Source organism: Eretmochelys imbricata, chromosome 7, assembly GCF_965152235.1.
Source record: "Eretmochelys imbricata isolate rEreImb1 chromosome 7, rEreImb1.hap1, whole genome shotgun sequence".
Lineage (NCBI taxonomy): Eukaryota > Metazoa > Chordata > Testudines > Cheloniidae > Eretmochelys > Eretmochelys imbricata.
In genome coordinates, this window is record NC_135578.1 from 94566400 (window position 1) to 94675024 (window position 108625).

Consider the following 108625-nt stretch of genomic DNA (forward strand, 5'->3'; position numbering starts at 1 on the left):
TGCATAGGTGGCCTTAAACAGACCATTTACCTGTATTTAGTACAACACATTAGATTAAAAAGTTGAAATCAACTGCTCTCAAAGTGATGTCAAAAGATTGAAGAGCATTATATATTTATATTCAATATACAGAGATGGGCACACATAAATCTAGTTCCATTTAGTTTCCCACCACTCTTTCTAGCTTCTAGGATTTGCCATTAGTGATGTACATCTTGAAATGATCTGAATGAAAGATCATTATAACTTGTTAAGCTGAAAAAAATCTTACTTTTTAATAAATCATAAAAGCAAGTTATGTTTAAAATAAAAAAAATGTACACGAACAACCTGAAGTACTCACTGAAACGTATCTGTACAAAACTATAGATACAGCAAGGAACAACGGTGGACTTATTTCAAAAGGAAGTAACACTTGTTAGCATATGTAAAACTTGCTGGGTTTTATTCCTCTACCAAATAAGAATTTGCATCTGTTTAGCAAGTAAAATTCAAACCACCTCACAATATGTTTACATTTAAAGTTTTATACAGTGCAAATATTTAAGACAGAATAACTCCCCCAGTGAAACATATGACACTATTCAGTGTCAGTCTTTTGCTGATTCTTCTTTCAAGAAGTCTATTTACATATTGAGCTATAGGTTCACTATATATGCTTTGAAATTTGCTGAATATCAGCAGAAAAATACGTGAACTAGCAGCAACTGAATCAAGAATGTAAGATGGTTACTTGAGTGAATGCATAAAGTTTTCTAGACTGTATTCAGAATCATACTGTTCTGGATCCCAAAGTTCTCCCAGATTTTCAAGAACTGCTTTCATAGAGGCTTTCCCAGAAGAAGAAGTATCTGCTTTTTCACTTTTCCCATCCTTAAAAGAAAAAATGGACACATTTAAACTAAGATTAAAAAAAGTGTTTTATAATATTTATTTATCACAAGCATCTTATTTCTTCCTAGTTTCCCTTTACACACATTAACACAGGAACACCTCTGAAAGATTGATATTCGTCCTTTCTGGAGCATTGTGGAGTCCATTCCAAGAGGAAGAGGGTAATGGCTCCTTGGGAAACATCTTGGTGTTCATTATTCTATTTCAAATGCTTGTCTGACCAGTAATTTTAGGATTCACATCACAGCATTTTTTATGTTCACGCCTCTAAATGCTTCTTTTTAGTAGATAATTTTGCAAATGGTTCTTTACCTTGTCAAGAGTGAATAGGTCAAGAAGCTGATCTGTTCCCATGCTTTGTAGGCTTGCATTCTCTTGGCTAATCACTGTATTTGCAATATTCATTTTGAACTTCTGCAGACCCATAATTTTCTCTTCCAGAGTTCCTCTCGTTATCAAGCGATACACATTGACAACACGTTTCTGAAAGGAAAAATTCTCATTATACAAATATTAAAACATGTCAATACATGGTTTTAAACGTTAATTACAAACCATGGTATGGGATAGAGAGGATCTGGGTAGCAGACAGCTTTTAGTGAGTGGAGCCACACAGGTAAAGGCAAAAAAAACAGTCCCAAAAACAAAGTGCCAATCTGCTCAGACAGTGCTCTCTACTGCCTTATAGTGATTGTAGTTAGATTTCTTAAGACTCCCAGCTCACAAGACACGGACCAGGCACACAATGTCCTTGAGGGAAAAGGGAGAGTCTTGTTTTCATCAGCAACATTTCTACTCATTCAGGGCATGATCCTGAATACACAACTCCCATTGAAGTCAATAGGTATTGTAGATGCTTGGTACTTCTCAGAATAAGGCCTTTACACCCCACTTCAGCAAAACACAAGCACATGCTTAAATGCTTTTCTGAATTAGTGTCTTTACAAGCAGTATTTCTAGAGATAGTCAATTTCAGGCCTTTGTTGATAATGGATGCAACAAGGGATGTTAAGTCAAGATGAGAACAGTACATCATGAAAAAGTAAGTGAAATGAAACTTCCAACAAGAATACAGACAAGGGGAAAAATAATGAAAAATAATTTCACCTGAGGCTCTCAAAAGTGCTTTACAAGCATGAATTAAACCTCAAACTCTGTGAGATACTTTACAAATAGAGACCTGAAGCACAGCATGTTTAAGTAACTTGACTAAGGTCATACAGTTAGCTCCAGATTGTCCTTTTGGCTCTGCCAAGGACTATCTCCCGATCCTACATGCTAGCCAAAGTAAAATGTTCCTTTCCTCATTCAGGTGTTTGATCAAGCCTAACCATACTTGAAAAAATAATACAAAAACCATATATTACAAACAGCAAGCTCTGGTGTTTTCTGTTATGCAGGCTTATACTAATTTATCAAGTGAGAGAAAGGAAAATTATCAGTAAGAAATTTTCCATTCTGCTAGCAGTATCTCCCACAATTCTTGACTTTTGGGCTGCTCTGTCTCTGCAGCTAACAGAGGCGGAGCAGATTTTTGAAACCACATGGTCTGGTCATGCCTCCCTCCCCAGTTCCTGCCTACTTCCAGATGAGTTATTCCAAAGCTGTAAAACTTGCATATCATTAATAAATATTACAGAGATAATGAAATAACTATACACGTTAGACCAAGAGATACAGTCCTATGGTAATGATTTCACTTAATGTCTGATCTTTGACTTAGGAGCTATCTCGGGTGAGTAGAATTGTGGGAGATGATGCTAGCAGAAAGGAAATCATCAGTAAAATTTTTCATTCTGCAGCCCAGCATCTTCCACAATTCTTGACGTCTGGGAAGCAGCAAGCAGTAAACAGATGTAAGGAGGGTTATAGAAAAGGTCAAAAATGGTCTCCCAATCTAGAATATTTGTTTAAAAAGGCAAAATCATTTCCAGGCCTCCACCTGCAGAACCTTCCTGCCAAAGGATGCCTCTGCAGAGGACAAGAAGTCTATCTTTTTGTACTTGATAAAAAAGTGGTAGCATTTGACTAGGTGGCAGTCTCATGGATTAGATCGTGTTTTACAGGGTCATTCAAGATGGAGAACTAGATGAAAAAAAGATGGGGTGGAGCCCATAATTAAGATGGGGTGGAGCCCATAAAATGCGGTCTTTGTCATAAAGAGGTTTCGGGAGTGGCAGCGTTCCCTTGAGGCTTTCCTCCTGTGTCACAGTTCTATGGCTTCTCAGGAGAACACGTTGTCTCTTTGCTGGTATTCTGTGAGAACAATGGCCAAAAGGAACACCTTTGTCTGAAGGTCGGTCTGTACTCTTTTAAAGGCACTATGTGGCATTGGGACTGTTAAGATTTTACTGTATCTGCTTTGAGTGGCATTGCACCTTCCAGGAATGGAGCCATAGGTGGTGCTTGGTCGCCGAGCGGGGGTCATGGCTTTGGCTGAGAATCTCATCACATCCACTGAGGTGTCAGCAACAATTTACACTGTTTCCAAGGAAACTCTTTAAAATACAGACAAAGTCATGGTAGCTCTGTATCCTTGAGAGCGCTGAGATCTTCCAGCCACGACAGAGATGCCATTGCAAAGGAAGCAGCTGCTAGGAACAGGTAGGCTGGAGAGACCTCTATGTTTTTTGGTGGTTTTTTTTGGAGAGTGGTCTCCATTTTTCTACCCATGGAGTTCTTAGGGTAGAACTCACCTTCTGAGGGGATAATATATCTCTAGTCAGGAACACTACGGCATCAACTTTTGGTATATCAGTAATTGGGATTTTTGATCCCTGGATCGTACAGAACCTAAGATAATTTCTGTTAATGTGGTTCTCCTTGTCTGGCTTATCCCATTCATCCAGGATTACTTCCTTGAAGGAGGAATGTAGAGTAATTGTGGCTACAGGGGAGGATTTTGAGAGGAGAAATTTGCTCAGAGGCTTACTCTCACAGTTTTCTTCAGGCTGATCTAAAATAATCCATTTCTCACACAGAGGGATCTTTGCTGAGGTCTTTTCCCAGTTCTGATTGGATTCAGAGCCCAACAATTTATCAATCTCTATGGAGGAGAAAGAGGAATCAGAAGATTCACACCACCTAGTTCTTTTATGCTTTTTCCTCCCTGTTTTTGCTTTCTTTGATTTTTTTTTTTTTTTAAAAACTTTTTTAGCTTGCTTAGAAAGTGTACAAGCTCTGTTGCTGCTTTGGTGAAGCTTTTTTGTGGCTAAGTCTTGCTGAGGGCCTAAAGTCCTCTCTTGATTTCAGGAGTTCAGTAACTCAGCCAGAGATTATGGATCTGCCAGACGTTACAGGAGTGGGTGAGCAAGGGGCTACACTGTGGCTTGTACTGTGCAGGAGGTCAGACTAGATGGTTATGATGGTCCCTTCTGGCCTTAAAATCTGCAGAGGACAGCAAGTCCACCTTGTACTGCTTGATAAAGATGGTAGCATTTGACCAAGTGACTGCCTTATCAATTTCTGCTGGGGGTGCATTAGCTTTTGCAGCCCATGAGATCACCAGGGATCACATAGAATGTGCCCTAACCCCTTCTGGAACCAGAATCTCCAATGCCTTGTATACTTCCACAATGTATCATCTAATAAATACACTGAGCAACAGAGGAGATGGAAGCTCTGAGTCCTCGGCTGGAAGGCTACAAAAACAGGACACCTGCTCTCCTTGTGGACTCTGTACTTGGAGGTAAATTTTCAGAGACATCTAAACTGTGCCCTCTCTCCTCAGGAGGCTATGGCCTTGGACAGAATGAAGGTAGAACCACCTCCTGGGAATCATGGAAAGAGTTCACCTTTGGGATAAATGATTCTGGAGCTCTGAGCACCACTCTGTCCTGATGAAATACACAGTAAAGTTCCTGCATTGAGAGCACCGCCAACTCAGCCATCATGTCTACCAGGCAAGTGTCAATCAGAAACCAAGTTTTGATGGACAAATAAAAACATACACCAAATGCTTTGAAATTATGTTTGGCAGGGCTCTCAGTACAAATGGCGTGCCACTTGGGAAAAAGAGGTCTAATATCTGGCTTGACTAACTGCACTGCCATAAGGAATCTGGCTACCCAGAGGTTCTTTGTCAAAGAACCCATGGATACTGTGAATATCATGCTACTAAAAGGCAGACACCGGACGTGTAATCGTGCTGAGGAAGAGACCTTTGTTGAAGCCTTCTTGAAGAAAATCCAAAATAGCTGGAATTCCTGGATTTCTAGGGTTGGTTTCATGTTCCCGGCACCAGCCAGAAAACACAGTCCAAATACAGGAGTATGCTTTCAAGGATGATATTCTTCCAAAAGAAAGGAGTATTCTGAGGACTTTGGAGCGCAGACTCAATTATACCAGTGCTTCCCTTTCAATAGAAAGGCTGGATAAAGCACAGGACCTTGTGAGAAGACCGGATGTCCTTTCCCCTTAGGCGAGCTGTACCGGTGGTCTCAATTTCCATGATCAGGTCCAAAACCCAGGATCTCCTTGGTCAATGTGGGGTTACCAATAATACTGTCGCCCCATCTTGTTTGATTTTCTAAACCACCTTCCCATAATAATGAGAAGGGTGGAAACGCATAGAGGCCGCCCTGTGGCTATCTGTGCGATAAGGATTCTGTCCCAATGGATCTGGGGTCCACTGCTCTGGTGAAGTACTCTGGTCTCTTCACATTCATGTGTTAAAGAATTGGTCAGTTAATGGCAGGCCAGGGGGCATGGCTCAGCATTCATGTCACAGTCCTTGTCAGTACCCAGCCCAAGCTGGGGAAATTAATGATCCAACCAGCAGACCAAATTTGGTGTTGAATCCTGGTTGTGTGCCATCTGAGGCACATTGCACATACGCAAAGAAGAATGGCAGGCTGAACAATTGGATGATTAACTTGAAGTCTTCCTGATTCATGCACCACCAGGAGTTATTCACTTTGTGCTTGCTGAGCCAGTCTGCCTTCCGGTTCAAGTCTCCCTTTATGTGAGCTGCCTTAAGAGAGAGGAGAGAATGCTCCACTCACTGGATGATTTCTGTTGCTTCGATGTGTAGCACTGGGCTTCTTGTTCCCCCTTGGTTGTTCACATATACAATCATGGTCATGTTGTCTGACTCAATCAGGACGTGGTTTCTCTCTAGGTTGGACTGGAACCTTCACAGCACAAACTTGACCATTCTTAGTTCTAGGAGGTTTGTGCTGTGGGTCCTTTCGTCCAGGTTCCATATGCCTTGAGCTATTTGGGAGCCAGGTGTGGTCCCCAGCCCTTCAGGTTGGTGGCAGCTGTGAGGATCAGGGGAGCCGGAACAGCATGGGCATGCCCTTGCAAACATTTAAGGACTTAATTACCTGTTCCCAAACCCTCACTTTATATTCCATGCAATCTGGGGAGTAGTCCCATACCTTTAAGATGAAGCCTTAAAAAAGGTGTCTGATGTGTGATGGAGTGATCTCTATGCATGATACTAGGACACCTAGCAGTTGAAGGCTCAGTGCAACAGTGGGCCTCTTGCAGTTCCAAAAGAACATGAGGATGTCTTGACTCTTTTGGAACATCTCTAGAGATGGATATATCCTTGCTATCGAGGTATCTATGTCCTCTCCCAAGTGAGTTATTTGGGTGGACAGAATGAAGGAGCTTTTCTAGATGACAATAAACCAATGTGCCTGCGGGAAATTCAAGGTCAGGGATATAGTTCTGCATGTTGCTGGTGGGGACGGAGCTATGATTAAAATGTCATCTCCAGGAAGGGGTACAGGTGGATCCCTTGTGACCTGAGTCTGGCTATGATTACCACAATCTTTGTAAAGACTCAGTGGGACTGAGGACAAGCCGAATGGGAGCATCATATTGAGCATACCTTCTGTCATAAGTAAACCCTAAGATCCTGTGATGGCACAGTCTGACTGGGTTGTCAAGGTATGCATTTTCCAGATCCACCAAGTCAGAAAGTCCCCCTGGGACAGGGATGACATTTGTAGCGGTTAATATCTCCTTCTGGAACTTAATTTTCTTCATCCATTTGTTGAGCCTTTTGAAATCTAGAATGGCTTGGTTTTCTCCTGTATGCTTCTCAATGATAAAGAAAATTGAGTAGAACCCTGAGGATTAGCCAGGATGGGCAGGAATGGTGTCCCTAGCCTCTGTTTGCCAGAAGTTAGGATTGGGTGACAGGGCATGGATCACTAGATGATAACCTGTCTGTTCATTCCCTTTGGGATGCCTGCCACTGGCCACTGTCAGAGGACAGGATACTGGGCTTCATGGACCTTTGGTCTGACCCAGTATGGCTGTTCTTATGAAGGAGATTTCACCACCTGTAACCCATTACAGTGCTTCACCACCCTCCTAGTGAAAAAGTTTTTCCTAATATCCAACATAAATATCCCCCACTACAATTTGAGACCATTACTTCTTGTTCTATCATCTGGTACCACTGAGAACAGTCTAGATCCATCCTCTTTGGAACCCCCTTTCAGGTAGTTGAAAGCAGCTATCAAATCCCCCCTCTTTCTTCTCTTCTGCAGACTAAACAATCCCAGTTCCCTCAGCCTCTCCTCATAAGTCATGTGTGCCAGCCCCCTAATCATTTTTGTTACCCTCTGCTGGACTCTTTCCAATTTTTCCCCACATCCTTCTTGCAGTGTGGGGCGCAAAACTGGACACAGTACTCCAGATGAGGTCTCATCAATGCTGAATAGAGGGGAATGATCACGTCCTTCAATCTGCTGCCAATGCGCGTATTCATACCACCCAAAATGCTTAGCCTTCTCGGCAACAAGGGCACATTGTTGACTCATATCCAGCTTCTCGTCCACCGTAACCCCTAGGTCCTTTTACACAGAACTGCTGCCTCGCCACTTAGTCCCTAGTCTGTAGCAGTGCATGGGATTCTTCCTTCCTAAGTGCAGGACTCTGCACTTGTCCTTGTTGAACCTCATCAGATTCTTTTGGCCGAATCCTCTCATTTGTCTAGGTCCCTCTGTATCCTATCCCTATCCTCCAGCAAACCTACCACTCCTCCCAGTTTAGTGTCATCTGCAAACTTGCAGAGGGTGCAATCCACACCATCCTCCAGATCATTAATAAAGATATTGAACAAAACCGGCCACATGACCGACCCTTGGGGCACTCCACTTCATACTGGCTGCCAACTAGACATGGAGCCAAGTTGCCAAGAAGGCCAATGGCATTTTGGGATGTATACGTAGGGGCATAGCGAGCAGATCGAGGGACGTGATCGTCCCCCTCTATTCGACATTGGTGAGGCCTCATCTGGAGTACTGTGTCCAGTTTTGGGCCCCACACTACAAGAAGGATGTGGATAAATTGGAGAGAGTCCAGCGAAGGGCAACAAAAATGATTAGGGGTCTAGAACACATGACTTATGAGGAGAGGCTGAGGGAGCTGGGATTGTTTAGCCTGCAGAAGAGAAGAATGAGGGGGGATTTGATAGCTGCTTTCAACTACCTGAAAGGGGGTTCCAAAGAGGATGGCTCTAGACTGTTCTCAATGGTAGCAGATGACAGAACGAGGAGTAATGGCCTCAAGTTGCAGTGGGGGAGGTTTAGATTGGATATTAGGAAAAACTTTTTCACTAAGAGGGTGGTGAAACACTGGAATGCGTTGCCTAGGGAGGTGGTGGAATCTCCTTCCTTAGAAGTTTTTAAGGTCAGGCTTGACAAAGCCCTGGCTGGGATGATTTAACTGGGAATTGGTCCTGCTTCGAGCAGGGGGTTGGACTAGATGACCTTCAGGGGTCCCTTCCAACCCTGATATTCTATGATTCTATGATTCTATGAGCCATTGATCACTGCCCGTTGAATCCGATGATCTAGCCAGCTTTCTATCCACCTTATAGTCCATTCACCAGCCCATACTTCTTTAACTTGCTGGCAAGAATACTGTGGGAGACCGTAACAAAAGCTTTGCTAAAGCCAAGGAATTTGTTCCAATTCTTAACTTCAGACAGTTAGGAAGTTTTTCCTGATGTCCAGCTAAAACCTCCTTTGCTGTAATTTAAGCCCATTGCTTCTTGTACTATCCTCAGAGGTTAAGGAAAACACTTTTTGAAGTCTGAGATCTTAAGAGTCCTCACCTGCTGGATCCCACTCCCCCCCGGGGGGGGGGGGTGGGAGGGAGGGAAACACTTGGAGAGCCATCCTGGCCAAATTGGGAAGGAGGAGGGTGCTGATGAACCCTGATTTATCAGGGTGCTCAGGACCCATTTTAGGACTTTGGAGGAGCATTTGTAACCCTACAATGCTGTTCCCTCTATTCTCCAGGGGCTCCTTGAGTCACTTGACTGTGGTCCTCCTCATCCTTGGAGCTTCCTCCTGCTCTGTCAGACTCCTGGTCCTTCCCCCCTCCCCTGCATGTTGGAGTCACAGCTGTTCAGTGGATAGAAGATGCCACATGCCTGTCCAACTCATAGCCCTAGGAGGTAACAGAGTTAAGGACAGAAGGCTGGGTACAACTGACTGACTGTCTGCTGAGCCCAGGAGGGCAGCCTCAAAAATGAAGCACCATTTGGATTTCATTTGGTGCTTTTTGGGCTGCTTTGCTGTACCTGTGCACCTTCCAGGTACAGCAGAGCAGCCAGCAGGGAGACACTGTACCTAAGGCTCTGTGGGTTTCCAACACCTGGCTAAAAACTGGCCTGGGAGGAGGAGAGAGATCATTGCTCACCATTGCCCCAAATTTTGGAGAAAAAAAAAAAGCCCCCTTAGCCAAACGTGAAGGCAGGAGTTGTAAAAACCACTATCCACATGCTGCCACGAAAGCAGAGAAACTGAAATCAAGCAGGAGCTGAGGTGTGGCCAGACTATGCAGCTCCAAAGCTCTTGTTTGTCCATGAGCTGCAGAGAGAGGAGAGCAATGCAGACACCAAAAATTGTGGGAGACCCTGGCTGCGGGAACAAAAAAGGTGTTTCTGATAACTCATGAAAGATTAACAACTGGTATTTTACCTGTCCAATACGATGTGCTCGATCCATTGCTTGCAGATCTCTCATTGGGTTCCAGTCATGTTCCACAAATACTACTGTGTCAGCTCCTGTTAAGTTAAGTCCCAGTCCACCAACATGAGTGGTGAGCAAAAGAACATCTATGGATGGGTCATTATTAAACCTATATATATATATATAAATATAAAAAGTAAAGTATTTAGAAATTCATAAGAGTGACTGCTGAAATGAAATGGAACAAAAACTACAAGTAATTAAATAAATAATTAATGGTGTATTTAATCACTTTCGGCATCATATTTTTCACTGCTTGTCAAGATTTTTTTTTAAGTCACCTGAAAGGTTAATTGACACAGGCAGAGATTGTAGCTCACTAGAAGAGGAAATAATTCAGTAAAAACTACTTCACATTATTTACAAAATAATTCACATTCCGAAAATCAATAATTAGTTAAGGTAAAAGCTAATGTGAATGAAGGCATTTGTTTCCTTAAAAAGATTCCCAAATCTGTTTTCTAAAAATCAGAAAAAGATTAATTTTTGACACTCTGCTACAATGCCAGTAATGCTGGTGCCCCAATTCACTTCTGTTAATGTAGAAACATTTGCCAGTAGTTGGGGCACAATGGTATAAACCACCTTCAACATCCATTCTGCTTGGGGATTCAGAAGCAACGGGCACAAGCTCTTCATGCAGGTGGGGTTGGGCCAGGTCATGTTGATTCAGTATATTGACTAGGTATAGCTCCTTAGGGATCACTGGCTGGAACTTAAAGCTGCCTTGCTCGGTTGAATTCCCAAGGGATGGTAGCAGTACTGCTGCCTGCCCTCTCCATGGGAACTCTTTGTCCTTGGACACAGCTGTTGCCATGGACTGACTCCCACAAATGGCTTCTGTGTATCTGGCCTATAGTCACCAGAGACAGCAGTCCTGTAGGTGAATAGTGGAGGGTACATTAGTCTAAACAGGCTTTACAGAGCCTTACAATAGGGTCACACTGCTATAATATGGAAAAAAAAAACCATGCCATTGACATGGACTGGTGTCATGCTATCTAGAATTCTAATGGGTCTGAAAAAGGAAGTCTATATAATACTGCCATGTATTATTTTTTGAAGTACAAATATGCTATCTAGTATACTATTCTAGTGACATTTTGTTACAAGTAAGAGAATGTTCTTTTCACCAATCCTCCTGCTTGAGCCTCCTGATTGTTGGGATCAGAAGTCCAAAGAGGAACAAGGGTGGGAAAATTGGTGGCTGTCACTTCTGTTCTCTAAGCCTCCTGGCTGCTAGTCATGCTGCTCATACATATGTGCGACTTACTCTATTCTGCCTCCCACAGGAACTGCTATGCATAGTTTCCCAAAAGGAACAGCAGATTGAAAGGTAGTTTCACTGCTGTTCTCAGTGTTCTGATAAGCAGCAATGAAACTAACTACCAGTCTCAATTCCCATGTTCTGATTCTATGAAAGCTATGAGCAGCAGCACAGTCTTGAGGCAAACAGCTCCACAGCCTCAAGTTTAGCCACTACAGTGCTGGCTTCCTCAGTTCACAACCATAACAGCCAGAAAACTTAATAAAAATAAAATAAAAAAGTCAAATCTGCAGACACTCTACTCATTAGGGAAAAAACATTCCTAATTGTCATTAGGAAGTGGGCTATTGAATTTACAAGCCTGTGTTTAATCTAGGATGAACTGGGTTTTGAGCATTATCTTGTAAAGTTATTGGCTGGTGCTTTCAAAGGCCACATTAATTTTAACATGCTGATGGGGATACCCAGAGCTGGGGACCACTGTGTTTCTTCTCTGCAAGAGTGAGCTTTACTAGATATTAGACGGTCAGCTCCTTGCCACATCAATTGATCTTCCTCCAACAAACTTTTCTAGGCTCCCCCAGCCCAAATCTTGCTAGCAAGTAATAAGTGAACTCCAGCTTTTCAGAGATGCTTCTTTGCACTGCATAGCACCTATCACTATATATTCACAGACAATATTGAAGTACGCTGCTCTGTTAAAGAGACAGCATGTTACAATTTATTAAAAGAGGTAAAAATGCCCTTCCCTTCGAAACACAACACTGAACTGGTTTATAATAAAAACAAAACAAGTTTATTAAGAAAAAAGCATAGATGAATTAAAAGAGATAAAGGCAGAGATGGTTACAAACAAAAGTGAAAATATGCATCTAAAAGTAAAAAAAAAAAAAAAGAATCTAACAAGATGCAGTCTTTGTTCAAGACTATTTCTCTCACAGCTTGGGGGGAGGGGGGGGAAGGAGGGGAAGCGTATATGGAATGCTCCTGTCCTCTTCTTGAGGAGCACCATACAAGGACCAGCAGGTATAATTTTGAACAGAAGGCCAAATGACCTATGGATATAGGGCTCTGCCAGAGTGACAAAGTACTTAATCTCTCTAGGGACAAACTACAATAGCAATATTCTCAGTGTTCAAAAAAATCATGAAAGTTTGGTTATTTTTTATTTGCTTTCTGGTTGAATATTACATTTGTTTCATGTTTTCAAGATTTTCTTTGCAACGAGGAATAGAAATTTCGTTTTTTATTTTACAGGAAAGCTGAGATTCTCCCCTATTCAAGAAAAAACACTCATCACTGCAAGAGTTGGAAACATTGGAGTTGATCAAGACAGCAAGAAACCAGGAATTAGGATTGTATAAAGGTCTCTGCATGATGAACAGAAGAGACAACCAAGCCGGCTCACAAGTAAATGTTTTAGGCTTTACAATAAAGACCTGCTTTCATAGTTCAATTGTTGTTGTAAGTATATTCACTATATTCAGAGTACACTTGGAATTTTGGAATCTCTTTTGTAGTACTAGCGAACCGAAGAAAGCCCATCATATGAAGATTTCCTTACAATTTAAGCCTAGTGTTATTCAGAATTTAATTTAATGACTTTTTTAAAAAGTATGATGCTTATGACACATGGTTCCTTGCTACTCAGTTAATATTTGTGAACACATCTTCACACTGGTTCATTTAATCTGATTCAAATTGCAAGATCAGTTATTCAATGATGGTGTGCCAGTATAATCTGACCACATGCGTAGAAATTACAATACCCTATCTTATTAAAAGCTGTAAGAGCTCCCAGGAGACAAGAGCCACTTCAGTTTTATATTCAAGCAAGTAATGCCATCCATTGTAGTTTGCCTTAAGGCACCAGAGGAAAAGAAGAGAGGAACTTACCGTGAAACAATGGAATGCCTTTGACCAGCAGGTATGCTGCCATCTAATCGCAAATATGTAACAGAGGGCAAGTGAGGTTTGAGAAGGTCATGTTCTACTATATCCAGCATGCTCTTGAGCTGACAGAAGATAAGTATCCTGTGCTGAGCCACAACAGCTTCTGTGCCACTCTCTGAAGAGCCACCATTTCCCAAACCACAGTCTAGTAGTAGCTTCAAGTAAATTTTAAAATGAAAATTACCACAATGGATTAGGTCTCTCTTGTCAATAAAGGTATTTACACTGCTGGCAGAAGTGAATAAAAATCATATTTTTCTCTCTTTCTCTCCCCACCCCCCAAATTCCTGCAGGGTATGTAATGAGCTAGGAGTCACATTCTGTAGGGAACAAGGAATATTGACTGTACAGCCTTTCACATTATGAAGGACCTGCAAAATTTGGCAGAATACATTTAAATTTCTTATCTTGTTTCCACAAAAACTGGTTTTAAACAAGAAGTTTTCTATCAAATATTAGATTAGTAAGAGGGGTATAATACATAACCATGTGTAATTATATAGAAAATTGAGTCAATGTCTTCAACCACCAGAGGTGTCTTCTATAATAAACAGGTCAAACAATTTTCTGCTAACAGGAAGTAGTAAAGCAACAGCGAACAGAAAAAGCAGCTTTCATACTTCAGATACTCCAAAGCACTTGAAAAAACAATGACTAAGGCCTGATCCTGTATTTTGATCCATGTATGCAGACTGCTGTGCCCACACATTATAATGCAGGATTGGAGAGAGAATTATCTCTCCATGCAATAACTACATAACTTCTGTATTTGTACAAAATCAACACTTCGTACATATCCCATCTTCTTCTTCATATGCCTATTTTCTTAAGAAATGTAGTACTATTTTCTAAAAAATTAAATTTTAGCAAATATTTCTAGTGATCATTTCCAAATATATATAAAAAGAGCAGAAATGCCTTGGATTAAAATTTGAAGAGATAAATTACAGCTACTTTCCTGAAAATGGTGGTCCCATGCTAAGAGTGAACACTTGGTCAGAAAATCGTTCAGTACACTCAATTTTACATGGAAATTGCATTTTAAAAAACCCCATAAATTTAAAAATCACTTCTGCCTGAAACTTTTAAACTTGCTATTATTACAAGTAACATCTTTGCTTAATATAACAAAGATCAGAGGGACAAAATATCTCCCCGTTTTCCCAGTTTGTTTGCTGGCACTTTGTTATTTGACTGCACTTTGTTTATGGTCCGCTTCACCGTGAAATCAAATAGTCCTGCCCAAATTCAGCATCACACATTGACTGCAAGGGGTCTCAGTTTCTTCTGTTTGTATGGATTCTTTTGCACAGGAATGATTGAGAGAAATTATTCAATAGCCTTCTCCCTTCCCCCCGCAAAAATAACCAAAAACAGAAAAATGGAACTGTAAAACCAGAAATATGACAGACACTCAAGGACAGGTTAACTAATTTTTTAAAATAAACTAAATTCCTAATTGATAGTTTTTTTCAAAAACAGTGTTATACAATAATCACAGTAACTCCAGAACAGTACATATGTTTGTGAACTTTGGGATACATAACATGGTTTAAATATACTTACTTGTTTTAAAGCAGACAGTTTAGGTGCATGCTGGATATCTCGAAGGGATGAGTTATGAGCTGCAAGCTGCTCTGTGGTTCTCTTGTATTCTGGATGCTGGGTTGTTAACACTAATGCTGGATGGTTACATAGTTTTCGTAAATATTGCAATGCCTTTTAAATTTTGAGAGAAAAAGTTAACTGGTGAGGTTAGCAGCAACTAAAGATTATGGAAAATGGGGTGAACAAAACTGACATTTAATGTTGTAGCCCACTTGGCCATAATTTCACAAGTCTGACGACAACACAGATTTTTAATGATGTTTGTATCATACGCTTATTTAAATAAAAGTTAATTCCAGCCGAAAACTTGCCGCTGCTAGTATTAAAACAATCTTAGTTCCAGCTCTGGGGACAGTGCATGAAGCCCTTGTATCAGAGCATCATGTGACTCTGAAACAACAAGATTGGAAACTGGAAGCTTTGTGAGGCCCTTCAGAGAAGTACTGCCATACCAATTTACCTTAAGTTATCTTTGGATCCAAATTTTATGAAGGCTTGTGATCATGCACAATTTCAGTCTGATTAATTCAGCAGAATACGTAAAAAAACCTATTATAGTTTAAATATTTTAAACAGGAAGTTTCACTTGAAAATAAGACATCAAAATGTAATTTAATCATCTTAGCTCTTCACACCTTATTCCAGACAAGTTAATCACAGCTATGGAAATTGCTTCATTTAAATAGTAGGTTCAGGATTTAACCAAATGTACTTTAAACTATATTTCAACATCCAGTGTACAAAAATTACCCTTTTCAGTAGGGCAGGATTTAGTAGAATATAATCTACTAGAAATACATTAACAAGAGAGCACAAATTATTGAAGAAATCTGTACCTGAAACACATGTCCTGTAGCTTTAAGCTTTGGCCTTTCAGTCTCCTCACTCAGTGAAGCAGATGAAACAGTTTCATCAACATCACATTTGGCACGAGACTTGGCAAAATCTTCATAAAGCTGAACCTGTAGGGTCCCCCGAGGTGAAAGAAAGGAGTGTATCGTGTAAAGGAGTGAGAAAACAAGAACGACAAAATTTAAATCCAGACTGCCTAATAACGCAACAAACGAAGAGAACTTTTTAAGTTATCTCACTAAACATAATATTAATACCACACAGTTTATGTGTAATCTCATTACTTGAAAATTTTACTTTAAATTTGCAAATTCATGCATATTGTCTAAGTAATACATGCCAGGAAACTATTTCCTACAACTACCCACATTAGTGATACCAGAAACACACTCATCAGTGATTTTAAATTTTAAGCCTCATAAGAAAATATTTTCAAATCCGGGTGGTCTAAAGTATGCCAAGGCTCATACTGAACTGACCCCAGGATCATGGAGCTACAACTGGCTCCTCTGTAGTCCCAACTAGTGCAGAGCAAATGTCCAGTACCAGAGAGAGTCTATATCTTGCTTTTTAAACTTACCTGTAGAGGACTGAGAGTACAGTAATAATCTTGAATAATTTTGGGTGGAAGATCCTGTAGTACATCCTCTTTCATTCTTCTCAACAGAAATGGTAATACTTGACGGTGCAGTGCTTCCATTGCAAGAACTCCTAGGTGTCAACAGCAGACATAGCAAATAGTTTAGAAACCACAACAAAGCAGCAAATTACTTCAATTACCACAAACAGAAAGACTTCATACTGCGATATTGAAGTGTTTGATGTTTTCAACAGAAATTCTGAGTTACAAAGAAACAAGCAAGAAAATAGATTGGAGCTTGTGCCTTACCTGCCTCTTGTTCTCGACTGGAACTCCGAGCATCTCTACTTGCTAAAATTGGTTTGCCATAACGCGCTGCAAACTGGCGTTCAGTACCCAAAAATCCTGGCATAAGGAAGTCAAACAGTGACCACAACTCTAAAACGTTATTCTGAAGATAAGAGAAAAATTCATTAAAACATTTCCAAGACCGAAAACAGTTTCCAAGATTATGGAGTATTTCTTTACTTATTTTTGAATTTTTACCCTATAATACAGTGCAATGAAGCTCTCGACATCAACTATGATCCTATAGCTGTTTTGTGTATCTGGGAGATTGACAGTTGGGTGGGGATGAAATCAAGGATTAGGTAAGGGGAAGGCCCCAATGGTACCTTCACAGGCCAGGACCAAAGTGACTTCAGAATGTGCACTTTGTAATTGATTACTGGATTTTCCGACACCTCCAGGCATCAAAGCATGCCCTTTGGATAGCAGCAGAGAGAGAGTGTATGGCAGTACACTAGGGTCTTTGGCAGCCTCAACTCAATGCGAGGCAGACATCCCAAGGAGAGAGGTCTTATATAGCAGAATGGGACTCAAAATGTGAGGGAGTTCGAGCTGATATGAACATCATGTGCCATGAGTTTTTGGAATGGAACCCCTGGGTTCCATAAAGGTGGAAAACCACACCACTTTGAAACAGTTTGGAGAAAAATGGAGTGGGAGTACTTCAGAGTCCCCACACCACTTTGGGTTTTTCCATATGTGAAATGGTGAGCGCGAGCCTCAGATGTTCAGGAGAGCAGTAAGCTATATGCTGAACACGACAGCTAAGATAACTGCAAAAATAATTTCCCTTTGCCTCTTCCACTCCCACCCTCTTGAAATAGAGTGTGTAGCAATTACCTGGATTGGTGTCCCAGAAAGAATGATCCTATAATTGGCAGTCAACTGCTTTACTGCTTTTGACAATTTTGTTTTTCCATTTTTGATTACATGGCCTTCATCAAGAATACAGTAATTAAACTTAATATTTCTAGGAAATAAAAGGAAGTCTTATTTAATATTTTTAAAATATGAATAAAACAAGAAAGCAAGAAGACAAACATTAATTCTTACCTGAAGAAATCAATGTCATTTCGCACAACATCATATGAAGCTACTATGAGATTGTGCTTTTTCACCTGGTGTTGCAATCTTAAAACAAATAGAGAGAAACAGTGTTCAGGGCAAATATAAATAAATAGGTCTTCATTTCCACCCACAAAAGTAGTGTAAACATTCTACGATTTACTGTCTGCATAAAAAGCAAAGTTATTTTTTCAGCCATATACAAAGAATTTTGAAATTTATCTTAATCAGACAGAGAATATATGTTCAAGTCAAAATATTTTTTCTGCAATGTACTGCTTACCTTGCTCTTTCAGTGGGAGGGCCGGTATAGTGCAAAGGATTGAGATACTCTTTGGAGCAAAATTTACTCACTTCATCCACCCAATGACCTGTAAGCGTTGGAGGACAAACCACCAAGGATGGAAGAGGAACACTGTCTACCAATTTAGTTCTTGCATATTCTTGAGCCCTTTAGAGTATCAAACATTAAGAACGCAATGTTACTTTTAGTATCTTAAAAAAAAATCCTCAAAGTGCATGATAGAACAGCAGCTTACCTGAGGCAATGATCTCCTGCAAGAATACAAATGGACTGCAATGTTTTTCCTAAACCCATATCATCACAAAGAATTCCATGAAGTTTGTACTTATTGAGAAATGCCAGCCAATTGACACCATCCTTTAAAAAGGAGAAAGTGCAGGAGACAAAAGATGTAAAAAGTCAGGTGTTTTGATTAGAGCAATCAATCTTTCCTTCAAAACGCTTTTGTGATGGATATGCCATGCACTGTCGAACTCCTGCCTGATTTCATCAAACTTTTAAACTACTACTACAGGTGTCCATGCATTGCTCTGGGTGCCTATCCCATAATTAACACCCCCCATACACAGCCCCGAAGGACTGCCCACAAATGTATCTGCTTCAGCCCACCATCTCATTAACAGCCTTACAGAAAAGGGAAAAAAAAATGCTCCTTGGGTGCTGGTAAATCGATTAGCAGAAACACTTGCAAAGACAAACTCACAAATATCCTAGTCAGTGTACCTTTGCAGTCTTCACTGTGTGACGTACAACTGCTTGGCTATTAAAATATGCAGAGGGAAGAAAACTGGAATATGTTACTCGATAATTTTTCTTCGAGTGTAACCTCTCCCCAAAACCATGACTGATGGCCTCTGCCCTTTGTTTGTTTTGATATTTATTACCACCAAGCCCAAGAGTCAAAATGAGTCAGAACTCCCCAAAATCATGGGATTCTAAAAAAAAAAAAAAAACAAAAAACCCCCCCACATCTTCTGGTTTCTAAACCTCCCCCATCCCATGCATGTGACAGATTGAAAATTCAGCCTTAATTGCATATAAATATATGGCACCACAGACAAACCCCAACTTGCTGACTCTGCTGGTCCCCTTTCCCCAACACCGCATAAAAGTGTCCCTTGGACACCCGCTATATGACTCCCTCCTGGAATTCACCGTCTCTTCACCCCTGCCCCCTTTCTTCAGTTTGCAACTGGGGGGGAAAGGGAGCCTGAAAGCCAGCCTGGGCTCCCACTACTATTAACTACCCTGCCTGGATTTGGTGGGGTGGGGGATTTGAGGGTGATGCTTCTGCTGCTGCCGCCACCAAGCTTATGGGGATGAGAGAGTCTCCACTGAGCATCCCCTTTACATATTCATTATAATGTAGTTAACACAATATTAAGGACAAATGGTAAGTCTCAACATATCTCTAAACTTTATAGTAAACACCAGACTCTATAAAGGAGAACACACTACTAAAAAGTGTCATAATTTAAGCAAAATTATATAATACTTGTTCATAGCTGGCTAAACAGTTTAGTTACTAATATCTTGGAAATGCTAGAATAGAGATTTTTCTTGGGACTTCTCTAATCAGAATCTGTCTGAAAGATTCACAACTTCTGGACTGAACTTTTGTTATGATCTTCATGTACTTTTAAAATTGAAGATTTGCACTAACTGAAACACACTTCTCAACATCTTTCACATGTTAGCCAAAAAAACTGGTTGAGGTGTTATACAATTTTGGATTTCTTTCCCCCCCATGCATCTGTCCACACATCTGCGAGTACTGCCAGACTAAGTTTTTCATTGATTTTTTTTTTTTTTTTTGGCGCAGAGTTTGTATTAAAAACGTTCATATTCTGACTGTAGAAGAGTCTTGCTGAAAGAATGTCTGCTGGGTGACTTTCATGATGGTCTTAATAGTTTAAATGGTTCCTGCCAATAAATCTTTTCCGTGACTCAGTGGAGAGCCAGAAACATATCACCCTTGAGAGAGTTTGGTCAATTTTTTGTTGCCATTCAAGCATCACCCTGTCTATTAATGAAGTCATTGTTGAGGGTCTTTTGGATATAACTGGCTGAAATGCATGTTGTTTTCCTGATGACTGAAGAGCTGAACTTGAGTGTACAACAATTTCAGATGGTGGTGTGTCAGAAGCAGGAGGACTTCTGGATTGAGGAGGATTGTTGCAAGTGCAACCACTGTCAGTGTCATCTCTTCTTCTTGACCTTCATTGCCAGTCATGAAGGCTTTTTTAAATGTCTGCAGGTCATTTTACATGCAAGGATGTGTTTGGCCATTCTCATAGCATTTGAAAACGCATATTTCACTTGGCAGTATTTGCCAATACAGATCCCTTTTCGTCTGAATGACTTTCAGTGTGGAAATGCTTCCATAGTCATATCATTTTTGCTGAGGGAGAAGAAAAAGAGCTCCTCCATGCTGCGTGCATTTGGTTCCTCCTGCAGATCTCCGGGTCAGAAAGTGGAGGCAGAATCCATTCCTGCCCCTCAAGATTCTCCTCCAAGGCCCTGGATGCATAGGCCTCTTGCTCTCTAGCCCAGCGACTATGCAGGCAGGCTACAGACTGTTAGGTCCCCTACACGACAGTGTGTGTCAACCTTCCAGTCTACTGAGATGTCGTCTCTGGAATGAGTGGGCTGCTCATCAGGGACAGTCAGGACAGCAGCTTCAGGGTAGCAGCTGCTTCCCCCTCATGCTCACACTGTTTCCACACCAAACTCCACGTCCAGGACGGAAGTCAGCATAGACAGGCAGGCAGTAAGTCACAAGAAAGGGCCCCCTATACTCAGAGTTGTTCTTTAGTACAAACGGCAGCAATTTAGGGGGCTATAATATGTTCCAGGGGGCTACAGATATATAATATTTGCACAGAAGTTTCTTTTCAATTTTTCCCAGCACTTCCAGTTTTTTTTTCATACCAAAGCATCGGGGGGGTGGGGGGGGTTAAAAAAAAAAAAGTTCTTTTCCCCACTGAAAGTTTCTGGGTTTCTCCAGACCTCACATCTCTAGCCATGCCCCTTGTTCCACACACTAGAAGGGCTTGTCTTCAAGTACAGTGCTATAGCACCCCTGTAGCGCTTTTGTGAAGATGTTACTACGCCAACAGGAGAGCTTTTCCTGTTGGCATAGTTAATCCATCTCCCCGAGAAGCAGTAAGCTATGTCGAAGGGAAAAGCTCTTCCATTGACATAGCACCATCTACATGAGGTGTAAGATCAACATAACTGCGTCACTCATGGGTGTGGATTTTTTCAAACCTCTGATAGCATTTTCAAATGCATATTTCACTTGTCAATATTTGTAAAATACAGTTATATCGATATAATTCTGTAGCATAGACCTGGTCGAAGAGTTTTTCTTAAAATTGTAGAACACTAATGATTTAGTAACAAGTTCTAATACTAAATCAACTTTGTAACTAACTATGCACATATTTCCCTCACAGAAAATAAAAACAGACCTCCTGATTTCAGAACTATTTGAGTTATGAGTCAAATGTCTAAATAGGTAGTCTTTCTTCTTTAGTGTCCCCCTTTTTGTGGGCTGTAGTGATCAATGCAAGGATTCTTCATCCAGAATAGTATCTGTACTACTGTGGAGTGGAATTTTGGGCTTCTATTTCCTCCTCGGTTGTTAAAAATCCACCATGAAGGCTTTTCTGATTGTACTAGAAGGAAGTCTCTGCAGTTGAAGTCAGTACCTGAGAATTACCAGATTCATTACTCTTAAATCCAGAAAATTTGTTTCTACTTACTTTCAGAGTTCCTATAACCCCATAATAATTAGTGGAGAGGAGAGCGTTCGTAAAGCATAAGACAATTTGAAGATTTGTCCATTTGAGAAACAGTATTTCTTTGAATGGTTGTCTGCTATCCAGAGTCATAGCCACTGCTGTGGTCTGAATTAAAGGTCATGACCCTAGCAGCAAACCCCATGGAATCCTTAGATAAGTCAGCTATGAAAGAAACAGAATGCAAGTTTTTCTTTAACACTGACAGGAATTCCTTGGCTTTGTTGGGGTCTGCAGCTGTCAGATCAGTTAAACATGACAGGAGAGCCCAGGCAAAACAGGTGGTAGCAAAGGACTTTGTAGAATGTGGAAGATTTGTAGTCTCTCTTAGAGAAACCTAAATTTTTATCATCTGAATTTTTGGAAAAAAATCCCCTTCAGACAGGCTCATGTTTGGTAAAGTGGGGGCTACTGCCAGTGTGATTTTAGGCAAGACTTGTGGTTTTCCTTAGGCTCCTAAACTATAAAATATTCTGTGGTCTCTTTCCCACAGGACATTTGCCTTTTTCATGATTTTCCCCAGGAAAGAGAGTAGGGGGTTATTTTCAACTTCTATTTTGAAAACAGATCTTTACCCATTAGATTTTTTGCTGTCTTTTTTTTTTTTGGGCTGGATTTCAAATCAGAGCCACCACTGTCTTGTGCAGTATGTCTTATATTGTCAAGGGTTGGGGGGTGGGAAATCTTCCTTTTTCACTTGTGATGGCTGTTCAGAGTCAGTTTTCAAGTGGAGGAACTGGAATCAGGAGTGGGAACAGTTATGGCTCATAGGCTTTTTCTTGCCCATTTCAGTCCTTGGGTGCACAGGAGATGCCAGATGGACTGAAGACGACAACTGATTCCTTGCCTAGGGAGTTTGGACCATTTGAGAACATGCAAGGGGAGCCTGGTTTTCAAACAAACAGTCTGGTAGTTGGGGCTGTCTCTCTAGGGTGCTGAGGGGGCTACTAGAAATACTTTCTGTGTGGGGAGAGGATGGGAGGGAGAGGAGTGATCTGCTCTGTTCCTTCGCAAATTTGTTTGAGACTACTAGTCCCTCTGATCCACAACCTGTTTGTGATGTGTAAAGGCTTCTCGAGTGACAGGGGGCATACCCTGGTGGAGTGAGGGATGGGGGCTGTGAATGGGTATGGATAGTTCATCCTATTTGCTGACTGGGAATGCTGCCTTACAAAACAAAAGCATCTTTTGAGACTTCACTCACTACTTCTTATGCTGCTTCATCATGATTGGGGAGCACATGGAAAGGAGATACCATGCTGCACTGAAGAGCCCAGAGGAACAAATGCCTCAGTTTCCATATTCCTCAGGACAAGACCTCCTCAGAAAGGGGTAAAAAGGTTGTTATTGCACAACAATTTACTTATTTTTAAAAAGAGCCCGAGAGAGGGAACCACTAAGTGAGAACTTCTGGTGAGTGAAAGGGAGGAGCATGATCAAACCCAGTGGTTGCCTAGTAACAATGCTGAATGGTCTCTGATATTCACACAAACCAAGGCATAGGGACTGTGGGAAATATTTGGATCTACAAAGATATTTTTATGTTCATATGCCATAATTCTCCCTTCCTTGTATCTTTTGGATATTTTATTGCACATGGTGTTCGGATGAAATTAACCACCATTCTTGCTTCAAAATTGCAGAGAATGGAAAGCAGGTATGACCTGGTAAAAACCACATCTGGTAAATACCAGGTAAAATTATGTTTTTTGTTTTTTTTTTTTAAACTCGTCCAAGAAAAACTAATAGTCCCAGTTTAAGGGATTTAAAGAACTATTTCAATAACGTACACCACATTACACTTAGTTTTAGTTACATATTCAAATTGTGGTTACATAGATTCAGAGATCAATTTAGGGTTGTGAAAATAAAAAGTAAAACTGCAGTGGACATAAACCTAATATGTAATTACAATACTAAACGTTGGAATGTTTATATAGGTTTTGGTTCGGTATTTTCTCAAGGAATTTATATGTCATGACTCATTTCAGTTTTCAATATTATTGAAACAGAAGTCAAAATCATCATATTATATGAAACAGTAATGCAGAGTTCTAGGCTTGAAGCATTATGCAATCAGAAGCACGCAGAGGTCCAGACCATCAGTCCAGGTCCATTTGGGCATTCTGTAATCGAACAACTTTTATATAGTGATACACTGAGCTTATTCCTCAGTTTTGAAAGATTAATTCTATGCTTGCTGAATTTGCTGGACACAGATGAAACTGCATTTTAAGTTCAATGAAGTCAGATGGAATGTCAGAATTCTTCAGATATTTTCCCATAATGTTAGAGGGGAAACTTTTTCTTTGAACGTGGATGAAAACTGACTTTAGACATGGAGCTTCTTCTACTTTAATTGTAAGTAAATATGCGAGAGTCAGGATTTTTGCTGAATAACCACTGCCTTGCAATTCCTTCTTGCTCAGCAGACAGTTTTTTTAGTTGACCAACATGTGCACAGGACTAATTGTACCTTTTGCTTTGTTTAGTGCAAGATCTTCATTTAACAGTAGATCAAATCATACACTGCATGCAACAGCAACTAGTTTCAACTGACTTATTGAGTTCTTTGCTTCTTGGTAAATCCCTTGATTATTAGTTATATCGATCATTCTATCTTCAAGTTCTGCCTGATGATTAGGGCCCTACACCAAACTCACGGCCGTGAAAAATGTGTCATGGACTGTGAAATCTGGTCTCCACGGTGAAATCTGCACTTGTGTACTTTTACCCTATACTCAAAACTGGGGGGGTGGGAGGGGTCAAGACCCAAAAGGGGGGTTGCAAGGCTATTGTGGGGGGGCACCCTTATTTCTGCACTTCCTTTCAGAGCTGGCTGGCTGGACAGCGGCAGCTACTAGCCAGGTGCCCAGCTCTGAAGGCTGTGCTGCTGCCAGCAGCAGGTAGGATATTGCCACCTCTACTTCTGCGCTACCACTGGTGGTGGCACTGCCTTTAGAGCAGTGCCCCTGGCCAGCAGCCACCGCCCTCCAGCTGCCAAGCTCCGAAGGCAGCGCAGAAGTAAGGGTGGCAATACTGCCTACAATAGCCTTGCAACTCCCTTTTGGGTCAGGACCCTCCAGTTTGAGAAATGCCGATTTAAAGGCTTTATATGTTTAGGTTTTTTAATACATATTCATGCTTTGTTACAACACCATGAAATTTAAGATTTAAATATCTGAAACTATGAAATTCAATATTTTAAAAAATACTTTGACCGTGAAATTTACCAAAATGAACCGTGAATTTGGTAGAGCCCTACTAAGGATCACTCTCAATCCTGAGAGAATGCAGCCATATTTTAACGTGTACTTCTAGGCATGTTATTTGACTGTTTGAGCGTCACCAGGAATTTGGGTGTTTACATGCCCTTGGCATTCTTTTTAACAAGGCTTCAGGCTGATTGCGATTATGAAAATACTTCTGTAAACCTACAAAATGTTTAATCAACATACTTTGTGCAAGATCTTGTCCAAGTAGATTTAGCCAATGTGACGTACATCCATACATAACTAAAGTGTCATCATCTTGTTCCAAATCACTTGTCACATATTACAACTTTTTCTCGTCATCTGCCAGGTAGCTCTTAACACCATAGTCATACAGTTCATTCGCTAAGGCCTTTGGCATTTCTTGCTAGCGTAGCACAGTACGTTCAAGTCTTATTACTTCCAGTATCAACCACTGACACATAAGCCTCAGTTTTCCCTATCTGCACACAGTTCCCTGGGTCATTGTGCACATTACTCCAGCCATCCTGTATTAATGTGACTGCTTTTCATATAAAGGGTAGAAGCATACAACGAATAAGTCACCAGTAACTATGTCTAATGTTCACCTGCTTTCAATTGAGTACTTTGTAGTCTGGCCTTACGCAGCTGATCATTGCTTGAAAATTTGGATGCTCAACAGACAAAGTAATATTATAGCCATAAAAAAAAAATCTGCAATTTTCAAGTCTATCTTTTGCTTCAGTTCTGGAGTTGTTTTTGTTAAAAACTTCTTCTTGGTTTTATTTGGCCAATCTGGATCTGACTTTCGGATTCTAATACTCACATCTGTGTAGCCAAAGCCACTCGTTCTGGTGTTTTTGTTCTTTCCACTGCATTTTGCAAATTATTTCTCATACAATCTGCCTTCCAACTCACTTTGTCTTTGCAATTTCTGAATGCAAGACTCTGCCATCTTCATGAACTTTCTCAAAACTAGCCATGAATTGGGTCAAGTGTTCTTCCACCTTTGCTCATGCTGAAATATTTTACTTGAGTCACTGTATTCACTGAGTTCAGTTGCACTCCAGCCACCCAACTGAAGAGAAAGTACTGGACTGGACAGTTAATTTGGTAGTTTCCCCTCGAACAGAAACTGCAACTTCTGAATGTGGGAATCCGTCTGTTTGTACTGAACATATTTTAATTGCTAAACAAAGAAGAGAAATTCAGAAGTTTCAGTTTTTGTTCAAAGTATCCAAGGCAATAGCATACAGCTTTAAGTTGAGGCTCTTTCGTTTTATCGCCTTTAATTAAAATTAGATCATATTACCGCAAAACTATCAAGTTACTATATATTTTTCAGTAATTGTCATTAGTTTGTTCTAATAATAGTTATATTCTTCCCAGTTTCTGATTAAAATGGGTTGAAAACAGTATTTACTAATGCCTTGTCCTAAACTAGTTTCTTCTGGGAAATTACCAACCCTGAAAGTCTGTCAGTTTACTGTCCGAGTTTTAGTGTACAGAATGTGTTACAATTATGCACTATAAGTCATCATGCTTTTCTTGTAAAGTAAAAGGAGAAGTTTTTACCTGCTGATATTTTCTGAGCTCTGCTTTGATTGGGACCGGAATTTTATAGTTTTCCAATTTTTTTCCATCCAATAGTTGCTCCAGAAAATGGCGCTCTTTGGCTTTCAGTTGGATTAATTCTTCAGACATGTTTGGTGGATCTGGAATGCCAGCCTGAAATGATTAAAAAATATAGTAACCTTGTACAAAAGGAGTCATTTCTTATATAGAAAGAGAGCAAATGCAAACTAGAATCTCACATTCGCCAGAAGAGATTTTCATAAGCATTTAGCATTTTCGCAAGGTATTTTTTCAATTGCATATTCCCAAAGGCTTCTTTTATCACACACTTGGAAAAAAAGTCACTTGCTTGATCCCCTGTAGGCTAGTTCATCCAAAGTTGCAGAATTGACAAAAACAGAACATACCCTGAACGTTCACCAAAGGAAAATTCCACTATAAACTTTTGTACACAAAAGAGGAACACCGGTCCTACCTGTAAAATTATGCAGAAGCTGGATTGTTCCGCCTTTACTTAAGGTAGCTTCATCAGTCGACTGATAAAAAACTGACACCTTTTCTTCCTAAGCTACAACCAACCCCCAAAAAGTAGTAGATAACTTCCCCAAGAGTACTCAAATTCCAAACTATAACGTAAAATGAGAACTAAGTAGAAAGGTAAGATTCCAACTGTTAGAATTCCAACTGTTAGAGGGGTGTGAGAGAGTACTACAACAAACCATTATCAGGACCTTTGATAAGACTCTCAATTGCTGTTCTTAGGCCAAAAGGCAAAAGCAGAGAATTGAAAACATTGAGAACCTATGGTGAATCAGAGACGTATGTTGAGAGGAGGTTTTAGGTTGAAGGTATGAATTCAGTGAAGGGGTGAAAGCCTCCTGGCTTCATGACAGTTGTGATGGACCAATTGCTTGCAAACTGCAGGCTCTGGATGAGCAGTCCACAATGAATCAAAGGACTTTTTTTGGCAGCCTATGAAACTTACACATAGCCTTAGAAAAGGCAGGTTTTACATCAGGTTTCACCTGGATTCTGAGATTAATGCCCTAATATCTACGTGGAATGGAAAGCAAACATCAATCTCTGCCTGTGCTTATATGGAGGGTAGAGAAACTTTGTTTCTTTGCCTCATAGAGAGTTAGGGTAGATGTCACTGCCTCCACTAAGTGTCTCAGTCTTCTGGAGGAAATTGTGTGGCATACTACTGAGCAGAGGGCTCAGCGTATTGGTTAAACTTCACCTCAGGATAAGTCCAGAGAACAATTCCCTTCTTCAGAGCTTTCAAGGATGGTGGGTCTGCAAAAAGTGGTGGTTGGGGCCTCTGCACAAGCTTCAGTTGCACTCACTGCTGAGTGCAACAGGAATAGCAGTGGATAGGGAAATGTTGAATGAAAGAACATGAAGCCAGTCCCAGCCCACAGTTTGGCAGCTTCCTGTCTGCTCCCTCATTTTGTTGTGTGTAGGAAAAAGAAGGTAGTAATCACTACAGTTGCACTGGACAGAATGGAACCCCTCTCTCACCGAGGAGTATACTTCCCTCCACAGTTGTCAGTCAACACTTCCTGGATAGACTCAGTGCTGGGTGGGCAGCCCCATAGCACCAAACCTGGGCGCAGAGTGAACTCAGTGGACCTCCCTACTGCCTAGAGGAAAAGTGGCTGTAGGTGGCAGGAGAGTCAGACATCTTAAATACCTTTAAAAATCTGGCCTATTGAGCCTACTATGGTCAGTGCCATATCTGTGTCACCTATAAAATGCTTTGAGATTCCTCTTCTGACTAGCTGCCCCATATTGGGGCTCCAAAGTCTTGTATCAACCACTTGGTAGTGTTATCTAATAAAGGAAAGGCAAAAGCAACCCAGTTTTCAGATTGTTTTAGTGCTCCAATCAGAAAAGCATGCAACTTCCTTTTGATTTTTTAAATACAGTACCCGTTCAACCACCTTTTTTTTTTTACATTTAAAAAAGAGACAAATGAAAGTCCTGTGTCAACTTATAGCAAAACCGTTTATCATGAAGATGTACAAGACAGTAATGAATTGTTTACTCTGTATCCTCTCTTCCAAGCATAGTTTTCTAGTCTTATATTTTCATGGCTCACTAGAATGAATATATTGAAATTAAGCGATCAGAGAAATACAAGAACTGTGCACACTGAATTATCAACTTCCAAATTCAATCTCACAACCACTTTAAAATATAGATTTCCTGTTTTGGTTGATTAGGAGCCAACATACATCAGAAATCCCATGTTTGTTCATAACTCTTTTACTCATTCAGCAACTGAATAAAGAGCCTCACATCTTCTAAAAGCCTGAAGACAATGCACAAGAGTCTGGACAATGGATACATTATCTTATATTACAAAAATATTAAGTTGTTTGCCAGAGACAAACAAATCTAAACTGAAACCAAAATGGTTGTGATAAAAGAAACACTCAAATAATTCATTTCCAGCACTAACTCCTGAAAACAAAAAGAAAAGGAGTACTTGTGGCACCTTAGAGACTAACCAATTTATTTGAGCATAAGCTTTCGTGAGCTACAGCTCACTTCATCGGATGCATACTGTGGAAAAGTGAGCTGTAGCTCATGAAAGCTTATGCTCAAATAAATTGGTTAGTCTCTAAGGTGCCACAAGTACTCCTTTTCTTTTTGCGAATACAGATTAAGACGACTGTTACTCTGAATCCTGAAAACAAGGGATTTTCCATCTTTGAAATGAAGACTGTTCTAATACCCCATTCACAAATACATAAAAACCACACACAAAAACCACATCATAAAACCCTTTGCTAATCACTGTCATGTCCCCTTGATTCCTCCTAAAAAATAAGCTGACAGGTTGGCATTATGGCTGCCTGAAACAGAGGAGCCCTAGAACCTAGATAGAAGGCACTGCCAATATTTCTATGCAGAAGGACAAGTCTGAACTCCAGAAGTGGATTATTTCACAGGCAGAATGGGGCGGGGGGGAGGGGAGAAGAGTACACAGACAGACATATCTTACCTTATTTTTAACCTTTGTTTAGAATACAAAATGAAACGTCTGTTACACAATTTTCCTTTCTAGGACCTCACCTCCTAATTGGAGACATTTGTGTTGCCCTCATATCTAGAATACACTGGAGACAATTCACACTTGCCCAAGACTTTGATATGCCCCTTCGTCCCTCATGCAAAATAAGTACTTCCAAAGCTATATTGCAACACTGAAGTGCTATTAATAGATGAATTCAAATACTTATTCAGCTCAAGGCCTTATTCAACAGCAGTAACTATATAGAGCTGAGAATGGGCCACCACAGAAATCCAAGAATTTAACTCTGATTGGATGCACTGGGAGAAAAAGAAAAGTTGAAGAAAGAAAATAGGTAGCAATCCTGACATCTCCTCCAAACATACATTTGGGATACTAATTTTTCCTTTCTGCTCATTGGTCCGAATGCTTGGACCACTGTCCTGATAAAAGTATACTGCTGCTGAGGATTAAAGGGCCATCTTGTAAGGCGTTTACAAAATGTGCTGATGGATTACCCAGTAGCACCTTTGCTTATTTCTTCTGTTGGTGGTTGTTGACCTTTCTACCCAACAGGCCACCAATCTACTGGGCCCTGTTTCCTTCCATAACCAATCAGTCTGTCTGCAGCTGCATATGCTTCAATGAGGCAGTAACTGATCCACCTAGTTATGTAGGATTTAGATGCTTTTAAGTACAGTCATTTAGAATGGAAAGAAAAGAGATGTAACCCTGAATTCATCAGTTTGAGTTAAATATTAACAGCTTTTTTCCACTTCTGGTATGTGTAGCAACTTCTCTTTCAGCTGAGGTCCAAACAAAGGAAGAATAATCTCCTGTAAAATATGAAAGAAAAGACTAGAGTAGAAGAACAACCTTGCCCTTGTGTGGAAGGCACATTAAGGTGCCTCTTCTAAGAGAGATTTCAGTCTTCTTGTCCAGTGGTTCTCAACCTTTCCAGACTATTGTACCTCTTTCTGGAGTCTGATTTGTCTCGCATACCCCAAGTTTCACCTCACGTAAAACTACTTGCTTACAAAAACAAACATAAAAATACAAAAAAGTGTCACAGCCCACTATTACTGAAAAATTGCTTATTTTCTTTTATTTTATAATTATATGGTAAATACATCAGTTGGAACAAATATTGTACTTACATTTCAGTGTATAATATATAGAGAAGTATAAACAAGTCATCTGAAATTTTAGTTTGTACTGACTTTGCCAGTGCTCTTTATGTAGCCTATTGTAAAACTAGGCAAATATCTAGAGGTGTTTCTGTACCCCCTGGAAGAACACTGTGTACCATGGGGGTACACGTACTCCTGGTCAAAAATCACTTTTCTTGCCAATGTAATTGTGAATAGGATGCATGTATTTATTGGGAGGAAATATAGGGAAATCAGATATCACCAGCATGAGCAGATTGGTTGTTACAACTTATAGCACCGTGGAGGGGTACTAGGTTGAAGAGACAGGCAAAACTGTTCTGTTGGATAGGCATGCTTGCCTAGGCTTCCCCACCAGCTGGATCTCAAACTGAGAAGGTAAAGGTCCACAGAGGTGCCAGAGCTTCTACTTCTTCAGCTTCTGTGATAGTCTCCTCCCAGATAGATTAAATCATGCCAAAACCCAAGAGGGGTTCTATTTGGTCTGCTCCACCGTTACAAATAAGGAGCAATTTTTTTTTTCCCTAAGTTCCTGCTAGAATCCAGTTTTTCCTGTTTGTTCAATTATTTCATGCTACCATGCTGCACCAGTAAGTGTTCATAGAAGTTATAATAAATTAATTCAAACTCTTGCAATATTTTAGTTAATATTTATTTGAAAAAGGAAATCAAGAAGGAATTAAGTGCTGAGATGGGAGTTGCTGGGTTCAAGAACCTATGCCAGCACGCTGTCCTTAGTCTCCTTCCCCCACCCCCACGGTTTATGCATTCTCTTTTCCTACTTAAATGATGGTTTGCCATCCAGTCATTAACGCAGATATCAGAAAAAGCCATCTCAGTTTCCTGGGTTTTATATTTAAAACAAATTAGAAGTAAAAGTCTGTCTAAATCTTTCGGGGGAAAACATTCATTTCTAGTCTGAATGCGTATACCCTTCAAAAAATATTGTCTTTAATAAAGTTTTAATATAAAAACTTGAAGTGCCTTATAGAAGGGCTAGCTTTTAATTCTAGTTCCACCACCGAGCACAGCTTTGCTGTGCTCATCTCAAGTGTTTCGAAACAAATGTGAACTAAATAACGTCAGTCCAAACTATTCATCTAGTTATTAAAACAGCTAGCAAGGGCGCTCAAGTCTCTATTTTTTAGAATTAAAATGTTGTAGCTTTAGTTTTTTTATTAAAGATCTTCCTTTAATTTTTTGGATATTGGCAAATCTCATTCTAAAATATGTTTAATGTTCACATTTAGTCAAATTCCACAGAACATGTCTGTAGAATTAAAGCAGTTCAGATAGTTTCTTCTAAAGATTTTTCTAATTGGAACTGATAATTGTCCAAAGGCTCAGATATTATTCCTCATGAATTATCTAGACATTTAATTTATTAATGAAGAATTCTGTTTTACTTATTTATAACCTTTACACTGAATATTTAATATGAATACATGCAACTAATACAATTGTCTAATCTTACATCCTTGTACTGCATATTCATTAAATTTCATCCAATGAACCGTTCCCCCCATGTTTTCTAAGTCCATTGTGTGAGTGGATTATTCCACTAGTACGAGAGTCCTACTTCAACGTGAGATTGGAATGAATTTTGCTCATTTGTACCAATTTGTGATTACTCAAATTTCTGTACCTCCTTTAAAATGAAAGGAAAAAATTAAAAAATAAAGGTAGTTTATACATCAGCATTAAAGGTAACAGTGATTTTTTCTTAGAAGTTCACAAACAGTTCAGAGGAAGAGACTGAAAGTACCAAGTATAGGGCCCTGGGGAACATCAAAAGGTGGCTGAATCCTAAAGGAAATGCAAATGAATGGCTAGGAATACAGAATCACCAAGAAAATACAGTACTCCAGAAGAACAAGGAAAAGGAAACATGGAGCAAGAGAGTGATGGACACTGTAGTGTCAAAGACAGATAGGAACAGCAGGGGAGGGCCTCTGCCAAGAGAAGGTCACTACTAAAACTTTAGTGAAGACAGCCTTTGTGGAATAGAAAGCCTAAAAGCCAAGAAGCAAAGGGTTATAGAATTTTAAAAGGGCAGGACCAGACTACTTCCTGCTCAGGGAGTTTAGAGGTGAAGGATGGGGCAGCAGTTAAAGAGGCAGAAGTAGTCAAGTGAGAGTTCCCTCAAGGCATGAGAAACCACATTTGTTGTTTTGATTGGCTCTGTCCAGTGATCACATCACTCCTTTCCAACCTCTTTCATAAGCTTTTCCCCAAGCCCAACCGTTTCTTCACTGAAGGGATCTAAGTCAAACAGTTCTGAATATCTCTTATATTGTTGGCTTATTTGTTCTGAAAGCCCAGGTACATTTGGTGTCCAACATTCCCTAGGAATGTGCTTTTGGGCAGTCTTCCACATCAGGAGACAAATTCTTCATAGTGCTTATGTGTTGCATTAATATTACAGAGTGATTCATCTAATTCAGAGGGAAAGCCTTCCCAAATCAGAAAAAGGTAATACCTTAAGTTAAACTAAATCTTGTTGACAATTCTCAAAAGACTGCAATTCAGTGATTCATACATCACTGGTGAAAATCCAGTGTAAGTGAATTTTGAAAATTGTGTTTTATTACCATCTACTGGTGAAAAAAATAAGTTTCTCACAAACATAGCATTTTCTAGCCTACAACACTGGGGAAAACCCTAAAATATACAGAAATAAAAAGAGATTTAATGGTGTTAATGATAACTAAAAATCAAGATCAGATAAAACGGTTACCTACCTTTTGTAACTGTTGTCCTTTGAGATGTGCTGCTCATGTCTATTCCATTCTAGGTGTGTGCACACCCATGTGCACAGTTGTCAGAGACTTTTGATGTAGCCATATCTGTAGGGTCAGCTGCAGCGCCCCCTTGAGAGCTGTGCTCATGCATTGGTATATTGGGTGCGGCCAACCCTACACCCTCTCAGTTCCTTCTTGCCAGCAACTCTGACAGAGCGGTAGGAAGGCGGGTAATAGAATGGACATGAGCAACACATCTTGAAGAACAACAGTTACGAAAAGGTAGGTAACAGTTTTTTCTTCGAGTGCTTGCTCATTCCATTCTAGGTGACTCACAAGCAGTATCCTTGGAGGTGGGCTCAGAGTTCACAGTTTAGCAGCTTGTAATACTGCCCTACCAAAGACAGCTTTGTCCCAGGCCTGCTGGGTAAGTGCATAGTGGGACGTGCATGTATGGAGGGACGATCAGGTAGCTGCCCTATAGATGTCCTGGATAGGCACTTGGGCCAGAAAAGCTGCCAAAGAGGCCTGCACCCTGGTCGAGTGGGCAGTTACAATTGCCAGGAATGGCACTTTTGCCTGATTGTAGCAGCAGTGAATGCAGGTGGTGATCCACAAAGAAATTCTTTGAGCAGACACTGGGTGACCTTTCATCATCCTATCAGCCACTGAGACGAATTGCATCAACTTACAGAATGGCCTGGTGCTTTCAATGAAGGACAACTCCCTCCTGACGTCTAGGGAATGCAGCCTACGCTCTTCCTCCGACTTATGCGGCTTTAGAAGAAAAAAGAGCCAGGTAAGTAAGTGTCCTGGCCCATATGAAACGGAGAGACCACCTTGGGCAGGAAAGCAGGGTGTGGAGTCAGCTGGAGCTTGTCTTTGTAAAAGACCGTTTAGGGCAGTTCTGAGGTGAGCTCCCTAATCTCAGAGGCTGGGTGGGCAGATGTTACTGTAACCAGGAAAGGAGAAGGAGAGAGCAGGAAGCCAGAGGCTCAAAAATGGGGTCTTGTGAGCCGTTACAGCATCAGATTCAGGTCCCATGGAGGAACGGGATCCCTGACATGCGGGTAGAGGCGCTCAAGGCCCTTGAGGAACCTGGCAGTCATGTCCTGGGCGAAAACAGACCTTCCCTTGAGCAGCGGATAGAAAGCCGAGATAGCCGCCAAGTGGTCCTTGACAGATGAAAGGGACAGGCCTTGGAGACTGAGATGCAGAAGGTAGTCCAGGATTAACTGCAGTGAGGCTCACTCAGGCTGAATGCCTTTGTGCGAGGTCCAACAGGCGAACCGCTTCCATTTGGCCAGGTAGGTTGCTCTGGTGGACAGCTTTCTACTGTCCACTGACCTGTTGGACATCGACCGAGCACTGCGGCTCCTGAGCATTTAACCATGCAGGAGACTGCCATGGTTCTAGGATAGGAGGTCTGGCTTCAGCAGTAGCTGCAACGGAATGGCCAGGGAGAGGTTCAGGAACAAGCCAAACCAGTGCTGGTGTGGCCAAGCTGGCACTATGAGGATTACCTTTGCCCTGTCCTGCTTGATCTTCATGAAGACTCTGAATTAATGGTACTGGGGGGAAGGCGTAAAACAGAGCCCCCGACCACATGAGCAGAAAAGCATCTAAAAGGGAGCCTCTGTCGATCCAGAATTGAGCAGAAAAACATGGCATTTCCTGTTCTGTCTGGACGCAAACAGGTCCACCTGGGAGTTCCCCACTTGTGGAAGATGAAGCTGACCACTTCTGGAAGATGAAGCTGACCACTTCTGAATGGAGGGACCTCTTGTAGCAAGAAGGTCCTGCTGAGGCCATCTGCTTTGTGCTCGGGTGCACCCACAAAATGACTGCTTCTGGTCTCCTTGGTTCGGGGGGGGGGGGGAGGAGGGAGTCAGACTGAGCAGACTAGTGGGAAGATGATGGGTGTTGCTGCTTAGATCCCTTGGTCTCTGTCCTTCCTCTTGCAGGAACCCAACTGTGGAGTTCCCCAGGGCCTAGACTGCAAGGGTGCAGGAGGCAGAGGGCATAACAGCTTCCTGGCCTGCTGAGGAGTGTGAAGGCCCAAGGAGCAGAGGGTGGCCCAGGAGTCAAGTCTGTGAGCTCGGAGAAGAGCCACACCCCTTCAAACAGGAGGTCCTGAATAGTGGCCTGCATCTGCTGGGACAACCTGGACAACTGCAACCAGGAATGGCACCTCACGATCACCAACCATGGAGGTGACCACCCTAGCCACTGAGTCAGTAGCATCCCAGGCCATTTGGAGGGGCCCCCTCGCCACTGCTGTGCCCTTGTCCATCGAAGCAGTGAACTCCCGGGCTCGATCTTGTGGAAGGGCCTATTTGAATTTGTTAAGGGAATCTCACAGGTTAAAATTGTATCTGCCTAATAGGGCCTGGTGGTTAGACACCCGAAATTTCAGGCTTGCCATTGAATAAATCTTTCTGTCAAATAAGTCCAGTCTTTTGGCATCTTTTTTTTGGCGTGACACTGACTTGGCCCTTCCTGTCCCTTTCATTAACAGCAGACAACTAGTGATGTTGCTAGAGGGTATGGATACAGATATTCAAACCCCTCTTCAGGGATGTAATACTTCTTTTCCACCAACTTCAAAGGCGGCGGAATGGAGGTGGAGGTTTGCAACAGCGATTTTGCAATTTTAAGGACCCCTGGGTGGATGGGCAGTGCAACCCAGGCCACGGTGGAGGAGGATATAATGTTAAAGAGCTTGCCTGACACCGCCTCAATTTGTATGTTCAAATTAGTAGCCACCCTTGTAAGGAGGGCCTGGTGCTCCCTGAAGTCATCAGGAGGACTGCCTGTTTGGGAGGGACCCGCCACCACTTTGTCCGGTGACAACGACTGCACCACCTATGGAGGAGCAGGTTCCCCCCACCCTCTCTGGGGATGGCTTCTTAGGTGCTGGAGTTCAGTGAGCTCTCCCGGATTGGATTCGGTACCGTGTTCTGACTCCAGTGCTGGTGGTGCCAGGGCTGGTTTGTCTGAGGTGGCCCAGGAGGACTGGTGGGAAAATGGGACTGGCATTACTAGCACATTCGCACGGGTTCCAGTACGGCCATTGAGTGGGCCACTGTCCCTGCTGCCACGAGGTCCACACCAGTCTCACGCGTCAGTGGCGAATCACCCCTCCATGGCAAGGGGCTGAACTCCTGGTTTGACTTGGACCATTGCTCTTCTGGTGATCAGGGCGGAGCCATCGAGGCCTGAGTCTGCCAACTGATTCTGGTTGGCAGCCAGCAAGGCAAGGGTGAGGAACACCACCTGCCTGACAATCGATACTGGGGGGGAAGGGGACTGCTGTCATGACAAGTGGCCCCGGCCTCGCTGGGACCAACATCTGCGAGACCATCTGGGTGAAGGTGAGCTAGGTTGCGGCGATCTTTGATGGGAAGCTCATTGTTCCGGTGGTATGGGGACTGGTGCTGCAACTCCAGTGTCTCATGTCTCGTAGAGGAAGAGCTCGTTGAGGACCTGGGCCTTCTGGTCAGAGAGCTAGGATACTGTGCCAGGGTCCGAGGCCGTGGAGATGGAGCTCTGAGCCTGCGGTCCAGTGACAGAGGGTGTTCCACTGCCCTATGAGGCAGTACCATGATCAGCTTGCCCCTAGATGTCAGGGTCTTAGACGAGTCTGTCACCTGATGCAGCATCTGCGGTGCCAGTCGGCCTACTTGTTCTTTAGCTACCGGGGCTGCTTCGGGCAATGAGGGCTCTGGGAGAGACCAGGGTCCCCTACTTGTCTCTGGAGTTGGATCTCTGGCCAGGCTTTGGGGGGGGCGGGGGTGTCAGACCTCTATGGTACACCAATGAAGCCCCAGGGAGGGCACATGGCCTGACATAGGTCATTTGCCCAGAGCCCCTTTCCCTTCCAGTGCTGGGGGGCTCTTATTCTTTTGCCATTTCTTAGGCACCAGTGAGGGGGAATGGTGCCAGGCGGAGCACTTTGCACTGAAGCGCCAGCGTGGTATCCAAGTGGGAGGGCTCCGATGCAGGACGAATCGCAGCCTCCAACAGGAGGGCCCTCAAGCAGACACCCCGCTTCTTTTGAGTTCTAGGTAGAAAGTTTTTACAGATTCAACACTTGTCCTTTCTATGGGATTCCGCCAAACACTTAAAACAGCTGTGGGGGTGTGTGCGCGTGTGTGTGTCACTGTTAGGCATCAGCCTACTGCTCGATGAGCATGGTTTGAAGGTTTATACCTACAAACTATTTATACAAAAAAAGATAAACCAGTGGTTCTCAAACTGTGGGTTAGGACCCTAATATGGGTTGTGACCTTGTTTTAAGGGGGTTGCCAGGGCTGGTCTTAGACTTGCTGGGGCCCAAGCCCTAGCCCCTCACGCAGGGCCAAAGCCGAAGACTGGGGGCTTCAACTCTGGGCTGTGGTGATCAGGTTACAGGCCCTTTGCCTAGGTGGTGGGCCTCAGGCTTCAGTCCCTCCTCCTGGGGTTGTGCAGTAATTTTTGTTGTCAGAAGGGAGTTGTGGTGCAATGAAATTTGAGAACCCCGAGATAAACAAAGACTGTAAAGAACCGTTAATGCTCTTGCAATTTGCAAGACAAGGCGCTCCAACCAACCATCACGGGCGGTAAGAAGGAACTGAGAGGACATAGGGTCAGCAGTGCCTAATATACCGACGCATGAACAGGACACTCAAGGGGGCACCACAGCTGATCCTATGTATACCACTAAGGCAAAAGTCTCTGACAACTGTGCATGTGGGCACACACAAGCCTAGAATGGAATCAACATGAGCATGCACTTGAAGAAAAACTGGTTACTTCTTAAGGTGCCTGCAATATATTTAAAACTGTACTTGATCTTCATTTAGATTTTTCAGAGAGGTCAGCTAGGGATAAAGGACAATGTATACCATTCACTAGAATTTTATTTTCATTACTAGTATCTCATTTTTGCCCTTATATACACACAGGTGGCCCTCCTAGTGACTTCTATCTGAACTGAACCTATGTGAGAACTAAGTTGGTTCCCTGTGGCTAGTGAACAATAAGAGGACAAAGAACACACATGTATTCAAACATAACTCCAACTTACCTCAAGGGGCATTAGTCTAATTAGTGTTGCAAAGCACTGAGTAGCCATGAAACGTACACTGTCCGTCTGATCACTCATTCGACCCAAAACTGGGACCACTAGAAGGACAATATATGGAACAATACCAACATCTAGCTGTTCCATTACAGCTGTATTTGTTATTAAGGAAATATTTTAACCGGTTCAGTACCTGCTTTACACCACAAATGGTATATTTTGTACTTGCGATTAGTAGTCAAAACTTCAATCATATTCTGTACATCAGCAAAAAATTTGCATCATTAAGTCAACAGGAGTAGAATTTTATACAAATATATCGGGGGAGACAATTTCAGAAATGCATATATCAACTAGTTATTTAAGGATGACCCTCCTAGAAATGCTGCAATTCTTTGAAAGGAACACTGAAAAACAAAACAGAGGCTTCATCTCGCCAAAGGAGTTTCAAAATTAAAGTTCAAACTAAACAGAAATCATGCTGACATTTTAAGAAGTCAAATGTAGATTGACGTAGACTACACATCTCCGGGGGGTGGGGGTGGGGGTGGGGAGGAAGGAGAGCTCTTGCTGGGCAGCGTGGCTGGCTCTGGCATGGTAAGGGGGTGGGGGGCAGTCAGGGGACAGGGAGCAGTTGGATGGGACGGAGGTTCGGAGTGTGGTCAGGGAAAGGGGGGCTGGATAGGCGTGGGAATCCCGGGGGCCTGTCAAGGGGCAGGGGTGTGGATAGGGGTCGGGGCAGTCAGGGGACAGGAAGAAGGGGGGGCTGGATAGGGGGTGCGGTTCCCGGGGAGGGGGTCAGGGGACAAGGAGCAGGGGAGGGGTTGGATGGGTCGGGGATTCTGAGGCCAGGCAGTCAGGGGGTGGAGGCCAGGCTGTTTGAGGAAGCACAACCTTCCCTACCCAGCCCTCCATATAGTTTTGAAACCCTGATGTGGCCAAAAAGTTTGCCCACCCCTGGCATAGAGGGTTAGAAATTGGATCTTTATGAATTATCTGAAAAATACTGAAGTGGAGTGTTCGTGTGTACGATGTAGATTTTTAGCTGATAATGGACAGAATGCTTTGCTTTCGAAAGTAGAACTAGTATTCATCTTGGAAAATAATTGTAGCATTAATACTATTATTTAGGTGATAAACTTTGTTTTTGCAATATTTATGTGATCGGAATTAAGATTGCATATTTTCTGTTGAGGAGGCATATGAATTATGACTAATGGATCAGAGAGATATGGAGGAGAAAGCTAAATTATAATTGTGAATTGCAAGGTTTAGATGAGGTATAAACCATAAAAGAGGCAGAAAGTTGCTAGTTGTGTCCATCTATATCCCCAGTCACCACCACGAGCCTGGTCTCCCTCCCATCACTATGCTTCCCTACATATACAGCTTTTATCAATTATATAATATAATATAAATAAATAAAACCTAAATGTTTATATCGGAGGGAGGCATGGTGGGGAATGTGGATAGCGGAGTGGAGCTAGTGATGTATGGGAAAAATATTTGGGAGCAAACTGTGGGAAGCAAGGTGGTATGAGGGCACGGATGCAATGCAAGAGAGAAGAGTAAAGTGGACGCAGAGCTGCAGAGGGCTAGGTCATGTGTGGGCTGTGCATGAGGTAGATGGGAAACAAGTGGGGTGGAAGAGAGCTCCAACAAACTGGTTACGGTTCATCAGAATGTAGTATCTATCAGCTCCTCCTATGTCAGCTTAGTCCCCACATACTTTCTCAACCCCTTTGGCTCTCCCTGGTATTGCTGCATGGTGCACCAGAAGAGCTGATGGGGAAAGGTGGTAACAGGTGAGAGTTTAAGTTGATGTGAGGGACTGAATGACGATCTGCAGCTGTACAGATGTAGCCTAGATAGTTTTGATCAAGGCATCAGTACTTAAAAGCATTCCTCCATACTGCCTTATATCACCAGCACATCAGGCAGCAGCATCCAGGAATCAGAATTTCTACACAGAGGCACTGGTGCATTGAGGGTTCCCCTGGGTAGGTGACATGGCTGTTTAGCTAGAGAAATGCAAAGAAATCTGAACAGAATGACAAACTTCCAAAAGTTAGTAAACTTTTTCCTAAAAAATTAACTAGAAAATTCAATTTTGCAACAACTAAGGTAACTGGAGACCAAACAGAGGGATTTTAGCCTCCTGAAAATGCAAAATTTTAACGTGTGCTACACTACAGAGTTGCTTGTGACACCCCCATAATATTTTTTAAAAGTTTAACTAAAGTAGCACAAAAAAATTCTAGGCTGGACACACAATAGGACTAAAAAGGTCCTCCGACACTGAAAACTGCACAATCCAAAGATTTAATGTACCATTAGTGATAAGCACCAGCATACTGCTATTGCCAGAAATCTTCATGTTCTGTAGCAGATACTGCAGACTGTGATAGTGCATATCATTACTCAGACTAAGTGCTGAGTAACTCAAAATATGGAAATTACTGACACCATAAAAGGAGAAAAATGTCAAGCAGAAAAATAGGGTGGGTGGTCATAAACACACTACCAATTTTGTAAGATTTTGCATTCTGATTGAAACTATGAAGTAATAGCTCATTCTACTGGATACAGGCTAAAGTATCCTTCTGCTTCAGATCCAGAAATCACTGTTGGCTCATTTGCTCTGTTATTTCACATGCAAATAAATCAAGATAATTTGTTTATTTTCAGTCATTTGAAAGTGAAGCTTTCTTTGGTTCTGAGAAGTTTCTACCAGTCTTCAAGATGGTTCATACAATCATTTCAATCTTTAAAATGAAGACAAAAATAGTTACCTGCCTTCTCTGTTCAGTTAGGAGGTCATTTGCTTTGGTTAGATTAGAACTATTTTCTTTAAAAAGGCTCAGAGTAGTCTGGGCTTTTTCTATTAAAAATTTTTTCTCTGATATTACCAACGAAAGGAGAGATTACTTACCTACACGTCTTTGAGACATTTTGTCGCTATGGATGCTCCAATTCATACATGCATGCATGCCCACATGCCTTTGATCAGAGATTTTCAACAGCAGAATCCATGGGTTTGCACCTCTGCTCTACATCTCCTTGTGCTCTGGTCTGAAGATATGTAGGGAAGGGCAGACCCGCTGCTGCTCCAGTTCATTCTCTACCATGCAACTTGGTGAGAGACCAGGACTCAAAAGCAGAGGGGAAGAAGAGCAGCTAGTGGAGCACCCATAGGGACAAAGCACCTCAAAGAACTCCAGTTTCTGTACAGGTGAGTAACCTCTCCTTTGAGTAGTGGTCCCTATGGGTGAGCCACTTCAGGTGACTCCCTAGCAGTGCCCAGACTACTGAGTTAGGAGCTGGCAGGGTCTAGTACCGATTGGAAGACAGCCATCCCAAAGGCTGCATTTGCTTAGTGCTTGGAAAAATCAGGGGGTGGCCTTACAGATGTCTAAAACAGTAGCAGTTTTTAAGCAGAGCCATAGAGGGAAACCGTTCCCTAGTACAGTGGGCAGTCACCCTAGAAGAAAGGTGCCATGCAGAAGCTTCAGAGCATGACAGAATACAGCCCAAAACCCATTTAGACAGTCTTTGAGCAGATATATAGAAACAAAGAGCCTAGGGGAGGCTTTGGTACTATGGAGGCAGATGCCTATAGTTCTTCTAACATCCAGGATGCGAAGATCAGTTTCTTTCCTAGAACTGTGAGGTTTAGGGTAGAATAGCAACTGAATATTCTGATTAAATATGGCTGTATGAAAAGATCTAGGGTAGGAAACGAGGGTGTTGATGAAACGTCACTTTGTCCTGGCAGAAAAAACTGTGCAAGGTGGATCAGCCATAAGGGCGCCCAATTCCTCAAATCTCCTAGCCAAGGTGATTGCTGCTAAGCAGGAGGTCTTGAAAGATAAATGAAGCAGAGAGCAGCTCACCATGGGCTTGAAGAATGGTTTCATCAGAGCACTTGGGACAAAGTTGAATCCCAAGATGGTGCAGGCTCTCTGACAAAGAGAAAAGGCACATAAATGGGGTCCCAGACAGATTTTGCCGGGATCCTTCCACTGAGGGAGTTGAGAATCTTCTGCAGAATAGACACCCTCTTGGCCAAGCTGTGTTTGTTGGGTTCGTAGACTGTCCTGACCTAGGCTTGGAGATATTGCAAATCAACCCCAACATTTGTGGGACATAACAAATGTAACCTAACAGCTTACAGGCAGATCCAACCTATAGTTTGAGGACTCCTCTGAATGTCCAAGATTAGGTTGCTGAATCTGATGGCAAGAAAGCTCTAGTGGTTCTGGAATCAAGCGTAAATTTCTATAAACTTGATGCACTGGACTGGCATCAAGATAGACCATTCTAAATTCAGCCTCAAAGAGCAGAACAGGACCAGAGCCTTAAAGCCTGCAGACTGAACCTCTACAAGGGACCAGCCCCAGAGAAGCCAGTTGTCAAAGTAGACAGCTGCTGGCAAAACAAAAACGCAGAATCATGTATATGTAGGGCTGGAAGAAACCTTGAGAGCTCATCTAGTCCAGCCCATTGCACTGAGGCACGACCCAAGTAAAACTAGACTATCCCGGACAGGTGTTTGTCCAATCTGTTCTTAGAAACCTCCAATGATGGAGGTTCCATAACTGCCTTTGGAAGCCTATTCCAGTGCTACCATCCTGATAAAGTTTTTCCTAATATCTAACCTAAATCTCCCTTCCTGCAGTTTAAGCTGATTACTTATTGTCCTATCTTCAGTGGACAGGGAGAACAGATCACTGTTTCTCTTTAAAATTGCCCTCAACGTATTTGAAGACTTATCAGGTCCCTGGTCCCCATTCCCTCTGTCTTCTTTTCTCAAGACTAAACATGCCCAGTTTTTAAAATTTTCCTTGTAAGGTGAGGTTCTCTAAATCATTTTCATTGCTCTCTTCCAGATTCTCTCCAATTTATCCTCACCTTTCCTAAAATGTGGTACCCAGAACTAGCTCAAGTGCTGTGTTGGAGGCCTCCCCAGTGCCGAGTAGAGCAGACAATTACCTCCAATATCTTATGACTGACACTCATGTTAATGCTAATGCCATTCTGGAGTGTCTTTTTCATAACTGCATCACACCGCTGGCTCATATTCAATTTGTGATGCACTATACCTCCCACGTCCTTTTCCGTAGTACTACCACCAAGGCAGTTATTCCCCATTTGTAGTTGTGCATTTGATTTTTCCTCAAATGTAGTACACATTGCACTTGTCTTTCTTCTTGATTATTTCAGACTAATTCATCAAAGTCATTCTGAATTCTAATACTGTCCTCCAAAGTGCTAGCAACCCCCTCCCCCACCTTGGGGTCATCCACAAATTTTTATAAGCATACTGTCTACTCCATTATTCAACTCAAATAATGAAAACATTGACTAGTACCGTACCCATGACTAGGGCCCTACCGAATTTTTCATGGCCATGAAAAATGCATCATGGACTACGAAATCTGGTCTTGTGTGTGCTTTTATCCTATACTGTACAGATTTCACGGGGGAGACCAGCATTTCTCAACCTGGGAGTCCTGACCAAAAAGGGAGTTGTGGTGGGGTTGGGGTGGTCCGCAAGGATTTTAGGGGGGTCGTGGTATTGCCACCCTTATTTCTATGCTGCCTTCAGAGCTAGGCAGCCAGAGAGCAGTGGCTATTGGCCAGATGCCTAGCTCTGAAAGCAATGCCCCACCAGCAGCATTACAGAAGTAAGAGTGACGATTCCATACCAGGCCATCCTCACTTCTGCGCTGCTGCTAGAGGTGGCTTTGCCTTCAGAGCTGGGCTCCTGGCTAGAAGCCACTGCCCTCCAGCTGCCCAGCTCTGAAAGCAGTGCTGCAGCCAGCGGCTGCGCCGGAGTAAGAATAGCAGTACTACGACCTCCACCCCCTGCAACAACCTTGTGACCACCACACAACTCCTTTTTGAATCAGGATCCCTACAATTACAACACTGAAATTATACATTTAAATGTCTGAACTCATGAAATTTATGATTTTTAAAATCCTATGACAGTGAAATTGACCAAAATGGAATGTGAATTTGGTAGGGCCCTACCTATGTCAGACCCCTGTAGGGCCCCACTAGATATGGCCTCCCAGCTGAACAACGGATCATTGATAACTACGCTTTGAGTATGGTCATTCAACAGTTATGGACCCACTTTACAGTAATTTCATCTAACTAAGAGACACCACAAGGCTCTGTCTCAGGCTACAGGTGGTTGAAAAGGAACTGAAGCAGGAGTGAGTCTGCCCTTTCCTATAAACTCTCAGATTGAAGCTTGAGGATGTATAGGGCGCGGGCTTGGACCTGTAAACACTGCCATAAAAAATTTCCAATCAAAGGTGCATGGGCATTCATGCATCTGAAGAAAAGCACCCACAGGGAAAAGCACTTGAAGAAGAACGCTGCATTTGTTGTTCCAACTTCTATTATCACTACAAATCCTGCATTTTGGGACAAATAATTTAACACACATATTTACCAGATTTCAAAAAAGACAAAAAACACTGAAGGTATCACAACTGTTCGGGTATATAGGACAGAGAGCTGTCTTACATATGAAGACAGACATGAAATAAAAGGGGTATATGAACAACCCTTTGTACATATTGTTTGCAACGTGGGAATTGCCACATTGGATCACATCAGTAAGTCAGAGTCTGGAATCCTGCCTCTAACAGGGACAGATGCTTCAGAAGTACCCTAGGCAGTTAGTGGTTGGCTAATGTCCTAAGCAAGGATGTTTAAATAACTCTCCAAGTTCTTAAGGTTAGATATTATCCACTTAATAGGTTTAATTTTTTTGATAGTCCTATTTAGCTATGGGCCTTGATGGTAATCTGCCACAGATTCATTACATGATATGCATACAATTTTATCATTTTAAAAACTTGCCGCCTTTCAGTTTTCATTGGAAAGATAATCCTGCAATTCTCTTTCACACTATCTCCACTAAAACCTCAACAGGAGCAAAAAAGCTCATCTGATGGGCAACTTAAGTGATCCAACCGGAAGCCCAGCATCCTACACTAGGAGGATAAAACAAAATTTTACTTTTATTTTCTACTTTTCACACTACAGAAATTGTATTTTTTGCTAATCACACAATTTTAGATAATACAAGCAAGGATACAAGCAAGCGCTTCAATTGCACCCTCTTGTTTGGTATTGTCATCTATTGCTCCCAGCCATGGAATAACCTTCTCTAACAAAATATTCATTGTATCCATGGTAGCTATTTTGCTCATAACACCTACACAACGAGCAACCATGTGTCTCACTGCAGTGCTTGGATGCTGAAGGCACACATAAAGATGAGGCAAATGCTGTATCAACTGAAAAGAAAAAAAAAAAAAGTCAGATTTTTATATTGCATATAAATATATTTATTTTATCAATTATTGTATCCTAGTCAATACCATAAGGATACCCAGATTAAGACTTCTGAATGCAGAGAGGTCTGAGAAAAAAACAGTATACTGCCCATACAAACATAATGTAAGACTAATTTACTTGCACCTGGAACAAGGGATATTCTCCAGCACAGTAAGAAGTCAATTAGCAAAGCAAGACAGATGTATGAAGTTCTTAAACCTGAATTTAAAATCTAAGCACTCTACAGATAGGAAAGAAGTTTCAAACTGAAAAAGCATCATCTCAATCTGTGAGAGTTAAGTGCTCAGAACTTTTGAAAAAAAAATAAAAAAAAAATAAAAAAAAGTGCTTACATATAGAATTAGGAAACTAACTTGAGGCTCTTTTTTAAAATCTTGGCATTTAAGTTCAGAAGAGTCTTTTCAGTTAGTCATTTTCTTCCTTGCTGACTATACAGGGAAATATTGGACCACATTCTATCCCAGTCATAATTGTATTGACCACCCTTCTTTCCACTTTAAATCATTTCACATTCCTGAGTCAACTACAGCAACTGCTTATTCAGAAAAGTAGAATTAGGAAAATATATTATATTTGTACCTATACTTTAATGCAGTTTAACAGCAAAGAAGAGACAGGCCCATATGACCAGTCAGCTCCCCACAAACAATTTGGAAACCTCTGAACCAGAACAAAATACATTTAAATTCAAGGAGCTTACTGTTGTCTTTAAAACAATGTAAACTGCACTGTAGCTTGAATTTCAGATATTACCAACAACTACATTTCCAAATGGCTTTCCTCCCTCTTTATAGATGATATATGAAAAAATAAGATATTTTGATTTTCTTGACCTATCCTGCACCTTGTAGATAAAACAAATATGGAATTGAACTATATTTAAAAAGGCGCATGGCATAAAGAAGGGATAGAACATGTAGCTTTCATATCTAGAAGCTAAATAAAAAAAATGCAGGAGGCGGTCTCTTTTCTTAAGGAGACTAATATAAGTGATCTGAAGACAGTACACAAGTAACCTAATAGCAATACAACTATATAAAGAACTGAAGTATTGTAAAAAAGTACAACAAACAATGGCAATGAATGCAAATTGTTTGGTCAGGAAATCACTTTGGAGTAGAACATGCTAATTACCAAAGGGTGAAGCTGAATGTCCATTGACGCTGCTGTTGTTTCAAACACCTGTAGAGAATTGACCAACTCCTGAGCAGACACATCTCCCTTTTCCAATAAGGATTTCCGATCTGTTAAAAACAAACAGATGTCCAGTTTCAGATAACACACATGCTATAACAAAAAAACAAGAACATAATAAGAAGTGTACATACCAAAACTGTTTAGGTTAATATTATTTCTTAGTGGACCAACCATAGCATCCCAGAGATGTGGCAATCCTATTACCATTTCAGCACCGAAATGTTTAGCTATAGTAGATAAGGCAAATTCAGCTCCTCTCCTCTGTACAATATATGGCTTCTGAGCCTAGAATTAAAATATGGTTGAGGGAATAAGTAGATTAAAGGAATTTAAAAATGAAGCAAAGCTTGTTACATTCAAGCAAGGTTTAAGTGTTAAACAAATCTGCAAATTGCACAAAAAAAATAAAATTAAGAATGTCCTTCCCTGGCTCAAACTTAAACAAATTTGATTGCATAACCAATATTATACACTACTGTTCATCAAGGGGAAGACTCAGGGCTTGTCTACATGACGAAAAGCCTGGAATAGCTAGTGCATGCTAGCTACTCTGCATGAACGCCTCATGTGGAGACTCTTATTGTGCACTAAGAGTGCCCTGTCCAATTATTATAAGCTTATACTCTTTAGAAATGTATTAAGTTAAACCACACAAAGCCATTGTTAATGCACAGAAAGTGTCTCCACACAGGAAGTTCATGAAGAATAGCTACTGGCTCTAAATTCACCCCCTAACCTGATGCTCATTAACTTCCCCACGTAGACAAGCTCTCAGAGTCTTATCAGAGCTTGCTGCACCTTTGGTGGTAGAAGATACTGAAGGACAGTTGGGGGATGCTCCAACTTTTATACCTTTGGAATCCTGTACCAATAGAAAGGGAAGTAACTTCTGTGATTATTGCTCTCTGGAAGTTCACAGTACAGGCACTTACATTCTTTACAAGCGGTATTATGCAGGAGGGCAAACTGAACTATTTATAGTTCCTATGCAGCATCCAGTTAGCAGTTCCTTGTGTTTTAGCTCCCAATTTAACAAGGTAGTTAAGCATATGCATAACTCTAAGCAGGGGAGTAGTCCTACTGAAGTCAAGGGGACTACTCACCTGCTTAAAGTTATGCATGTGTTTAACTACCTTGCTGAATCAGGGCCATAACTGCTTATGAAATTTGTTAGTCTCTAAGGTGCCACAAGTACCCCTTTTCTTTTTGCAAATACAGACTAATACGGCTGCTACGCTGAAACCTATGAATTTTGAGTTACAATATAATAGATTCTGCCAGACTTACTCATGTTAAGTACTTAATGTTAAGCACTTAAGTCCTAGTGGAGCAAATGGGGCTCTTTGAACAGTAAGCATAGCAGAAAATACATCTTACTTTTGGAAATATCCAGTTGAAGTTCATACTTTGGATCTGTCTACACTAAGGAGTTTTAGAAGAAAAATCTGCACTGATGGGAACCAAAGCATAGACAAGGCTCTGCCATGTATACTTGTAGAGCAGGTTTTTTTTATAAAAATAAATAAAAGATTCCCCCTATGTTTTCCACTAAGATTCCCTAGTGTAAATGCATCTCTTGAGTTTCAGAGCCACACAATAAGTTATTTGGCATTATAGAAACTTCATTTTTTCCCCTCAGAGAAAACACAGCAAGCATCTCTTCCCCACAAAATACCTCAGAGAACAGCTTCCTCTTTTTATTGAGCATACAGAACTAATTTCATGCCATTTCCAGTTTACTGGTTGGAGTTACTCATAAAATATGAATTTATTTTCATGGTTTATGAACTTATAATCTAGAAAAACTTAAGCTTCTGCAGAAGATATCCAGTTCAACTTTTAAAATATCAAAAAGGAAGCACATTGTAAATAATTAAGTGAATTAATTTACAAAAAGGCATGTATGTAGAACGTTTGTAAGGGAACTAAGTAATGTGTAATTACAAAGCCAAGTTATCATCTCTGACAACTTCCACATTCAAGCTAAAAGTTAGTGATGAGTAAGAAAGAAAGATTTTTTGTCATTTAACCATGGTGACCTTACCTTAGAAATGATATTTTTCAAATGAATTTACACTAGTCTATTGTATGAAGCAGATCAGTTCTAAATTTTTTCTTTGATTTGCTAGGTGGCCAGTTGTTTGAAGACTAGCTATTATTCATATAGATTACATGTATCAGTCTAACACTACTTTCTACTGGGTCCCCCAAAGCAATACTAAATACAAATTTACACAGTAAATAATGGCTTAAAATAAAATTGTTTAGAAGTAGATTTTAATGTGAATAAGGTATTAATGGGATGCTTTCAGATTCTTTAATTCAACTAGTTAATACAACACTTGCAAAAATAATTGACACATTACAAATGTGAAATTCAGAGATACTTAAAAAGTCTTCGGGTTCTGTCTCAAATTTCTGTAATACATATTGAGCAGTCTTCTGTCCCTCCCCCCAACGTAGACACCAGGGAGAGGGCACACTTTTAATGTAGTACTCGAGAATTTAATTCTGCATGTCCCATTTACATGAATAGCTATTTTACTCAGGACTAAATGTTTCCCTTTAGAATTAGTTTATTTTAAGTTTAATACCACTACAGATATTTAATTCTTCCTCTATTTGAACATAAATTCTTCATGCTGCTTACAACATAAAAAAGTAAACATGGACTCAGTTTTTAATTAAGAAAAACTATTACGCCATCCTTTGTGTAACTCCATTGACTGAAATACAGCTACATTTAGAAGAACATGTCTTATTAAGTATAATGATAATCAATAATCTAGCTCTTTAAAAAAAAAAAACAACACACAAAAAAAAAAAAAACCCAACTTATTTACCTCATCAAGTTCTGTGGTGAGGTTTCCACTACTGCCTGTTGGAAGGTCTGCAATTTGGGCTTTTGGAGCCTTTGGTGTAGGACCTCGCCTACTTGTGATGGCAAAAGCAGCTTTCTGATGTCTATACAGAGTAATTATTCCTCTGTGCTTGGTGACAGTATGGTGCATCCCATCTCTCTCAGAGTTGGGTCCTATAAGAGGATAAAGTTGACAATCTACTTTAAAATACAGTACCAGAAATGGGTGGCAGTGGTAACAATCTCAACTTGCTTTACAAAGAAGGGTAAATATCATTTTGTGGATAATGAAAAGAGGTGATTTGACTTGCACCAGATCACACCGTGGGTCAGTGAGAGCCAGGAATGGAAGCCACACCTCCCTAATTAGGGTGTGCCTAGTCCACTGGGCTACTCTGGAGAGAAACCACACACTAGTAGTGAGCAAGTAGTTCATAGTAAAATTGAATGTATAATTGCAAGAATTTAAGGAAAGCAGCTCATCAGACCAAAATTATTGTGATGCACACTCACTCCCCCATCTGTTTGTAGAGACTCGGAAGAATTTTACCCTGAAATTTAAGATGGGAAATATACTTTGGGCACCCACAGATCTAAAGGAAGAATTAATATAGATGTGGTTAACTAGCATTACTTTTTCAGTTACTTTTCCAGTAGTAGGAGTGGTATTAAAAAGATTAACCAACCACATTTTTAGGTTTCATCAGATATGTGAGTACCATATATGTATGTGGTACGTGGAATTTACTTCAGAAGTACTTTACTTCCAATTCTAAACACACATACAAAAGGACATAAAATGTTAGTCAAGTCACAATAAATTTAATATTTCAAAAATTTTGTTTCTTAAAGTTTAGGATTCAGGATTGTTCATCTGAGAGGTAGAGATTTACTTTTCAGCCACAAGAATGGAAAAGCATTAATTTTCAGGACTATATTTGCAGGGTCTGATTTTTTCCGTTAACATCATTACATGTATTTGTGAACATTTAATTTTCAGTTGTCTTATGATTAGACTGCAGAACTACAGCATGCAACCACATTAGGTTTATTCTATGTAAAATTGTACTAGCAATATTATTCTAAACAGAATAGTAACACATCCCTCATTTCCACATAGCATCATACTTCTGCTCCATGAAACATTTCAATTTAAAAACCATCCCAGGAGTCCGTTTTTTTGTTGTGTTTTAAAAAGTCTTCCACAGAAAAACTTCCAGAAAATTCACTAAGACCAATTCTTGAGCTACAGTGCTATGTTCAAAAAATAAATGTACATAGCTACTAATTTTTCAGACATCTCCTACAGTTCTAACAAGAAGTTAAAACAGCTGATTGATTTTAAATACATAAGTAGAACACTCATGTAGATATCTACTATATAAAAACAACAAATATTTCGTTTATGCAATTTTTTTCAAAAAACTGACACAGACTTCGACAATATACCTTTAGAGTTTTCATGGCTGCTTTGAGGTTGTGCAGGACATGCTGCTAAGGGAGTAAGATGTGGGTCCACACAGAGAGAGTTGCAGAGATTTTTTATGATCTTAGAGTTGGGGCATGGAGATCTTGATGTACACTGTTGAAGTAACTTAGCTACGCACAAAGCTGCATAGTTTTGTACCAGTATGTTCTCTTCTTTTTTGACAGTTTCCATTAAAGGTTTTATGACAGGATTTAGTTTTTCTGGAAGTTGTTGTAAGCTCACAACAGCACATGCAGCAAAAGTATGGACTCGCAGCTGTAACACTTGCCATTCCTGGTTTGTTTCCGTAACCGTCATTTGGACTTGTTGTCGTTTACTGTCCAATTGTTGTAAAATATTAGGATTTAAATTAAAAGCTGATGTAACTTCATTGAAAACAGTAGTAACCTAATGAAAAGAAAACTAGAGTTAAAACCAATTTGTGCTTATAGCACAACCAGATTTCCTCTAAAAAAGAGGAGGTGGGGTTTGTGCATGATGAAAGAAATACTGGGTTAAAGACACAGGTGATCACACTTTCATTTCAACTTTAACACTGAGTGAAATTCTGGCCCCAGTGAAGCCAATGGGAGCTTTGCTTAAAATGTCTGCCCCCCCCCCTTTTTTTTTTAAAATGGGGAATAAAAAGTACTAGCTGGTACCTATGAATTGGGATTCCCACTACACATACACCATGTCAAAATACATTTTACATCCTGATTGAAGCTTTCTGTAGAATATTTAATGTGGCCCAGTTTTTTTCTTCTTCTATTTTCTTCTGTTTGACATTTCTTCTCTTCCCCCCACCCCTGATGAGTGCGTTTTACCTTACATCCCTCCAGTAGACTACCTTTCCTTCTCCCTTTCTAAATATCTCCCATCATTAATTTCTTTGTCTCTCCTCACTTTTGTTAATCATTCCATAATTTCTTTCCATTCATGCCCACAGCTCCCTTTGCCCTGCTTTCCGCCAGCTTGCAGGACCCCCCTCCCACTATTCCTCATCTGGGACACAGATAAATGGTTAGAAGGATATCACATAAGTCCTGATTCCAAAGAGTGTTCTTCAGTATCTGCCTAACTCCTGTTAGTCAATTTTGCAGCAAGACCCAGATGACTGGCAAACTGGCAAGTCACTGAAGCTTGGGGGAGAGTCTGGGAATTCTCTATATTTAAGTTGTCCTGTGCCCAGCCAGAAATAGCTAGACATTCTATGGATTACCAGCATGGGGGTCTGAGAAAAAGAGACAGGCAAGAAGAGCTGTGCTGTCCAGCATACTGGGGCAAGACGTGCAATGCTACAGAGTCATGTGGAAGTTGAGCTGCTCCTCAGCTGACTTTGTAATAAAAGGATTGCAGTGCTCATGGACACTCAAGATCTTTGGATTTGACATGGGCCTTATGTCTGCTGTTCAGCAAATGCTGATTGATCTCACTACCCTGAAACTTGCTCCAGGCACACAGGTGGGTAGAGAGCAAGAGGAAATCTGGTAGGGACACTGCTGCACCTACTCTGTGGTACGGAGCTCATTACTAGATGAAAATACTAACATTGTTAGTAATGAGACAGCATGCACAAGTGTTCACTAAATATTTGTGCTGCATTTGTAGAGAAGCAGAATGATATATTCATATCATGGAGAATGATGCAATACTTTCCTGTTCATTAGTAACTAAGGAGGGTTAGACAACCTCTGCTAGGGATAAGTGTTTTTAAATCATCAGGCCTAGAAAACTTGCACCCAAGAGTCGACTGAGGAGATCCGATTGCTGACCTTTATTTTTAATACATCTTGGAATACCAGAAAAATTCCAGAAGCCTGGAAGAGTGCCAATGTGGTGCCAATATTAAAAAAGGCAAACAAAAAACTGAAGACTCGGGTAGGTACAGGCTAGTTAGCTGGACATTAATCCAGGGAAAAATAATGAACAAGTGGATATGGTATTCAATTGAAAGATTAAGGATGGAAATATAATTAATGCCATTCAACTTTGTTTTATGGAAAAAAAGCCTTGTCAAATGCACCCGATTTCACTCTTTGAGATTACAAGTTTGGTTGATAAAGGTAACAGTGTAGATTTAATATACCTTGATTTAGTATTGCACTACATTCTGAATAAGAAGTTAGCATAACAAAATAATCACTAAGACACAGGTTAAATGGATTAAGAACTATCTGGTAGGTCTCAAAAAGTAGTTGTCAATGGGAAATCATCATCATATAGACATGTTTCTAATGAGGTTCTTCAGGTATCTGTTTGAGCCTAAAATACTATTCACATTTTTGTCAGTGATCTGGAAGCAACTATAAAATCACTGCTGATAAAATTTGTGGATAATATTTATCACTGCGTGATCATTGTAATGAGGACAGGTTAGTCACACAGAGCAAGCCGATCACTTGGTAATCTGCATCCTTTCACAGAGAATGAGTTTTAATACAGCCAAATGCAAAGTTCCTGGATGCATGTCACATCTACAGAATGGGAGACTGTATCCTGGAAAGCAATAATTCTGAAGAGGATTTAGGAGTCATAGTGGACAAGCAACAATATGAGCTCCCCGCATGACACTGTGGCATGATAGTAGGAAAGTGTGGGTCAGAGATATCCTTGACGGTGACCATAGTATTAAGGGCTGAACCAGTCTTTGTAAGTTTATAGATGAAGCCTGAGATCAAGCAGTACCGGCTAGTTTGTCCACTGCACTACTAGATAATCCAGCTCAGAGATACAGAACAGGTCCCATGCTGCTGGATAGCCCTCCAGTGTCATCAGTACCAAGATATTTTTTGCATTGAAGGGGTTGGTACAGAAGTGGGTGGCTGGCCTCAGTGATCATTAAGGAAAAGAAGAGGTGTGTAGTGGGGAGCATTTCTTCCCAGAAGAAGCTTTATTTTGTCCCATCCTCCACCTCATCCTTCTGCTTGTTCACTGGAGAATGGTTATGGGGACCTCAACCTTCTAGACAAGCACGGCTCCTTCAAGGAATGTGATCCGTGCGCCTTCCTCAGCACCAGAGAAGGGGAATCGGTGCCAACTCTCCACAATATCTGGAAGGACACTCCTAAAGGACAGTAAGAAGGAACTGTGGAGAATCTGGAGCAGCTTCTTCCTTTATACCATCATGTAGAGGGCACATGTACCACCCTGATGGATTCTGCTAAGGGAAAAATCTCTGGCTCTGGTGCACTGGGTGTGCACACACCTAAGGTGGAATGAACATATGCGATCACAAAGAAAAATTACCCTTCCCACGAAACCTGGATTTGCATATTTCCTATCAGCCTCAATTAACATTTGACTGCATAAGTGTTTTTTAAAGCATTGACCTAAAAGGATGTTGATAGCGAATCCAGTAGTTGGGTTTAAAATGGTGCCTCTATAATTCTGTAAGATATATATTTCAATGGAAAAATATCATGCTGCTAATCTTTTGGCTCATCTTCTTCTGTGCACATATAATGAACATCCATTTCTTATCTTATGCCAGAAAAAGCAACAATTCAAGTCACAATATATGTATTGACTTCTGAAAAGCATTGCAATTCTTCAGCATTATTATACAGCACATTGAAAATTAGGACTAGAAACTACCTCTTAATTCAGATTTACTCACCAGTTCGTTAGCTTGATCTATTGTAAATACACTGTAGTTTACTCTGTTCCCAATGTCAATGTGTGCATCAGCTAGTGATGAAATGAGTTGTTTACATTCATTCTGCATTCGTGTAAAAGGAACAGCAATTTCATCATAATAAAGGTGCTCAGAAAGGACTCCAAGTAAGCGTGGCTGCACAGAAAGGGCTACAGCTTTACATTCCTAAAACAGAACAAGCCAATCAATTCAGATCTTCAAGTGTTCAAACTGGTTATTTTGTTCAATTAAGATGAAGGAACACAACTCAACTTCGCTAATTAGATGTTCCTGAACAAAACATTTAAAGCTTTTAACACAGCAAGACTTAAAAGCGACAAAAATGAAGATGTGCACACAAACTTCCGTATACCATGAAAACACCTAATGGTCCCAACATTTTATAAAAATTAAGCATTCATCAGTACTGTATTAATGGAAAAGTTTTTCCAAGTAGGTTTAACACCCAATTTTACATGGATGGAGTATAACTTACTAAACAAGAACAAAATCATAACAAAAGGAAAGATGGTATACATTTATGCAGAATACATTGATATTAAAAGAAAGTCAAGTATCCATCTAGAGTGAATATTTGTAGAACCCTTAACACATTCACTGAACGACAGTGTCACCTTTTAGCCAACTTTAAAATAATTCAGTATCATTCTATGCCATTGCTTCACCTGTCAGATTTCATCATTTAACAGTATAAAAATACAGTATTAGCTTTTTTGTTGTACTTCTATTTCAGACAACAACAGAAACGGTCATTAATTTAGTAAATCATATTTAATTTTTGCTGTAAAAAGCATCCTACCTTTTGCAAGCCAGCCCACTCACAAATTACTAACGCAACACTAATCCTCTGCAAGGCAGATTTTGAATTCAAATGGAAAAGCAGTAGCTGAGCTAGTGATTCAGCTGGTTTTATTTCTTGAGGAACGGTATTTACACTTGGATCACAAATACAGCAGCAAAGTGCTCCTAACAACCTTGACCAAAGAAGAAAAAAAAAAAAGTGTTACAGTAACATTAGTCTCACTCCTTGGTTCATACTTTAAAGACAAAGTTAAATGTCTCAGATAAGTTAGATTTTAGCAAAAATTTTACAGATTATGTATTGTTTTTGTATTTTTTTTTTCATATTTTCCACAAACTGACTTTGCTGCCATCACCCGGGCTCGCATAACAACATAATCCCTGGTTGCCAGATCTTCTGTAATGCTGTCTGCACCAGCAATATACTCCTGTATCACTTCTTTGTTCTGGGTTTGACCTTGACGCAGCTTGCCACCTGCTTTTTCCTATGGAATAAATACAGAAGTAGTAAGAAATCTTGTCTGTTTTGCTTTCCAAAGTTTTCTGTATTTCAGGCAAAAAAACAAAACCCTATGAATTCACATTTCCATATTAAATTATAATTGTTCTATGTAGTGATTTGGAAAACATCCACACCAGATTTTATTGTACATTAGTCCAGGATCTCTGAATAACTGACAGTGACTTTTGAAAGTGCTTAAATCATGGATAGATGACTATGAGCTATTGCTGAGGCCCTGCACTGCTGAATGTGTGGCCTGGTTTGAATATTAACTAACTTATCTAAGCCAGTATGCTGCTAGACCTCCAGTTTGAATCTGAGGCCAGAACAAGTGAAGAAGAAAAACACCACATGACAGTTTCTCACAAGTAAAGTAATCCTGAGAAAGCGGATTCAATTCTGCAAAACAGAAGTTGGAGAAATGATACACATAGGTGCTACAGATCAGATATGAAAACCATGTTGAAATAAGAAGTATCTAGAACCTTATAAAACAGTAGAGGGTTTACAAGGAGCACAGTACATAGTTTGATCCATCCACAGATAGGTAAGGGTACACTACAGCAGCACAGGAGTAGACACTTCCTACATTGATGTAAGCAACATCAACAGAAACACCCCTTCCATCAACTTACAACTCCTGTAACATCAACACTTTGAGAAGTGGTAGCTAGGTCAACTGAAGACTCCTTCCATCAATCTAACCTCATCTACACCAGGGGTTAGGTTGACCTAACTATAGTGCACTGGGTGCAACATTTTTCACAACCCCGAGTGACAAGTTTTAGGTATAGACCAGGTCTAAAGAGTATTTACTATATGGAGAATCAGAGTATCTGCCAGAGAGGCTCTGAGGCATTTTTGAGTGAACTAATGTTTAAATTTTTCACTAGGAGGGTGGTGAAACACTGGAATGCGTTACCTAGGGAGGTGGTAGAATCTCCTTCCTTAGAAGTTTTTAAGGTCAGTCTTGACAAAGCCCTGGCTGGGATGATTTAGTTGGGGATTGGTCCTGCTTTGAGCGGGGGGTTGGACTGGATGGCCTCCTGGGGTCCCTTCCAACCCTGATATTCTATGATTCTATGAAATTACTTTTAGTTAAACAACTTCTATTAATTGCACAATAGGCTTTAATACATACATTTGTATTTGGCCTTGACAAAATTATTTATATAAAGAAGAAAAATTGTGCCATAGCTGTAATATTAGCGTCAAAGCTTACCAAAAGAAACTGTCATTTTAAAGTTCTTATACAGGGCCAAGTTGTGCCATTTAGGTACTGGCTTGTGTCAGGGTGATGCAAAACTGTACTGCTGCAAGGGGAACCCCAGTAGGGACTATATTTCCTTGAATGGCCACATACACAAGTAGTGGGACTGCTCTGCAGGCTGCTGTAGAGATTCATAGTTCCACCTCTATGGTGGTAATGCCCACAGAGTCTTGGGGTCAATAGCACTCTCCTTCCTTTCTACACAGGCCAGTCACAGTTTGCTACAGAACCTCAGTAATCACTGGTTTCCTTGATTTCCCACACAGGTTTTAAAAACCTTTACCTTTGATCTGGCTTTTACTTCTAGCAACATATTTAAATCAATAGGCAAGTGAGAAGGCTGCATCATTAAGCAGAGCCAGGCTCCCATCCACGGACAAGCTGCTGCTACCACGTATTGTACTGATGCTTTGTTTAACAGTTCCAGCCACACCTTAAGGGAGGAAAAAAAAAAATTTGTGTACATTAGAAATACGTATCATGGCATCTATTCAAACATTTGATGAACATGACGTGCAAGATCTAGGAACAGTTTCACAATGATCATAGTGAAATCAATGTATAGCAGTATAACGCCATGCAATTATGTAGACTGAAGGTCATGCATCTGAAAAAGGGTGGTATATAAAAGATAGCATAGTCATAAGCTAAATAAATACCTTGTGAATAAGATCCAGAATATCTTGGCTGCTTTCTAAAATACAAAACTGAAAAATGTGCCTCAACATATCTTGCAGGATCGGAGTTAGCCAGGCTGAAGAACTCTGAAGACAGGGATATGATAAGTGAGAGAAAATTCCAATATACAATGTAAATTTAAACATACTATTTTAGGTTCTCGCTATTAAAGCGGCACCCACCTCTACCCAGAGCAGAAGTAGGCCACAAATGTTTTCCACATAACTTGTAAGAGTTATCAAGTGACTCAAAGACAATGCAATGCACTTCTGTATTGTGATTGGTAAGTGGTATTATAAGTATTAGTTCTTACCTGGTCTTGGGTAGATAACAGCGTAAATAAAGTTTCCAACGCTGCTTTTCGAACAGATGATATAGTATGATGCAAGAATGGCCATACACGTGGGACCAAAACGGTGAGTGATTGCTGAATACTGGAACATTTTGAGGGGTGAGGGGGGTGTAAGAGAAAGGAAATTAAAAAAATCTAAGTTCATTTTATTTAAACCCAGGTATAATATTTAGTTAAAAAGGGATGTTTTTGAAAGGAAAAACAGAAAAGTAACACTGTGTATTCCCCAGGCCATGTTAAGTGCAGGATCAAGTTATAGCTCAACTACAATGGTCAAAATAAATGGTTTGAGTTGTGCTTTTTTTTTTTTTTTTTTTTTTTTTTTTGGTGTTTACTCATGAATGGCAAAATTCAGAAGCTTGTCCAAATTAGTAAGGTCCTACTGTAACTATATGCTTAATTGCTATGGCTTCTTCCACACTCAAAATAGAGTATGTCCCCCTTCCCCACCTCCACCCCAACAAGCACATACATAGAAATAAGCACATTTCATTTTAAAGGTCAGTCAGAATTTCTTCATCTGTCATGCAGTTAAGCATTAAGGATGAAACTTTTCTTTAGCTAACTCCTTCTGCCTGATAATGAAAATAGTTATTACACATCAACTCAGAGATACCACGTTCCATGCAATGGAGTGAATTACAAAGTTTCTGCCTTAACTCTGATTTTTCCTGCTTGAGATTTTAATATTGGCACGAACATTGTGAGAATATACTGAAAATGTTGCAATTATAATATCTGAGACTAGAGGTAAGGATGGAAAGCTCTGTAAGGGGGCTCTCTCAAAACAGATTGTTTTCATAATTTATATGAGAACCTTCAACCAAGGCATCTCATTGATGATTCCTCAAAGATTTAATGGCATAATTCTATCTAGAGAAAGGAACTCAAGTGATTTATTGTCTTCACCAAAGCCCCAAGGTGAAATATTTCTTCACTTTATTGTTGTGGAAAAGTTAACTGCTGTAGTCCTAGCTATTGGATAAGCACAACTAAACTTTTAAAACGGAAACAAAAATCAGTTACTGCAATAAATCTAAATGAATCAAAAGCCTGTACACGCAAAACAAAGAGGCAAATATTTATTAATAAAACCACTGATTAATCCAAACAAATCTTTTACCAATGCTTTGGTCTTTAAAGGCAGTGATTTACAGCTATTAAAGAGTTATTATTGTCCTGCGAATAAACAGCACGTACACATGATTGTGAGATAGTGAGAGAGACAGAAGCAGAAGACAATGGAGGAATTGGGAGGAAAAAATTATAAGAAAGGGAAAACAACACAGGTGGAGGAAAATTAGAGATTGAGAAGGGGATTTTATTTTTAGATATTCAATTTACCTCCTAAGATTAAGGATATAGAGTTGAACCCTCCCATAGGCAAATCCTTTTTCCCCCCACAGAAAAGCTTCATTCAAAAACGGAGATTCATAATGGGTCTGCATCCTTTGTCAATGTAAAAGCCCCCACTGACTTTAGTGGTGTAGGGCCACCACTAAATTGCAATATGCACACTATGCTACAGTGAATTAAAACACCTTGATTGAAGCTGTTTGTTAGTGTGGTAAAATCAAAACTCCCAGAGATCATCATAGGGGTCTTCCCCAAAAATTCCACTGAGTTACTGCATATCATGAAAAGTAGATTATATACACCCAAGAAGTGGTACAAAGTACATAATTTCCAGATTCACACCCTGGTATAGCCAAGCTCCTACTAAAAAGGTATCAAAAGGATAGATGTGTCTCCACTTCTAATTCTGGCATTAATGAACTCGCTGTTTAAATAAGTGAGGGTCAGAGGTTGAGTGAAAACATTAGTTTTCTCGGTCTTGATTTACACTTTTTCATTTCCTGTTTCGAGTAAAAAAACGTGGCCCTCTACTAATTTACCTGCTGATGTGTGGGAGGCAACAAAGGGAATCAGCAGCAGCATAAGCTACTTGAAAACAGAAGACTGAGAATGCCACTTAGTTTCATCTTTAGAACATTCCCAAAAGTCTCTTTATGAAGTTATGTAAACTAGATTATACCTATATAGTCACATATCAATACATACAAAATAGAGAATTAGGTGAACCCAAACCAACACAGAAGTGTCATAATACATGGCAGTAAAGTCACATGTCATGCACTAAATTGTTAACAGTTAAAATTTTACTTGTACAATAAACTGGTTTATTGTGGCTTTTAAAATATCAAAACTACATTTTTTACCCTTCACGCCCCAACCCAGCCCCCAAAATAGCTAAAACGATTTACTCTAATGGTAATTCAAGGTTTACATCACAGTGAAATTTCAAAACGTAGGGTCGCTGGAAAGAAAGGAGTTGCAGAGTAGCTTGGAAGCCTTAAGTAAAAGATGGATTTGTATTTAATTGTTTTAAAGGGTGGGGGAAGAGACACAAGGACAAGAGCCGTATAATACACAACAAAAAACCAACTCAGAGCATCAGCTGGAGAGAAGGGAAAAATCCCAAAGGCTTAGTATTACTTTAAAAAGTCATTATGATGCAACTTGAACCCTTGGATTTAATTCACAGTAGCTTCTCATAGGATCTCTCTACTTTGATTTCCTAAAGAACTTAATTATTTGTTTCTACACTGCAAATAATAAACTATAGGGCTCAATGTGAGACTATTGTAAGTAAAAGCAGCAGTGGTCAGAGCACATCAGCTGTCGAGCCATTATCAAGCGTTCTGTAGCCATCATAACAAAGGAAAATTAAGAAGAGAGCTGAACAAGGATACTAAATTGTTACAGGAAACTCCTTTATGCATATAGGATGGCATGGAAGAACACATGAAGGTGCTTATGAGAAAAATCTGAACAAGTAAAGAAGATTGGCATTTTTGGTGTAAGAGGTGGGCCTCACTAGTGCATAAGTAGTGATTGCTAGGGCAGGACTAGACCAAAAAGGAACATAAAGGTGAACCTGAGTAGTGTATTTGATGCAGTAAAAATGGGCAAGCTAGGAGGGGGGTGCTAAGGGTGGATGGTGACATGGCCAGAGCTACAAGTCCAGATAAATACATTCAAAACACTGCTGCGAAGATTAAAAGGGTGGAAGATAAACATTTGGGAAGAACAGAGAGGCAGCAACAAGCCGCGATGTAGTGTATGCCCCACACTGGCACATAAGGGGTTAACAGAGCCATAGGGAGGCTGCACAGAAGGCCACCAATCACAGAAGGGCTTATAGGAGCAGCCAATCAGGCCCATATAAGAAGAGCTGCAGTACCGAGCAGCTTTAGTCACTCCCTGGAGCTTGAAGGGGGAGAAGGACTGGCTGCCTTGAAGGCGGAGGGCAGCACGCACCCTGGACATAGTAGTGCTACAGGAAGAGACTCAGGGAGCTAAAGGCAGCTCCTGGCAGGCTGCAGGGATTTGCAGACTAAGGCCCTGAGGCAAGGGCAAACAGGGTGCTGGGGCCACGGGGAAGTGGCCCAGGGAGCTCTACAGAGGAGTTGGAGGGGAAGCAGCAAGTGGTGGCCACCCACAGGGTCCCTGGGCTGGGACCCAGAGTAGTGGGCAGGCCCGGGTCCCCCTGGTCCCCACTTGCCACTAAGAAAGTGGCTGGACTGAGGAACTGTGATACTGTCCCCCAGAAGGGGGAACACCAAGTCTGGCACAGCCAGAGGGCTGCGTCATGAAGAGGACACTGCAGTCCTGGGAATGACGTGGGTCCCTGGAGCAGAAGTGACAGTGGCGAATCACCACCAGAAGAGAGTACACTGGTGTACAGCTCTAGTCCGCAGGACAGCCAGCAGGAGGCGCCGCAGTGATGGACCGAACCCCATCACACAAGCCCAGACACTAGATGAGAGTCACATTGTGTGAATGGACCATAAAGGCTGGCTCTGAAAGCCTTGTCTACATGAAGGACATCAATCAGCATAGCTATTCCAGAATAACTTCCATGTGCTGACATTATACTGGAATCATGTCACATATTTCAGACTAGTGTCCAGAGAGCAATTCCAAAAATAACTAAATTATACCTGAAGAACTCCTGCAGAATGGCTGAGCTGTAGCTCACGAAAGCTTATGCTCAAATAAATTGGTTAGTCTCTAAGGTGCCACAAGTACTCCTTTTCTTTTTGCGAATACAGACTAACATGGCTGTTACTCTGAAATTCCAGAATAGCCATGCTACTCAATTCCTCACTGTAGACAAACAGTTAGAAGCAATATTTAGACACTGTCTGAATGCAGCAGTCTAGAAATGGCCCAAAGACAACACCCAGATTGAGTGACACGGAGAATGGTGGTGTTGTTCACAGTGACCAAGAAAGCGATGAGAGGGAAGGTTTTGGGGACAAAAATTAAGAGCCTGATATCTCTTTCAATTTCATCTTTTTTTTCAGCTGACAGCATTTTAAAGCAGTATTTTTACCTCTTCCCCCCTCCACCCCATGCTCCCCCAGCTGTTAAAAAGGGCTATGACAGTATAACTAAATAAATTTGAGGTAGTGGTTTTTTTGGTCTCCACTATTAAATAATGGACTAGAGTTTTAAAAAAATGTATCTCCCTGATGTATGAGTAGGGATGACAAAAATATAGTGAGATGGTCTCAACCTTTACAAAGGGATACACTGGTAACATTTAATCAGGTAGACAAGACAATTAGAGGAGACAGATAAAAGAAAAAAAAAAATAAATGGAGAAGAGGACAAGCGTAAATTAAAAGTCTGCCTAAGTTTTAAGTGCAAGTTTTAGAATACACAGTCAGGTGTGTTTTTTTTTTTGGGGGGGGGGGGGAGGGGGAGATTCTGTTTACTGAGCAGAAGCCAACATGGATTTGTCCAGTTTCTTCTATTTACTTGGTTCCTTGCATCAGTGATACAGCCAGTGGTTCTGTGAATAAGATAGGTTTATTCCTTTGCATTTTGCTAGGGGTCTGACCCCGAAGCCCTTGGGTGTGTGTTGCACAGGTGTAACTCTCCCATTATAGTCAACAGGGTTTATGTATATGAAGTCTGCAGAATGGGGCAGTTTAGTGCAGGATAACAGCTCCCACTTAGCACAACAGAAATAATTAAGGGTCATGCATAAGTAGTGGCTATTGCTTTTTAACCTTTAATTTCTTAACAAAGAGTGGTGCTAAATCTAGTGACAAAGTGTGTTAAATTTTGGTTCTAGATTATTAGTGTGTCCTAAAACAGAAAGTGCACTGCCCTTTAACAGCCTTCGACCAACTTACAAAATTTGTCCTCAAAATTTATACCAGCATCCATTTACTGCAGAAAGATACCTTCCCAATATTATTATGCATTATCTCCTCCATATACCGTGTAATTTGCTATAAATTTAGATTATTCCAATATGAACTGCTTCAGTAACAAATGCTTAGATCTGTCTCCTAAGTAGTAGCTGGAAAGAGGTACCTGCATTTTTGGACCTGAGGATAAGTTAGAAGGGAGGAAAGAAGGATCATGATGCTGTTTGTAGAAGCCGTCAGATCATCCAATTCCAGAAGAGCATCCCACAGTGTATTAAGAATAAAGGGCACCTAGAGGAATAAGCACAAGGGGAGAAGTTATCTTACAAAGAGAGAGAAAAGTAAGTCAGTCTTCTATATAACAAAATAATTAAAAAATTTGTGTACTGCACTATAAACATTGCTTTCTTGTTCAGCTCCAAGATGAACTTTTTGAAGTCAAAATGTAGAAAATAAGCCATTCACCTTTTGTGACTGAAGATGAACAAGGCTTTCCACTACCGGTACTAAAGACGCTGCAGCAACAGCTCGGACATCATCATCCAGGTCTTGGAGACCTTCAATTATTGCAGGCAAGACTTTAGGCAATAAAGTATTAATCGTATCCTAAAAAACAAGTTTAATTCATAAATTGAATGAGGAAACATTTGTTTAACTGAATATCTTCTCCACAATCTCAGAGTCCTCTTCTTTCTCTTTTAAAAAAGAGAACAAGCAAAAAAACCCAGACAACCACCTCCCCCCTGCAGTTTGGTCAGAAACAGAAATAGCAACCATTCTGAATAGTTAAAAAGTTACCATTCATGAAAGAAAGCTAATCTATTTTATAAATTGACTGAATTTGTCCTACAAATATGCCTCAGCCAGAACCTTCAGTACACTTTCGTTATTCCACTATTAGAACCCCTAAATGGCAGTTTTCAGTTGTACCAAGCCATGGTATTTTACCACGGGGGGGGGGGGGGGGGGCGAGAGGAGGAGGAGGAAGTCACCACAGGATATGGTTTCATTTAATATGCCATATATTTTAAACATGTGCTTCTTGAAAACAAATGACAGCATCAAATTCATGTATCACCCTCTAGTCTCTTCACTTCTGTTTCTGGAGTTTTACAATAAGTCTCTGTGAAAGGAAATTTTTTGTAGCGTTAGCTACTTTGAATAGGAAAAACACAACAAACAGGTGATTGATTACCTGACGAATTGCCAATGCATACTTTATTCCTAGCAGACCGCCATGTCTCACTTCCCATTGATCTTGTGTGAGCAACTTCAGGAGAATATCCACAGTTTTATGAACTCCAGTCTCATTCATATGTTTCAATACTACTCCCAAAGTCTGAGCACAAGTCTCACGTACTGGTGCTACAACCTAGGACATAGTGAATGATGGACATAAATCAAAGCATTTCTACATGAAGTCTGACATGGAAATAGATTAGCAAGTCTAAGAGTTGACACTTACTTCATCTGAAACAAAGTCTCCGAATCTGTCTAATGCAAACACACAAAGGAGTCTAATAACTAAGTCTTCCAGCCATTCCTGATGCTGCTGAGCCATCTGTTAAAGGAAATTAAATACCATTTGCTAAATTAGTTCATAGAAAGATTCTCAAGATTCCTTTTCTTCACCATACCGAGAAGATTGTATCACAGTAGTTAAACTTGTGACTAATTGTGTATCTGCATTACAAGCAGATTTCCTGCCCCAATCACCTAATTCTCCAGTAGTGAAATTAATCCACTGCATGGAGGGGCAGCACAAGGTCACAAGCACCACTTAAGCCTTGCACAACTTCTGTGCAGCGGGACTACAAGTGGAGCCACTGTGCAAACGTGCGTGTGCTGAGGAAAGGGTCTCCACATGGACCCCAAATGGGTCACAAAGGCCTGCCACAGGATACATGATGAATCACTATGGTTCCAATATCTACAACTGGGCATAGGGCAGTCTTGGACTCTCGACCTGGGTTTGGAAAGAGGCTGGCTTCACTTCATCAGTACCTCCGTGCTCTACTCATAGACACTTGAACATCCAGGCTTTTATGGGACTGAACCATATATGAAGGGTTACGTGGTCACATCAAAAATTACTTTTCGGGGGTGGAAGAAGAGCCAAACAGAATTTAGGAATTTTTCCCTTATCCAAATAAGAGGCGAACTACTTGGAAATTTCTGCCTCACTTTTAGAACAACTGGAAACATCAGCAAAGATGCACTGATTTTAAACTGAACAAATACTACTTGGGCAATACAAGCACACTGCAGATATTAAACAATCTTTTCCTCCTCTGCATTGGTCAAGGTGGGCAAATTGTGACACTCTGCAGATGTTAAAAAAGAAAAGCTGTAACAGTTGATATTTTATGCACTCATCTAGTTACTAGGTCCAGTTTTGTTACTATATACCCATCTCTAATGTGTATTAATACTTCTAAATATTATTAAAATTTTAGAAAATCTTAAGACTCACAAACACTAAATAAATGCCCATTCCCTACTATACAAGTCAGTTACTGAACCTTGTAATAGCTGTTTGAACACATTTACAAACAGAAGTCTAAAATAAACCAAGTATTGTTTTATTCTAGGAAAAGAGATAGAATGAAAGCAACCAATTTCTGCTAAGCCCTGCTCTAGTTAAGGTATCCTCCATCTCTATTTAGACTAAGCAGTAAGTTAAGTTCACTAGGATCTAGAGACTGAACACTATACAAATGCTAAAAGACATTACCAAAGCCACCTTCACCTCAAAAGCCCCCTTGAATTATTAGCTCTCCACCACTTCCCCCAAAAGTTTTTAATATTCATGAAATTTATGCAGTTTTATTTCTATACTTGTTATTTACTTTATTCTTCCCAGTTCTGCCAATGAATTGCAATCTCCATAGGACAAGTGCATTTTCAAACAATAAAAGAACTAAAGGCTATACAATTTAAAATACCTTCAATGGCTAAATATTTAGGTTCATGTTCTCCCATCCTTATTCACAGAGTATTCTGCAAAAAGTTCCAGTGGGGCAAATACATCCTTGCATGGATGCAAAAAGGAGAGATGGCAGCTTGTACCTCTCTGCCCACCTCACTCCTTCATCCCCGGGTAATGGGCTCCCAGTGCTGGGTAGGGCAGCCCAACTTCCATATCTATGGCAATGGCCTCTCTGGGCCACTGCAAAGGTGCAGAATTGCTGGGCTGTAAAAGTATGTCTCTCACATGCGCCCTCACCCCAAGGGAAAAAAACAAGAACAAAAAACCCTGAACATCCTCTACACCATGGGCTCTTACAGACCTGACTACTTTCCACTTGCTCCGCAATTGGGATGAGGCATTTATGCCTTCCTTAAAGTCCCTTTTGCGACAGCCAACTCAAGAGGATTGTACAACAACTGTGTGTAGAAGGGTGGCAGAAGTTAGCAGGTATTTCCAAAAAACTTACTATGGGCTACTATATCAATAGCACACTCAAGTGCTCTTTTTAAATAAATGGGGACTGTCTTCTAAATACGTCTTCCTGGTTTAGTAATCCAAAGCAAGCCAATGGAATCAGCTTTCCTATTAGAAAGCATTATACAACTTGCTTTATAATCTAAAAGCCATTTTAGCTAAATTAGGTTTATTAAATTAGCCAAACTATTTTACGCTGCAGAATTTGCCTTGTCATAACTTTGGAACATATTGATTCCGATACTTGCTAATGGCAAAGCTGATTCTTGAAATCCAAGTTTGCACTCAATTGTCAATGCAGAGGCTCTTTGTTCAAGTTTGTTTTTTTTTTAAAAAGGTGATTTACATTCTGTCATTAGATTACACCTTTTACAGCCACTCCCACACTCCTAAATTGCCTCTATCATCTGTGTATCCCAATTTTAGTATTTGCAGAGAAGAGTTCTACAGGTTGCAAAAGAAGCCACACTTAAATATTGCTTGGTCTCTCTTTCAATAAGCTGATCATCAATCAGACTTCTAATTTTACCTCTTCTACAGTACTGTCTCCCATTTTGCCACCACTTTTCCCGTGTGCTTTAAGTATTTCCCTCAGCGCAGTGCCTGCACCATGCCGAACCTAAAACGTGCAAGAGGGGGGAATAAAAACAGACCTATTATTTTTACTATCTACAAATGCTCAGTATCAATTGAAGAAGTCGGAAAATGTTCAAACAATATAAACTGCTTTTCCTTCCAGTAACAAGTTCTGAATGCTTCAGATCTGGTGACATTTTATAACATTTACACATACGTAGGAAGTTTCTGGTCAAAGGTGATGGAAATCAGTAATGAGATTTCCCTGATCTTCCCAAGAAGTCTTCAGCGTTTCTCTAAAGTCTGATTATGGAGAAGGATGTCATTTTTATTAGGTTTTTTTTTTTGGTGTTATGAGTGCCAGAGAGTTCTCAGTAGAGGTTCCTTCAGAGACATATAGAGTTATTATACCAAAACTCCTTTACTGATGCTGGATGAAGTTTTAGAGAGTGACTGCACAAAATCTTCCTAACCATATCAAGGGATTGCAATATTTCTTAGTAGATTAAGAGCAGCAAGCATGTGGGTTACTTATATGTAATTACGTTTATCCTAAGATATCATTATATAGGACTCAGGCTCTTAGATGACTGCATAATAGTCAAGACAGATCTTCCCTCCACCTCCACAAACATTCCAATCTTAATTATCACTGCCTTAGCATCCACTAGACCTCTCTCAGTCAGTTCCTAAATGCACATGCAGCAATAGCTCCTTTACAAATACCAACTACAAAAAACACAAAAAAGTGAATTTTCTACACAACAACCATGAGGGCAGACAATCTAAACTTTGAAAAACACCACACCATCCAGCAACCGAACTTCATGGGGTGGTAGATGGGTGAAATAGTGTGTGTGGATATCAAAGAAACAGAATTTTAGGCAAACAATTTTTCCTTCTAAAGAGGTATTCCTGCACTTTGAGTGTAAACATTTGAGGGACATTTCTCAGAGCCAGAAGCAAGCATAGTCAGAAGGAGACATTCTGAAAGTTTTTACTGTTAAACAATGAGGCAGAATACAGAGCCACACAAGTCATCCCTTAGAATAGCAAATTATAGGTGAGAGTTAGGGGCTACCACCAATCTGAAATACAGGCATTAGACATCAAAATCCAGAACCAAAGAATCTTTCATTAACACTAAAACCAAGTATTAGCACCAGTACAGTAGGCTATGTGAGCTCTAAGCATGACCAGTGGTGGAGACAGAGCCATGGATCTAAAAATAACAATATTAATAATAAATAAAATAATAAAAAAGTCCTGCTCCCCAGGGAATCAATTCACTGGTGGTGGCTTGAAACAATCAGTCTTCTAGGTTCTGATGGTCTTCATGATTCTATTAACCAAAGCAAGAACCAATGGAGACCCAAATCCCTCAAAAATGCTCTGAGAACTCAGTATGTCACCATATAAACGATTCACTGTGACTCCATTTGTACATGCATATCAGCTTCCATAGCAGAGTACAAAGTTAAGGAGTTATATCAAACAGCTGTATTAAGGAGCAGAGGTATTAAGATTTACCTTTCAGGTAAATCAGAATAAAATATTTCCTCAGTGGTCTGGGAAGCCATTCAGCCCTAAATTCTCTGAGGTTACATGAAAGGCAGGGTGAAGAAGTCCTAAGCCTTCCATTTCAATCCTAATGTAGAGATGCTGAATGCACCAAAGTGTATATTTCTATATAGAGCCAAAAGACAAGGTATTGAGGCAGAGACTACACGCACCATTTTTAAATCTATAATTTCATTACTGAAAATATTTTGAAAGTTATAACCAAGTAATTATTAGGATGTTTTTGTCCCATATACAAATTAGTCTCTCCATGAGAATATATATATGACATGACAATCTGGAGTCAACCTCTGGAAAGATCTGCCCACCTTCAAAAAGATATGGAAGTATCGGTGTAGATTTTTCCTCCCCAGCTATATGTCCAAGGAGAAAACACCTGAATAGATTTCAGACAGTCAATTCAGAAAGTGTGGGGGGGGGGGGAAGGGGAGGGGGAGAGAAGAAGAGAAGAGAGACTATTGCCTTCCCTTAGGTCTCCTCTGTTCTTTAAGCAATAAGATAAAACACAGGATCACTTCCACCAGCAAACTAGAAGCTACCACAAAACAAAAATGAAGTCCAGTTTCTGCCGACTAGAAAGGGGAACGAAAAATGTATCTTTATATGTACATTTTATAATATTCTACATAGGTGTGATACAAAAACCTAGATTAGATTGCTTATAGGAGTCAGACTGAAAGGTGCATTAGCAGAAAGCTTTAGTTCACCTTTAATATGCCTGGAGGATGTATGAATGGAGATGGCTTTGTAATTTACTAAGTGAAACACCCTGTTTTGAGTTGCTCACTAAAGTAGATGCAGGCTTGTTTCCTCTAGTGCAGTCTACCTCAATGGCTATCTTGAACTGAGGGGACAGACACTGAGGTGGTGGCTTTTTTTATTTATTTTATTTTTTATTACTCTATAGAACAAGGAGAATGTTTGACTTGTAGGAAGTGCAGTCATAGGTAAGTGCATTGTACCACTTTAATCAATATTTTCTCACTAAAATAAAATATAACAAGGTATAGTGATTTTGACTCCAAAAAGGGAGATGCACTCTACTTGAGAGCTCATTAAATGAGAGATTTGTAAGAGGCGGTGGGGGAGGAGAAGAATGCAAGGATTTTCTGCAACTGCATGTTATCCCAAAGGTTAAGTGTCTTGTATGTGGTCAAAACATTATCTTGCTCTATTTGTCATGCCATTCCACACATTTTGCAGTCTTAGACTCCACACCACCATATAAAACGTATGCAGCATCACACCAATTATTTGCCCTCATGACTATAGGCATGGTTATATAGTAGTGCTGATAAACTCATGTAGCTCTTCCTTTACAAGTCTTGATGTTTAAGGTTTAACAGAATGGTCTTAAAACATACTCTCTGAACTAAGTTATGAAGTCTGTCTGTTACAGAGTGACAAACATCATATTAGTTTTGTTTAAAGTTGTTTGGGGTTTTTTTTGGACCCACTAACAAACAAAGGCTTTTAAAAATTAAATATTGCTGGCAATTTGTTCTCAGTGTGGATGCAGATCCTATGGATTCCAGTGAAGAAAGCCACCACATACTGTTTAATTAGTGTGACATGAATAAATTATGGAAATTCAAAGACATGCAATCCAGATGCTTTTCAAGAGCAGTTGCTCTTGGAACACTCAAAAGACAGACACTAAAAGCTTGTATCTGGGAGCAGGGAGGAAAAGTAAAACCTTATAGGGGATAGATCTGAAAGTCAGATCACATTCAGAATTTGCTTTTTAAAATTGTGTATTACAAAAGATAGTCACTGAACTGTTTAGGTGACTACATACAGAACTTCATTCTCATGAATTAAGACATTACCAAATGTCTCTCCAGAATGTTGCCCTGGAGTCTGCATTTAGTTATTCTGAGTAAAAACAGATGTTATTTAAAGAAACAAAGCTTACCTAAAAAATATTTAGGCCATCCCACATCAGGGAAACTAGCACAGACATCTACACCTGTGCCAAGTCCCATTCACTTCAGTGGAACTCAAGGATCCACTATCAGACCTCTGGGCATCTGTGTTGAGTCCTAGTGGAGTAAATGGAATGCAGCACAAGTGCAGACAACTGCACTTGTAGTCCCTGATGTAGGATCATAGCATAAGCATGAAATGTAAATACAAGTCCCAATTTCTAATGGCATCAATTTCTTATTTGTACAAATTAGATATAAGGTGGCTATGCATAATTCTTACCTCCCAGGATGGGTTAAAAAGATCATTGCATACTTCTTCACAAAAGCTTTCTAAAGGCCATTCATTTGCCTAAAAACAAACAAAAATACCCAATCAACAAGAGACACTATCTGAAGTTAATGATTAGGGAAATTTAGAGTTCCATGTCAAACAGACATACAAACACAAGATGCATCACCACTAGTTTATCCAATAAATAAAAAAAATTACTTTGACTTTAGTGTTTTCTCCCACTATGGCTTGTCTACACAGTTGCACAGCAAGCCAGGGTACACGAGGTCTGTTTTCCCATATGCTATTTCTCACATCCAAATACAGCTACTCTACAATTTTCCAAGCTTCAGTCTCTTTCCATAATTGTGGATTTCTTCAAAAAGTCTTGGTGATACTGTTTAATTCTGCAGTTATAAACTAGAAATTTTAGTCTAAATTAGGTCTGATTAAAAAGGTTCCCTTAATCTTTGTCTCTTATCAGCATTTTCAGAACAAACTATTTATGGGTCACAATGATCTTTTATTACCTTTTACCTGCTCTAGCCTAGCTTTACAATTTAACACCCTAAAGGCACCTAAATTTAAAACTACAACCACCAGCAGTGTTAATCTGCCTACTGAATAAGAAGTCGGATGGTTCTCAAGTGAAGTTCACGGAAGTCACAGACTACCACTAGTCAATTAACAGTGATCTCTCAACCTCATATGCAGTATCAGAAAAAAACACTCTGCTCTTGTAGCTGTAGATGAGTTGTAAGTGAAATTCCCTCCTCTTCTGGTTTTGGTAAATTAATGGTAAAATGAACAGAAGAATTTGGGAGCACAAAGTAGTTTAAAAATAAACAACATTGACCCACATCACCAAGTTATCAATCCCTTAATAAAAGGGGACATATTGTACCTCTTCTGGTGCATTGTCTACCAAAACTTTTGAGTCAGTGGCAGGCTGGTTGATGACAACATTTGCTATTTTTCTGCGCTTTTCTTCTGGTTCCCCATCAGTGCTATCATTGCTAAAAAAGGAAGTTAAAATATGTCATGTTTGTGAATAGAAACATTATGCATTGTAACAGGAGTAATCACTTCCCTTGAGAGTGTCTTGAAAACATTCCTATCAAATTTTTATTTATGTTCATTCTTTACATGATTTCAGTAGCAAATGGAAGTCTCTCTTCTTAACTAAGCAATATAAGCTGTTAGCTACCAAGTTACATTTAGCTGCTAAATATATTGAAATGTATTCCTTGTATATAAACAGTTACCATGAGCTTTATTATTCAGTGATCTACCTAGGGAGGGATAGGAGACAAGAATACTCAATGCCACCCCACTTTCCAACCTCTCCCAGCTATTTGAAGAGGGAAATGCAAGATGAAGAATTTTCAAACAATGTCTAGAAGAAACTCATTTTATTATTATTTTTTTTTAATTAACGTAACAGTAGTGGACAATTCCATTGGTACAAATCACTGAGAGGAAAACATACTATAAGTATGTTGGAGAAATAAACACAGATTGAGAAAATTTAGCCACTACTGATCTTCATAAATCCATGATTTTAATTCAGTACCATCAAGTCCTTAATAACCACCATGAATGTCAGATGTAATATATTACATTATATACAGAAAGGTTCCCAGATAAAGGGTTAACTAGAGACCTGGATTCATTGTGGTTATTAAAGTAAAGCACAAAACAACAAAATTCTTATAACTAATGTTTTACTGTTAGGGCTATTGGCAGTGACCACTTGAAAGACAGTTATGTTTCACTGGAGAGATTCATCACAATTCTAGGATGGTTAGAAAGGTACCTGACGTCTAGCCTGTTTTTCTATATGGCAACTGAATTTATGATTAAGGTTGCTGTTTATCCTATCCTATCCCTGTTGCTACTGTATTCTGACAGAAACTGCCTTTTGAGGACAACAGTACATCTATAATATGCAGCAATAAAGAATGGTGTATCAATAGTTTATATATTTACTGGAATTATTGAAAGGTGGAACCAAGATTCATTGAAGAGTTCTCAGACCCAAGCCAGAATGGGAATTTCTGAGCTGGCCCGATAACCTACTATGTTACCAGAAAACAAACAAGAAAGCAATTGCTACAGTACCTTTTCTCATTAGTCTCTACTGCATCCCTGGATCTTTGCTTTGCAAATAGCTTAGCCATCCTTTTAGCTTTATTCTTTTGTCTACTGCTCATACCAGCTCGAAATTCTGAATCAATCAACTCAGCAGCCTGAAGAGTCTAAAAAAATAAGAATCCATTCAATGTCAATCCTGCCTGTATCTAAAGTTCACCCCTCCCCCACCCCAAGGGCAAACAAAAACAAAAAACCACCCTCTTGTTCTCACTTCCTCATAGCACCCATGTTACTTGAAACCCAGAGCAGTAGTTTGGCACTGTACTAAATGTGATTAATGTGCAACGTATGAAGTTTAAGTGTTCGAAAGACAGAGCAAAATTATAAGTCCAACTTAGTATTTAAAATGTAATGATTTACAATGGCAGAAGCACAAATGAAGCAAACCCACTGTATTATTCCTTGCAGTCAAACAGCCCGAGGTTTTACCTACAGGTTGTTTGTTTACAAGTGAAGCTGAAGTAGGAGTATAGTCCAAATCCTCATCATTGAACAGGTCTTCAGTGTTCATTCCAATTGCAGCTCCCATATCAAGTCCAAGTTTCTTTTGTAACAATTTCCTTTGTCGTGCTATCCTCTCTTTAGGATCAACTTCACCTAAAAAAGGTCAGCTTTTATACTTCATTTCAAAACACAAATGTCCAATAGATTTACTGCTGAAGACTTGATAAAAATTACAGTAAAACTAAAATATTCTAATTTATGAGAACAAAACAGAGATCAACTGTACTTTTTTACATATATATATATATATATATATATATATATATATATATATATATATATATATATACATACATACATACATACATACATACACACACACACACAAAAATGCCACAGAAACTTTAAAGCTTTGTAAAATTTCTTTTAACCCAAAACATACTGACCCTTATAAAGATCTGTTTTTGTAACCATATAGCTACCTAATTAAAGTGGCATTAGCTTTCACTAGAAAAGTTCTGGAATACTTTTAAACAGCTTCCATGAGACTCACTGAACTGCATTATATGCATGGGATTTTAAAATAACATTTTTCTGAATTTTGTGGAAAAGCACTTTGGAGGAAGGGAACAAGCAGTTACCATATTGCACAGAGGACTCTTCTGTCAATAACTGGAGCCTTGCTAAATAAAAAAATTAAATATTGTTATTTTGCACATGCACCTATTTTTATGGAAAGAGTTTCCCCAAAGAGAAACAAAAAGGCCTGACAAAAATGCAGAGAATGAGACATTTCTAATATCCCTGAGTTAAGATGACTCAGAGACCCATACATAGTATGTGAACATCTTTACTTCCCTGTTGGAAGCCCGAAAGCCAAGTTTCTCTGGATAGTTTAAAAATACTTAACAAAAACAAAAAAACCCCAACCACTGTATCCAAGCCTCTTCTATACTAGTTCCCCCCAAACTAATGTCTTCTGATGGAGAGCTGGATTCTGTAGGAGGGGAAAGATGGTTTTATGGTTGGGTTTGGAACTGGGGTCTGCTCAGAATCTAGTCTCAGTTTTGCCACAAACTTCATGTGTTAAGTTGTGCAAGTCTCATCTGTAAAGTGAGGATAATGGTATTTGTCTATCTCTCAAGAAACTTGCAAAGCTTAATTAAAGCTTGTGAAGTGCTTAGCAACTAGATATCAGGACAGTTAGGCACTTCAAGATTACATACAAATGAAAGGATTTCAATTAATTGAACAAGGCCACAAGCTACATATAAGCCTAGAAATCTAGTGGGTAAACTTTGGTTTCCGTAACCTATATCTACAAATTCCTAGAATGAGCAATCTGAAGTGGTGTCATCTACCTTTGGTTTTTGCCACTGCTGCCCTCACAACTAGGGATGGACAAGTGCCAGCTGAAGATAGTAAGCAGAAAGGAAGTGACTTATCAAGTGCTGAGATCAGGCTCTACACACCCTTTCAATGTCAATTTAACACTGAGTCAGGTGGCTCATATTGCCAGGACCTTTGGGGAAACTCAGATATATGGATTTAATTATATCCATGTCCATAATCCTGTAAATTTATACATTTAAACATGTGATTACAAAAGCCAACAAAATAAAAAGAGAAAGTCAAACAGCTGCCACTACCTAGAATAGTCCATTTTCCTTGTCCTGAACCATCTTGAAGGCATACAGTGACTCTGCCAAGACTACAGACCCATTATTTATGTTTGTCCAACAAGAGCATAACGTTTGATGTACTTTTACACATTAATTCACAGAATATTTTCATAACATAGAATCACAGCAGAGTAGGACTGGAAGGGACCTTGAAAATTCATCTAGTCCAGTCCCTTGCACTCAAGGCAGGACTATGTATTAAATAGACTATTTCTGACAGGTGTTTGTCTAACCTGTTCTTAAAAACCTCCAATGATGGAGATTCTACAACCTCCCTAGGAAATTTGTTCCAGTGCTTAACTACCCTTAGTTAGGGAGTTTTTCCTTAATGTCCAACCTTAACCCCCCTTGCTGCAATTTAAGCCCATTGTTTCTTGTCCTATCCTCAGAGGTTAACAAAACCATTTGCCATCCTCCTCTTTGTAACAACCTTTTAAGTACTTGAAAACTGTTATGCTCCTGCCCCCCAGTCTTCTCTTTTCCAGATTAAAGAAACCCAATTTTTTTCAGTCTTTCCGCACAGGTGATTTTTCTCGCCCTTTAATCTTTTTTGTTGCTCCCCTCTGGAATAACTCCAATTTGGACACATCTTTCCTGAAATGTGGCACCCAGAAATGTACACAATACTCCAGCTGAGACCTTATCAGCATGGAGCAGAGTGGAAGAATTACTTCTCATGTCTTGCTTACAACACTCCTGTTAGTACATCCAGGAATTATGTTTGCTTTTTTTGCAACAGCATTACAATGCTGATTCATTTAGTCTGATCTGATCCACTATAACCCCCAGATCCCGTTCTGCAGTACTCCCCCTAGGCAGTCATTTCTTATTTTGCATGTGTACAACGGATTGTTCCTTCCTAAGTGGAGTACTTTGCATTTGTCCTTATTGAATTTCATCCTGTTTACTTCAGACCATTTCTTCAGTTTGTCCAGATCATTTTTAATTGTAATCATATCCGCCAAAGCACTTGCAGCCCCTCCCAGCTTGGTATTGACTGCAAGCTTTATAAGTGTATTCTCTATGCCATTATCTAAATCATGTATGAAGATATTGAACAGAACCAGAACCAATCCTTGGTTTATGTTGTAGATAAACATAGCAGATAGCTGAGAACCCTATGTAAATTAATCCACTAAAAAGAAAAGGAAAAAAACCACCCATCAGATTCACAGCTACAATTCACTTTCATTTGCAAGATTAACAACATTCACCATATACTGTACATAATTTTCTCATTAAAATGGGTGCTCAATTACTTCAAAACAACTCATTCAGACACCTATATTTTTCTAAGAATGGGTACTCTGTAAATACCTGACATCTATTTTTTAGAAATCATTGTTTAATAGAGGGAATAAAGAGGCATATTTTATCAGAAATCCAGATGCTCTATAAATTTCTTACAAGCCTAAGATCAATGAAGATCAGACAAACAAACACAATGAGGAAGCAGCAAAGCTGATGGATAGGTTACTGGCCTAGAAATGAGGAGTCCTGGGTTCTATATCCAGCTCAACCACACTGACTTGCTGTGTGACCAGGACAGGATAGATCTGCACTAACGGGAAGAATCAGGGTTGTGCGGTGAATTAGGGTATTGTCTGTAGGACCCACTCCACCCCTTCTCACTTGGAGAAAGGTGTATAGATAATGAGGCAAGGAACTGCAAGGAGAGAGGGGATGTTCTTATGTTTGAAGAAGGGGAATGCTACCCTAGAGAACTGGATGTTATGCTTCTCTCTGACACAGAATTCCTAGAAAATGCTGGACAAGTCATTGAAGCCAAATGTTTCACAAGTGGATACTAATTGTTTCTTCCTTATTTTCCTGAAAGTCCAACCTGAGGCCCAGAGTCTGACTTGCAAAGTATTGAGCACTTGCAAAGAGAAAGCAACATCAATGAAAGCTATGCTTTAAAGTGCTGTAAAGATGCTCAGTTTTCTGAAAAATTAGGTCCTTGGCATCTCAAGTTGGTCACCCAATATTACTGGATACTTGACAATTTTGGCCTTAATCTCTGGCCATTTGTAAAAAGTGGATAATTACTCAGATGCTAAAGTGATAAGCACCATAAAAGCTGCCCTGAAGAAGTTAATAATTCTTTATTCAGTGCAGGGTTTGGAAGGCATGTAGCAAAACAAGGCTGGGGTCACACACTGAAGGAGTATAAAAAGAAACAGTGGACAGCTGCTCATTCAGTGAGTACTCTCTCTCCTGTACATTGAATGAAGTCGAGGACCTGGGGAAAAAGTACTAAGTGATCATGTAGATAAAAACTTTATAATACTGCATTTTGCACAAAGGGGTCAAATTAAGTGTGCATAGGCAACTTTAATTCTGGTATTTCATAACTTTTGAGTGCTTGACTTCTCAGGCTTAATAATGTTCTTTTAACATAGTATTTTATATGTATTGTTCATGTAGATTGAAAAGAAAGAGTGCACTTATCAGAAAATTGGTTTGTCATTTTAATTTAATATAGCACATGCTGCAAATGAAGACTTTGGACATAATCTTACCAAGATGATAGTGTGACAAAGCTCTATCCTTGCCTCTGTGGGTCCAGCGTTTCCTGGCGGATTTCGCTAGCCTCAGAGGTTCACTGTGACCCTCCATGTAACCCTTCTCTCTCTCTCTAGAGACAAGGGTCACAGTCTACTGAGCCATTTTCATCATAAGCAAGTGAGGGAGGGGAGGAGAAGTTATCCTTCCTTGCACAGTCTCTGTTGTCTCCCGGTCTCAGTGACTAATCAGGGGACAAACGTGGGGGGGGGGAGCCCGGGGCCACCCTCTACTCTGGGCTCCAGCCCAGGGACCCTAATAGTATCAGCTATGGTAGCTGACCTTTTAGAAACATGACATGTACAATTCCCTGGGCTACTTCCCCCACAGCAGCCCTCAGTTCCTCAAGCTACACTTCACCCTTACCTCAGGGCCTCCTTCCTTGTGCCGGATATGGTGTGTACTACTCAGTCTCTCCAACAGCACAACTTCCTCCCACAGCTCCTGACCTGCACACCCACCTGACTAACTGGGAGGCTTTTAACTAGTTTCAGCCAGCCCCTGATTGGCTTCAGGTGTCCCAATCAACCTAGCCTTCTCCCTGCCTTCTGGAAAGTTCTTAATTGGCCCCAGATGTCTTAATTGACCAGGAGCAGCTGCCTGGTACCAGGGGTTTGTTTAGCCTGGAGCTAATATATCTATCTCCCACTACTTTTCTATAGCCATCTGGCCTTGCCCTGTCACAGTAGCTATAGGTTCTGGCGTAACAGTCCCTGAACAGCTGGAAGAATGGTAAATTTACATAGGAAAGGAAAGACACTGTCATCACCCTGCAACTAGGAGAAAGCAGGAGATTTTAAATTTTGCCTCTATGAAGAATTCTGTAAAAACCTGCCATGACAAGTTGGGGTGGTCAGATTTCCTTTTCTTATTTTTACGTAGAACTAGTGGTTCACATTTCAGGAGTAATATTTCCTCTGACACAATCTAATCAGATACTTTCTGCTTAGAAATTCAGGTCCTAAATATCTAAACTTGGAACAATTTTGCAGAAAGTTAGTGCACACATTTACCACTACTGTGCATGCAAATAAGGCTGTATACACAAATATGTACACTTCATTTGTTCATCCAACTGTGGCAACTCTGCATATTTATTGGGCATGCAGGTGCACACACCCGTGTGCCTACAGTTTTGAAACCGTTATACATCCTTACTTACCAAATTAGAAGACTTTATTTCATAAAGGGTATTTTGTTTACTAACAGGAATTCAAAGAGACTAAAAGGTCATTATTTGTCTACTCCAGATACCAAATTGCAAAAGAAGCAAAAATATTGATTTCACATTCTAATTGATTTCTGGAAGTAAACAAAAGTGCCTTTTGTATGAAGATTTAAGCTTAAGATAGAAGCAAGTACTATGTTGAGTACTACACTTAATGTAACAAGGAACAACAACATTGTGTGACACCCATCATGCAGCACCCATAAAGGAAACTTAATTCGGAGAAAATAAATTGTGTGATTTCTGGTTCTGAGGAATATTAGTATGCAGAATAACTTTGTTTGCAATTTAAATGTGTTAGCTAAAGCAGTGTAAGTTTTAAAACATACACACTTAAAACCAAAAATACAGATACTATGTAACTGATAGATTCTGAGAATCTACCTGTTAAGTAGAGACAGGAAGCGATTTACCTGAAGTTTCCAAACTTTGGTGACTAAAGTTAGGCACCTAAAATCCATCTACTATGTCATCTAACTTTAGGCACCCAAAAGTTTGGAAAGTTTTACCATAATTCCTTCTGCTGGTACCAAATATTACGAGTAAGAATGTTTAAAAAAAAATAATAATAATAATAATTAATAATAAAAATCCATTATAAATCTCCTGCACCCTATTTTCTAATACTTATGTGGAACTGTAGTAATGTAGAAGCGTCACTGTTGCCCAATGCTGATTAATAAGGTATGAAAATCAAAGCCTAACATTTAACTAACATCACAAACTACAAAAATTCATTTTTCCTATATATCTCACCCATATAAGTGCACAGGTTCATTGCCTTTCTACCAATGAGCACTCCACCCTCCGTCCAATACAGTGTCTTTGCCCATCTTCCTAGCACCTATTTGTGGATGTCCAGTACTCTCAAATTCACGAAGGCCAAAGCTGAGCTCTTCATGTCCTCTAAGACACCCCAACTGTTTCTCTCTCTCTCCCTGTGGACAACACCATGCTCCTAGTATTCCAGGGCCATAACCTGGATAAAAATCTTTGACTCAGACACATCTATAGAACAAATATTCAGGCCATGTCTAAATTTCATCCCTTCTTCCTACACAATCACTCTAGAGTCTGACATTTCCTCTTGTTTCACATAGCTAGTACTCTGTTTAAGCCCTCACCATCTGCATCTTTATTATCTTCCATTCTGGCACTGGTTACTAAAACCTTGTTTCTCTCAAGTCCATCCAAAATGCTGCTGCCAATATCACCTTCCTGGCTCATTGCTCTGACGACATTAGTCCTCTTAGAGCATGTCTACGTAGCAACTAGACACTTGCAGCTGGTCCATGTCAGCCAATTTGGGCTCATGTGGTCGGGCTGCAGGGCTGTTTCATTGTTGTGTAGACTTCCAGGCTTAGGTTGGAGCCCAGCCTCTAGGACCCTGCAAGGTTGGAGAGCCCATCAATTAAGCAGTCCTGCAAAACCAAGTTGGCTGGCACAGGGCCAGCGGTGGGTTTTTCTTTGCCATGCAGAAATACCCTTAGAGTCCCTCCATTAGTGCTGTCCTTTGTTTTTAAAGGTAAAGTCTGTTTTAATGAGAAAGTATTCACAACATAGCCCTTCCCTGTCTTGCTGACCTAGTAGTGTATCATGACACCAACTCCCAGCTTCACTCTGTCAACTCCCACCTTTTTCTGTGCACCAGTCAGCTTCCTTCCTTATGCATCCTGTATGCTCATGCCACCCCTAATACTCAGAAAAAACTTGCTAATATAACTTGCAACCACTACCCTTTCCTCCTTCAAATCCCTCCTCAAGACTCACCTCTTTTAGAATGCCTACCAATCCCAGGATGCAGACCATAGTCAGGCAAGTAATGAGCAGTGACTGGCCTCTTTCCCCTTACTCTTATTAACTTCCCCATTTCTCATCCTACTACTACCCCCAATTTAAAGAAGAACTGCACCTCCACCCCCCCCCCGCAAAGTCACATGAACCTAACAAAGCAGAACTGTATGAGAAAATGAATACGTTGAAGAAACATTAAATCCCTAACTCCTTATTTGTCTGTTTTGTGCCATTTAGATTGAAGCTGTCTGGGGGCACAGATTGTCTCTTATCTGTGTCTGCACAACAACAACTAGCACAGTAGGGCCTCAATCCCAGCTGGTGCCTTTGGATACTACCATAACATGTTTACCACCACCAGTCTCTGGACCACCAAAGTCCATGGAGTACTTGCTGGACAGCTGGCTAGTTGTATGGTACTGGCTCCTCTCAGTTACTTCCTGCTCCTATTCTTCACTAACAAAGCTAAAGAAGAGCTTTCCTGATATTTTTTTTCCCCTCCATATAATGAAATGCTGCGGTTGTCATAGGAATATTACATGAGAGATCTGCAAGACCTCATTCACAAGTCCTGTTAAAATGCAGTCCACCCTATGAAAACATTTGAGAACCCCCAAACTATGCTATCCAACATTAAGGTTGAGCTGTCAAAATCATGATTTTATAAAAAGGCAGGAATATTAAGCACTTACAACACATACAGGAAATACAAAGAGATATTACAATAGACTTAGGCTAAAAATAGAAAACCTGTACATGCACAATGTGGCTGAATTATTGTTGCTGTAGAAACCTTAGTTTTTTCTTCTCCTGTCATTTTCCCTTTGAACTCAACTGCAAAACCTTATTTCATTTTTTCCCCCTGCATTTATCATAGCTCTGCTGGGACAATGACTAAAATCAATCCCACTACTTTAGAGCAGAAACTATTTTTCCAAGCAGAGCCGTGTAGTAATAATTCATTCCTCTACCCTAAAGTGAGAATTCAAACCAAAAGACAGTTATGATTTAGCAAGTTCCCCACACCTTCTTCCTAGCAGTATGGGAGATTCTCGATTGTCACAACCTACAATATGGTCAACACACACACTGATAACTGGGAAAATCTATTAAATAGAACACATACCTGATTTGTCATCTTGGACCTCAAACTCTGCACCAGCAGATCCAAGAAGAGATGCTCCATGTTTTAATAGTCGACAGATATCAAACCTATCAAAACGCAGTCTATCACTGGCACATGAATCATCCATAGGACTTTCTGAATCAGATTCTAGATAGAAATTAAAAATACACTTAAGGAAACCGTCAACACCAATGCTCTTTCACATGAGAAGCAGGGGCAAAGGTGGGAAAGAAATACACCCATTTAATTTGTGAGTTTAAAGGCCTCATGGAGGGAAGAATCTACCTGCTGCAATCCAACTGAGTCAATAAAAATATCCATCTAAATACGTTGCCTTGATGATGCTTATGCTTGATTTTGAGACTTTAGGTAGCTGTGCATTTACATGTCTACTTTGTGCAAACTGATTTGCAGACTCATGGGGCTGATAAATCCTGATGTGCTCACAGACGGTGTACTTCAAACACAAATGTGCACCTACCCAAGGTCGAAAAAGTAGATCAATTATTTGCTTCCCTAATTGAAATTACAAAATCTTGCTCATTTACAGCCCAATGTGCTTTATTAGGAAGTTTATGTACCCAAATCAAAATTAGTACAGCCTATTTTCTTCACTTTACACACAAAAAAAGTCTTGTGCTTTTGTAACACACCTAAAAGACAGAAGGGAGAACTGACATGTCCAATAATTGTATTTAGCATTCAGGTAAAAGAACCATGATAATACAGCACCATTACACTGGGCCACCAAACATCAGTAGGATCAAATAGCTTCACGAACTCCAAAATTAGAGACACAGTACATACAGACCTGGTTGTTAGTAGTTTTAGCCTTACACGGCTTTTATAGAAAACTAACTGGAGATGTTCAGGAAATATCTGACCAAAGCAACACAATAACAACACATGACTCCACCTTCTAGCAGGCAGACATGTTCAGTGGTGTAAGAGTGCAAAGTGGGGAGGCGGAGGGGGAAGTGTTTGCAGTAGGCTTCAAACACCCAACTGACAGTAAAGCTTTAAGGATTAATGGACTTCTGCTTTTTCAGTAAGGTAGGCGCTTTATTATCCCACCTGTTTTATAAAAGAGAAGGAAGGATATTTTCTGGGGTCTAGAACATGAGCTGAGCAGTCCTGATGAAATCCTAGGAGAAGCCAAACTTATGCAGAAGTTTTGGTGGAATCTTATGTTGTTATCCTTGTTAATAAAGCCAAACCCCATTAAGAGGTTGGGTATGGATTCTGTGTATGTCAGGGAAAGGCAACATATGGCATGCGTGCAAAAGGTGGCACGCAAGCGGATTTTCAGTGGCACTCAATGCCCGGGTCCCGGCCACCGGTCGGGGGGGCTCTACATTTTAATTTTAAATGAAGCTTCTTAAACATTTTAAAAACCTTATTTACTTTACGTACAATAGTTTAGTTATATATTATAGACTTATAGAAAGAGACCTAAAAACGTTAACAATGTATTACTGGCACACAAAACCTTAAATTAGAGTGAATAAATGAAGACTCGGCACACCACTTCTGAAAGGTTGCTGACCCCTGACATATGTAGCATGCAGACTGCTTGTCAGACAATCTTTTCCAATCTGCTTTACAAGTTTTATACCAGAGTAAGTGTACATTAGAGTGATTATCAACTATCCATAGTTCACTTAAAAGCACCTTGTTTTGGTCTTGGAGTTGGCTTCCACTCTGGTACATTTTTCACTATTGCTTCAACAGCCTGGCCAGCTGCTATGCGAGTATCCCAATTTGTACTCCTTAAGTATATTAACACCTTTAAAGAAAGATTTGAAAATTAGTTATCTAAACCTTGAAATAAATTTTAATTTCATGAGTACAGCAGCCATCCAGTGCTCTGGACGCTGTACAAGATCATTTTAAATGCAATGGATCAAAAGGCTCCATTTAAAAGACAGCTGGGACAAGGAAGAAACAGTGAGAATACACATTGCTTTATTATCAATAGCATTCATGCTACTCAACAAGAAGCACCAATGATAATCTAGTACAAACAACTCAAACAAGTAGTTAAAACACAGTTTTGTGTCCCATCATTCTAATTCAACTTAGTCTAGATTTTAAAAAGTAGTATTTTCTCAGAGCACTGAGAAAAGTACGCTCAATGCACAATTTTTTGCCCAAGGAGGCCAACATGGGCTGTGATAGCATACACTTCTCTAAACCAATACCATTATGCCTCAGCCCCAGAAAGGACTCTCTTTTGGTAAAAGTGGAATAATATTCATGACTCTGGCCACTCTGATGATAGCATCAACTCTGGTATAGATACCCATTCAATAAGAACAGAGATGAGATCATTCTGATGCCACTACTGTCAGACAAATATTACTTTTGGTGGTTCTGTTTGTTTCTTTTTTAAACTGGATTTGGCCAGATTAAAATCTAGAAGTAATGAAAGTCTCTATTTCATTTTTAGTCCTTTAAAATCATCTAGCCTGCTACTAATCACTTTTTAACCCTACAACACATAGATCAACTAAGTTTTGAACTAATGATGCAACAGCAGGAAACTGAAAAGAGTTAAGTTTCTCTTTCCAGATTACAGCAAATGTTGAACAAAGTAGGAATTAATCATATCTAGAATACACAGTGAAAACCAGTCTTAAGTGACATCCTAAAGCCTGATAAATTAGCTGTTTAATGGAAGTGGTCTTCTAATTAAGAATGAAGCAGAATAGTATTCAATATATTTAGGGGATTCTTTTAGGTGGTCTCCTAAAAAACAGGAGACTGACAAATAAGGCTTCCTTGTAGTATCAAAAAAATAAATCTAGTTTTATTCTCATTTTAAATTCTCTATTTGGCAAGGCTCTGATGTTATATTAAGAAACAAATGCTTACTTTAGATAAGAGATTATTCAGTTCATGGGGATGGAGTTTCACCACCTCCCCAAGTTGCTGTGCAGCTGCTTTTCTTGTTACCGGTGTGGTACCAGTGTCCAGTAAAATGAAGAGACGATCAAGCCTACACATATGAAAAAAATGCTAAGTGATTATACTTGCAGAATTTGATTGGCTCACTCCATTAACATAATCCCATTAAACCGTCCAGCACACTTGACAATTTGAAGGGAGTTGGTTGCTTGGGGACTGACAAGATATAGACCAACGGATCTGCAATTATGGTTTTTAGTAATAAAAGTTTACTCATTCTGAAAGAATTTGTAATTGAGAATAAACCAGAACATTGATCAAATCCAAATCCAAAATGGAGTAAAAATCTTTCATTACAAAAGTTACAGTTTATCCACTTTTTATAAAGTTCCACAAAGTTGTAATCATGATCAACTAGTTGTTCATCTCAGAACAGGACGGAAATTCTCTATTTCAGGATAGAAATACCTTTTAACTTCAGTAACACTTTACATCCCAACAGTGATATGGAGAAGTGCTATTACACGAGTGCATTTGGACAAGACTCCAGTAGAAATAACCCTAATATTTAACATTAAAATTTTTGCTGGAAATGCAGATTTATAATCCATTATGTCAAGTTCTGCCTTTCTTTTGGATACCAGTTTTGTCATCAATTCTCATTCTTCCCCTAGCTGAGTAGCCAGATGTGTAAGCATCAAGCCAATAGAATCTTTGAGGTACTTTTGTCAAACAGAGGAGTAACAGCACGACAAGTATTGCGCAACATGAGGTCTTCTGTATAATACTTTACCTCACTGTTAGCAGAGACATCATGATGGCAACATTTAAGGCAAAAAGATTGGACTTTGTAATAAGTAGTTTTCTTTATGAAACTTTCCTACAGTAATTTTTCATAAATGGAAGTGTTTGTGATTTACGAATAAGTTTTTTTTCTAATTGTGAAGCAAATCAATGGATCTCTTTGCCAAGGGATGTGACTCCATCACCACTTAGAGCAGGGATTGGCAACCTTTGGCATGTGGCCCGCCAGGGTAAGCCCCCTGGTGGGCCAGGCCGGTTTGTTTACCTGCTGCATCCGCAGGTTCGGCCGATCGCAGCTCCCACTGGCCGCGGTTCGGTGCTCCAGGCCTCTGTAACACCTATGTTTGTACAGACATAACTAGACCCCAGTGAGAGACTTGTGTTCTTGAAGCTATGAGATCAGGGAAGGTCTAGGAGAATGATTTTTCCCCCCCCAAGCTGCAAAACTTAACAAAGGGGGAACATTCTCTCTCATCCCCCTCTAACCCCATTATCCTCCTCCCAATTAAGTTAATGGCAAAAAAAAAAAAAAAAAAATCCCTCCCGCCCCCAAATCAATTGACATCAATGGAAGGAAGATTTCAGCTCACAACTCCCACTGAAACCAGTGGGCGTAGGACTGATCCTGAAGCTAGACACCACAGTTGTTAATAACTAAGGGTATGTCTTCGCGTGATCTATCGGGATCGATTTATCGCATCTAGATGAGACGCGATAAATCGATCCCCGAATCGACACCTGTACTCCTCCTCAGCAGGAGGAGTAAGCGGATTTGATGGGGGAGCTGCCGTGGTCGACTCACCACTGTGAGGACAGCCAGGTAAGTCGAACTAATACTTCGACTTCAGCTATGCGAATAGCATAGCTGAAGTTGCGTATCTTAGTTTGAACCACCCGCCACCTGCGCCCCCCCCACCCCAGCGTAGCCCAGGCCTTAGCCCGATTACATCTGGTTTTCTACTTTGATAGCACCGAAGCATTTCTGAGCTAATGGGAAGACAAACTTGAGACACTACTAAAAATTTAAAATCAGAGTAATCAACTATTTGCAATGCAAACCGAAATTTGAAAAAAAGTTCTCTTGAAACTGCAGACATTTTTTTGCCTTCAGAATAAAGCAGGCAATGGTAAGGACAAACCAGTTTTCCAAACCAACATTGAAGTGGAACTAGAAATACAGCTTTCTAATGGAATCTGGTTGTAACCTCAGCTATGAGGAGGCAACCTCCTATATATAACAGCACCATAAATGTACAATAGAACTCTCCCCCAAAACAGCTCACAGTTTAAATACACAGGTACATCACCACTTGTGATTATAGCTGAAATTCTCAACTGAACAGGAGGGTGTTGTGTTTTTCTCAGAAACGAAGCCTTGAGTGTGAGCAGGCAACAGAGATAAAAGGAGTACTTGGGAACTAAACTTAAGTGGCACAGAGATAAAAACAACAGCAAAGATATTTCTGAATTGCTCTGAAAAAAATAGAATTTTATATACATAAAAAAAATAATGGAACTGGCCTCCCTCTAGATATCTTAATTTTAACATAACTGCAGTCCATCTGACTACATCCACTCACAATTTAATCATTTCCTTCATTTGCCATCCGTAAACCATTGTCTGTGCAACTGTAGTGGCTGCTACCTTCTTCCCCAAAGACATCTGAATTTTAATGGTAGAACAAAAAGAAAAGGAGTACTTGTGGCACCTTAGAGACTAACCAATTTATTTGAGCATAAGCTTTCGTGAGCTACAGCTCACTTCATCGGATACAATGGTAGAACAGTCATCATCCCTTTATGTGTTTGCGCTTAAATAAAAAGTGATGTTTATAGCACAGTAAATTAAGTCAAGCCCTTGTTCACTTCCCTGAACTTGTTAGGTATCTCTATTTGTTCTGCGACAGCTGATTTAATACTTGTTTAAAAAGTATCTATAAGAAAGGAGGATGTTCAAGTGTTAATAAAAGTTTTGTAGATTCTGCTTTCTTACTATAAATACATTCTGAGGAAAGAAGCCCACAATCTTTAAAGTCCTTTGTTTTTGGAACTGTATGAGTCCCCTTCTGTGCTTCTTTGTTGCTTTTTGGAGTACATGGCACCTTAAGTAGCTTCTAAAATGGTACGATTTTAGAGAAATGTGTAGTCACACAAGGGTATCAAGCAAAAACCAAAGGAATCCACAGGCCTCCCGCAAAAAATAAAATGCAGGATATGTGGTTCAGCACACGGCAAGTAACAAATATTTTAGAGTAAGCGTTTAGCAGTTGCCTTTTAAAAACTTTAAATACTGATAGGGACACAAATACATCCACTATGCATGCTGCCTAGAAATAACCCATTGCAGTGCCTATATTTAATATTACGCGGTTGTTATTCAGGTCTTAAAAACAGTACTAAAATTTAGTACGCTTTTATGAGACAAGGAGCACATTTTTCCCCCTGTAAGTTTCACCCAAATAAATTGAGCCATTTTCAAGTATAGAAGGAGTGGGGAGAAAGCTTTTTTTTTTTTTTAAATTGACTAAAAAGCAGGAAGAGGATAGAAACTTAAGTTTTGTAGGAATACAGTTCTGAGACCATAAATGTGCCTTTTATGTCCTGGTGAAAATTTGATATGGCCAACTTAAAGAGTTTTAAGAAGTCCTATTTAACATATGTACATCAGATTATATTAGATGATAAAAACAAATGAAAGTTTTCACAAAATTGATGTCTGTACATTCAATGTAATCCTGAGACATGTAAATATAATTGATTGAAATTTCATTTTTCATAGGTTGGGGGATTGTGGAATATAAATGACTATTTGTAGAGAGAGAGAAATAGAAATGTATGGAATGAGGCAAGCCTCCTTACTTCACTGCTTGCACATTGTGTCATAACAGAACATATTCTGTTGCGATCTTCCAAACAGTTTAACATAACTAAGTTAGGCACAAAGTCATCAATTTTACGTAATGAAACAGGGATCACGTGTTTAAAAAGGGATAATAATTAAAGACTGCTGTAATGCATAAGCACAGGCAGCCTTAACTTTGTCATTTCCTTACTTTTTACTATTCCACTGTACAACCTTAACTGTATTTAAAATATTTTTATAATTATAACTTGTATATGGCAGACATGTATATACATAGTGTATCCCCAAGCTAGCATGATACTTTGCAATCAAATAAGTAGGGAAGATCCCTGCCTCAAGAAGCTTATTTTAGGACCTGAGCCATGTCCCATTTAAGTGACTATAATTTGTCCCCCTGCCTTAATGAGAAATGAAACAGGCCTTTAAGGTGAAGTCCTGCAAAGACATACAAGAAGTTTTACTGGCCTCTAAAAAGAAGTTGTTGTATGGGTAACAGCTGCAGAACTAAGCCCTAAATTGAAAGACAGACGGACAGACCATGAAGAGAGGGATTTTTGGGGAGTTGGAAAAAGTCAAAAGTAAACAGGAAGGGAGTATTACTTCAGGGCAACCACACAGATACCCATCTCACAATGGAAAGCAGAAGGTATAAAGAGTTTAGTGTATTTCTTGTCCAACACACAAAACATCTACTGAAAAGAAATGTAAGTTACTTGTTTTAAGGCTTTGAAGTAGTGTTTTGAGGGAATATATAAGAAGAGTAATTGCCTCATTCAGAACTCTGGCAATCTGAAACCTCTTCAGTGTTAGAACTGGACACTCCTTATTAAAACAAATAAGGTGATTCCTTTACATGTAAAGCACACACACACTCAAAATGCTACAATATACAATGTAGCTGACAGAGAAAAATGGACCCTTCTTAGAACTATAAATGCAATGCAAATTTCATCATTTACGTACTTTCTATCTCAGAAAGCATCTTCAGAATTAACTGAAGCATATGTATGACCAATTACATTGCAAAAGTTACAGAGAAGAGCAACAAAATGACACAATAGTATTAGAACAGGGCTTCAAAAATGTATTAACACCTAGTAGCCAGAGACTGATACAAAAGATATACCAGCAAAATCTATGGGCAACACCCTGGTGAGAATCCCAGCTCTAGCTGCTGGAATTCCTATCAGGGTTCTAGCCTTGGATCCTGTTCAGGAGTTTCATCTTTCGTATCAGTCTTTGACTAGGAGGTGTCTGAGAAGTTTCACATCTCCTTGCTGTTATATGGGGGGTGGGGTGTTAGTTCCACTGCTCTATCCTTTTACCAACTGCCTGAGGCTAGTGCCAGGCAGTAGTGTTCTTCCACAACTCTAGCAGTCTTCATTAGTAAGATTTTAGTACTAGAGTGCCTGCCTATGCTACTCTTTAGCTTTTCCAAGCAGCAATACTAGTAGAGTGGAACTGACAAGACTCAGGTCAGTTTTATTGTTATTTTAAAGCTTGGGGGTATTGATGAAACTAATCAGAATCCCACCAATATAACTTTCACCAATACCTGCAGGCTCTTCAATGGCAATCAACTTGATCCCAGTCTGTCAATTTCACTCTACTACTGTTGCTGCTTGGGAAAGTGAAGAGCAGCAGCAATGAAACTACATGCAAACTTGAAAAGACAGCAGTGCATACATTCACATTTGGAAGGTTCTCTGCTAGAATTTTTTTTTTTTTTTTTTTTAAAGTAAATTTATATTCTGCCAGAACTGATAACCCCATTAACACAATGTTTCTACAAGCACATGGATTTTTCAGGCCTTTACTGGAGGCTTTGAGTTACCTTGAGACAGAGATAGATATAGACAGATTGTTAATGATATATAGGTTTGAAATTTTAGATGTTTATGATCCCACAGCAAGGTTGCCTGTTCTTAGGAACTCTTATATAACACAGCCTCACACCTTATAAAGGCTTGCCAGGACCAGCATATGAACCACTCTCATTCTCAGGGACTTTACTATCATGATCATCCTCAGTAACTATTCAGAATATTGGTCCTGTATTACGGTCCCAATTTGTATGTGTGCGGGGGGCTGGGGGAGGGGGTGCAACTAAAGGATGCTATACTGAAAACCCAGAAATTGGAGTCTTATTTACTGACCAGGTACAGCACAGGCAGCTTGTGCTTCTCCACACTTGCTTATTAAAATGCTTCACATTTTCTCCAGTGAGGTAAGAAAGTATTTCAAATGAACACAACTAGAAATCTAATCAATTTCATGAAGTGAGTTAAAGGTAGGGGCAGGTATTATACCTGTTAGTAAAATCAAAGAAAGTGGCAGAATGACTTTCTACCACATTTTCCTATTTTAAAAAGGTTTCTTCTCCCCTCCCAGTGTAGTGCAGATTTTCCCATTATTCTGAGGGGTAACTGACTGACTAAGCAGAAGAAACAATGGATGATATATAAAGTGTTTTTGAATATACAAAAGGAAATGAAAAATAGGTTCCCTCTAAAATTTTTAAATTAGAGTGGCTCTTTGGTGGGATTTTTTAAAAAACAGCTTAAATTTAACTTTAGTTAAATACCTTAATTAACTTTTTAGCTGGCAGTGTCCCCTTTCAATTTTGATGTCAACACACATTTTAGACACCGCTGAAATCTGGCAACAATACTGAATATAGTGTCCTTTTTTGCAGTGATAGTGGTTTGTGATGTGAAAATGTTCACTAGGCAACCTATAATCACAAAGACCACCAAAACCATCACCACATCATAATGACTGTCACCATAACAGGGGGCAGGTTTGAGCAAATGACTTTAAGGTGAAAGGATTTGCTGTATCCCATTATTAGTCCCTGTCTTGAGCCACCCAGTTCTACGAGTTCCTAATTCCTTTCTCAAGCAGGGGTTCCTACCATGCTCACATTTGTGTACAAGCCTAGTGAGAGAGAAGAGGAAGAACAAATTTCTTGCTATCGCACTGGTTGTTTCTACTAAGAAAGAATTCTATTACCCAGATACACTGCCCTGTACAGCTAATGGGGAAGGAGACGTCAGGGAGAGAAGAGAATTCCCATCAAATTATCCCTGTTCAAGGCTTATTCTTGGAGATTGGAGAAGGGAGCACTGTAGCAACATGTGTTTGTCTCCTGAGAGGAAGGCTATCTTGCCTAAACACCCATTTGTACTTATTCTTGGGGATGACATCCATTGGGTAGCCCCTACTTGTCTGTGTATTATTTCAGGAGATATGGCACATAATCTGTGTTTTACTTTTGTTATGGGGCTTCTGCTACTTTGTTTTAAATAAATAAATCCAAAAAACCAAGACAATGAAATAAACAGCAGACTCTATAAAGATTCTGCCACAAACAAAATTTCTAGAAGACAGCAGACTCTGGTGACACACACCACCACTCATCCAATAGCATGGACTAATATCCAAAAATCCATTTCCTTCATTCCATAAGTGCTAGCCATGTTTTTATTATTTATTTTACAAAGCAAATGCGTCTTAGTTATAGTAGCATTATAAGATCCTAATCTGGTTTTGACAAAAAAATGTTTACAGATTCTCACCATCCGTCCAGAGTTTAGTTTTGACAAGCCAAGATTTTAGGAAGGTTTTTCCATTCAACCACCATTCAAAGCTAATCTTCACATGTACAGCAAGGTACTTGACAATCTTTTGTTTTTGAAGTATAGGAAAATATAAAAGCAAATCAGCTGCAAACACAGGAATAGGATTTCATTTTGAAATAAGGTTCTAATACTAAATTAGCCAGAAACTTCCCTAAAACTAATATTGAGTATTATCCTAGACAGATATTAAGTCAGCCAGACTTGTTTCCGCCCCCTCCCCCCATTTATAGTTAAAATTGAACAGTAATCTTGGTTCTTTAATACATATCTAAAAAACATACTTTTAACCACAACTATCCACAGGGAGAGTTCAGATCTCTAAGATAAATGAAGCTTGTAAAGACCATAACACTAAGCAACCAAACCTAATGTAATCAACACCAACAATTTATATATTCATACAAGTTCGAAAGGAAAGCATGCTGAAATTTCTGGGTTCAGAAGTGAGAACTCTTGGAAACATGGTTTTCTATTGTCAGGTGTAACACAGACTGCTACAATGCTCCTGTTCTTATATTTAACTTCAAGGAAAGGTCACTTGTCAGAATAAGAGTTACTGTATATGATCTGCATTGTGTGATGTTTCTGCTATTATAAGAATGTGCTGAGGCCAAACTTATACAGTATCACTTTTGCATGTAGACTGAAACATTGGAGACAACAGGGACAGCCAAACTGTTACAAGTGTTTCAAAATATGCAGTTCCTTTGCACTACTGGCTCTTGAAGTGATTCCTTACCAACTTTTCTTGGACTGTCTCTCACAAATACTCCACTACTTCTGTATACTTGTCTACACAGGGAACACATTCGATTACAAGCATTTGAAGCTTGGAACAGAAGCAAATCCTCATTTTAGGCAAGGCTTTAAAATACATATCTACTGTTCAGCTAATTCTTAATATTCCAGGTATCTGCAACATTGCAAATAAAGTAATTAGGATAATTTTTGTGTAACAGAAGAATTATTTACAGTGACTGCCCCAAAAATAAAGGGATTATAACACTGCTGTGTTGGAAATGACATGCGGCATCCGATAGCAAAATTTCACTGCAAAAGGTAAAATCTCCTAGTGCTTTAAAGTTTGGACAAAATCCCAATACAAAACAATTGTTTTGAAGGGAACAGTAGAGAACATAACCAAAAAATTGTCATGAAACATTGTCAACCTCAAAGCTTCTCATGTCAAATCAAATGGCCTCACTGCTCTTAGAAACAAAAAACACCCATATTGCAGGCTTGAATTCATGTTTCACAACAGCTTTCAGTGGTGAATGAAATTCACATATTCTAATAGACCAGATGATGTATGGACAAAGATATGAACGTCACTACCTACTTAATGTACATCTTTGTATTAGGATCCACTTTTGTTACAGAAGTTTTAAAATGTAGAGGTACCATCTATGTAGATTATCCCCAAATCTCATCACCACTGTCAAAACATCTAGGTAATGGTTAGAAAGGGGGGGGGGGGGGAGCATCCTGTTGTGAAGTTTTTCTGTGTTCAAAGGATGATTGCGATTCATAGGCAATTTTATAATATACAAATATTTTACTAAAGTTGTATAATTAAACTCTTTAAACCCCAGCACACCCTGATTCACATATGTTAAATAGATACCACCTAGGAGCTAGGATTCCCTAATCATTTCTTGGTGTGGAAGTCTATGGTTTTATTATTGGTATACTAGGAGGCAGACAAAGCAAAGTGGTTCCTGTCAACTCCCGAGGCCGGCATCATCGGTGCCAATACACTGGTGGGCTACTTTGATGTGGCAGGATTCCACCAGCCTTCGGCATGAACACTTAAGGATGGCCTGTACATCCTTTGACAGTGCGTATAAGATCTTGGGTGGGGAAAAAACCCTTATCGCAGGAAGGAGGGGTCTGGGTCCACACGCCCTTTACTGAGCTAAGGGCTTCGGTCTGCTCCTGGGGCTGCAGTTGCCCCGGGCGGTGGACATGCTATGGACTGAGCCCGCGCTCAGGGCCATGCAGCAGCACCAGAAGCACACGGGAGGCCGCAAGTGGCGCATGCTGCTGGGCAGGAATAATGCCCCGCTGGGGCCTCAAGAGGTTAAGGAGGCGATTAGGAAGCGGGAGCGAGTCACCTCTTCAGCCCCACACACCAGAGGCTGCCTTGGGGACTGAAGTCCATGGGCCGCCGCCCTCTTCCCCCGCCACTCCGGGCTTATACCGACCTGGAGACCGCCATAGCCAGAGGGAACCTGGGCCGGGTTTGATGAGAGCAGCGGGTGGCAGGCGGGGGCCGCCGTTGCTCTCCCAGGAAGGAGGATACAGGGGCCTGGCCTAGGCCTCTCAGGCTCCACACTCCGACCTCGGCCCCAGCGGATAACGATGGGGAGCGGCTGAGCGCGTTGACTGCCGGCGGACTCCCACTGGCCCCCGGGGGTGGCGGCAGTGAGGGTGGTAGCAGTGGAACAGCCTCAAAGCACCGGTTAAAGCTTCTATTCGCCCATCGCTGGGGAGAAGCCCAACGCCTGATTTTATAGGAGCAGCCATCTTGTATTTATTCCCTTCCTCCATGATAGCCGCTTCCTCATTGGCAAAAGCGGCGAGCCGCAGCCAATGGGAACAGTGCTTCTAAGAGTGGCGAGGGAGGGAGCGTAGAGTTGGGGGATGGGGCTGAGTAGACTCTACCATGGAGCTTGCCGCGCCTGCTGGGGGAGGGGGGAGCGGGCCATACCATTTACATAGCTGTAGAGGGAAGACTACACAACGGATCGTACCCGTTTGCGTGGGGGGAGAGAATATCCCCAAAAATGTGTCAGGCAGTTTACATCCACCCCATAACTTCAACTGCAGCGTTCTCCGTGGGGCTAGAGCGTGAAAGGTCACTTCCCCGTCCCCCGACTGCAGTGGCATGACCCCTCGTCCCCACAACTTCTGCTGGCACACTGTCTACAGCGCACGCTGAGCGGCAGGAGCGTGGCAAGCCCACAGGTACTACAACTCCCAGCATGCATTGCGCGCGCCTGAGCTGGTGGGCCGCGTGCGCTTGGCCCTTTGCGGAGGGACGGCGAGTGCGCGGCGCCGCTGTTAGGTAGGGCCGCGTGCTCGGGGGCCCACTGTGGCAGCGCCCGGCGGCTGTTCGCTTCTGCCTGCTCGCCCTCTGAGGGCGGATGCTGAGCTGGTGGGTCCTAGCGCTGGGGCATAGTTCAGCAACTGCCTCCCGCCCGTGTCCTGTCGTCATTACCACTCTACCTACTGCCCGCCCTTCAGTGGCTGAGCAGCTCCAGCAGGGTCAAGGGAGGTAAATCCTTCCCACCTTCGACATTTAGAGGGCAGCTGGTGGCTATGGGAAAATCAAACAGTTTATAGAAATACGTCCAGCTAGTAGTAAGATACTGATGTATGCTCACCCCACCTCCCACAAACAGGTGGGTATTACACTGAAAAATAGAGGCTGGGATACAACAACAAGACCTCTTAGATTTACTTACAATTATTTATTAACCTGCAACAGTTCTCAAAGTAGCCGGGCCACGACTGAGTTTCCATATCTGTAGCTCATTCCACTCCCTTTACAAAGAGGAATTACATTCTAAATGCCACAGGTAAAATCAGAGCTGTATTTGATATTCAGCTATACTAAATTGCATTTGTCGTCCATGTAACACAAACTCACACTCTCCCCCAAGCTTTCTTTTAGCAAATTAAGTACCATGTGAAACAGAACCAGTTTTAAAGGCTACTATGACTCCGCCCAACAGTCTGTACTACCAATCATAGCTCTTTTTTTGCCTGTTATAATTTATTCATCTTAATATCTGGGTAGATTACTAAACCTTTCCTCAGGTGCCTACTATCAGCCTCACATAAGGTTTGCTAATTTCCAAGATTTCCACCCACAACCTCCTTTCTAAAGAGAGATACAACATTTGCTATCTTCAATCCTCTGGTATAACATATAATTTAAATAACAGAGTGCATATTTTTCTAGCAGCTCAGTCACTTTGACCCAGGTCCTCAAAGGTATTTAAGCACCTAACTACAATTGAACTCAGTGGGAATTAGGCACATGAATACCATTGTGGATCATCTGGGCCTTTATTCCTGGATTCCATTAGGACAAGACTGTCAGAATACGATCTAGTCCTGGTGACTTAGTGCTCTCAATTTATCAGTTTGTTTTGGCACCTCCTCTATTGATATCATAGTCTCCGATGGTACGTCATTAACTGAAAAGACTTGGTTTGAGATAGGTAGCTGCAGTGTAGCATGATACAAATAAATCATGTAGCATCTCTGCCATGTACTGATCCTCCTTAATTGCTCCCTTTACTCTCTGATAGTCCAGCCGGCCAACCCATTTTCTCACAGGCTTTCTATTTCTGACATACCTAAAGAAATCTTGTTATTTATGTTTATTGTCAGATTGTATGCTCTTCAATTACCACATAGCATTCCTAATTTTTATTTATGTTTTACTTGGTGTAGTTTATGCTCCCATCTATGACTTCACTAAAGATGGATTTCCATTTTCTGAAAAATATCTGTTTAGTTTAAGTAACCTTTAGTTATGGCTATTTAACCAAATGTTTTTCTTGTCTTTCTGCTCTCTTTGTTTAGAGGTATGTTTAGAGGTATGTTTATCTTCTGTCACTCAGCTGGTCTACATGCTGAATCTATAGCGAAGACTACACCAAAAAGTTAAGATGACCCAGCTGTGTTGTTCAGGGGTGTGAAAGCTGACCTAACTGGTTTAGATAGTGCGAGGTTGATGGGAAGAATTCTGTGGACCTAGCTACTTCCTCTCGGGGAGATGGAATAGCTACAGCAACAGGAGAACCCCAGCACTATGTAGTGTTGTAAGTGTACATATAGCCTAAGAATTTTAATTGCCTCATTTTTGACTTAAGGGACTTTTTGAATAGTCTCATCATTTTTTTCAAATGCCATTTTAAAAAGTACAGTGAAGAAGTGCTAGTTTCTGGTACAGTCCATGCCTTGAGGATATGGAACTCATATTGTGGTCACTGTCATTTAGTAGCTTATCTATGGTTACTTCTAGAACAGACTTCAATGTGTTACTTATGACTAAGTCAAAAATAGTCTCTCTTCTTGCACGCTGTAAAATCAGCTGTTTCAAGAAGTAATGTTTTAATGTGTTGAGAAATTGCTTCACTAAATCATGTCTGATTGGGATGTTTGATCAGTTTTTTGTGCAGTAAATGAAGTTATTCATTATTGCTATTTCATTAGATTTAGTTGCCTCTGATCTCCCCCTGCATTGTACATTCAACAGGGTTTTCCTGATTAGGAGACTGGTAGTGTAACCATACTTGTAGATTTCTATTGCTTGGGATTTTACTCCATGATCCTTGCCAGTCAGAAATTTTATCTCATTAGATTGTATGGAATCTTCTAGAAGTAAAAAGATTGCCTCATCAGTCCAATTTGAGATTATAATAATACATTCCATCATGTTTTAATGTATGCCTGTTATGTCAAGGTTCTATTCCATTGCCAAGCATTCTAGTTCACCAATTTTTGTATTTAAATGTCTTGTATTACTATATAGGTATTCTAGGTTTAATTTTTGGCCATAAGCCTGTTGTTATTAAATCTCTTAATATGTTGTTGTTCCAGAATTTACCTCCATGATCTCCATCTGTTTCCCCTCCAGCTCAGCTCTAATTTCTGTCCTATTCTTTACCGGATGCAGAAATACCTTGTTGTTGTTGTTGACATCCCTAGCACATGTCTTTGTATGATCCGGGTACTCCTCCACCGCGTCAAGCTTTTACTCCAGCTCTTAATTTAAATAATATCCCCAAACGTGTGCAGAGTTCCGTGCCAGAAGTCTGGTTCATCTCTTGTGTATAGGTGTTCACTTCTCGGAAAAGTTTCCCATTGCTTAATAAATTTAAACCCACCCTCTTTATATTTCTCTCCCTGATCCATAACTAGGGCTCTTAGAGGGTTTAATAAACACTTAATAAAGGTGCCACTGATAGCTCCTCCACTGTTTGTGTCAGCAAGGGTACTAAATTATATTTACGTAAATCAAGCATGGTTTTTATGAACTCTGAACTTTTATGAGCCTTACAGTATCAGCCCACATGGATAAGCACAATATCATGGAACTTTATTACAACTGGTCTGGAGTTCTTTAATTGTTTTTCATCAAAAATGTCTATTTGTCAAAACCAAAACTATTCATGCAACAGGGTCAAGTTCAATAAATTCCCCAACTGAAAAAAAGTTTAGAAATTGTCAACATGAAAAATTCTGGTTTTCCAGTTAGAAATTACTTTTTGATTAGAAAATAAAGTTAATTAGTCTGAAAAAGGATTTTTAGAAAAGAAAAAGGTTCAAAATAAAAATGAAACTTTTCTAAATGATCAAAACAAAATGTTTTAATTGATCTGAAACAAAAAAATGTTGGGTGGTTGTTGGTTTTCTTGGTTCACAAATATTTTCAAGATTTCTACTTTTTGTCCCAATGTGAGACGGGGAAAAAATTTTGAATTCTTTAAAATATTTGCAGGATAGGAACATTATTTTCGGCCCACCTATAAACTGTATCTGCGAGTTCAGTTTGGAGGGGATGGCATGTATGAAATAAGGGAACTCCCCATATGAAAACAAATTAATCAGTTTAATATTGTGTATATAGGGAGAAGCCTGGGGAAGAAGAGTTCCCCTCACTTTTTTCAGTGTTTACCAGAGCTATGTAAGAGGCAAAAATGAGCAGAGCGAAATGGAGATAGTGAGGCCTGTTTGTTTCTATAAGACTGCAGATGTCACCAGATGGGCCTGTGGAAAAGTGACGACATGAAGATAACTTGTACATGAATAAGTTATACTGTATGGGCCACATTTCTTTTGAGTTAAGTATTTTATTATTTAAGCTCAAACATCCATAAGGTTATATTTTTGTTTCACTTTAATAGTCAAATTGCTCTTCTCTCATGAACCAGTACAAGAGGGACATTAGTCGGTGCAGTAAAAAGACTTTGATATATGTAATTCCCATGTGCCCTAACTAAATATGCATAGCATAAATAGAAAAGCGCCTCTATCATCAGGGTGATAAGGATGAGGAAAAACACTGAAATGCTGAATAGACAGTGCCAGAGGGTTCACATCTAATCCAGCTCTTTCCAAAAGCTGCTGCTATATAAAAATAGAAAAGAAGGCTAATCTGTAACCATCATCAAGGTTCTATCATGGTTACTAAGTTTGCAACTAGATATCAACATGTTAAAATGATTGTATTTAATTATAAAAATCAATTGATATTTCTCTTCAAAGCTGTATACAATAAGACTGTTCCTAACAATATGATTTAGGCTTGTTAAAAACTCTAATATATAGACTTTGAACATCAGAATTCAGTTTACCATCAAGCACTAAATAAATGTTTGTTTATATGATATACACACTAGAAAGCAGTATTATTCCTGTTTGTATCTGTGATTCAAAAAAGGAAAAAACAAATGCAAAATTCACAATTCAGTGCCAGTTTCCACCTCATTTTTCTCTTTCCCTTTCTATTCTATTCTGTGTAGTTTCTTATATTGCACTCAAAACTGTAGTATTTGAGTACTTTCCAGAAGTACATTAAGTGTTGTGACTAACCTCTGTCATATGTAGTTTGTACTCTCTCATCTTCTCCCCAGGGGAAAAATTAAATGTGCAGTGTTTGTGTTTTTGTAGGAGTTTTTTAAAATGTAGACACTGCTATGTTTTTATGTCAGAGAAGATAGGTTTAAGAAGCATGCCTTGCACTTTGAGCAAAAAGTGGTGAAGTTTGTGATTGTGCTTAATCCCTTAGTTTCCCTTACAATAATAGAATCAGGGTTAGAAGAGACCGCAAGGGTCATCTAATCTAAACCCCTGCCAAGATGCAGGATTTGTTGTGTCTAAACCATCCAAGACAGATGGCTATCTAGCCTCCTTTTGAAAACCTCCAGCGAAAAAGCTTCCACAACCTCCTGAGGCAGTCAGTTCCATTGTCCTACTATTCTTACAGTTAGGAAGTTTTTCCTGAGATTTAATCTAAATTTGCTAATCTGTAGTTTGAACCCATTGCCTCTTGTCCTGCCCTCTGTGGCAAAGAGAACAACTTTTCTTCAGCTTTTTAATGGCAGCCTTCCAGGTATCTGAAGATAGCTGTCGTATGCCTCCTTAATCTCCTCTTTTCCAAACTAAACATACCCAATTCCTTCAGCCTTTGCTCATATGGCTTTAATTCCATCATCATTGTCACTTGTCTCTGGATCCTTTCCAGTTTCTCTACATCCTTTCTATAAATTGGTGAACAAAACTTGACACAGTACTCCAGCTGAGGTCTAACCAGCGTCGAGTAAAGAGGTATTATCACCTCCAAGTGACTTATATGCTATGCCTCTGTTAATGCAACCTAAAATTGCATTTGCTTTTTTTGCAACAGCATTGCATTGAGGTTGTGATCCTCCTCAACTCCCAGATCCTTCTCACCAGTGCTGCTCCCAAGCCAGTTTTCCCCATTCTGTATTTTTACATTTGGTTTTTCTTCCCTCAGTGTAGCACCTTACATTTGTCTTTCCTGAATTTCATTTTGTTGTCGATAGCCCAGTTCTCCAATTTATCAAGCTCCCTCTGAATTTTAGCTCTATCCTCCAAAGTATTGGCAACCCCTGCTAGCTTTGTCATCTGCAAACTTGATCAGTATGCTCTCTGTACTTACATCGGACCCAGAACAGATCCCTGTGGAACCCCACTTGAGACTTCCCTTCAGTTAGACGTCATTCCATTAATAGTTATTCTTAATGTAAGTGTTAGGGAATGGTTTTAATTGAGATACCTTTGCAGGTTAACTCTTGTAGACTCTCTCGTCTTCATTGGTAGATTGCTCTATCACACTGCCCAAAAGAAAAGATCATTGACTATTTATAAGAGGTTCCTGCATTTGTTGATTTATTTACTGTGAGTTTATCATTAACGTGATTATTTTCAACTGATATGTTATGCTTTGGTTTTTTTTTTTTTTTTTTTAACTAATGCAGAATAGCAGGTTTTATGTGAGTGGCAGTTGACAAAATACTCCTTCACAAGTTGTGAGGGTTCTTGGGGCACCCGGGACTGTGAGTCACTTTGTTACCCCCTGCATCTAATGAGAAGGAGTCTTGTGGTAGCTGGGTGTCAGCTCCCTGACACCACTAGCGTTTCAGCCACTCAAGCCTTAACTTTATTTTGCTGGTTATCAGTAGGTACATCCCCAATCCCTGAATCCCTTTGAATTGTTCCCCTGTGATATCCAGCCCCTGACACTGGGTACTCACAGAAATTACAGATCCTCTGCACCCAGAGGTGCAGTGTACTCCAATTTTAGCATAGACCACCACTCTTACAATAAAACAAAAGTAGGTTTATTTAATAAAGAATAAAGATTTAACGAGAAACAAGCCAGAGTGGTAGAAACAAATGGTTAACATACAAAACAAAATCATAAAACATGAACTGAGATCTACTCTTATCAATACCTTACCTTACCTTTCTAATAAAGTAGATTCCACCTCACACCCCTTGAATTTCTGTTGCAGAGCTTGCTGTTTTCTTTAGAATGTGAATGATAGCAACGCTGTTCCTCAAGGGGTTTCCTCAATGAATGGATCAGAGTTCTTCTCCCTCTTGTGTGTTATACTGAAAACAGCCTTTTATTTCTATTCACAGACATGGCAAACCCCTGTCTTGTAATTTTTTTTACCTGTAAGTGGTTTTGATTGTTATTGCCTCTGATGGTTTCCCATTCAAAGTCTTAGATCTGGTCTACACTACATGTTATGTTCCTGAAAAATGCTACTTTAAGCAAAACGATGTTGAACGAATCCAATTCCCCATAAGAATTAATGTAAAGGGGGGAGTTAGGTTCCAGGGAAATTTCTTTTCACCAGACAAAAGACACACACACACAGATACACACGGTATAAGTTTTAAACAAACACTTTTAATACTGTACACAGCAGTGATGATGATTGTGAAGCTCAGTTGAGGTGGTGGAGTCAGAGGGTGGAAGAGGGTGGTATATTTCCAGGGAATGCCTTGCTGCTAAACAATGAACTAGCATTCGGCTGAGCCCTCAAGGGTTAACATGTTGTTAATGTATCCTCACACTCTACAAGGCAGCACGGATGGAGGGAGGAGAGACAGACAGAGACACACACCGGGTGTGTGTGTGTGTGTGAGAGAGAGAGACATGGGCATTGCCTCTTTAAGTATGCTGACGCCACTCTAAGTACACTGCCTTTTTAAGTAGATCAGCAAATTGAGACAGCAGCTGCTGCCAGCAAGCTCCCTCCATCCTGAACCCTGTCTTGTCCCCCTCACCCCACCCGTACACTGTGGAGATGGGGTACAGGAGTGGGGGGGCAGGAGTGGGGAAGGGGGACACCCTGACATTAGCACCCCTGTTTCCCCACCCTCTCTGCACAGCAAGCAGGAGGCTCCCAGGAGCAGCTCCAAGGCAGAGGGCAGGAGCAGCAAACGGCAAGGGAGGGGTGGAGGGCCAGCTGAACTGCCCAGCAACTGATAGCCTGCTGGGCAGCTGCCACACAGGGAACTTAGGGGAGCTGACAGGGGGGCTACTGGTCCACCCTGGTTCCAAGCCCCCACCAGCTAGCTCCAATGGGCTGCTCTTTCTGCAAGCATGGACAAAGCAGGCAGCTACCAAACAACATTATAAGGGAGTATTGCACAACTTTAAATGAGTATGTTCTCTAATTGATCAGCAATGAAACCATGTTAACTGGGATGACGTTAAGTGAGGAGTTACTGTATAAGTTATGTATGTGTAAGCAGAGTCAGGATGAGCTCCACCCTGACATCTGGTGGTGAGTTGTGGCAAGTTGTGGAAAAGAACTTCAGGGGCTGAACTCATTTGCATAGACACACCCACCCCACATAAAATGAGCCCATAGCTGCCCAAATGGTCACTTTGGCTGCTGTGGGATCCCCAGTTTCTCTGTTATTGGGGCAGGAAGAATAAATTGTTATTATCCTGATTATATGACTCAAGGACAGTGGAACTGTACTTGGCCTTTTGTTATGATGGAGGGACTCGCCATCAACTAAGTAGCACTCGCTAGGCAAGGGACATGGGTTCTAATTCTCAGTGAATTGAGAGGGAGCAGGTGTAGGATAGGTATTAATATCTGGTAGTGTAGGCCCCTAGGTGAGGGCCTTATGTGCTAATTGCACTTCCTCCTCTCTCCATTGTGGAATATCAGAGCTAACGTTGATTCCATTAGGAGTCTAGTTACAGGCTACTGAGTTGAATTCACTTTGGGCCAATGGTGCACCAGCACTGAAGCTCCCCTACTACAAGCTGAAATCACAAAAGAGCTAAACTTACTAAGAGCTGAAATCACTAAGTGTTGTGTTGTGTTGGGGGGGCTGAAGATATATTGCAGAGCAGTTTGCGGGATGGTTGGAGCGGCTCATGGGATGGCTGGCAGAGCAGAGTGGCTGGTGGAGCAGAGCAGTTTGTGGGACGGCTGGAACGGCTCATGGGGGCAGCTGGCAGAGTGGAGCAGTTCATGGGACAGCTGGTGGGGCGGAGCAGAGCCCTATGGAGAGGTGGGGCAATCGGCTTTGGACCACGTAAGGTGCCACTTAACCCTCCCCATCTCCACCCAGGTTGGGAGGTAAAACTGCAGATAAACTTTCAAACTCTGGCACGCTGCACTGACCAGGGACAGAGACTTTTGGGCTGTTGGACTTTTGGGACTTTGGGTTGCTGGACTCAAGAACAAAAGGGAAAGGACATGCCCCAATTTGCTTGGGGTGGGTTTTTTGCTCATGTGTTGTGTTATGAATCCTGTTGGTGGTGTTTCCCCAACATAATGCCACATTGTTTCTCTCTGTTATTAAAAGGATTTTGCTACACTCAGACTCTGTGCTTGCAAGAGGGGAAGTATTGCCTCTTGGAGGCGCCCAGCGGGGGTGGTATATATTTGTCCCAGGTCACTGGGCGGGGGCTCGAGCTGCTTTTGCATTGTGTTATTGGAATGGAACCCCTAGATACTGAACCCGGCCCTTGTTGCTGCCAACTCTGACGGGCAGAAGGGTTACATATGGTATGTCTGTAGTTCCACACTTGTGCTCTGCATCTGGGTGACACCTCCAGTCAGATTGGCATGAGCACTGCCTAGCCTGCTTGACGGCTCATCCAGGGACATCAGCTGTACAATTGACCCACTGAGAGAAGGCCAGGGATGCACCTTATGACTTGGCAAGGTGGAAGTTTCTATTTAATTTCAGAATATTAAAATGATGCAAAAGTTTATCACAAACTAATCAAAATATTTGTCATGTTTCTATCGTGCAGAAAGGGCCAATATGATGTTTTTAGCAAACTCTACCATGAGAGTAATGATGTATGAATACAGATGAGGAAAAAGAGAACATTCAATATTTTAAAAAATGAACTGAGTCATGATTTAAGTCTCTCTCTTCTCTTGTTAGGTGAAAACAATCCTTTCTTACAGTAGCAATGCAGGCTATAGCCGTAATCTGTTTTTGTACGATATCCAGCAGGTCTAACATTACAAGGCTACAGAGCAATTTGTGGAAAACATTTGTTGTTAGGAAGTTACATTGTATACTACCAGTGTGATGGTTGAGCAATTATCAAAAATAAATAAGCACAATTTAACAGGTTTCCTTTGGAGTAAGACATTTAGGTAGGTTTTTTAAAAAAGCCTTTAAACAAATTTTAAATTTTATTTTTACTTAGAGACATTATCTTTCCAGTTAAAAGGGGGTCTTACAGCCAACAGGTGATTGCCCTTGAGTAGAGGAAACTGCAGCTGGTGCAGACCCATCCCTCCTGCACCTGGTATAGGGAGAATTGCCAGGACTGTCAGCACAATACAAGAGAAATCTTTAGGGTGCTCAAAAATATGCACTGGTACAGCCTAGTTGAAGATCAGAGGTTGCAAAGATAACCAAAAGCAACCTTTGTTTCCCTCCCCTTCCTATCTTGTGCTGAGCACAGTTCAGCCAGTCTGGAGAATCTGGCTCATAGTTAAATATCCAGGGAGAAAACTTGGCCCCACTGAATCAATAGCAAAATTCCTATTGTCTTAAATGGGGACAAGATTTCTAGAGCTCTGCGTGGATGCAAAATTTGGATCTGCATCCATCTGCGATCTGCAAAAATGGTCTGTGGATATAAAGCAGATATCCACTGATTTGCAGGAATCTAAAGATTTCACCCCCGTTTGGTCCCTTTTGCAAATATTTGCTGCATATAAATTATGCATAATATTGTTTTGTCACAGCTTCAGCAATTTGTCAGTGTTTGCAACAGCACTGTGAATGACAACAAAGTCAACCTAGAAAAGTTTGAAGTCATACCTTTTATGTGACATATTATACCCCACCAGCAACCTCCAGGATGTCAGCAACATTACATCTTTCCAGGAGATTTCATACTCCGCACCATGGGAAACCAGTGGTGTTCCCCAAGATGTGTTACAGTATACTGCAGATATTTCTAGTAGTGTTGAGAATTTGCATGAAATAGGCCAGGACCATGTGATATTTTCAAAAGTTAAGGAGGAAATAGGAGAGAACCTGACATTTATTTTGACAGTTGCATTGATCTATAGTATGAAAAGTATTTTAATTAATTTGATTTCATATTCTACCATCTGGCTAACTTAGAATACTACAGATGCTAATGTGCAGTGATGATTCAGCTGCAGAAACATTTCAAGACAAGTCAATAACTGTTTGCATAATTCCATTCTGAATACGAAATTTTTTAAAGAAACTAAATTCTGGGAAGAAGGATATGAGAACACCCAAGAACATTTCAAAGACAGTGTGTTGTAAATGGCTTATCTAGTAATTTTGCTTCAACCATAAATGCAAAAGCAAAATATGTTTTGTCAAATTGAAAACATCTGGCTCTTGGAAAACTGTACCTAGAGGTAAGTATTGATCTCTAGAGTACTCTACCTTTGAATCTGGGCATAGGGGCTGTATTTCCCTATTCAAATTATGATCTCATTTTGAATCTAACGGTGTACTCCAAAGCACTTCCTCCTCTATGTACCACAATTGTTGCTCTTTACTCCTTTTTTATGTACAATACAGCAAGTATCTAAACATTGCAAAAACAAAGCTAAGACATTTATATTTGCAATACTAATGCCTCTCTTCCCTATCTCTGCAGAAAGATATCAGCAAGTTCTTTAGAAAACTTGAATGTAAGAAACCTGTAGCGTGAGCTGCACCTGTCCCTCATCCCTGATAAAGCGATGTGAATGTTGATGCTTAGACTAAGCCCTTGTTAAAATGATTTAATAGAAAAGAGCACCCAACTGAAGGAAAATATGCTTCATTAATACGCACACCCTTTCTCAAAATTACTTCATCTTTGAAGTACTTGTTACTTTAGTACTGAATAAAGTTGTAGTATTCTCATGATCACAGATTTAATGGAAAACAAAAGTTAACTGTTGTAAAATGAGAAATTTCAGCTTTGTACAAAAAGCAAAAATTGGCAAATTGAGAGAGAATCCTGACAGAGGGGAATGTTATTGACCAATCACTATCACTGAGGTGGAGAATGTAGGAGAAAAGTGGAATTAGGGATGATTTGGAGCCAGCTGGCCTGCTGTTGGGCTCTCTCAGTTAAGTCTGTAAGGGACCTGGGAAGAAGCAGAAAGAAAACCCAGAGGATCTTAGGAAAAAGAAGATATAACTCTTCACCCTTGAAACAGTGCTGTTTACTCATGAAGTGTCAGGACCTCTTTCTGCTGAACTTGTTCATTTTCTTTGCATCTCTCTGCTTTCGGTGGTCTAGTGCCTGATTTTCAAAAGAGCTCAACACCCGTAATTGGGACCAGATTTTGAAAAGCAGCTCCCATTCAGAACTTAGATTCTGTGTTGTGCTTTTCCTGGGATATTGTTCTACAAGACTAGAAATCTGGAAGAAGTCCAGTCCATCTTGAAAGTGATCTTTTAGCAACACAGACACATGGAGGATCAGGGCTATTCCAGATTTTCAACATTAGACAGCAGTATCCCAACAAAACCACAATTTAAAATCAGTTGGACTGACTGAAAAAAAAATATCACCATTTGATGTGACAGGCATGTGAAGAACATTTCCCAGATTTGACAGATAATCCAGTTAGTTGTCTGTGTTTTTTAACGAAATTTTTTTTTTTTGGGTCAAAAACTGACTCTTTTTGTCAAAATTGAAATAGTTTTGACAAATCGGATTTAAAAAACCATTGAAAGAAGTTGAACAAAAACATTGACAGTTTGTCAATGACAAATTTCAATTCTGCAGTTTAAAATTACTTTTTGTTTAGAAATATAAGATAATTAGACTGAAAAAAGTTAAAAAATGTTGAAATTGAAACTGTGTGTTTCAAAATCAATCAAAACAAAATGTTTTGATTGACCCAAAGTGAAATTTTGTTCGGTTTTCTATTTGAGATTTTGACTTTTTGTCCTGATTCAGGATGGGATGAATTTTCAACTCTCAAAAATATTTGAGGTATGGGAAAACCATTTGCCACTCAGCTCTAGTTAAAATAGTCATTGTCAAGCTATGCTACACTGCTACGTCAGAAACACAGGAGCATAAAACCAGAGAATGTTCATCTGCAACAGAATAATCTGAAATGCTAACACATTTTTCTACAGTAGAAGTTGCAGGATGTTTGAGCAGATGTTGTAGAAATCTGTAATGCTTTTGAATTTATACAAAAGTTACTC

General features: G+C 40.2%; 1 protein-coding gene across 4 annotated transcripts; it reads right to left on the reverse strand.

Moving 5' to 3' along the window:
- Positions 1–247: 247 nt before the first annotated feature.
- BTAF1 (B-TFIID TATA-box binding protein associated factor 1) lies at positions 248–95392 on the reverse strand. 4 transcript variants are annotated; one of them, XM_077822621.1, is made up of 38 exons: positions 95080–95392; positions 85535–85658; positions 84332–84446; positions 82661–82807; positions 74255–74418; positions 73789–73925; positions 72572–72683; positions 71677–71745; positions 67841–67930; positions 65332–65427; positions 65062–65238; positions 64332–64472; positions 64033–64157; positions 58603–58723; positions 58271–58375; positions 57895–58044; positions 56182–56324; positions 55838–56012; positions 55000–55203; positions 51362–51788; positions 49896–50086; positions 47184–47337; positions 46990–47099; positions 45593–45794; positions 38479–38627; positions 26482–26634; positions 18106–18227; positions 17850–18017; positions 17555–17632; positions 17342–17471; positions 16463–16604; positions 16154–16284; positions 15558–15683; positions 14680–14832; positions 13057–13268; positions 9843–10002; positions 1207–1377; positions 248–873 (listed from the first exon to the last, which is right to left on the reverse strand). In XM_077822621.1, the coding sequence occupies exons 1-38, from the start codon at positions 95091–95093 to the stop codon at positions 730–732; spliced, it is 5532 nt and encodes a 1843-aa protein (XP_077678747.1). In that variant the 5' UTR covers positions 95094–95392; the 3' UTR covers positions 248–729. The 4 variants fall into 4 exon arrangements, 3 of the variants coding, with proteins under 3 accessions (XP_077678747.1, XP_077678746.1, XP_077678748.1); XM_077822620.1 differs by having other exon boundaries at positions 74213–74418; XM_077822622.1 differs by lacking the exon at positions 38479–38627 and having other exon boundaries at positions 45717–45794; positions 74213–74418.
- Positions 95393–108625: the final 13233 nt, after the last annotated feature.

Bases quoted from the DNA above. Each gene is read 5' to 3' on its own strand.
- BTAF1 (XM_077822620.1), bottom strand. The intron at 55,204-55,837 runs GTAGGATGCTTT...GTTCTGTTTTAG, and splicing joins AGTGGGCTGGCTTGCAAAAG to GAATGTAAAGCTGTAGCCCT. The intron at 47,100-47,183 runs GTATGTACACTT...TGTTTTTAACAG, and splicing joins TATTAACCTAAACAGTTTTG to ATCGGAAATCCTTATTGGAA.